Below are 144,179 nucleotides of genomic sequence, written 5' to 3'. Positions count from 1 at the left end.
ACCTCTTTTTCTTCTGAGGCCATCAATAACTGCCTCTCCTGGTTGCTAGGCAACACTGCTTTCCCTGCCTACAACTCTTCCAGCTGAGTCCCCTCTTGTAACTCCTCTTCATCTTCTGAGCTGAGCCGGCCATGACACTGGATCCTAACCAGTGAGAAGACATTTGAAGATATGAAAGGTAGTAATTAAAGCTTCTTTTTTTCCTGGTTTTTCCACCAGTTTTTTTTTTTTTTAGAGGTTATTACATTCAGGCAGACAAAATTGAAATAAAAATTCTGAGCCAGGATTTTCTAGATAATCTCAGGGAAACATAAGGTACTTAAAAAGAAACCTTCTTATGCATAGAGAACCACTATCTCTGATTTCCTTGGTACAGGTGTTACCTGGAATTCTTAGGCAACACAGGATTACTTGTGGGTATGTGAGAAAAAGTCAAGATGGCAGCCATAACTGCATGATTGAAGCCTTGCCACTTTTTTACGTGTGTCACACCATCTTGCCTTTTTTACCCCTTCCCTCATTCTCAGAAACAATTAACCCTGTAAAAGACAACTAATAGTGCCAGGAAATTCCAAATGTGACAAACAGAGAACAATAGGATGAATGTTAGAAAATTGAAGGGTGTTCATCATAATGAATCAGGAGAAAGATGCAGGGAAAAAATGGAGAAGAAAAGCAGCTAAATGTGCTATATGAGCAAAAGATGATAAATTAGAAAGGATAAACATCTAAGTTGTAGAGAGTAAGACAATTCTAAATCAGATAAAGATGTCAGCCTTCCCAAGGGGGCTGTAGGCAGTGATATACAACACATGCTTAAACAGAAGATATAATTGCTTAGAATGAATTCTGTGATGAGATTCTGAGAATGTATTAAAGCAATATAAAGGGATCTGAAATTAGCAGAAGTACTGGCATACTTGGCAGCTGCAGCATCAGAAGAAGGGGTAAGTCTGAAACAGTTTAAAATGGTTATTTTCAAAAACTCAAACTCTGAATATTTTGGTGCCTATAAGCCTTGTTCTGGATCCGTCTAAGTCTTTATCTTATAAGATGCAGTTGAATAAAAGGGGTTGAGTCCAACAAGGGAAGGTTTCCACTCGTGTTACTGGGTTCCTATCAGAACAGTAGATATGTCCAACTTCTCTTAAGGTGTCAGAGCAGACAGATACAGATGTTACATTATGTCATGTCATTCCCCCCCTTTAATCATGTAATATCTCAAAAATGGGGTCATAACATAATGTACCATCTGTATTTCTCTGTTTTGAGAACTTAAGGAAAGGGGTACTGTATACTGTATGCCATTTTAATAATCTATATATCCTTTTCTGTAACCACAAAGTGCTGGGACCTGGAGAGCTCCTAATGCTAATGCATTGTATATAATCATCTAAAGCGCAAAAGTCTCTGAGTTCAATCCCAGTAAAGGGTTTGAACCCCATGAAATAACATCTGGTTACCCACATCTCCTACCCAATAGGACCAAACTGATAGTGTGTTGCCTCCTGGTGGTCAATGTAATCGGAAACAGGGTGAACAAAATTATACAATCAAAGCTATATAACTGCAAATAAAATAACAGAGAAGAAAATCCTTTAGCTATAAGCAGTACAGAATATCAGCCAAGGCTTCTTGGGAATAAAACCTTCCCTACAGAGCATAGTAGACATTTTCTTTATATACAGGTAAACCCATAACAAAAACAGAAACGTATTTAGCAGGACTAGCTGGTGCTAGCAAATATTTATGTAGGGTTGTTACGTAGCTCTGCACCCTTCCTGGCTGCTCTAAAATCCAAGAATAAACATCATCTTACTTTGTTCTTACCTTATGTGAGCACTACCTTTGTTTTACAACAGGGTTTCTCAGCCAGGGTTCTGTGGAACCCTAGGTTCCATGGGATCTTCCATGGGAGATCACAATTTATTTAAAAAGGTATTTCAAATCTGGGCAACATCACATTAAAGACGTAAATTTCATTCTTTATTTTTAGTTTAAGAACACTCTTAATGCATATATACAGGCCTACACATGAAACAAATATAATAATTTTGTAACTTGTGGCCTATATTTGAGCCTGAATGTGCAGGGGTTTTCTGAGGCCTGAAACATATTTCAAGGGTTCCTCCAGGGTCAAAAAGTTGAGAAGGGCTGTTTTACAACATAGCAAAGGTAGACATAATCTATCTTCTCTGCTTAGCAGAAACTTACACCATCTTATTTCATGGCAGGAACAAAGGTTAAAAGGAAGCTTTATTCATGCCTTGAAAGAGAATCATATAGAGACTTCCATATTTAGAGTTATATGTAACCTCTCAAAGCAATTGTGAAATTGAAAGCAACAGGTAGATATCAGAGAGCTTCACTACCTGATTAGAGTATTGAAGTGGACCCATTTGATGCAGTCATGTTCATAATTTTCAAGTAAGTTAAGGAACTACCAAGCCAGGTTTAAGGTTCTGGTATTAACTTATACTGTAAGACTTTAAATAACTTGGGACCAGAACCTGAGAGAACCTGAGAGAACCACTTCTCCCATTTTTGGCTGCTGGGATCATTATAGATCTCCCCTCCCTCACACTCAAGAGATGTTCATTTGGCCTCTTGAGGGAGAGGGGAGGGGGCTAAATATCTTACTTGCTCAATAGCACTTGAATATGACATATGTGATACAGAAAGTGGCATGACCAATGCAAATTGCTTAACAATTGTGCATTTTCTCCATTCTGAAATATGCTCACAAAGAGGCATTGCTGAAATATAGCATGAAATAGTGCAATAATACAATGTATTCAGTTTATATTTCATTTAGTATACAATAAAATGCATCAGCAACAAAGTCATGCCAGATGGTGCTTGATGCAATGTTTCAGAGAACACTCCACTTGTCAGAGTCAAGCCTGCCTCTGACTCAGAAAGCGAAACTCCTTCTGAGTCAGAGGAGGAAATAGAAACTTACTGGGCTGAAACCGAGAAAACGAAACTCAAGGATGAGCCAGCAGCACAGGAAGAGTCCAAGGCATTGATTGGCCAGGATTCGGGGGAGGATTCGAATCCTCCAATCAGCATGTGCCAACTACATGCAGAAAAGCATGCAAAAGAAAAGGCAGCTGATTGGCTGCAGAAGGGTCCAGGCGCGTGAAGGATCGGGATCAAAGGCAGACACGCAGAAAGCAAGCTGCCAGAGACAACCGATCCTCCAAGCCTGCAGCTTCAGTGGAAGAGTCCCTACCTGCATCAGAGATAGCATCTGTTGCCGAAGAAGAATCAGCGCCTTTGCTCCATTTTGAAGAGGACTGGAATCCCACCTCTGCTGCCATTGCGGATTCTGTATCCTCTGTGCCCAGTGATCTCAGCCTTGCATCCAGTCTTGAAACTCCACAATCTTCTGTGCAGCGTCTCTGTGCCTTGGATTTTCAGTCCTGCGGCTTGCCTTCGTTGCAATCCAATCATGCTTCGGGTGCTCAGCATTGCTCAGGAGCTTCACACTTACCTTTTTGTGAACTCATATCCCAGTCTAGCCTTGCCTTGAGTTTCCAGTCTTGTTTCAAGTTTCTAGTCCAGAGGATCCAGCCCAGTTCAGGGCTTCCAGCCAAGTCTAGTCATGCTCCTAGTTTCCAGCCTTGCTCCAAGTCTCCAGTCCAGAGAATCCAGCCTAGTTCCAGGTTCTCAGCCAAGTCTAGCCTTGCTTCAAGTTCCAGTCTTGCTCCAAGTCTCCAGTCCAGAGAACCCAGCTTCATCCAGAGTTTCTAGTTGAGTCCAACCTTGTTCCAGTTTGTAGTCTTGCTTGAAAGTCCAGTTACCAGCTTCCAGTTTAGCGCAGGTCATCAGCTCAACCTGTGTTCCAGCATCAGAGCAACTCAAGTACTGTTCCAGTTCAGGACTTTTGTCCTCAGCTTCAGTAGCACCTTGTGTTCCAGTCTCTTCCAGCCTTTCAGTTTCCGTTAGGAGGTCCTGTTCTGCTGCCTCGTTTGGTCCAGTTGTGCTTGTTGAACCCAGCTCTTCGTACTCCAAGGACTTACTTATTGTAAATAGTTATTTAATAAAGAGTATTTTTGATATTACCCTGCCTGGTTGCATAGTCTGAACAGGACACCACTTAGCCTGCTCCTTGGCAACCCTTACCCAAAGTTCACTACCATTCTTTGTGAGGAGGAGGATGGGATGAATCAAAAGTTGGGCAGAGTAATATGAGCTGTAAAAATCTGCAAATCTTGATCTAGATACAGCTGTCTCTGATTTATACCTCTCCAAGGTTCAAATGTGAGTAAAAACAGACAGTATCATCCCTCCATTTGGAAATTTCCAGATTACTGGATTACAATTCCCAGCCACATTCGGCCAGGAAATGGTGTTCTTTATTCTGAAACCTGCCAAATAAACCCTGTTTGGCTTTATTCCCTTTTCTTGATAAGCCTTCAAACCTATTCATTCAGCTCATCCTGTGATCGAGCCTTGTGCCATTCCAGTTGGAAGCCCCCTGCTATGTATAACCTTCCAAACCTTACTTCACCATTTCTGCTGCACTTTTCACCAGATGTAATGGGGAGAGGGAATGGCCTTGAAGGACAGGAGGAAGAGCTGCTATCAAGACAATGGTCAGATACAAGAGGCCTGAACCCAGGGCTAGAATGTAATGTGTGTAAATGTCTCAACAAGCCCTTCCCTAGTTCTCAAGAAGATAAAGGGAGGGAGCAGGGAAGTACATTCAGATTAGCAAGATTCTGTTACTGTATCTATTATTATAAAGACAGTATCTGCCCGCATGACTTTAGTTTCCTAGTCTACTTTGAAGGGCTGACATCAACCGCATCTTTTCCTTTATTATTATGCTAAGGAAAAGGGTGCTACTTCAAGCATTAAGTGGATAAGTATGTATTTACTTAAAAATCTATATAAGTATAGGTTTTCTCCCTCTCTAAAATACTTAGTAATAAAATGGTTCACCTTTGTCCATCAGTAAAATTCCCTCATTTTGTTGAAATACAGTTCATTATTTGCTATGTGCATATCATACCATATTGTAAATGTTTCCTATATTTCTGTGTTCATCAGGAAAATGACATAGGTTTGAATTTGCATGGGCATGAATAAAGACATAAAATAATAAATTCTATTATTGTGATCACATCTTACAGAACATCCAGCTGGGACATGGAGTCTTTCTTCCTCTTCTCCTTCACTCTTCTTTAAAATCTCCAACCAGACCAATATTGGCTTTTAGGAAACATTTCCCCCACCCCCACCCCCACTGAAGGGAAAGAATCACTTTGAATATTATAATCCAGCTCTGGTGCTTCATCTGCACATCCAGTAGCAGAGATCAGTATTTTTTCAGATGTTTATAAATATTATTTCCTTTCTTAAATAGTATTGGCAGAGCACCTGCCCCGTTTCCTTCATAATCAGTCTTGATGGGCCAAGTGGGGTTTCCACACACATACAAATTATTTGTCTAATATGAAATGGACCATAAATACATTCATTATGTCAAATAGCTAAGTGACTCAAACTGTTTACATTAGGAGCAGGTTTTAGAATGCCTGGAAGCTAAACCAGGTTTGCAAGGCAGCAGTTCTCTCATTGATCTCCTTATTATCTTTTTACATAAATTCCACAGAAATTGAAAATTCCCTAAACCAAAAGAGACTTCCATATTCTAGCAATTATCTTAAGGTCTGATTTGCATTTTAAATGTCACCTGTATAAATTAAAACTGTTTACCGCTAACAACACTGTCAGTTTATGATTCATCTGGCAGAATCCAGCCAAAGCAAATGTCTCTAATAAAATGTGCCCTTGCATCCATTACAACACCTTAATGGTGTGTAGTTTTACATTCAGAACTCTTGCCAAGCAAATACTCTCAGACCACCAAATAGTCTGTAGTAGGACAAAAAGTCAGTATCCTGCCATATGGTAGACTATCTGCACACACAGGTGATAAGAAATCCAGTCTTACCTTCTAAGTTGCAAGAGGTTGGTTGTTTTGTTTTGTTTTGTTTTTGGTGCCTTCAAGTCAGTGCTGACTCCTGGCAACTACCTGGACAAGTCCCCACAGTTTTCTCGGCAAGATTTCAGAAGTGGTTTGCCATTGCCTCCTTCCTAGGGCTGAGAGAGAGTGACTGGCTCAAGGCCACCCAGATGGTTTTGTGCCTAAGGCAAGACTAGCACTCACAGTCTCCTGGTTCTTAGCCTATTGCCTTAACCACTAGACCAAACTGGCTCTCCTCAGTTGCAAGGCATTATAATACAATTGTATGTATCTAAACAAGATTCAGGAATCACCTTTTCATAGCTGACAAAGAGCTTCATCAGTAAAGAAATTAGCATGTCAGTAAAAAACTTCTAACCCAATTGTAGTGGGATATGTTGCCTACAAGCACACATACACCTGGGAATATGATGGATGGGGCCCTCTGGTTCCCCAGATGGTTTTTAGATCCTCTATTCATAAAATCCCTGCATCCTCCAATATTCCTGAAGATAACTTTTTTATGCTGCTTCCATTCATTTTATTCCACAGATAATTCATCTCTGGAGGTTTAATCAAGATAAAGAGAGAGAAAAATGCATGCTTCTTTGGTCTTTTTCCCCCGTTTGTAGCTTAGCAGACTAGCTGGAACATATAAAAGGCTAGAGTACTGGTTCAGGAAGAAGTTACAAGTCTTTTATCATGTAGATTAAGCTTAAGGAACAAAAGGTGAGTTAAAAGTAAATGGGAGAAAAGGGAAAAGAAAATGTTATTATTACTGCAGGATTTTCACTCAGCAGCTACTTTTCCAGGCAGGCACTCTTACCTGTATCTGGTCAAACTCGCTCTTTGTCTTCCTCCAGTGGTGTTCTGGGCATCTCTTGTACTACTTCATCTTCTGGAGCTGCTTTGAAAACCAGGGAACTCTCCAGGATCCATACCCACAAAAAGCCCATATAATGTGTACATGTTATGTTTGGGTCTGCCCATTGTTCAGGATTATACATGCATCCATTCATATGCATTAATAGGGATGTACAATGCTTCAAATTTAATTTGACAGAGATGTTTCAGAATTTGAAGGAGTATAAATGTAGCACTTGTCTGCAACTCATTCAGCTGGCCGCCTTTCTTTCCAGGATGGTGCAGATGTATTAGAAAGCTCTTCACAGCAGCTGGACTATCCTGGAAAAAAACAGGCAGCTGCTTTAATGAATCACATGAGACAGGTGCTGCATTTGTAATTCTGCAGGTTCTGAAACACTGAACTAGATTGCACAGTCCTATGCTCTAATTCAGTATGGCTCTATTGATTTTCAGGGCACAGTCTGAGGTAGATGATATAGCCATCTGTTGAAGCTAAGTGGGACTGGGCCCAAATAATAGACTTATGAAATGTTGCCTGGGAACCCTGCATATACACACCAAAAAGCAAGAGATAAATTAACTTAAATAAATATGCTTGAAAGAGCTAATTTTAAATATTTCCAAATAAAACTTCCTTGGATTTTGCAAATAGTTGCCTATTTTGCAGTTCTCATTAAAATTTAAGCACTCTTCAATATCATTTTTAAAAATATATTTTTAATCCATCTCTGTCAAACTGGTCACAAAACATTTTATTAAAACTACATCTTTAGTACCCTTGAAAAGCAAGTGAGTACAATCTTACCTGTATTTCATCACTCCTAAGTCCTTGGAGAGCTTGGAAAATTTCTACTCTCTTAAGCTGAAATGTGGTTCAGGGTAAAACTACACCATAACATGATGTTAAATACCTCTTTGGATTTAATGGGGGGGAGGTTAATGCAATTTACATCACCATGTATGAGGGAGGGCAAAATACAGTAGGATCAGACAGGAGGGAAATTTTTAACCCTTTCTTTCCTGCTGTGATTAAAATCCCTTCTTTGAAAGTTCTTCATTTTGAGGGCAAATCTCCTACGGCTGAGAAATAAGATTAATCGTATATAATTACTTATATCAGAAACTCTATTTGTGTACACAATCAGTGCAGCAGAAGCTTAGCACAGGGTTTTTTTTCCACAATTAGGGCATACCAAAGTAGCTGTTACGATCTTCACTGTCACCAGGCTAAAACTGCTTAATTTCAAAGAGGAGGACAGCACAGACTTGAATAAAAAGGAACTGGGCTAGATTCGTACATATAAAAAAGGGAAAAAATTGCTTGCATCTGTCAAGGCACTTTGTTCAGATACAGCAGGAAGGACTTGCTCTAAGTAGAACTTCCTCTCCTGATGTTGCCTGAAATCTAGGACATTGACCTATGGTATTCTGCAAAATTCCATCTTGTCCCCCATGTGGTTTAACCTTTATATGAAATAGCTGGGGGAGGTCCTCTGGAATTTTGAAGTGAAGTATCATTAATATGATAATGTTATCCAGTTTCATTGCTTCTTACCATCCAATCTGAAGGAAATCATTGGTATACTTGTCAATTGTCAGCGTGAGAGTGCACATGCTGAAAATAAATCCAGACAAGACAAAGCTCCAATTGGCAAATAGAAAACTGAACTCAGAGACTGAAGAACAGTCTATTTCAGATAGAACAGCACTGCCCCAAAAGAGCAGGACTGCAGTTTGGGAATATTCCTTGATCATCAGCTCTTACTGGATTTGCTGTAAAAAAAAAAAAAGTGATTTTGCATAATTATGCCTAGGTGTCCCACCTGCATCCCTTCCTGTGCTGGTCAGATTTGACAATGGTGATCCTCACCTTCATGACATACTTTCTTGACTACTACAATGCATTTTACACAGAACTACTCTTGAAAAGTTGCAGATGGTGGGAAAATGTGACAGCTACTCTACCAATTGGTACAAGATAAAGAGAGCATATGATACCTGTACTGAAAGATCTGCAGTAATTGCTAGTTTCTTACTGGGAACAATTGAAAGTGTTGGAATTGATATTTAAGCCTTCAACAGTTTAGGGCCTGACTCTTTAACGGACTGACTCTTACCATTACAAAAAAGGCCAGCTGTTAAGATCGGCAGGATGCCCCCACCATCAGAGGTTCATTTTCCTGGCACAGGGGAAAGGACTTTCTCTTCCATTGCTCCCATGCTGTGGAATGCACTCAATTCCTGTAAAACCAGTACAAGATTTAATATATATTTTATTAAATTTATTTAAGTTTTTATTTTCTGTTTCTGCTTTTATATTTTTGTCAGCCATCTTAAGTGCTCATCAGAGAAGAAAAGAAGAGTCTAAGTCAAAGAAATAATACATGAATAAATAAAATTCCTGTCAAGGCATATCCAAAGGTTGGTGCTAAGAGGTACAGCTTAATATTTAAGCTGCAGATCTATAGTGTCACATAGAATTTTATCTGGCCTGCCTGTTCTCCAACATCTGTGAAAGGTCCCCTGTTCAAGCACCAACTCATGTCTGATCCTTTGGGGAGATGCCACTTTTGTGACGTTTTCTTGGCAAACTATAGCAGGGTGGTTTGGCATTGCCTTCCCCAGTCATCACCTTCCCCAGCAAGCTGGGTACTCATTTTACCAACCTTCAAAGGATGGAAGACTGAGTCAATCTGAGCCAGCTACCCAAGAATCCAGCTTCCTCTGGGATTGAACTCAAGTCATGGGGAGTTTCAGTTGCAGTACTGCCGCCTGCCACTCTGCGCCACACGAGGCTCTTCTCCAACATCTATATGGAACTAATAGGAGAGCTTTGCAGTGGATGCAGCTAGTATCTCAATGATACACAGCTCTATTGCACCTTATTAGCCAGCTCCAAGGAATCAAACAGAACCCATGAAGTCTGATTATTTACTTATTTTATTTTATTTTATTATTTTACTGGGCTTATAGGCCACTCCAATTGCAAATAACACTGATTGCATACATCTCAACCTTCTTAAACTGAGTTAAAAATAATACAATAAAAAGAAAATAAGAACATTACACAACCTGCATATAGCACTAAGAATATTCATCAGTATAACCAAAAATCGACAGAGTTTCCACTATCACAGGGAGCAAGATCCCAGTATTCCAGCCTTCAAGACACAATGGAATAACTGTTTTAATGGCCTTCCTAAAATCCAGCAGCTAAAGGCCATCCAGCTATTTTGGGGGATGTTCCACAGACTGGGGGGCAGTGATTAAGAAGGCTTGCTTCAGTGGTCCATGGAGATGGCATTCCTTGAGTAATGGTATTCCCTAGAGATGGCATTCCCTGAGTAGAAGGACCCAGAGGGAGCCCACAGTTCCAGACCTTGTAGGATGGTCAGATGCTATTTAGAAAGGCGGTTCTGCAGAGCTCCAGGTCCTGAGCCACAAAGGGGATGGATGAGGGAGAATCATCTGAAATTAAATTCAGACAGGATAGAGCTATGGTTGGGAGATAAGAACTTGGATTGGGAGAATGAGATTCAGCCTGTTTGAATGGGGCTGTGTTTCTTCTGAAAGAGCAAATCTACTCTCTGTGGTTCAGTTATTGTTGTCACGAGATTCACAAGATGCAGCATTGCCAAGAAGTGCTTTCATTTATTATTCTGGGCCGGCTGTGACCCTTCTTCACCTGGTTAGATTTGGCAATCATTATCCACATCTTGATCACATCTCTCTTGACTACTGTAATGGTACATGGATCTACCCTTGAAATCTGTCTGGAAGTTGCAGTTTGTAAGCAAAAGATGGGAGCTATATTACTAATTGGTGCAAGGTATAGCAATTGTATGATGCCTGTACTGAAAGGTTTGCACTGGGTGCCAATTTAAGGTGTTGATATCAAATTTTAAAAAACTTAGGGCCCAATTATAACAGAGATTGCCTTGCCCATTATGAACCTATCTAGCTCTTAAGATCTGCAAGAAATGCCCAATAGAAGACATGCCCCTGTCGAACCCCTGTTTTTCCAGTGTGAGGAAGAAGGCTGTCTCCTTGCTTGCTTGCCCATGAAGGGGGAAAAAATCCCCCTGACCCAACTGACAAGTGGTGACCACATGATCTGCTTGAGCCAAGTTTATTGAACTGCGCAGGGGACAGGATACAAAGTCCTGCCCACTGAGACGGGTGAGGCAAAGCTTATATGACGATCCTGCTTACATTAAGAAGGCAGTATCACCCCTTGGCGACAAAGCCCACCCTAGCCCACATTCTTTGGCCTTAGTTTGTTTAGTCAGCAACTTGACTAAACAAACCAAAGGTAATAGTCAGGGGTTGACTTCCTCTTTCCAGTAAATAGCCCCTGAGTTTGCAGATCAGCCCCTTAGTAAGCTATTTTGCATGTTATATTTTTAAGCAATTTGCTAAACATTGAAGCATCTCTGGAGCTATTTTGTTAGGCCAGGCTGTTTCTTGTGTTATTTTCTTCTTCACCCACTATGGAATGGAAGTGTACATAAGAGGAGTTTAGTGTTCATCTAGACTGGCACCATCTGGGCAATGGCTTCCCAAAATTTTGAGCAGAGGCTGTCCTTTTCATCTCCTTTTTATTGGAAATTCTCCTAACTAAAAATACCCAACAGCAAATTAAACACTAAACCTTCCACAGGAAGAGCTCTATCACTGGGCTATAATACTTTTTGTTAATGGTTTTCCTACTAACAGATTAAGGTGCTATTGTATCTAATCATTTTGCCCGGGTGCAGAGGTTGAATTCAACTGCCCCCTTTTCGAATGTTAATTATTGCACCTGGGGGGAGGAACCTGCCTGGACTTGTTTCAGTTCCTCTTTCTCTTCTGTGCCAGCATATAGCAAGCCAGGTAGCTCTCAATGAGAGATAAGTCCTTTAAATATGTTTTGCTTTCTGTAAATAAATTATTTTTATAGATATGCCTGGTGTGTGTGACTTTTCTGATCTCTCCTGGGCCAAAGGCTTTCCCAGCAATCTGCCAACAGGTTATGTGCCCAGTGAGCAGCCCAGTAAGCCCAGTAAAACCCAGAGAGAAAAGAGAGATCAGCTCCACACCTTATGCACAATTTAAAGGCAGGTAGCAAAGACCTGTGAAGATTTTCTTTGGAGCCGCCTGGAGATTTTCCAGCAACTGCCGGTCTACAGGACAAGGAAGCTAGCTGAGGTGACTTGCAAAAGAAGGAAGAAGCCATGGCTACCTCCCAGCCCTCAGCAATGCCTCTGGAGCGCCTATCAGAGACCAACTATTTGAATTGGGCCCTGAAGATGGAGATGTATCTTCGCAGAGAAAATCTTTGGCTGCCAATTGGTGAGCAAACCTCCCAAAATCCCAGTGCTGAATGGCTTAGACAGGATGAGCGGGCTAGAGCCACCATTGTCCTGGGAGTTGAGGACAATCGGCTAGTCCATGTGCAAGGTATGCAGTCTGCAAAACAACTTTGGGACGCTTTGAGAGACTTATATGTAAAGGCAACAGCAGGGAGTAAAGTTACCCTGACGAAAAAGCTGTACAGAGCCTACCTTGCAGAAGGAGAAAGCCTTCCCGAGCACCTGCATTATATTCAGCAGCTGTTTGTTGAGTTGCAGGAGAGAGGAATGGAATTTACACCTCTCACAAAATCATATATCCTCCTGTCCTCACTGAATGAAACATGGGACATGCTGATTTGTACCCTGGAGGCTATGCCTGAAGCAGACCTCACCCCATTGTATGTTACACAGCGCTTACTCACTGAATGGGAGAAGAGAGAGGAAAGATCCCCCCATCTCTTCTGGAAAGCTGCAATACCAGAAAACAAGGGAAAAGAAGGGAAAGGAAGCTGAGGCCACAGTGCTAGCCAGCCAGCGATGCTTCACTTGTGGTTCAGCTGGACATGTGCAAAAAGACTGTGCCTTGAGACCCAAGACTAGAAAGACAGAGAAGAAGAGCACAAGGGCAACACAGAAGAAGGCTTTTCAGACAACCCAAATTGCACAGGTTGCTGAGAAGGGTAATTCTGATGTATGGGTGTTAGATTCTGGGGCCAATTGTCATTTATGTAATTGTAAAAGCTCTTTTGTGTCACTGTCTAAAACTGAAAGACAAAGTGTATCTTTGGCTGATGGGTCTGTGACCAAAATTATGGGACAAGGTGACTTGTATTTATCCTGCTTGGGAGAAACTGTAAAAGGTGTGTTGTATGTGCCAAATTTACAATCAAACCTTTTATCTGTGGCACAATTGGCTGCAACAGGGTATATCATAACATTTAAGAAAAATGGTTGTGAGATACAAAAAAATGGGAAATTGTGTGCTACTGGTATGTTAAAAGACTCCTTGTACATTGCGCAAAATGCAAGGAAGCCAAGCTGCAAGACTGCAGTTGGCAACACTCCATATCATGACCAATGTGTACACCTGATGCACAGGAGATTTGGTCATGCTAATTTCAAGTATATAGCACAAATGCCACAGCTGTGTGCTGACCTAAAGATAAAACCCTGTGATAAATACTTAGACTGTGTAGTTTGCAAAGAATGCAAAACACTAAAAGCTCCTGTGAGTAAGCACAGTGACAGAGTTACAACTAGACCTTTGGAAATTGTACACTCTGACATTATTGGTCCTTTTGCTCCAAGTCTTGGACAAGCAAGGTATGCAATGACCATCATTGATGATTTCTCAAGATACACATTTATCTACATCTTAAAACATAAAAATGAGGCATTTGAGAAATTTAAAAGTTTTGTGACATGGGCAAATGGAAAATTCCCTAGGCCTGTATCTGCACTCCAATGTGATAGAGGAGGAGAATACCTTTCTCACAAATTCAAAATGTTCCTAGTGGAAAAGGGGATAGAACAAATTATTTCTAACCCTTACACCCCTCAGCAAAATGGTGTTGCTGAAAGAAAGGGCAGAACCTTGCAAAATGCGATGGAATGCATGCTGAAAGATTCACATTTATTTTTAAGTATGGGGGAGAGGCAATGTCCACTGCCTGTTATGTGCAGAGCAGACTCTATAACTCTGTGATTCAGGACACTCCATTCCATTTGTTTTATGGTGTGAAACCAAAGGTAAACCATCTGAGAGTGTTTGGTAGCACTGCTTGGGTTCATATTCCAAAACAACAGAGAAGGAAAGGAGGCCCCACAACAAAGAATGCCATCTTTGTTGGCTATGAACAAAGCCAGAGGAGCTACAGGTCCATAAAGGGAGAGAAATTGATAATTAGCAAAAGCGCTTCTTTTGCTGAACAAAACTGGGGGAGATTAAATTCTAACTCTCCAGTTGATCTGACCACCACAAGAGAACAGCAAGGACTTGCTGATAGTGATCTTTTGCCTGATGAGGACATTAAACCAGAAAAGCAAACTGAAGATCTGTCTGATGAGACAGATGCTTCTCAGGACAGTGATAGGAGTCAGAATTTAAGCCCTGTATTACCTCGCAGATCTCAGAGGAGTAATAAAGGTGTTCCTCCATCACGTTTTCAGGCTGAAACAGTAAAGGCTTTTCACATATTCACAGAACCTGAGTCTTTAGAACAAGTGAATGCTTTACCACCTGAGATTGCACAAAATTGGCATTCTGCCATGCAACAGGAATTAGCATCCTTGAAAGAAAATAAAACATGGAAACTGGTAAATCTACCTCCCAATGAACGCTGTCTGGGTTGTAGGTGGGTTTTCAAACTGAAAAGGGATGCTGATGGCAAAATCCAAAAATATAAAGCAAGGTTGGTTGCAAAAGGGTTCACTCAAAGGAAAGATTTAGACTTTGACAAGACTTTTGCACCAGTTACTAAAGGTGAATCAATTAGATTACTGTTAAAAGTTGCTGCACTAAAAGGAATGTCAGTTAACCACTATGACATTCAAACTGCATTTCTCTATGGTGATTTAGACCACAGATTATACATGCAGCAACCCCCTGGCTATGAAAAAGGGGAGAATCTAGTCTGTGAACTGCAGAAGTCAATCTATGGGTTAAAACAAGCTGCTAGATCCTGGAACCAAAAAGTAGATGAAAAACTGCAGAGTTTTGGTTTTGAAAAAGGAAAAGCAGATCCATGTGTATATATGAAGAAGGACAAACAAGGCTGTATGTATCTGTGCATTTATGTTGATGATTTGCTGCTGTTCACATCAGAAAAACAAAGGCTTGATTTTGAAGCCTGCATGAAAAGCCATTTCACATTAAAAAGCCTTGGACTTATAACAACCTAGGTTTGGAAAAACACAGGAAGAAGGATGGTAGCTTTCTGTTAAACCAAAGGGGAGATAATGGTAAAATAATGTGAATGGAAAGACATACAAAGTTGTCAAAGAAGATTGGTTTGCATCTTAATCTATAGTATAAAAAGGGGAGTGTTAATGGTTTTCCTACTAACAGATTAAGGTGCTATTGTCTCTAATCATTTTGCCCGGGTGCAGAGGTTGAATTCAACTGCCCCCTTTTCGAATGTTAATTATTGCACCTGGGGGGAGGAACCTGCCTGGACTTGTTTCAATTCCTCTTTCTCTTCTGTGCCGGCATGTAGCAAGCCAGGTCGTTCTAAATGAGAGCTAAGTCCTTTAAATATGTTTTGCTTTTGTTTTGCTTTCTGTAAATAAATTATTTTTATATATATGCCTGGTGTGTGTGACTTTTCTGATCTCTCCTGGGCCAAAGGCTTTCCCAGCAATCTGCCAACACTTTTGCCTCAACAATATCACATGAAGATGAAAGAAAAGGATCATCAAGGAGAGGGGTCTTCTGGGATATGTGGGACTACTGCTGGTGTTGTTGTTCTCTAGGATCCATGTGCAAGCTCAAACAAAGAAATTGGCACTGTTGATATTATTAGATTTTTTAAAAAAGAAGATATAGCCAAAGGATGGAACACATTAAAAACATTTCTAGGTATCACCATCCAGTGTTTAGGCACTGGCTAATTTTCCAGCCTGACCTAAACTGCCTCATACTATAAAATGCTTTCTTATAGAAAAGAAGTAAATATGTGAAAGGAGAAACCAGCTTCGTTATTTCTCAGAAAGTTACTAACTAGCACCCTTTAGCAAAATTAGTCAAGGAGAATGATTGCTTTGCTAGAAATGTTGTGCAATCATTGCTTTGCCTAACATCTCTGCTCAGCTTCAGGATCAATTCAGGTGAACTAATTTTCTTCTCCTTAATGATTAATGTTTCATATTAAGATAGCTATAAGGAAGGCAAGGCCAGGAAACCCAAGTTTTCATTCCCTGGCATAATTAGATCTCTCTGAAGAGTAATTTCTTTATTGTCCTTATGATGTGGGTATATTGTTCATCTTTTTATGGGTATAATAGGGCAAGAATCAGATATTTTGACACTTGCTTATCAATAATATTCATATTTGGTCCAGATGTAAAAATGATGGTAGAAAGGAAATGGGCACTACATGGCCTATTGTGAAGAATGAGTATTATTGAAATAAAAAGGTTGAATAGAAGAGCAGGCTTCTGCTCACTTTCTTATTTAAGAGTGAGAGTTGGGTATGTCAGGAGAAGTATAAAAATAAATGGAATGCAGTGGAAGGTGAGCGGGAAGGCAGTCATAAATGCAGGCTGGACCAAATTTGATCACATGATTGTGGGGGCACTGCAATGGCCAGAACTTTGAGGACCAGTCATAAGTCCATTTTTTCAGCACCGTCATACCTTTGAACAATCACTAAATGAATGCACATAACCCAAGGACTACCTATACAATGGAGTGGTTGGGTTGTATAAAGAGACCGAATCAAAATCCAATCCACAAACAAATCTGTGAAGGGAGAATAAATGGGTTAGGAAGGGGAAGACCAAGAAAGTTGTAATCAGATGGAATTCATGAGGTCAGATATGTAAAGAACAAAAGGCAATATATGAAGTGGTGTATGGATGCAGTTGAGATAAGGATGGTTGGTTTTCAAAAATAAAAAGGTATGGAGAAATACAGTGAATGCAGCACATTTAGCTATATTTCCTTTCTCATCTCATGCCATTAATTTCTTTGTTTTACTATTTCTTGCACCTTTTCTATGCTTGGCATAAGACAGCTTACCTGAAACAGAATAGTGTCAAGGTTATGTTTATCTCTCCCTTTCTCTGTCTCATCAGGTACAGAATGGGACATGGTACCAAAATATTTTGCTTCAAAAATACTATGTTTGAATATATTTCTATAGCACAAATTACTGGATATATTTGTTTAGAAGTTACTTGAATATGAGGTCACTCTGACCCAGAAAATCTTTAGTGTGCCAGGTGTTTATTAACACTGCTTCTGTTGGTGCCTTTAAGTGCCTTCTGTTTATAATTGCATCCCTTGATTACACATGCAAGACCTCCATAAACAATAATCCTTTTGCATTAAACTGAAATCACAGCCAAAAATGTCATCCTTTTGATTGATTAATTGATTGATTGATTATGTGCTATCAAGTTGGTGTCGACTGTTAGTGATCACATAGATAGATTTTCTCCAAGACTTCTTTTTTTAATTGTGACTTAATTTGAGAGTTCAGTAGCTTTACTTTCAGGTAAGTATGTACTGAATGGCAACTTCAATTTTCTTTCATTGCAGTGATAAAATAACTATGGCAGAAGGAAACATTCTTGTGGCCAAAAGGTAGTCCTTACGGTATGATTAAAATCAAAGTTTAAGTATTTTGTGGCTTCAAACTGCCTCTGAAAAGGAAAATATTTCATTTGTCAGCAACTAAATCCTCCTAGAAAAATAACTTTCAGAAAGTGAAACTTTAAATGTTGCTTTAGGACTAACACGCTCAGCTCTCTTCAGTGTAAGTATTCAGCAGCAGTTTTGTTATTACCAGAAGCAAAATGTTTGGATTAACTGTGGGAAGAAGATACAGTTGAATGGTCAAAGTATTCCACTAAAAAATACACTTATATGTCAAGTAGCGATAAATCATCACCCCAATTACACAAGATAGTTACAAGAATGCTAGATCTGCAGATATTTCAAAGTTCTAGAAAGTGGTTCAGGAACTAGAAACATTTCAAGGATTGAAATCCAACATACGTATATATAAATTAGTTCCAAGTTGAAGTGGCTTGAAGATCTCTCCATGACTTTCCCAGCTTCTCTGGTTACATAAAATGTTGAAACTCCCAGATCTCATCCCTAGAAAAAATGGTGTGCTCCAAATACATACCTGATAGACCATCTCACTCTTCTGTACCACTTCATGGATGAAAAATGTACAAAAGTACAAAAATGAAAATACTTTATTTAAAATAATAACTGCACTAAAATAAGTGTTTGTGAAAGTAATATGCAGTCCAAGTATTTCTATATATCTCATAGCAGTGGTTGCTGTCCTAGCCGAACATAAATTGAACAATGATTAAATTGTTCATTGTGTTAAATTCCATATATAACAATAGAGGTGTCTGGATAATTTTCAGCCAGTCATTCTTTCTCTTAGTCCAAATTACTATGTGGGTTTGGGGGGAAATGAGGGGAGACCTGCCATGTATGTCATCTTGGGCTGCCAAAAGATATAAATGTAGTTTAGTTATATTACCTAAGTAATATGAGACTAGCAGAGTGAATCCATGAACATCAACTAGCAGTCAGAAGACGCAATGAAAACTCCTTAAGCTCACAATACATGGACAAACTCAACCATAATTTCAACTGGGAAACTCTGAGCATCCTAGGCCAAGCCAAGTCTAAAAATGCTAGGGAATTCCTGGAAGCTTGGCATTCAGACAAATCAGCCAAAAATAGTCACATAGAAATAAATCATATTTACCCACCATTCAAAAGAGACAATAAAAAAGCTAAGAAGAAACAAAAATACCAGAACACATCATCTCCAGCAATCAACACCCAGATAAGCAGGGATGAACACCAGGGATTAACAATCAAGCAGAAAAAAAATACCCTAATGAAGGAACTACCAAGGAGAAAACCACACCCCCACCCACACTGGCAGGGCAAGCTACTGTATATAAACAGAGAGCAAAACCCACTCTCTTCTAGCACTGAAGATACTGCCTAGTCAGGCAACAAAATGTCTGCAAGCAAACAACCAAGCTCAGAGGGTACCAAGGACTCCACAGTTCAACCCTGAGCTACAGATATTCTCTTCTATATTACATCAGTCCAACCATTCAAGCTTAATTCTAAGGGAAACTGTTTTGTCACAGTTTATTAACAATGGTAATTACATTCCAAATAAGCTGATATTCAGATGTTGCCATATTTAACATAACAAACAACCTAATTCTTGCTGGCAGTAGCCCCAATTACTTCCAGCATTCCATCTGAGGGTAGAAAAGAAAGGTCATCCCTGCAGGAGCAGCTTCTTCTCCTGGCTGCTGCACCATCCTGTTTATTGATTTATGCCCTGGCCCTGCCTTTCTGGTTTCTAACCTGACACCATCTTCTCTATTTTTGTGCCTTCTTCATCATCTTTCTTTCCCTTCATCTTCATCATCTTCTTTCCCATTGCCACTGGAGCTGTTCTACCTGACTAGGTGTATTTGGGAATGACTTGAGAAGCAGGAGCGAGAGCCACAGACTAGATGGCGGTCAAATAAATGGCTGCTTAGCCTGCAGAAGCAATGGACGCATAGCAAATGTCTCAGAAGGGACCCTCCCTAGTTTCTTGGACTGTAAAGGCCAGGGCGGGGGGAGGAGATGCACTTTCACACTTGCAGGTTTCTGTTAACTGGTGTGCTTCTTGTCTGGACTACCTCGCAAGGCTGACACTAGGTGGCCAGTATGGTGCCTGGCACATGTGGCCTTTTCAAGAGATCACTTGAAAGCACAGACCAGAAGGCTCCAGTGAGTGCCTAGTGGTCTTGCCTTCACCGTAGTATGAGTTACCTTCTTCAGGACTTCACACAAAACATGCCCAAAGCAGACAGGCCCTTTAAAAAAGACTTGAGGTGAAACTGAACAGTTTTTCCCTGCCACCTTTTTGCCATGTTCTACAGGCTTTGGAAGTAGTCCAAGTGGGGAAAGAGTGCAGGAAGAAAGAACATGCAGCTGTATGCAGACAATAGTTTAACAATATTACTGGAAAAAAGAAGAGCCAGGGGACAATCATTTTAGAGAGGAAAATAAAAATTAATGGGGTTTATTTGTATTTTAAGCCATTAGAGCTGATCTAGGAAGAGTCCATTATGCATTTTCTTCCTATGGGAAATCTGTATCAGTTAATTTGCATAATGCATTGATGTTCCAGTTAAACCTTAATGACAATTATTGCATTTATATACAGGCAATTGAGTGTGGGGGTAGGAATGAGATGCTGACATTTTAATACTCCACTGACATTTTAATAATAATCCACTGAAGAAACAAGCAACATGGGGTTTTAAAATATTTTTGTACTTTTTCAAATGCTAACATCTTCTTTGAAGTAATGCTACAGAAGTCAACACTGGGTTGTATCCAAAGATGCCCATCTGCCAGCAGAACAGATACAATGACGAACAGATTCCTTCTTCTCTCTGCACTCCCCCAAATGTGATACAGAGATTTGGAGACTCCTCAAATGAGATTTGGGGGAAACCTATGTGGAGATTTGGGGAAAGGAAAAGAAATGGGAAGTTGCCACACAGGTCACTGGATTGGATCCATGATTTTCACCAAATATGTAATATATATTATTCATCCCAGAATATCTAATGCAGTGCAGACCTTTTTGTGCATGCCAAGTCATAATTCACATCAGTGAAATTATGATCTTATCTGAAATAGATATATTTATATTGGTGTCTTCTACCGAGATGATTCCATGGATGATGGTCCCTCATTCTTTACTGCAATGTAGGCTGGGTTATAACATAATTACTTATATCTACCAGCAATTCTGCACTGCACCTTAAGATGCTTGTCTCCTGTGCTACTCCCAGCTGTTTCTTAAGGCAACTTCTGACATTCCAGTCTAGATGCCAGACAGCTCAACAGGAAGAGGCTAGTTCATAGTCAGGAGTACCACTATTACAAGACCTGATTGGTCATTCCCCTGTTTGTTACCTTTCCCACCGAGGCAGAGAAGGCAAGTCTCACTGACTGGCTATATATAGACTGGTCTGCCAGTGCCAACCTTTTCATTTTAGGGATTGTTCCCTGCTCACCAGCCCCTGTGCCGTTTCTTTGCTTTCCCAGATGTTTACACACATGGATGCCTTCATATCCCATTTCCACATTATCTCCTTAGGCACTAACACAGACTCTTTCTTTTTTTTCCCCTTATGGGACCCTCATTGCTCTGATGCTACAATAATCAGAGTAGTAGAAGACCATGTTCTTCTTTCTTACTGTATTACTCTGTAGGTCCATGGTAACTTTGTAGCAAGGAAGAATTGAAAGTTCATCTTCATAGAAAACAGTACCCATGTTCTTGTGCTGCAACCTAAAGATGTTTTTAAAAATTAAAGGAAGGGAAGGTTTGCAGTGCTGTGGTCAGACAAGGCAGTGGGAGGTGGGGAACAAGGGTGTATTAAGCATCACCCAGCTTGGGCAGAAATTGAAAGGGTGCCCATTGGGAGATGTAAGGTTGAATGGAACATGAACTTCTAGGGGTGAGGATATTTCACTGATTTAATGCAGTGTTCTTCAAATTTGGCAACTTTAAGATGTGTGGACTTCAACTCCCATGCTGGCTGGGGAATTCTGAAAGTTGAAGTCCACACATCTTAAAGTTGCCAAGTTTGAAATAAGCTGATTTAATGGGACATTGGATCAACCACAATATTATATTTAAAAATAACAGAGAATGTAGCAGTCTGGTAGCCCACCAGCCCAAGAAAAAATGGCTGCCCAGGGCAGTGACTAGCTGTGGGGGTTGGGGGGAGGGAGGTATGCCAAGCATTGCAGACTATTGCAGCTACAGCTGTAACTAGATTGGAATCTATCAAAATGAAATGCTGGAGATCATCTGCTCTGATGTGCTTAATACAGCTCATTTCAGAAAACAGAAACTTTGGATCAAAGTTGGAAAACACAGGTGTGTGGTGCATTTGCAATGGACTGGGAGTGGGAGGAGGATGACATTCGCTCCTACACTCAGGAAGCAGTCAATTGCCTGTACTGGTGATGGCCCGGCAGAAAATCCAGATCTGCCCTAAGCCAGGTTCCTGTGTTTGGTCATTCAAATAGAGTCTGATCTGTGTAGTCTCATCTACATAGCACTAACAAGATTCATCTCCATTTATTATTTAATATTGTTTATTATTTACTAGATTTATATCCTGCCTTTATTTTATGTTGTGATTCACAGAAAGAAACTGAGAAAGGAAGGATGGGTTTTTTTGTTTTGTTTTTCCCTTTCTTGGACTTTTCATGAGTTCAGTGGCTCATGGGTAATATCATCAGTGCTAGTGAGTGTGGGGTTTGTTCCCTGTTTATACACAGTAGCTTGTCCTGCCAGTGTTGGTGGGGGTATGCCAACACTGGCAGGGCAAGCTATTGTATATAAACAGGGAGCAAACCCCACACTCACTGGCACTGATGACATTACCTAGTCATGTAATGAAATCTCTGCATGTAAACAACCAAACTCAGAGAGCACCAAGGACTCCACAGTTCATCCCTGAGCTACATATATTCTCTTCTGTAGAAGACTGTAAATATGTCTACACATATTTAGATGGCAATTTACAAACTTAATTCATTTACTTATTCTTTTCAGAAATCTACTGTTGGTAATCCATACTATAATCATTCCTTTTGGAATATTCTATTCTAGAGAATACAGTAGCAAGTTTTTATTGTTCCACTAGCACCCTCTACAGATAGTTTTCTGAGACTGAGTATCTGCATTATTGTTTACAGAACCAACTTCTAGAATGCATTTTGGAAGACACAAAAGTTATTTACCCATGAATTCTCCCAAACAAAATAAAGTGTAAGGTGGTACCTATAAATTGCCTAGAGTCAATGTAGATTTAGAAAGTTGGTAAATTGCATAACTAACTAAATAACAGCATATAACTTTGCTTTGGAAATCTAACAGTTTTCGAGTTCTGAGTGTTATGGATCTGGAAGCAAATGCAGCCTATGTATTATTGATGCCCATATAGGTTTTACATATGTATGTTGACATTACAGCAACTTCCATACAGAACTGCTCGGATATTTCACAGCGAATTCAACTAGAGTAACTTTGAATTCAATCCAAGATCAATAATTACACTATAAAAATGGATTTTAAGAGTATTTGCTCTGATTCTATAAGATTTTTTGTATGCAGCCTAAAATATCGGGGAGTATTGTTCTCCTAATTGCACTCCTGGTGAAATGGGGTTTTCTTGTAAATAACTATGCTTAGGACTACATGATCCAACAGAGTCTATTCAGAAACAAGTGACGCTGTCTTCAATAAGACTTTTCCCCCATGTAACTGTATGTAAGATGGCAGTCTTACTAATCTAAAGGCCACAAGGTAGAATAAGCAACGTTAGATGGGTTTCTCTTCCGAAATATTTACTGGTTTCTTTGTTTTATATTCAACCTCTTTTGCAAGAGCTGAAGGCAGCATATACAGCACTCCTACCTTCAATTTTACCCACAACTAGAGTGTACTTGAACCTGGGTCACCAGCTTCTTAATCAGTGTTATCACACTGGCTACATATATTTTGTTTTCGCACCTTTGGGCTGTAAAATAAATTAATAACAACTGGCTACATATATGTATGTTTGTGACCATGTACACAGAATGGTGGAGTGCAGTGTCTAATATTGTTTAAAACTTCCACTTCCACTGTACATTCTCAGCTTCTATGGAAAGTATTTTATGTGTTCCAGAATCTCATAAAACTTTTAATCAAACATCTGTGGATTAAAATACCTTTAATGAATGTGGTAAAGGTACTTCAAAATCCTTCTCACTATCTATTAAAATCTCATTACTGTGCCTTCATGGGTTCATACTCAGAAAGAAATTACATTTGCTTTTGCATCATCTTTCTAATTACAAAATTGGAACCCACCCATTTAATCCATCCCTGTTAAGGTTATCAGATCTCAAGTCTAACATAATGTTTATCAAGGGTTCTGGGTGAAAGAAACCATATATCAATGTGATATTGACCCTTTTGGGAAAAATTTCATAATTATGTTAATAATGTTGATGATGGTGATGAAGAAGAAGATAGTGATGATGCCAGAACAAAGGGAAGAAGTACTATTGCTTAGTCATTTAATTAAATTCTCTTAGTACACTATACAGTTAGATTATTAGTAAACATATTCACATTAACACTTGATCACTATATACACCTACATACACACACACAAACACACTTATTCACTAAAATTCTGGCAAATACACTTTGCACTAAGCTTGTATAACAAGAAACAGCACTGTATACACTTGCTGTGTGTGTGTGTGTGTGTGTGTTCATTTCTATCCATTCCCACCTTCTGACACTGTCCTGCAGAAGTAGCTTTACAAAAAAATATACAGTGTTGATACAAATACTATGATCCACAAAACTTTGATTATTTGAATGAATTTTTAAAAGTACTATATAGTTCAAGTTTTTTTGAAGGAAGCCAACTTCCTCCAATGCCTGGCTAACATATATTATGAAAAAGAAAAACATATTTTGAGTAGATCTTTACTTTATGCCTGGCTCATCACTAGTAAAGGCCAATCACCACTTCCTGAATGCAGGAACAGATAATGTCATCCTCCACCCACTTCCAGCCTACAGCAATGCATCCCCACAAGGGTTTTCAAGCTTTGATTCAAAGCTGTTTTCTAAACCAAGCTGCCTTAAGTCCTTTGGAGCAGATGGTCTCCAGTGCTTCATTCTAATATAGTTACAGCCACAGCTGTGATTGGCTGTAGTGCTTGCCTGCCCCTCTCTCCAGGGGTTGATCATTGCCTTGCGCAGCCATTTCATCTGGGCCTCCTGGGCTGTAAGACTGATATGTTCTCTGCATTTTTTTTAATCATCTTGCAGGTGGTCCAGTGTTCAGCCATCAAGTCAATTAACCATCCCTACCCCTAAAAGCTCATGTTATATTCAACCCTTACATCTCCCAGTGGGCATTCTTTCCCTTTCTCCCAGACTGGGTGAAGCATGCTTTCATTTCATCACTTTCCTACCACTTGCCCACAGCACTGCAATTTTTTTCTTTTCTTCCTTCCCTTCCCTTCCCTTCCCTTCCCTTAATTTTTGAAAACATTTTTAGCTGCAAAGCAGCAACCATTGCTGCAATGTGTTCCCTATTGCTTTGATTATTGTAACATCAGAGCAATGATGGTCCCATAAAGGGAAAAAAAAAAAAAGAAAGGGCCTAAGGAGATAATGTGAAGATGGGGTATGAAGGCATCTATGTGTGTAAACATCTGGGAAAGCAAAGAAACAGCACAGGGGCTGGTGAGCAGGGAACAATCCCTAAAATGAAAAGGTTGGCACTGGCAGACCAGTCTATACATAGCCAGTCAGTGAGACTTGCCTTCTCTGCCTCGGTGGGAAAGGTAACAAACAGGGGAATGTGTTGGCAGATGCTGGGAAAGCCTTTAGCCCAGGAGAGGTAAAAAAAATCACACACCAAGCATTTCTATAAAAATAATTTATTTACAGAAAGCAAAAACAAAAGCAAAACATTTAAAGTACGTAGCTCCCTTTGGAGCAAGCCTTGCTGAGCTACATTTCCAGCAGTGAGAAAAAGAAGAAGTGAGAAGACAAGTCCGGGCAGCTCCTCCCCTCCCCCCAGGCTATTTGCATGAAGCACGTGAGAGGAGACAATCTAATACAACCCCTTCACCTGGCCAAAATGCTTTGATACAATAGCAGTCTTAATCTATTAGTAGGAAAACCTCAACAGAATGTCCAATCAGGTCTTGTAATAGTGGTACTCCTGACTACGAACTAGCCTCTTCCTGTTGAGCTGTCTGGCATCTAGACTGGAATGCCTGAAGTTGCCTTAAGAAACAGCGGGGTGCAGCATGGGAGGCCAGCTGCAGTAGGGAATTGCCCTTAATCTCATAAATTTAGACTGTTTTTTAAAAAAAAAAAATCCTAACCATTCCAAATTGAAAAAGCAAGCCTGATGCAACATTCACTATTGATTAAAAGCTCATGAGCTTTATCACCATGAAATTGCTTCATGGCCTGTTTTTCAACAGCACAAAGTTTCTGACTAAGAAATTTTAATTTCAAGATACCTCCAATTTCTTGTGCTTGTTTCAAAGGGGCTGGGCAGCTGTTATGCAGATGTGACATTTTTCTACTTGGCTTTAGTACAGTTTACTTCTTCATCTCTGTGTAGGAAAACCTTTATCTTCCTACTGTATATGTTTACCATACTGTTCCCTCATACCTGCCTTTGCCTTCAAACCTCTTTCTTCATGGAACAACTTTTGAAAGTTTTTAATTGAGGTGGTTCTGTCCCCCATGTGGTATGATGAGACTACACTATCTTTATCATTTGCCCCCTTGCCCCTCCACCCACACCACGAATTCTGGATGGGGGCTATTTTTTTCCAGGAAAAAAAAAAGATGTATCTAATCAGGAAGCAGATGGACTTGGGAATAGAATTTCAGACTGTTTTGAATGAGCTAGGACTTTTTCTGAAGAACCAGGCTTACAGTCTCAAATGCTACTGGATTCAGGTTTACACCTGGAAATGTAGATGGTAACTATAGCCCGAAGAGTTTTGGCAAATTTCAGCTGTTGTACCAAGTGCTTCCATTCCTTATGAGGTCAGACCTGACTGTGGTGATACATGCCTCAGAGTTCTTCCAACAGTGAGAATTTCTATTGCCTAAGCTTTCTGAATTCACATCTGGGATGGAGCAGCAGGGATTGTGATATTCTGGCTATTACATTTATCTGGAAACTTTTGCACTTCAAGTATATGGCAGTTTTAGACAACTGGCAGCAAATCAAAATATGTCATTCTTGGCCAAGAGGTGTCTCAGCCAACGAGTGCTCAGCTATTGGCCAGTAAGTGAAATCAAAATAAAACTATCTGTTTCTTCAGCAACACTCACTGCTTACAAACAGGAGTTCCCATCCCTCCCCCCCCCCAAAAAAAAACCCTCCTCAAAACTGGGGTAGGAGGATTCTATGAACTGATGTAATCATTTAAGTTCAAACCACATGATAGGATTGGCTGGAAGTGGCTTTGATCCCTTATCTGGAGCTCCCCTAGCTACATTGAATTATTACACTAGGCTTGGGAGTACTTATGAATAATTTCAAGAAATTGCAATCAGTCCAGAATGCAGGGACAAGAACATCAGTGGCTGCTTGCAGGCAGGGTTATTTTCTGCCAGTCCTGAAAGGGCTGCATTGGTTATATCTGGACACATTGAAAGTGTTGATGATTACCTTTAAAGCCCTACAAGTCTTAAGTTCAGGATACCTCAAAGCTGCCTCTTCCCATATTGCCCTGCCCATTCCCTGAGATCTGACAGAGAAGTCTTTCTCTATGTCCTGACAGTGGAAGAGGTGTATTTGTTTGAGACAAGAGAAAGAGCCTTCTCAGGGCTCACTTAGCTCTAGAATTTCCCACCTGGTCATGGCTCTCTTGATATTCTACTGACCAATCATGACCTTCCTTTTTTTTTAGGAAGTATGGACGGCCACAGAGATGACCTTGGAGAAACTATGCAGCAACAGTTACAAAAACATTTGTTAAGCCTGGGAAATAAAGAAAACGTTAGAAAGAAATTCAGACTGGTTTTGCCTTAACTCCCTGGGGAGGGACAGAAGGGAAAACATAGGCTTTCAAGATTCTGTTATTATAGCCTATATAAATAAAGCTGAGTTTTAGGATTTCTTGTGGAGTCTGCTTCCTGACTGGGTTTACCTCAAAGAACTGACAGGAAGGCATTCTCTCCATAAGCACTATGCTATCTCCAGCTTCTGCCTGCTATGCAATTGTTCTTAGATGTTTCTATAATTGCTTTATGTAGGTAATCATTATCTGAACAATCAGTCTTTTGATACATCTGGAACCACCCCAAGTCTTTTTTTTTAAAGACAACAAGGCCACCAAACCAAAATGTTTCTACAATCACTTGCCTTTGGACCTGTCAATCTCCAGTTTGCCCAAATATTGTTTATTTAGACAATTTTATACAGTTTCCCATATCAAAATACATAATCAAGGTTTAAAAAAGCAAAATGCCCCAATATGCTGCCCCCACTCTACAGTACTTTTGGCTGATTAACTAAAAGATCAGTTAGCAATCTGATGGTGAGAGGATTACAGAAAGTGTTACCCCACCTTGCATGCTGCTATACAGGCCCTTTTCTTTGCTGTGTATGCATGAGGGCCTAGACTTCATAAAAGGAATCTACGTTCTGTCTTGCAGGGTAGAGCGAAATGGAGAACATGACTGGACTGGAACATTTTCATTGCATTTCCAATTAAAATCCAGCTTCTATGGTGCCTTTATCAATGGAACAATTTGGGAGATGAGTTAATGCAACACTGAGCTGTAGCTGCATATGAGGAACAAGTTGTTTTCTGTTAGTGATGTGGCATGAGCTTGCTTAGACAGCAACACATGCTAATAACTTAACTAGTATTTAATGCTTATTTTCTCAAGTCCAGTAAGAATCTAACCCCGCAATCTAACAGCATTGAAAGGCACCTTTTGTGTTAGAGTTAATAGGCTTTTATTGAGCCCTGTGGCTTCACACATAATTCCACCAAGGATATTGTGTTGCTAAAGCATAATCAATTTAATGCTTAGAAAAATGACCTCAGCCCTAAAAGCTACTGCCTTTAATTATGCATAAGAAGTGAACTGCAAAACACCTGAAAGGCAAGCAGTGAAGTGCTGTAACTGCCTGTCTTTCTGCCTCCCATGTCCAAAAAGTCATCTATAACTTTTCAAAAGGAAGACTTTCATAGGTCAAATTCTGATCTTGAACCAAACTGCCTTTTAGCTTGGGGGTTTTGTTTTGGTTTGATTTTTAAATGAACTTTGTTTAAATACTGGCATTTTTGTTGTCCAGGATGAGTATTATTGATTGCTTATTAATTAATTATTATTTATTATTGGGGTATTTTATAGTTCTTGGCATTTCTTTGGATGAGTGGCATGTAAATAAGTAAATAGTAAACTCTTTAGAGAGTCACCTCTAGCCATTAAAAGAATAAGGATGAAACTAAAGAACGTTCAGAAGATCAAAAATCTACCTTTCTTGAAGGAGCATGTTTATAGTTCACAGAAATCATCTAAATAGAGCTGAGTCTAACTAGTTTGGCTTGGATATGTGAAGTGAGGAAGGGTCATGGGACAATCTTTTTCAGACCCACTATAAGCCCCTGCATATCTGGAAGTCCAGTTCATGAACTTTGAGGGATTATGTGAAAAATGGTGCAGATACATTTCAGATAGAGTAATCACTCACACACATACCACAATTATATGAACAGAGGAGCCATTTAGGGTCCCAGAATTTCAGTTAACTAAACATAAAGTTCATTTATAACCTATAATTTGACTGAATTGTGGCAATTTCAAATAAATAAAAGAAGTACATATAAAGAATTTTCAAGGTTTTTCTTTATCTGTCAGTAAACTCTACCATTAATTCAGATTCACAGAGCAAAACTAGATCTTTGCCAGAGAAAGAGAATAAATCATTACGTGTCTCTGAACTGTACTTGAAAAACTGGAAGATTCACAATAATATTTTGCATCCCACCATTGTTTTTCAGACAGGAACAGAATATATTGCAGTCCCCTGTTAGTAGAAAATAGTACTATAACCTAGTCCCTGATAGGAAAAAACTAGCTATTGTTTTGTTTTTTCTTTACTTATCTGAGGTGAGAACCAAGGCTATGGATGATGTACAGTAGATAATACCACATCACAATGTGTGCAATGCACAGAGTTTTGTTGGGTTTTTTTTTTTTACATCAGTTTGGCAGAGAATGGATAGAGAAGAAAAGAGAAGAATGCTCCATTGCCTGGTCACAGATATCTAACTAAGAGAAGTCCTGATTTCTGCCTCCATCTCTTTCAGAGCATAGTAATCTCCCTCCTTAGTGAAAGAAGTTTTAAATACAAGTTTGGAATAAACATCAACAGGGTGATTAGAACTTTGATTTTGGAAAGTTACAAATGAACTAAGGGTCCAGATGAATTTGAAATAAGATTTCAGGATTAATTATAAGAGTCCTCCCCATGGGAAAATGTTTTTGTTTTGAATTCTTTAAAAAAAAAATGATAGGATGCAACTTTGAAGGTTGGACACTAGAGGGAACCAGAAGGAACTAAAGATTACAATTAAAGGAGAAGAACACTTAAATTTGATTTACAAATACAGAATGAAGCAAAATATTTTAACACTGGATGTTTTGAAGGTTAGAGAAGTGGGCCTTCTCTGCAGTGGCTCCCACCCTTTGGAACATTCTTCTCCCAGAGGTGAGGAAAGCCCCCTCTCTCCTGACCTTCTGGAAAAAGTTGAAGACCTGGCTCTGCCATCTCATTTGGGGCGGGAAGGGAAGTAGTCATTCTTGGGGATGGTTGGTGCCCTAAAGTGATCCTCATATATACAAGAACTGATTTAGAACATTTTCTGCCATCTGGATTCTATTTTATATTTAAAGTTTGTATTTATATTTTATGTATTAATTGTGGTTTTATTGTATTTTAATTTTTTAGCTTTATTGTAAACTGCCCAGAGTCCCTCTTTCAGGGGGAGATGGGCAGTGGCAAAATTTGATAGATAAATAAATAAATAAATATTTTTGAACAATGGACCCAGAAGTTAATTTTAAGAGTTTCTGCCTCTATAGATAGACTGTTTAAGAGGTGTTATGGAAGAGGAACAAGTTTTACCTGACAAGATTGAGACTGATCTGAAAGTAGATTTTAAAATGACATGCTACAAGAATGATATGGAAAAAGATGCTACATTGACATACAGAAGAAACCAGCTGGTGTCTTAATAATTAAAAGAGTTATACAAATAACAAACCAAGAGACTTATCTGGATAATTTTCCTATATTGGATTTACAAAAGAAGCTTGTTAAAGCTTTGAAGAATTTTGTGAGAAGGAATAAGGAAAAAAATGAAAAGAAATCCAGTTGTAGGACATTATTTGCAGGGACTAAAGATCAAGATTGTTAAAAGTAAAAGGAAGGAACATAATGTTGGTTTATTTGATCAAGGTTAAAATAAATATGTTGTTATCTCTGGTAACCCTTAATGGACTTTTGCTGATCAGGACTGAAATGACAAGGCTTTAAGGATTTGTTTATAGACTAGAGATAAGATATGGGAAGAAGAGATCATTTATTGTATTTTAAGAGAAAGTGATAAGTTACTAAAATTGTTTATACTCGTTGTGAAGGGGGAAGCCATTTTTTCTTTTCTTTTTCTCTACTATATTCTTACTTTTTTCCTTCTTTTTAATTTTTCTTTCTATTTCTTTTTTCTTTTCCGTACCTTCTATTTTTTTCTTTTCTTTTTTTTGTTTGTATTAGTTCTTATCTTTGCAATTGTAATTTTTAATAAAATTACTATTTAAAAAAAGAACTTAGTCATCTCCCTACTTTTCCTCTCTGCTCAGACTTGGATTTTTGCCTTTGCTCTGTAGAAAATGATAGCTGTACATACCTAAACTTGGAGTCCTTCAGTGAGAATGAAATTAATTAGAAAAAGGATGCCATTTCTGCAGGGCAAAACATCATCAGTACAGCTCAGCTTGTCATGCTTGGCCTGATTCCTATCAATCATTCTGAATTCTTTCTATTTTGTTTTAGCTTGGCACCTTTGCTCTTCTAGTAAATAGCTTGCAGAGGTGCCTACAAGGATGGTTCTCTGTGATCTTGGCTGGATCACATCTTCCCTCTTCGGGCAAGTTACGTGGGCATCTTAGATCACAATCAGATAATTCAGCTGGAATACCTAACTGTATAAACATGGTTCTTGTAATTTCAACTGCAGGCAGTAGAAGGGAGTAGGGCTGTTAGAACATTGAATTTTTCTACAGTGGCTTTTCCTAAAGTTATAGCTTTGTTCTGTATCTGGGTGCACTTCCAGATAGGTCTTCTGCAGCAATCCAAAATCATCTCCAAACCAGCCGTTTGTACAACATCAGCTGTGTCACTGAGCTGAGTTGATAAACTGATGGGTTCACTGTGGGTTCACTGTGGTATATATGAAATTGCAGCAAAGCTGACCTTTTTCCTGTATTGTACTTTTTCCTGTATGTAGTTGAGTGGCTGATTTTCCCACTATTGTGAACTCTTGATTCATCTCACCTCTGTTCCAATTAGCAAGATGTCTTGTCTCATCCCACCTTCCAACAGCTTTCTCTTACCATAGATTCAAGGCTGGTGGGACTGAAATTGCAGGTCAGTTTCACAATGCTTTTGAGAGATTGGAGAATGGAAATGGAAATGGAAATGGAAATGCTGTGGTGTGAAGGTGCCCTGGGTCTTCACTGGATACATCCATGTACAAAAACAGTCATGTGAAGCAGAGGACAATTATCACTGAAGTATGATTACTATTATCATTCCAGTTAAACTAGAATTGACACTAAATTTGAACATGAGAAAGCTACCTGCCTTATCTCTGTCTGGAGTCTGGCAGTCTCCTCCAAACAAGAATGTGGATCCATCAACATGAAGATTTTCCCCATCTCACATTTATACAGCACTGGCATGGTGTGGGCATGTTGTCAGACCCTAACTTCCCGTTGCCTCATTTGTGTGATTTTTGGACAAACTGGGAACTCCCAAAGTGACACAACTGAAATACTCCCAACTGAAAGCTGAGACTGAAGAGAATTGTGCATACCTAGTGGCAGAGACATGAAAATCCAGGAGAGTCATCTGGGTCCACTAATGGATCTACACCTCCTTCAAGAAGAGCCCTAGGTTTGGGGTCTGCTGAGAAAGTCCACATTCAATGTTTTAAAAATATAGAAATGATAAGTTAAAATAAGCCAAAGAAGCAATACTTTTGCCAGAGCTGATCACAATAATGACAAATGGAAAAATGGGGTCTGCAGCTAGAAAAAATGGTCATCCCTTTCTATCTAAAGGAATGGAATTGCCTTGATATTGGCTCCATTCATACAGCTTAGCTTTGTGCTAAGTTATGCTGTGATTTGTTCAGCGTTTGTTTACTGTATTGTGTGAATCCAGCTACTATTTTTTTAACCATCATTCATGTGCAAACTGAGCCAATGCTTCTAATCTTCCTCCTCTGGACAAAGGATGCAATACACATCTAACCAAATCCCTTCCCTCCTTTATTAGCTAGAGTTTAAACTTCCAGGTTGGCCTCAGTAGACAAAGGGTGCCTGATCCTCGTGGAAACCAGCCAAACAATCTGGAAAGAGAGAGCTCCGTTTTCAGTTCATTGTTGTTGGCTGCGATAAACAGCTAAATGGAAATCAATTTCCATTGCTGTTGCTTCTACCAAAAGGAAAAAAAAAGTCACATGGAAAGCTGAATACATTTAAATACTTTATCAGGGTTTTATATCCAGACTGAGCAGCAAGTGCTTCTATCCTTGAATGTACAGATATTTTGAGAGAACAATCCTCTAGAGTGGCCAAGCATACAATAACTAGGTTCAGTAGACCGGATTGTTTCATGTCTGGGGAAATATTGCTAGTTTGTAAAGCAGCACAGATATCAGCATGTAGAGATAAGAGAAAGACATGCATACATTCAGAAGCTCTGAGAATCTTGCATTATGGAAAGTACAGGATTTAAAAATAATAATAATGATAGCAGTAAAAATTATCTTGCATTGTAGTGAATTTGTAGCTACTGTGTACAGTATTGGGGCTCTAATACTGTGGGAAACAGGTTACTAGTTTAACCCCTCAAGACTCATATTGGCACTAAAATCGTCAGTTTATATGTATTTCAAGTTAATTAGGAGCACACAACAGCTAAGAAAACCTAGATAGATATTAAGCACAGAGAAAAGGGTTAGACTTCCAAAGAGGCAGGATGATCCAAGGAACAACAGGGGGGTTCATCCAAGAGGGGGATTAAGACTGAGGGAAAAAAATAACTATCTTTTTTTAAAATAAGAATTTTATTACATTTCAGATAAAGTTAAAAGCTGCAGAAAAAAAACAAAAAACTACAAAGAATAAAAACTAAAAAAGAATGAAAACTCAAGAAAAAAAGTTTTTTTTCCAAGTTACAAAAAGAGGTGACTTCTGACTTTTAACAGCAAGGATATACAACAATTTCCATAATCAATCCCTTACTCTATATACAATTGCTCCCTCCCCTTATGTTAAAAAAAGAAAAAGAAAAAACATATAAACCTCCTAATCAGCTTTCCCCCTCCAAGGATAACATTTATTTAATTCCTTCCTTCCTACCACTATTCTATATGTTCCTGTCTACTATAATAAAGATCAGACTAAAGAACATATACTCTGCCATTGTAATTAATAGTACAACAATTATAATCATATTAAACCTAAAACCAAACAATTATTATTATTTCTTTTATATATATATATATATAATCTTAATCCAAATTATTAAAGATAAATGAAGTCAACCAAACCTTAAAAGCAATCCAAATAGATATTCTGTAATGATTGCCCCAGCCCAAATACTCAGACTCACAAGAGGCTGCTATATGAAATCTGATTTATTGAGGAACTAAAGGCAGATACAGAGAAAGCTGAGAATGAGCAAAAGCGCGCCAAATACAAACTTAAACCCTTGTTGCAAACGTATCCCGCCTCCCTCGTAACAGCCCCGCCCGTCACAGGTGCTAGCAATCATCCGAGCGCTAGCCTGGGAAAGTAACCTTGAACGCAGTAGATAATGCCAATACATTCCAGAGCAAAGCCAAAAGATAACTACTCCCATCCTCCCGAGAAAGATGAAACACGCATCCAGCTAATGGCATGCGAAACGTTACGATGTATCAAAGACATTGAAACGGCGAACATGACATACCGCCCCCCTAAAAATACCCTTAGGGACCCGGTTTAGTGGGATAAGCCGAGTGGAAACGGGCAACTAGAACAGGGGAAGCCACATCTGGTGCAGCGACCCACTCTGGATGAGGGAAATGTTTCCAGCGAACTAAGTATTGCAGAGTATTGCGAAGGCGTCTAGAGTCCAAAATTTCTTTAACTTCAAAGTGTTGCTGACCGTCAATCATGATGGGGGTTGGAGGTGGAGGTTGGCGATGCCAGCGGTCAGAAGGAATAGTCGGTTTGAGCAAACTGCAATGAAAAACAGGGTGTAAGCGTTTGAGGTTATGAGGCAAGTCAAGTTTAAAAGTCACAGGGTTAATTTGAGCGGTAATTGGGAAAGGACCCACAAACTTAGGAGCCAGTTTCTTGGAAGGTTGTGAGGACTTTATGAACTTGGTGGAAAGGTAAACCGCGTCCCCTACTTGAAATGCCGGCTGAGGGGCACGCTTCCGATCAGCATACTGTTTATAATCCAATTGTGCATCAGCTAGTGCCTTTTGAATCATTGGCCAGGAGTCTGCCAGTTGCGTTGCCCAATCACCCGGCGTGGCTGATCCGCCTGAAGGTTGAGGTAGATCAGGGATGGGTACAAAGTCTTTACCCTGGGCCACACGAAATGGGGTTTGGCCGGTGCTTTGATGAACTGCATTGTTGTAAGCCACTTCGGCAAAAGGGAGGAGGTCTACCCAGTTGTCCTGCTGGTAATTCACAAAAGCTCGAAGGTACTGCTCCAGAGTAGAATTTAAAGCCTCTGTGGCCCCGTCCGTCTGGGGATGCCACGCCGTGGACAGGGCTTGCTTCGTTCCTAACAATTTGAGGAACGCCCACCAAAATTGCGAGGTAAATTGTGTGCCCCTGTCCGAAACCAAGCGGGAGGGACATCCGTGTAGCCTGTACACGTGTACCAGAAATAGGCGGGCCAATTGACGTGCCGACGGAATGGACACGCAAGGGATGAAGTGGGCTTGTTTTGAGAAATAGTCTTTGACCACCCAAATGACAGTTTTGCGTTGACTGGGTGGTAATTCAACAATAAAGTCCATGGAAATTTCATCCCAGGGGTGAGAAGGGGCAGCCACCGGCTGCAGCAGTCCCTGAGGCTTCCCCACCTTGCGCTTAGACATTGCACAAACAGTGCAGGAGGCAATATAGTCCTTGACATCTTTGCGTAATGTGGGCCACCAGAACTGCCTCCGAACTAGGTGCAAGGTTTTAACAAACCCGAAGTGACCCGCCAGTTTGTCATCGTGTGAACGGAGTAACACCTCTTTTCTGAGGCTTTCAGGGACGTAGAGGCGGTTAGATTTCCAAGCGAAGCCTTGGTCAAAAGTAACATTGTCTTTATTTGCCAGCAACCAAGTATCAGTTTTCAGCTCTTTTAGAAACTTTTGTTGCAACTGGGAAGGAATTGACAAAGCGCTCGGCTGGGTGGCGTCCGCAGCGGGTGGCTGCTGCGCGCGTGTTTGGCTACGTGTCACAGCCTGCATACCCAATTGGGGCGCTGTCCACAGGGTGCTAACCACTTCTGGCGCTGCCCCCAGAGTCCTGAGGTTGCCTTGACAACGCATCAGCCAGGAAATTCTTTTTCCCCGGAATAAACTTCAATTGAAAATTGAACCGATTAAAAAATTGAGCCCAACGGACTTGTTTTGGGCTCAGTTTTCGAGGGGTGCTAAGAGCCTCCAAGTTTTTATGGTCAGTCCACACCTCAAAGGGATGATTCGCCCCCTCTAATAGATGCTGCCAGGCTTCTAATGCAGCTTTTACTGCGAATGCCTCTTTCTCCCATACATGCCAACGTCGCTCAGTCTCGGAGAACTTGCGGGACAGATAGGCGCATGGCTTGAGGCATCCTGTCCCGTCTTGTTGCATCAACAATGCCCCAATAGAGTAATCGGAGGCATCAGCCTGCACCACAAAAGGTTTTGAGGGATCAGGATGTTGCAAAATGGGCTCTTTGATAAAAGCTGCCTTAAGCCGCTCAAACGCCGTTTGACAAGCAGGCGTCCAGCGCAACAGCGCCCCTGGGTTCTTTACTCTCCGAGTATCTCCCAAACCCTTGGTTCGGAGCAAGTTGGTTAGTGGCAAGGCAATTTCAGCGAATCCCCTTATGAATAATCTGTAGTAGTTACTGAACCCCAGGAAACTTTGAAGTTGCCTGCGGGTGCGGGGGCTTTCCCAGTCCATGATAGCCTGCACCTTGGCAGGGTCCATTTCAATGCCTTTATCTGAAATTCTATACCCCAAATAGTCAATTTGTGTCTGGTGAAATGCACATTTAGACAGTTTGGCATACAATTCTGCTGATCTGAGTTTACTCAGCACCTTTTTTACCAGAGACACATGCTCTTCCATGGTTTCAGTATAAATCAATACATCATCCAAATACACCAATACCCCCTTAAACAGATGCTCATGCAGTACTTCATTGATCAATTGCATAAATACACCAGGGGCCCCGGCCAAACCAAAAGGTAACACCTTATACTGGAATGCTCCCAACGGGCAATTGAAGGCAGTTTTCCACTCATCGCCTTCCTTGATTCACACACGATAGTAGGCTTCTCTTAAATCGAGTTTAGAGAAGATCTTTCCCTTCGCCAGATGTGACAACATGTCCTTGATCAATGGCAGGGGATATTTATTGGAAATTGAGACGGCATTTAATCCGCGGAAATCGGTACAAAGTCTCAATGTCCCATCCTTTTTTGGGCGAAAAAGAACCGGCGCCCCCACCGGTGAATTCGCTGGCTCAATGAATCCGCGCGCCAAATTTTTGTCCACAAAGTCTCTCAACAGAGTCAGTTCCTTTTGTGTCATGGAGTAAATCTTTGGCTTGGGCAATTGTGTGTCGGGCAGCAGCTCAATGGCACAGTCCGTTTTTCGATGAGGGGGCAATTGGTCGGCTTCCTTTTCGCCAAACACATCAGCAAACATCCGGTACTCCGGCGGCAAGCCTTCCAGAGGAAGGGCCGGGAGATGCGGAGTCACAGCTGCCGCAACCCCCACCATCTCCTCTGGGGTACCCTTCCCCTCTGTCGCTTGGTAGAAGCCATCCCTAAACGTGATAGTCCGGTAAACCCAGTTTATTTGAGGATTTTGCTGAACCAACCAGGGCACCCCCAACACCACCAAGGGACCCCCTACTGGGGCCACGACAAAAGACAAACCTTCCCGATGGCTGCCCAGCTGCAAGGCTACCCGCCCTGTGAAATGGGTGACCGGTTTGCCCCCTGCCATGGACCCATCCAGCTGTGTAAAGGCGATGGGTCGCTGTAAAGGGAAAGTAGGTAGCTCCAGAGCCGCTACCACATCGGGGTGCATTAGACACCGGGAACACCCCGAATCAATCATGGCCCATACTTCTACAGTCTTGGATCGGGAGCCCAACTTCAACTTCACCGTGAGAATGCGGTAACTACCACTCACCGATGAAGGCTCGCGCCCTTCTTCCACCACCTGCCCTGCGGCGCCCTTTAAAGCAGGTGGCTGGCATTTCCCGCCGGCTGCAGTAGTTCGGGCTCACCCTCATCCTCGTAGAACATCACATCGTCTCCCTCGGTTTCAGCCACCGCGGCTTTCTGCTTCCTCGGCAGGGCAGGGGACTTCGTCGGCGGCTTGCCGAGCCGTTCCTCTCCCTTCGCCTTCGGGCACGCCGCCACTCGATGCCCCTCCTTACCACATCTCAGACACAGGCCTTTTGCATACCGCTTCTCTCGCTCCTCATCCCAGGGTCGTTGTCCTGGTCGCCCCCCGGTGCTTGGTGGGCGGCTGGCTTCACCTCCCGCCCCGATTTGGCGGTCTTTCGATGGGCGAAGATCTCATGGGCATGCTCAGCCCTCCCCGCCAGCTGGATCCATTTGTACAGTGTATATGGGTCGTCCCTCCCCAAGGACCAGCGCAGCACCTCTGTGTTCAGGCCATCCTTGAATAACTCGATGATGGTAGCTTGGGACCAGTCATCCACCTTCCCAGCCAGCACTTTAAACTCTAGCACATAATCAGCCACGGATCTTGACCCCTGCTTAAGTTCTTTCAGAGTTCGCTTTGCCCTCTCTTTCGCCAGGGGATCCTCAAAGTGTTGCTCAAGGCCCAGAGAAACTCGTTGAAAGTCTGCCACCCTCCCTTTCAGTTTGGTGACAATGGTGATGATCTTTGCCTTTTCCGATTGAAAAAGTGACCCCCATTCTTCCATGTAGGCTTTAGCATTCGTCAGGAAAAATGAGAGTTTGGTCGGGTCCCCATCAAACTTGACAGGGAAGTCTCTCATCCCGCCCCCCGCCGGGCTGCGCCCCGCCACCGGGGCTACCGGGGTTTGTGCTTCCCGGGCTCGCGGCGGCGCGGGGCCCTGGGGCGGCTGCACCGGCGATGCTGCTATTTCCATCTGGACCGTCTGGTCCCCCTCGCGCCTCCGCGCCAGCCGTCGCTGCTCCAGGGACTGCCCATGGGACGAAGGGGTTGAATGCCGTTGGCTTGATCCTTCCCGGGTTTCTCTCAACGAGGTCACATCTAGACTCAGCTGCTTCAGTATCGTTTCTAACGAGTCCATTTTTGACTCCAGCACTCGGATACGATCCGGGGTGGGGGAGCCCTCCGTTGGCTGCACCTGAACCACGGTGGGGGATAGTGGGTATCTCTGCCTCCAGGATGGGCCCCCCGCCACCGTGACATCCCCTTGGGTCTCATCCCAGGTGACCAGCTCACCCGGAGAAGTTACGGTAGTCTCCGGGGCAGTTTTTATGCCCCCGGCTTCACCCTCCGACTCAGAGCTCACCTCTTCTAGGATGGCTGACAGCTCCCCCCCTTGGGACGGTCGGTCGTGTTGCCTCACGGTCGAGTCCGGTTCCCCTTCTTCCATCATCACGATGTCGGGTTCGGTCATCGCTGGCGCTCTCCCTCACAGGGTTAGACAACTTGTCTTTTCCTGGACAGGGGCCAGCGGAATTGGGATCTTAGATTCTCAGCTTTATGTAATGATTGCCCCAGCCCAAATACTCAGACTCACAAGAGGCTGCTATATGAAATCTGATTTATTAAGGAACTAAAGGCAGATACAGAGAAAGCTGAGAATGAGCAAAAGCGCGCCAAATACAAACTTAAACCCTTGTTGCAAACGTATCCCGCCTCCCTCGTAACAGCCCCGCCCGTCACAGGTGCTAGCAATCGTCCGAGCGCTAGCCTGGGAAAGTAACCTTGAACGCAGTAGATAATGCCAATACATTCCAGAGCAAAGCCAAAAAATAACTACTCCCATCCTCCCAAGAAAGATGAAACACGCATCCAGCTAATGGCATGCGAAACGTTACGATGTATCAAAGACATTGAAACGGCGAACATGACATATTCTAAAATCCTTACCCCACTTCAAAATAAACCAAAACATTTACATATCTCCACAATACACACAGAGCTTTCTTCGTAAAGAAACCAAACAGCCCAACTGCCCCCCTTAAAAACCTCCCATACATGATAACCCCTTCTTTTCCATGGTGTTCCATCAAAAAGTCACTTATAGCTTGCAACTCTATCCCTCTGTTTAATTTCTTCAACTTGACTGATTTTCATCCAGCATTTCAGCAGAAGCCCCGATCTCACTATTAGAAGATTCATTTCCATTGCTGTGAAGCTCTTCATTTTCCTCCATGACATCCCCAGCCAGATGACACATTTTAAGTCTCATATTTTCCACAATGTCCTGAATACCTTGCATAAAAGCTTGGCAAGAATCAGAAAATATCTGTTTAAAATCTCTGTGGAAATCGGAAAAAGTCTGATTGAAATCCTCCATGTCTCATGCAGTAAATTATGGCACCCCCTAGGTACTTAGCCAGCAAAAGTGGGAGATAATAGAAGAATTTCTGGAATGTGTTTACACAAGTGAAAGTAAGCTAACAGGCAATTCCCCAGGGAAAGTATCAACAGAAAGCTGAACGTTTGAAACAGCAGATTCAATGTGTAGGAAAATGCTAAAATCTTCAAATTTAGTACAAAAATAATAAGAGGGAGACAATTACACAATCTCAACCCTCCTTAATATTTGGATGGAAAGCAACCAAAACTTTAAAAAAAATTAAAGAATTAATCGCAAAAATAACGATAAGCACCAAGAGAGCCATTTCTCCTTGCTGTAGAAAGCCTGTCTTAGGGTACACATCCTTAAAAGAAAATCAATTGCAAAATTTAGAAATGGAGTGACTGGTCTTAGTGTCCCTTTAAGGCTACAGCACAGCTTGGAAGTGATGACGTCCCAGCCTCCCAGCTGTTCTTACCAGTCCAACACAAAATCTGTTTATGATCTTCTGGCTGCAAACAGCCATCTGGAGGACAGGTGGGGTAATTCCGAGCATTTTCCTTTCTCCGGAAAAACACTCTTGGGCTTCAGGAAAACCTGCCTGAGCCCAAAAAAATTTGCTGCGATGTCAGTTCTGCCCATGGAGCCTACAGGCACAGCTATTCAGTCCACCATATCCCCACCAGAAGTCAAAAAAATTAACTTTCAAGGAAACTGTCTTACGCCCAGGCAAAAAAGAAAAATCAAACCCTAACCTGCTGAGCATAAACATCTGTGTTTGATTCCTTCCTGCATCCTGGAAGATTTCATCTCAAGGAGCGCGGGGGGGTGTACATATGATTCCTTTCTTCTTTCCTCTGAGTAATGTGCCTCTTTCCACCAAAATTTAAAAGAAGAAATGCCTTCAGAAAACTCCTGCCTCCTTCCCCTCCCCCCTCAAGGGAGGTAGTCTCCTTAGTAGAGATAAATGGGATTAGTCTATAGATCAAATCCTGGGTGTGTTTGTGACTTCATGGAGAACCTAGAAGTTTGCATTGCTTGAGGTGCATGTTCCAACTACCCACTCCCAGAGGGACGATTTCTAATAACAATCAGACTGCCAAGAGAGAGCTGGAAAAATGATAGCAAGCAAATTATTTCTGTGTTATACTTGGATGTAAGACACCTAGAATATCAGAAGAAATGCCCTACATTTTGATGCATAAATTTAGCATTTAAAGAGTTAATCACTTTGGGTTCTAAAGGGTAGGGATAAGTACTGCCCAGCCACTGAAAGGAAAAACACTAACCAGGTGACCAGCAAAAAATGTTGAATTGTAATTTATTAGGTAGCCAAGCCTTCAGAAAGCCTCAGTGTGCAATCGGTACAGGCATTCAGCAATGTGGCACATGTATTATTTTGTGATGCTTTTTTTTTTGTAATTATGAAAAATATTTTTAGCAAGTTAATGTGGTATAAAGTTTTTCAGTGAGTTTTTTAAAATTAACCTTACTGTACTGAGTCACCTCTGTCTGCAGATTGCATTACTCTTTCATCTTTCTGGAACAAAAATGTGCTTCTTTAGAAAAAGCAGCATGTGGAAGATACAGGAAGATTCTAAATAAATGATATTATTTCATGTTATTTATTGCTTAGATTTCTATTAGGGCTGCCAGATCTGGGTTGCAAAAATCTGGACAATTTAGATGTTGTCTAAGAGTTTGTATTCTCTATTTTCTGCCATCTAATGGTCATTTGGTTCTTTGCTGCTCAGATCTGTAGCCCTATTTCTGTTCTCCTTGCCTCTAAGTACATACAGGGATGGTCCTGTTACTCCCTCTCTGCTTCTTTCCATATAACACAATGTGAGATAAGATATGCTGATTTGACACATCACTTTAAACAAACCCATGCAGATCACATTATGGCTTAGTGGGATATAGTAACCAAGTCAGAGTGACTGGCCTAAAGTCATTGACTTGCATGACCGAGTATAGACTTGAAAGCATTTTTCTCCCTTCCTATTCCAAAGCTCTGATCACTGTGCCAGACTGGCATATTTCAACTCCCATTAAACGTGAATGGACAAGCCAAAGAAATAAATCCTTATCTGGAAGAGCTCAACAGTGGGTCTTGGGAATAAATCATTATGCTTCATATAGCTAAGGAGAAAAGATGAACTGTGGTCAGTTTCAGAAAAATCTTTGGAGGATGAAGTCCTTTCTGATGGTTAAAAAAGAAAAACTTTGCTGTAGAAGTTGGTGGAGTGTTTTCTTTAAAAAGCACATGAAGGATTGTTAGGAAAATTCACAGAACAGAAAGCAACAGAAAACAATTAAACAGATTAATCAGGAAACAAAAGCTTGGTCTGTACTCCTCCCCAAGCAAGCCAATGCAAATTGCCTCCTGGGAGAACAAAATTCAATAATACATTCTTGCTTCTAGATCCACAAACTGGCCCATGGGACAGCAGAGATGTATGATTTGGGATGAGGGGCAATAGCTACAGTGCAGATGCCCCAGAGGACATTGGGGGTCTCTGCCTTCTGAGTACGTTAGTAACTGCTTTATTGGTGGCATGGTTATAGCCCTCCTAGGGCTTTCAGACAAATACTTGCTTCCAATATGATTGCATGGTTATAACTTACACTGAATATCTTCTCCATCTCTCAAAGGATCATCTGCTGAGGAGGAAATACACTAGAGGTAGTGAAGCCAATTCCTTTTATGTCACCAATACAAGGGTTTGTTGTTGCTGCTGTTGTTAACCTGATATTAGCACCAAGCAGAAGCAGATTTTATTGCTACTTCCCTTTTTTAATTCTCTTTAAAATTAAATCAGTATTTTAAAAATATTAAAAGCAGAGAGGAGGTGGGCCCGATGGGGCCAAGTGGAGATATCCATGAGTACCAACTGGGGACCCCACCTTGTATATCATGTCACAAAAAAGTCCAAGTATTTTCAAATGTTAGTCTTGAATAAATATTTAACTCTGAACTAGTTTAAAAAGCATGTTCTTCCCATCCTCCTCTGTGTATCCAAGCTGCTCAAACTGCCATTTCATGATTATTTTATTTATACTTATTTATATTGCATTATATTAAATATGGGGGGTATTGTGGATAAACTAATAATGCCTTCATGAGGTAAAAGTCATTAAAGTCAATTTGGTGCAGTGGCTAAGCTGCTGGGCTAGAAACCAGGGGGCCATGAGCTGTAGTCCTCCCTTCAGTATGAAAGCCGGCTGGGTGACCTTGGGTCAGTCACTCTCTCTCAGCTCAACCACCTCACAGGGTTGTTATTGTGAGGAAAACAGGGTGGCACATTCAGTATGTATGCCATCTTGATCTGACCAAAATTAAAGGCAGGATAAAAATCTAAAAACTAAATTGATGTCCAGGAACAGCTCTTATTCCAACTTCCCCAAAGTTTAAGGTCAACCTGTGAGAACTACTTCAAGTTACAGCTTATGTGTAAACAAGGCTGGGCTCCAGTAGAAGCTAGACCTTTCGTATGGTAGCCAAGGTACTAGGGTCTATCTTTTGACTGGGGACTTGCTGACTCTCCCTAATATATTGTTTCATGTTGGCTTAATTAGTGTGCCCAGTCATTTAGGTTTGTAAACTAATTAGGATTATGTGTGAACTAGGCCACTCTAGCTTGTTGAAGAAAGTATGGTTAATAGCCATCATGAGAAACACAATATATTTTGAGGATTTCACATTTGTTTCAGCCCTTTTCTATTCAGGGTTACTAATGCCTTTCCTTAAAAGAAATAGATGCAAATCTATAATTTGTAGAATTAGATCCTTTCATTATGCTCTGTAGCACTTTGGATTTGAAGAGGAAAAGAAGATTTGAAGAGTCCTGAGAGAGAGCAGAGAGACTACCAACAGGAGAAACCTTTTAACGCTTAATGAATAGATCCATGAGTTTCATTAACCTGCAAAAGTTGTCTGTTTGTGTGTATTGGGTGCAGTGGCTTTATTACCTCATTAATTAAAACATTTCCAACAAGATGCATTAATTTAATGAGACTGTGCTCTTGGTTTAAATGACAGTGCTAATTAACCCCATAATTGAGACATTTCTCACTCAATGAAAAGAGAAAGAGACCTCATACAGCTATCTTGGCATTACTAAGTTAAGGTTTGCAAGAACAGGTAAAGCAAAAATAAATGAGTCACAATAATTACTGGAATTATTTAAGTATATTAGAGTGGCAGCCACCTATTTGTAGATATTGCTCTGCCTCACCATATATTTCCTTCTACTGAGTTGTATGCTTTGTATCAGGTAAGAGTGTAATATTATTGTATATTTGGGAAGAGCAGTAGTATATACATTTCAGTTATTGAGCATCAACAAGCAATGATCAAGAAGAGGAGGCCAATGTCAGCCTCAGTTTTCTCACTGAAATCATAGCTATGAAGCCAGATATACCAAAAAAAAAAAAAAAAAACACCAACACCAACCCTCCATGGTGACCTATACAAGTATGAACCTTTCTATTATTGGAGACACACAAGCTCATATAGCAGGAACAAGATATTGATGGTTACTTTACCCAAATCAATCCTACCTTTTCATACCACTTTGCTTCTTTCTTTCAAAATAAAACTAATAGAAGCAAGGCTATTTTCCACCTTCCTATGATTGACACACAATGATAGGAGTCAAACATAACTATCATTTTGGAAAGCAGCTGAAATTTCCAGAGTGGCACAATTAAGCAGGGGTAGGCAACCAAGTACCCTTCACACACTTTGGATTTCTACTCCTAAAATACTTAGCCAATGTGGCCAGTGGCAATTGATTCTGGAATTAGTCACTCAAAATATCTGGAGGCCATCATATTGCCTGTTCCTGACCCACAAAATTTTGACTATCCAATCATGGGTAGCATAGAAAAAGGAAAATTTATTCAACAGCCAGGACTTAAGGATAGCCACCAAGCCTTGTTGCTACCATTGTATTGTATAGTTACAATATCATGCTGGATGCTTTACTAATCCATAAACAAGGCAGTTTTACCTCCTGTCTTAGAATACCCAAGCATTTAAAGTCTACATTTGACTGTCGAGGGAAATGGGGAGGGAGGGGAGAGGTAAGAGGTTTGAAATTTTTGTTGAAACATTTGTAATTGAATTTATTCCCTTGACAAAAGGTCTAAGGAATTTCCTGAAAGGACTTTTTATCTATTTGGATTATTGATGTAACTGAATAATAGATTAAATGCAAGGATATAGTCTTCTTGGTCTCAAATAGAGGAAGACAGATTCTGGTTGAACACTACAGAAAACATTTGAAAAGTAAGAGAACTTGAGCAGTAGAACCATGTCCAAAAGGACGTGATATCCCATTAGATATAGTCAAGCAGGATTCTTTAAATTTCCTGCATTCAGCATAGGAATGAATTTCAAGGCATAAGCGGCCCCTTCCAAATCTAAGGTAAATGTTCCTTTAAACCAAGTCCAGTTCCTGGTAGACACTTGATTGGTCCATATAGTTTTCTTGGCAGTAATACAAATTTCAATTGCCACTGCTTTCTTCAGATTTTTTTTTTACTTCCCCATCTAGTTCACAACTATAGGATTTCTTAGTAGTTTCCTACTGAAATACTATCCCGGTCCAAACCTGCCTAGTTTTTATTTATTTATTTAAGTTCTGCCAAGGTGTCAACTTCCAACTCCACAGTTCAATGATTCTACATTTCTCTGCTTGTCTCAACTGTATATGTAACCTTGCACTCATCTACTCAATTCCCACTCTCAACATCAGAATTCTGATATGGGAGTTGCCTTCAACACCTATTTCAATCAACAAAAAAATGTAATGGAATATTTTGCAAACAAAAGTTAAGTCTGAAACAGGGCAATTGATTTTTATAAAGGTTGAGAGAAAGACCGTACTCAGAAGCCTTAAGGACCTGATGAATTTAAAACCATCCAGATAAATCAGAAATGTACATTAATTCATTTAAGCATATGCAAATTTATTATTTGCCCATTGGCGAACTCTGAAGTTTCGTTAGAGAAAAAAATGTCACTAGCAGAAAATTAAACTATCTTAAAGTGAACTATGCTAAAACTAATGGAAAACATAATCCATTTCTTTTTCATTATCTATGCTATCTATACCAAACGCAAGAATCTGGATCATATTTCTCCTAAAACTTGAGATGTTACATAAAACACTTTTTTAATCTATACAGATAGCTGGTGGAGATCTAAAGCAAAAATTATCACAGTTTTTAAAATCCTTGGGGCCTTTCATTAATAGGAAAATTTTTACTGTTATGACCACAATGGGAAGTCTCTTAAGGATTTAGCTTAACCTTTTTTATTTTACATCAATCCATCTAATCAACAGATGAGTACTTGAACTAATTTTGCTAACAGCTAGGAATTCAGAGTAATAAATGTGCATTCAGTTAGAGAAAGCACCAGTATCAAATTACGACTCAGGTCAGCCATGAAATTGAAGTTGTATTTATTCAGGATCATTCTGTGCTAACAAAATCTGTTTTTCTTCATTGCTGGTACTGAATTTCTAAATTATATCTGAGGTTAGAGAAGTTCTAGTATATGTTGTGTCACTAACAAAAAAGGCATAGGTAGAGCAAGCCTGAGGAAATAATAATCATGTGTCAACACATGAGGAAAGCAATAGTTTTCTTGTTATGAATAAAACATTTTTAATATCACTTTCATTTCTCAAGTCCTGAAACCCAGCAATATCTCATAATCTTTAATCAAGCTCTTTCTGTTTGACTTTAGTATCCTTGTCTGGCACATGACCAGGGGACAGTCACAGACAAGGTTTCAATGACAGAGTTCTAGAGAGCAAAAGATTTGAGTGCGGTGCTCAGTCAGAGGCTACCTGCTGGGTTGAGATCACACGTTCAGATTCAGGTCAGTTGTCAGTGTGCAGAGAACATAATCCTGCCCAACCAACCACAAGAATGCTAATTTCCAGTGGGAAGCCGTGTTAAGCTGTTGCAGGAAAAACAAACAAACAAGCGGCCTTGTGCCACAAGTCTTTGTAGACTGCAGCCCATGGCATCAGATACAGTTTTATGCTGGATTGCACACACACGTAAGATATATGGTGGTGGAGGATGGACTGCAAACAGATCAGGGTGAAACTAGATGCAGAAATAGCATACGGTTACATTAACGTGTTATATCAGAGGTCAAGGAAAGGGACTTTCATCAAAAGCACTTTCTAGAAACGTTTTAGTTCTAGTGAATTTACAACAGAGGTTCACAAAAATGATGAAGGAAAGGGCAGTTACAAATGTGGGGCTTTTTCCTAATTCACACAGGCTTACCCTCCTAGGTTTTATTAAGGAGGGAACATACAATGGTAAAATATGAATCTGACAAATCTAGTAATGCTAGTAAAGACTATTCTCATCACTGCAATAAAAATGCCACTTTTTTTTTAAGGTGACAGTAATGGCATTATCACTCACTGCCACTCCTGAGAACCAGGAAAAAGCAGATTAAAATTATGGCTGTAACATTCAAAATCATAATTGTGAATATTGCCTACTTGGTCTTTAAACAGAAATAAGCCTAAAAGGTTTTTTTTACAATTGTTTATGGTTAAGGTGTGGACTAGAAACAGGAAAAGATGTCTTCTGCCTTGCCAATTGAGTGACCTTGGGCCAGTCCCTCTCTCTCAGCCCTAGGAAGGAGGCAATGGCAAACCACTTCTAAAACTATTGCCTAGGAAACTGCAAGCAAGTCTCAAAGGCAACCTCACCCCCAAAATGTTACATGAGGGTTCTGCATGGTCTTCAAGTACTAGGGCTTTATGTAGGTCAGTGAGCCAGTTAAGGTGGCTAAGTGGTTAAGGTGCTGGGCTAGAAACCAGGAGACTGAGAGTTCTAGTCCCGCCTTAGGCATGAAAGCCGGCTGGGTGACCTTGGGCCAGTCTCTCTCAGCCCAGCTCGGTGCAATGTAGACTAGCCTCCTCGTGGTGCACCCCAGGCAATGTGACTTGTCACGGCTAAATAGTCTACACATCTGGCTGCTGGACCTCACAAGGATTTCCCAGCAAGAAAAAGCAGCATGAACATTGAACTGCTAGGCCATACCATTAAAAAAAAATGTAGGTCAGTTTGTCCTTGTATGGGCCATAACCTGATCAACAGAAAGATCCATTCCATTTGTGAGATCAAAAGGGACTACAAACTCTTTGCAGGGAGAAAAAATTGAAAACTAGGAAAGGAAATAACATACTACATGTAGTTTACTTCAAAGCATTTTTACTCTTCTTCATTCATACAATTCACTATAATAAAATTGTAACATTAGACAGAATATTTATTAAAAAACAACTTAAGATAAAGTCAGTAGCTTTAAAAATGCATGAACATAGGATAAAAATTAGAACTACAGTATATGTGAAGCCATTAAAGGATGGGAAAATAGAACTGTCTTGGTCTGTCATTTAAAATACATTTGGGGTACAAGAAGTTCACAAATCAGGGTGCCACCTAACTTCCAAACTGCACAAATTTGGAAAAGGGGCCTCCTCTTTTAAATGCGGGATAGGTTTACTAAGATTTTGCCTATTTATTTTGGCAATATTGGATAACTATTCTACTTCATTGCCTAACTTGATATGGGTTATTCAACAATTTAATAAATATTCAGGTTATAAGATTAATTTAGAAAAATCTAATTTACTTCTTTGGGATTTAATATATCAACAGAATTATCCTGAGAGACTGGAAAATTAGTAATACTTTACTTATCAAAAACTGGGTACAAGAAATATGTATTGTAAATTTTATATTTTATAAAAATAGACAAATATTTATGTGTAATTTGATATGTTGTTGTTAAATATGTATGTAATAAGATCCAATCTGGTGTAGAGGTTAAGGCACCAAGCTAGAAACTGGGAGACCATGAGTTCTAATCCCACTTTAGGCAGGAAGCCAGTTGAGTGACCTTGGGCCAGTCCCTCTCTGGAGATGTTTTTCTTTTATGTACTTTGTATTATAACTGAACATTTCATTAGATTATCTTCACAAAGGCCTCTTTTAAAGAGTCTACTTTGTTTTTTACTGTAGTCAGCAGCTCGAAGATAGAAAGCACAGTTTGTGCTGTCAGCAGGCTTTGTCTGGTTAAAAAGCCAGTTATATTTTCGTTCTTTAGGTTTATCAAGTTTGTGTTCTCACTCCCATCCTGCGAAAGCTGTGCAGCTGCAGAACAGATAGCAGCAGTCTGTTCAAGTGAGGAGGGTGCATCCTCTTCCGTAGAAGAGGAGAGATCTATGAGTTGTTGGCTTTCAATCTCTGCTTGTAAATCCCACTCTAGTGCGTCGTGTCCATCCAGGAGATTGGAGGGGATTAGATTACTTACAGGAGATTGCTGCCTGCTTGTTTAGGTAGCTGTCCACTTTCAGCTGTTTCATGGGCTTGGAAGTAGCTTGGGTTGTGGAATGTGTGCAGTGTCTCTTCTTTCTGTTCCCCATGATGATTAATAATGTCCCTGAGTTTTCCTCTACTCTTTCTGTACATTGAGGGTTCCAATAAAGCAGCATCAGTCTGTCACATTGGAGGGGTAAATATAAAATTGCACACCACAATATTTACTTTCAGCCAGAGATCAGGCCAAGGCAATATTTAAACAAAGAGTTTTGGATGTTAATGCCCAAACCGATATTGAGTCCCTTGCAAACATTATGTCGTTGAAATGGCTGGCTAAGAATAAAATGTCCTTTCAAATAGAAAAATACCTGACAATGGGCCTGGCTCAATACCATAGGATAGCTCTTACCAAAGCAAGATTTGAGCAGCTACATTCTATGGTCAAATACGGACGATTCCACCAAGTGCCTTACCATGAGAGACCATGTGTTTGTGGAGCACCCGAAGTAGAAGACATTGCACATGTCTTATTTAACTGCCAATTATACACCCCAGCAAGGGCTCAGTACCTCCAGACACTACTTGACAGAACTGTTGGCAGAGTGCTAGAAAGCATTTGGCCCAGGAGAGATCAGAAAAGTCACACACCATGCATTTCTATAAAAATAAATTTATTTCCAGAAAGCACAGAAACATATTTACAGGCTTCTGCATTCTCACAGGCTCTCAAAGAGGAGAGATTTCTCCCTGAGCTGCATACTCTCTACAAACCCAAAGAGAAGGAACACTGAAACCAAGCTAACTGCCCTTGCTTCAGGCTATTAACAACTATTAACACCTGAAAAGAAGACAATTAAATCAACCTTCTCACCCGGCCAAAATCATTTGTTACCATAGTAACCTTAATCTGTAGCAGAAAACAATATACCAAACACTCCCCTTTTTATGCTACAGAATGAGATGCAGACCAATTTGCTTTGTTAACTCTTTGTGTCTTAGTACAGCAAGAGGTTTGGTTAAAATATCAGCAATCATGCCTTTTGATTCACAATATTTCAACATTATTTCTCCTTTGGCTATCATATCTTTGATATATTGATATCTAATATCAATATGTTTTGTCCTATTCTTGCAAGCTTCAGATTTGCCATAACAATGCAAGCTTGATTATCCTCATAAACAGTTAGAGGCTGGTTCACTTCCATGCCTATGTCTTTTAACAACTGTTTAAACCATATAACCTCATTACAGGTTTGTGCTAGAGAATAAAACTCTGCTTCTGCAGTGGAAAGAGCAACAAGTGTTTGCTTTCTAGAACGCCAGCCTAAGCTTGACCCAGCAAATTGAATTAAAATCCCAGAAGTGGATTTCCTGTCACTGACATCTGCTCCCCAGTCAGAATTGGCAAAAGCCTGCAATTTCTCTGTTCCATAGGCATTTAGCTTCAGGCAATAATTCTTTGTTCCTTGCAAATACCTCATTAACCTCTTCAATGCTGCTTTTCCAGTAGACATAGGCTTCTCTACCTGTCTACTTAAAATGGCCACAGAATTTGAGATATCTGGCCGAGAGTGATTTGCAATGTACAGTAAACTTCCAATTGCAGATCTATATTTGTCTGCCTCAGTTAATTGAGTTGCTCCTATATCTTTCTGAAAATCTGTTATCATCGGAATAGAGACTAGTTTACAGTCTTACATATTAAAATCCTCTAGGAGCTTTTGAATTTTACTACGTTGGCTGAACAGAAAGCTACCATCCTTCTCCCTGTGTATTTCCAAGCCTAGGTAATTTGTTACTGTTCCAAGGCTTTTTAATGTGAAATGGCTTTTCACGCAGGCTTCAAAATCAAACCTTTGTTTCTGTGTTGATATGAACAGCAGCAAATCATCCACATAAATGCACAGATACATACAGCCTTGTTTGTCCTTCTTCATATATACACATGGATCTGCTTTTCCTTTTTCAAAACCAAAATTCTGCAGTTTTTCATCTAATTTTTGGTTCCAGGATCTAGCAGCCTATTTTAACCCATAGATTGACTTCTGCAGTTCACAGACAAGATTCTCCCCTTTTTCATAGCCATGGGGTTGCTGCCTGTATAATTTCTGGTCTAAATCACCATAGAGAAATGCAGTTTGAATGTCATAGTGGTTAACTGACATTCCTTTCAGTGCAGCAATTTTTAACAGTAATCTAATTGATTCACCTTTAGTAACTGGTGCAAAAGTCTTGTCAAAGTCTAAATCTTTCCTTTGAGTGAACCCTTTTGCAACTAACCTTGCTTTATATTTTTGGATTTTGCCATCAGCATCCCTTTTCAATTTGAAAACCCACCTACAACCTAGACAGCATTCATTGGGAGGTAGATTTACCAGTTTCCATGTTTTATTTTCTTTCAAGGATGCTAACTCCTGTTGCATGGCAAAATGCCAATTTTGGGCAATCTCAGGTGGTAAAGCATTCACTTCTTCTAAAGACCAGGTTCTGTGAATATGTGAAAAGCCTTTACTGTTTCAGCCTGAAAACGTGATGGAGGAACGCCTTTATTACTCCTCTGAGATCTGCTGAGGTAATACAGGGCTTAAATTTGACTCCTATCACTGTCCTGAGAAGCATCTGTCTCATCAGACAGATCTCCACTTTGCTTTTCTGGTTTAATGTCCTCATCAGGCAAAAGATCACCTATCAGCAAGTCCTTGCTGTTCTCTTGTGGTGGTCAGATCAACTGGAGAGCTAGAATTTAATCTCCCCCAGTTTTGTTCAGCAAAAGAAGGCCTTTTGCTAATTATCAATTTTCTCCCACTATGAACCTAGCTCCTCTGGCTTTGTTCATAGCCAACAAAGATGGCTTTCTTTGTTGTGGGGCCTCCTTTCCTTCTCTGTTGTTTTGGAATATGAACCCATGCAGTGCTACCAAACACTCTTAGATGTTTACCTTTGGTTTCACACCATAAAACAAATGGAACTGGAGTGTCCTGAATCACAGAGTTATACAATCTGTTTTGCATATAACAGGCAGTCGGACATTGCCTCTGCCCCATACTTAAAAGATAAATGTGAATCTTTAAGCATGCATTCCATCGCATTTTGCAAGGTTCTGCCCTTTCTTTCAGCAACAACATTTTGCTGAGGGGTGTAAGGGTTAGAAAGAATTTGTTCTATCCCCTTTTCCACTAGGAACCTTCTGAATTTGTGAGAAAGGTACTCTCCTCCTCGATCACACTGGAGTGCAGATACAGGCCTAGGGAATTTTCTATTTGCCCATCGTCACAAAACCTTTAGAATTTCTCAAATGGCCTTCATCTTTAGTGTTTTAAGATGTAGATAATGTGTATCTTGAGAAATCATCAATGATGGTCATTGCATACCTTGCTTGTCCAAGACTTGGAGCAAAAGGACCAATAATGTCAGAGTGTACAATTTCCAGAGGTCTAGTTGTAACTCTGTCACTGTGCTTACTCACAGGAGCTTTTAGTGTTTTGCACTCTTTGCAAACTACACAGTCTAAGTATTTATCACAGGGTTTTATCTTTAGGTCAGCACACAGCTGTGGCATTTGTGCTATATACTTGAAATTAGCATGACCAAATCTCCTGTGCATCAGGTGTACACATTGGTCATGATATGGCGTGTTGCCAACTGCAGCCACTTGGCTTCCTTGCATTTTGCACAATGTACAAGGAGTCTTTTAACATACCAGTAGCACACAATTTCCCATTTTTACGTATCTCACAACCATTTTTCTTAAATGTTATGGTATACCCTGTTGCAGCCAATTGTGCCACAGATAAAAGGTTTGACTGTAAATTTGGCACATACAACACACCTTTTACAGTTTCTCCCAAGCAGGATAAATACAAGTCACCTTGTCCCATAATTTTGGTCACAGACCCATCAGCCAAAGATACACTTTGTCTGTTTGTTTTAGACAGTGACACAAAAGAGCTTTTACAATTACATAAATGACAGTTGGCCCCAGAATCTAACACCCATACATCAGAATTACCCTTCTCAGCAACCTGTGCAATTTGGGTTGTCTGAAGAGCCTTCTTCTGTGTTGCCCTTGTGTTCTTCTTCTCTGTCTTTCTACTCTTGGGTCTCAAGGCACAGTCTTTCTGCAAATGTCCAGCTGAACCACAAGTTCACTGGCTGGCTAGCGCTGTAGCCTCAGCTTCTTTTTCTCTTCTTTTCCCTTGTTTTCTGATGCTACAGCTTTCCAGAAGAGATGGGGGGATCTTTCCTCTCTCTTCTCCCATTCAGTGAGTAAGCGCTGTGTAACATACGATGGGGTGAGGTCTGCTTCAGGCATGGCCTCCAGGGTACAAATCAGTGTGTCCCATGTTTCATTCAGTGAGGACAGGAGGATATAGGATTTTGTGAGAGGTGTAAATTCCATTCCTCTCTCCTGCAGCTCAACAAACAGCTGCTGACTATAATGCAGGTGCTCAGGAAGGCTGTCTCCTTCTGCAAGGTAGGCTTTGTACAGCATTTTTGTCAGGGTAACTTTACTCCCTGCTGTTGCCTTTACATACAAGTCTCTCAAAGCGTCCCAAAGTTGCTTTGCAGACTGCATACCTCGCACATGGACTAGCCGATTGTCCTCAACTCCCAGGACAATGGTGGCTCTAGCCCGCTCATCCTGTCTAAGCCATTCAGCACTGGGATTTTGGGAGGTTTGCTCACCAATTGGCAGCCAAAGATTCTCTCTGCGAAGATACATTTCCATCTCCAGGGCCCAATTCAAATAGTTGGTCTCTGATAGGTGCTCCAGAGGCATCGCTGAGGGCTGGGAGGCAGCCATGGCTTCTTCCTTCTTTTGCAAGTCACCTCAGCTGGCTTCTTTTTCCTGTAGGCCGGCAGTTGCTGGAAAATCTCCAGGCGGCTCCAAAGAAAAATCTTCACAGGTCTTTGCTACCTGCCTTTAAAAATGTGCATGAGGTGTGGAGCTGATCTCTCTGCTCTCTCTGGGGTTTCCTTGGGCTTCTTACTGGGTTTACTGGGCCCATAATCTCTTGCAGAGTGCTGGAAAACATTTGGCCCAGAGAGATCAGAAAAATCACACACCAGGCATTTCTATAAAAATAAATTTATTTACAGAAAGCACAAAAACATATTTACAGGCTTGTGCATTCACACACGCTCTCAGAGAAGAGCAAGCTGCTTACTCAGCTGCAAGGCTAAAAAACTAAACAAAAGTCCTGCAAGCTGCCTTCCCCTCAGGCAATGCAACTATTAACACCTAAACTGAGGACTATTAAATTTGACCTCTTCACCAGGCCGATGCTTAAGGAAGTACTTAATTACCATGGTAGCCAAGAGCAGAAAAAAATGCCAACATAAAAAAAAGGGTAGGGAATTTCCAGACATGACAAGGTTACCTTGCCAGGAAGTCTTAAACTACCCTTGAGAATTCTAAATGACAATTTAATAGTTTCAGTTTTGGTATTTATAATTAAAACGCTGGAGTTTCATAGCTGCTTCAGACAAGTGTTCTGGTTTCGACCATCAAGACATCTGCATTTGGTAATCTTTGGTACCTGCCCTTTTGAGAAAAACCATAGATATTACTGAACTACACCTTGTAGATAGCATTGTTGGTTCTATCACAAATCCTTTGACGGACACCTGGGCTTTTGAAACCAGATACTTAAATGAAATAGTCCTGTAAATAGATGGTTTCCCTCTCAACCTGCAGATCTGAAACTGCTCTTTGCTCCCTGAAACACTTTTGCAAGTGTCCTACAGGTTGAAAAATGTCCTGTCTGCTATCCAGAGTGCCAAATAACCCCAGCTGGCATTTTGAGTGCTCCTTGAATAAGATGAATGCACAGTAAGGAGGTATAGTTATCTGATGGAATCACTAATATTTGCAATCAACCACGATGAGAAAATGAGCTTCATATATACCGGAATTGAAATGCTGCTGTATGGTATTACTTTAACCGAGGACTGACCTCTAATTAGCAAGTACAAACAGGTTTTCCTGCCACGTGTAACTGGGCTTTAATTCACATATAAGTACTTACTTATCTGAAGCATTTATATTTGCTCTTTAAGTCTGAGTTCTTCAGCAAAGGATCGTTACCTTGTCGTGGTGCTGGAGCTTGAGCACCTCAATGATGCCATGAGCTAAACCGTGAAGGGCCACCCAAGACGGGAAGGTCATGACAGAGAGGTCAGACTAAATGCGATCCCTGGGGAAGGTAATGGCAACCCACCTCAGTATTCTTGCCGTGAAAACTAAATGGATCAGTACAACCAGAGATATGTCGGTATACCATCGGAAGATGAGACCCCCAGATCGGAAGATGGTCAAAATGCTACTGGGGAGGAACAGAGGATGAGCTCAACTAGCCCCAGACGTGATGACGCAGCTAGCTCAAAGCCGAAAGGACGGCTAGCGGCCGACGGTGCTGGTGGTGAACGGCGAATCCGATGTTCTAAGGATCAACACACCATCGGAACCTGGAATGTAAGATCTATGAGCCAGGGCAAATTGGATGTGGTTATTGGTGAGATGTCAAGATTAAAGATAGACATTCTGGGCGTCAGTGAACTGAAATGGACTGGAATGGGCCACTTCACATCAAATGACCACCAGATCTACTACTGCGGACAAGAGGACCACAGAAGAAATGGAGTAGCCTTCATAATTAATAGTAAAGTGGCTAAAGCAGTGCTTGGATACAACCCAAAAAACGACAGAATGATCTCAATTCGAATTCAGGGCAAGCCATCTAACATCACAGTGATCCAAATATACGCCCCAACCACAAATGCTGAAGAAGCTGAAGTAGAGCAGTTCTATGAGGATCTGCAGCACCTACTGGACAACACGCCTAAAAGAGATGTTATTTTCATCACAGGAGACTGGAATGCTAAGGTGGGCAGTCAAATGACACCTCGAATTACAGGTAAGTATGGCCTGGGAGAACAAAACGAAGCAGGACACAGGCTGATAGAATTTTGCCAAGACAATTCACTCTGCATAACAAACACTCTCTTCCAACAACCTAAGAGACGGCTTTATACATGGACTTCACCAGATGGACAACACTGAAATCAGATTGATTACATCCTTTGCAGCCAAAGGTGGTGGACATCTGTACAGTCGGTAAAAACAAGGCCTGGAGCTGACTGTAGTTCAGATCACGAACTTCTTCTTGCACAATTTAGGATCAGACTAAAGAGATTAGGGAAGACCCACAGATCAGCTAGATATGAACTCACTAATATTCCTAAGGAATATGCAGTGGAGGTGAAGAATAGATTTAAGGGACTGGACTTAGTAGATAGGGTCCCGGAAGAACTCTGGACAGAAGTTGGCAGCATTGTTCAGGAGGCGGCAACAAAATACATCCCAAAGAAAGAGAAAACCAAGAAGGCAAAATGGCTGTCTGCTGAGACACTAGAAGTAGCCCAAGAAAGAAGGAAAGCAAAATGCAACAGTGACCGGGGGAGATATGCCCAATTAAATGCAAAATTCCAGAGGTTAGCCAGAAGAGATAAGGAATTATTTTTAAACAAGCAATGCGCGGAAGTGGAAGAAGACAATAGAATAGGAAGGACAAGAGACCTCTTCCAGAACATTAGAAACATTGGAGGTAAATTCCAGGCAAAAATGGGTATGATCAAAAACAAAGATGGCAAGGACCTAACAGAAGAAGAAGAGATCAAGAAAAGGTGGCAAGAATATACAGAAAACCTGTATAGGAAGGATAACAATATCGGGGATAGCTTTGACAGTGTGGTCGGTGAGCTAGAGCCAGACATCCTGAAGAGTGAGGTTGAGTGGGCCTTAAGAAGCATTGCTAATAACAAGGCAACAGGAGACGACAGCATCCCAGCTGAACTGTTCAAAATCTTGCAAGATGATGCTGTCAAGGTAATGCATGCTATATGCCAGCAAATTTGGAAAACACAAGAATGGCCATCAGACTGGAAAAAATCAACTTATATCCCCATACCAAAAAAGGGAAACACTAAAGAATGTTCAAACTATCGAACAGTGGCACTCATTTCACATGCCAGTAAGGTAATGCTCAAGATCCTGCAAGGTAGACTTCAGCAGTTCATGGAGCGAGAATTGCCAGACGTACAAGCTGGGTTTAGAAAAGGCAGAGGAACTAGAGACCAAATTGCCAATATCCGCTGGATAATGGAAAAAGCCAGGGAGTTTCAGAAAAACATCTATTTCTGTTTTATTGACTATTCTAAAGCCTTTGACTGTGTGGACCATAACAAATTGTGGCAAGTTCTTAGTGGTATGGGGATACCAAGTCATCTTGTATGCCTCCTGAAGAATCTGTATAACGACCAAGTAGCAACAGTAAGAACAGACCACGGAACAACAGACTGGTTTAAGATTGGGAAAGGAGTACGGCAGGGCTGTATACTCTCACCCTACCTATTCAACTTGTATGCAGAACACATCATGCGACAAGCTGGCCTTGAGGAATCCAAGGCTGGAGTTAAAATCTCTGGAAGAAACATTAACAATCTCAGATATGCAGATGATACCACTTTGATGGCTGAAAGTGAAGAGGAACTGAGGAGCCTTATGATGAAGGTGAAAGAAGAAAGTGCAAAAGCTGGCTTGCAGCTAAACTTCAAAAAAACCAAGATTATGGCAACCAGCTTGATTGATAACTGGCAAATAGAGGGAGAAAATGTAGAAGCAGTGAAAGACTTTGTATTCCTAGGTGCGAAGATTACCGCAGATGCTGACTGCAGTCAGGAAATCAGAAGACGCTTAATCCTTGGAAGAAGAGCAATGACAAATCTCAATAAAATAGTTAAGAGCAGAGACATCACACTGACAACAAAGGCCCGCATAGTTAAAGCAATGGTGTTCCCTGTAGTAACATATGGCTGCGAGAGCTGGACCATAAGGAAGGCTGAGCGAAGGAAGATCGATGCTTTTGAACTGTGGTGTTGGAGGAAAATTCTGAGAGTGCCTTGGACTGCAAGAAGATCCAACCAGTCCATCCTCCAGGAAATCAAGCCAGACTGCTCACTTGAGGGAATGATATTAAAGGCAAAACTGAAATACTTTGGCCACATAATGAGAAGACAGGACACCCTGGAGAAGATGCTGATGCTAGGGAGAGTGGAAGGCAAAAGGAAGAGGGGCCGACCAAGGGCAAGATGGATGGATGATATTCTAGAGGTGACGGACTCGTCCCTGGGGGAGCTGGGGGTGTTGACGACCGACAGGAAGCTCTGGCGTGGGCTGGTCCATGAAGTCACGAAGAGTCGGAAGCGACTAAACGAATAAACAACAAAGTCTGAGTTATATGTTGCAATGAAAGAACAGTGCCTATTCCACTCCAATCCTAGTCTAACACCTTAATCACTATACCTTAATCACATTAGTCAAATATCTTAAAGAAGAGTTGTGTTGAAATCAATCTATGCTTCAAGACTTCTTGAAGATGACTGAGCCCACTTAGGTCTCCCCTTAAGGCACTGACTGAGGAAAATTGCTGCTGGAGTAGGTGACCATTTGCTTTGATCCCCTGATTTCAAGCTCTTTTAGTCTTGAACACAAACATTTAACATCTCCTTTTAGGGGGAGATGGGCAGTGACAGAAATGTGAAAAATAAATAAATAAACATAGGACAGAGCACTAAACTGTAACTGCCAGCTCCCTGGGCATATTTCCTAGGGTTGTTGGCAACTATAGGGTAGTGCCACCTGTAATGCCAAAGGTTGCTTACTCTTGGTTTAAGACCAAATTTCACCCTACTATTGTTCATTTCTAGAGATAATGAATCCCAACACAACATTTTTCATGAACTATTAATATGAAGAATTAAACATGTCAATTACCATGTTTATGAAACATTAATGGCATTAAATTTTACATTACAGCAGTCCTCTAGATCTCAGCATGGAAATAACAGAAACAAATGTCATTGAAGAATGATAGTGGCATGGCCACTAAGGGTCAGTTCACCTCACACTGTATGAGGTGTGTTGATTTTTTATCACTTGTTTTTATGTGCTTATCAAATCTATATAGCTGCGCATCTCACAAACATGACCCTGGGTGGCCTACAATAAAAACAGAACAATTACAACGAAACTTTCAAACCCATTAAACAATTAAAACATAAATATAACTAAAACCACAAGAGAGTGCCTTCAAGATCTTACATGCAATATAGCTATTTCATGGGGTCCCTATTTCCATGGGATCCCCAAACCTGCTGACAAAACCAAGTTTTAAGGGATTTCTGAAAATCAGTAGGGTCACACCTCAGGTTGGGGATGATGTTCCACAGGGCAGGTACCATGGCAGAGAAGGATCGTCTCCTGGCTACCATCAGATGAAACTCTTTAGCAGACAGGACCTGTAGCAAGCCCCTCCTGCCAGGCCTGATGGGAGGCAGTCCCTCAGATAACCTAGTCCCTTGCCATTTAGGGCTTTATAGCTCAAAACCAGCACCTTGAATTGAACCTGGAAGCAAAGTGGCAACTAGTGCAGCTCTTGTGCTGCAGCAAGTTTTTACATTAATTGATTGTATTTGTTGAAATGGTATTCTTATATTTTAATCATTTTTATTCTATTTCTACACCACCGTATGATATAAAATATCTTAAATAAGTCCTATATAATGCTTTGGAATCTGTTGCTCCACTTGTCATTGTTTGTCCACCAGCAGGAGGTGGTGTTACCCAGCAACTCAAAGTATGATGTGACATGTTTCAGAAGCAGAGCATAGAAGCCCAAGCAACCTACAGAAGCTTTGTGTTTGCAATTTTCTTTTCAAAAACTTATCTTGTGATGGCCCAAAGATTAGCCTTCCTTTTCACTGCCATAGCAAGTTAGATTTTAGCAAGCAGAAAGCCCTCAAAAGAGTTGGAAAAGCCTTATCAGAGCAAGAGAGGACCAGTCTGTGATACCTCAGTGTACAATTATCAGGTTGTTTCCAGTTTTCAGAATACCTTTTGGGAAAGCATGGAAAGCTAAAACAAAATGGGCAGAATTTAGGCATTTCCTAGGACTGTGCCTGGGTAAGGATTTTAATGTAACTTGTTTTCAGAACCATAGTTCTATTCTACTAAAGAGAAAGCAACTTCACCTCCCTCCCCCCCCCCTACCCTTCTCTTAACAATCAAAGATAGCTGGTATTATTTGGCCTTACTTAAATCCCATACAGATTATCTGGACACTAAGGTCTAAGATAATAAATCCTTTGATTGTAACAAGAGCTGTGTGTAGCTGTCTTCAGAAGAGACCGCAAACTGCCTATAGTGCATATTTGAAAAAGAGTAACCTGGAGTTACACTCGACATCAAATCCAAAGGGAATGAAGAATGTTGCAACATGGCTGCACTGAGTCATGTGTGGAGTGGGTGGCTATATAAATGGAATGAATGAATGAATGAATGAATGAATGAATGAATGAATGAATGGTTAGTTAGTTAGTTGTTATTCCCTCTCAGCCACGACTCTGTCCCTTTTTACAGTGGAAGTTTCCTCACTTTTTTTTTTTTTTTGCCTTCAAGTTGGTGTTGACTTCTGGTGACTGCCTGGACTAGTCCATGCATTTTAATTTGCAAGATTTCAGAAGTAGGTTGCCATTGCCTCCTTCCTAGGCCTGAGAAAAAGTGACTGGCCCCCACTGGCTTTGTGCCTAAGGCAGGACTAGAACTCATAACCTCCCAGTTTCTAGCCTGGTGCCTTAACCACTACACCAAACTGGCTGTATCTTCTAGAAGCTTTTAGGATGATCTAGTTGCTGTATTCCTGGCTGAAAAACTGATCTAGATTGCTTGTATAATACAACTCAGCTGTCCCCTAATGCTGTAAGAGTTTAACCTCTTTATCAGTTACATATAACTAGCTTGCATCTTGCATCAAGCCTATGAAAACAAATGCCACATTATATGAGCTTGCCTTTGAGGTGTCCCAAGGCTCTTGGTTTTATCTGATGCTGTACAACTGTGTTACATTGAAGCATAAATTGAAGCAAAACATTCCATTTTCATAAATGCTTGTGGTAGGCCATTGCCTTTCTGTTTAGGAGACTCCCTTCATTCAGTTGTTTCATCTTGCTCTGCCTGCATCTGTGCAAATCAGCCTGCGCTGACAACTTCATTTCCATTCCTTTCTTTAAACCCTCTTGTGGTGTTTCAAGGGATACATGCCATTATTCAAGAAAATTCTCGGCATGAAAGCATTGGTTGGTTTTAGGAACGTGGCTTCATTCATAAATGTAAGCACTTACTACAGATTCTCAAAACGGTAGGAAATGTTATTTCCCTTTTTTGTATTAAAAGTAAGCCTCTGACTTTTGCCTTGATTTAGGGTAACTTGGTCATTATCTAAAAAAAAGAAAGAAAGAGAAAGACTGACATCTATTATAGGCAGCAATAAAACTGTCCAGATGATCCATCTTGCTTTGGGCAGGGCTAAAAATCCTTGAACCGAAACATAACAATAAATCAGGTTGACAGGAATATTACAGACGTTATCTCTTGAAGTAGTGCTTCCTAGCCAAGATTCCTCATTTGTCTTCCCTTTGTTGCCTGTCAGGCAGTGGATCTGTCATTTCTGCCATGAGAAAAGTGAAGCTACTATATGCACATCTCCATCTGTAAAGCCAGCTGAATTCTTCTGCAGTCTAAATTCTGTTATGGCAAAATTGTATTTTTCTCTCACAGATACATGCACACAGAGCATCAACACAGAATGGCTGCCTTTTCTGGAAGATCAAGGTGGAAACCATTGAACTACATATGGCCTCCAGCTCCTCCTTTGCTACTTTCAGGGAGGCCAAATATCACATTTCCAAAATTCAGTGACAAATCAACAAAGGACCATTTTTAGGCCAAAAATGAAACAAAATAACAAACTGAAAAACACTGAACATAATCAGAATAATCATTTTTAAAACATGAGATCCTGGTCTGCAAAAATGTTGCCCATATATTGAACAAGGATGCTTGGATGCTGGCTGGGGAATTCTGTGGAATTCTGGGAGTTGAAGTCCACACATCTTCAAGTTGCCAAGGTTGAGAAATACTGTCTTAGAAAGAAAATAAAATTTACAGGATTTTCCCCAAATAATGGCGAATTGGAGTGGGACAGGGAATCATATTCCATTCCATAAGAACAGAAGGATTGCCTGTGCTGGAAAGCGTGGTAGATTAGCCTCCTTACCTGGGGAACGTAATCCTCTACACTGGCTTCATCTCAGTCCAGTGTTGAACTCCCTTTTCACTCTTTCCCTTTCCATTACAGGTACCCCTTCCTCTGATACTATCTCATCTGGTGGATTTTTTTCCTACTCCTTTTTTGCTATTTCTAAAGACAAGACTGTGTGTGTCAATCCATACTTGTTTCTGTGACTGAGAGTAGTTTGTGGGTTGGGTGAAAATGGTTGGTATAAGCAGAGTGAGATCAAGTACTTATGTAAATGAAGTGCCTTATTTTACAGGCCATTAATTTTCATTAGACGTTATTAATTCAATTATTTTTGTTCTAGTCCTGCCTTTTCTTCTGGGGAGGGGAGGGGCGTGGCTTTTGGAAGGCATACACACAGACATTTGCAAGTGTGTCACACACACACACTTATTGAGTGGCAGCACTGGAGGGAACCTCCATAATGGTTTTCAGCAGGATTTGGCAAGTTCTGGGAGCTGGGTATTGCACAGGGCTCTCTCTGTGGAATGTAACTTTTTCAATTTGCATCTTCTTTTAAGGAGTCCTCAAATGCAAGGTCATCTCCTTTATGAGTCCATCAGTATATAGGTTAGTTTTTTTAAGAGCTTTACTGCACCTTGAAGGGATGGATATACCTGTGTGAACAGATTATTTAGCAGTGTTCTATGCCCCTGATATGTGATTTCAAACTGGGTATGCTTAACAGCTGCTTTGAAATAAATTGACCATAAAGTGAGGAAAGAACATAGGAACAAAAAGAAAAAAAATCTACTGGAGAAGCCCAAGAGATATCACAGACTGTAATTTTGTTCCTCACAATGGGCAGCCAGATGTTTCTCGGGTTCTCCCACGAAAAAGTTGGAGACATACCATCTCCCAACACTGTTCCAGTGCAAGTGATATTTGGAGGCATGCTGTGCTCCAACTCCAAGGTACACTGACCTGAGATTAGAGTTGTCTCCTAGTCCTAATGTTTGAAAGGGATGGAGAAAAATTGTCAGTATGAAGAATGCAGAGTGGCAGCCAGTCTACCAGCCCAACTGTTCCACATGTCATTTGCTGCAACAGGAAAAAAACAAGCTTGTGATAACACTGGTAACAGTATTTCATTCTGAGGAAATGTTGGAAGCATTTCTCTTTTCTGGGTTAATTTAACCGAATTGCTCCAGTTACTACCCTCCCTCAAGAAATTTAAGAAGTAGTCCCCTAATTTTCTAACATATGACAAACTGCACTATAATTTGCACACAGTGGTAATATCTACAGTTTCTCTATCATCCTTGTTCAATCAGATTGGTCAATTGGTTCTCTTGTGTATTGATTAAAATGTTTTCAGTATTTGACTTTCCTAAAATTCAGTGCAGCCAGGGTGCCCTCTAGTGGTAACAAATCACACCTACAAGTCACAAAAGTAGTAAACAAGACATTTGACTCACACATAGATATATGTATGTAAACAGTGAACCAAATCCAATGCCACATGTCAGATTTGAAAAAGACAGGGTTTCTCCTCCCTTTGGTCTTCCTCTCAGCTATTCCAGAGGTTTGGATATTAATACTGACAAATGGGGTTCCTCCCACTGAATGCACATTACCCATTCTTCTGTAGCAGAATCTATGAACTGCCCTTAACAGCTTTCATAATGTCAGTTAATATATAAGTCACAATCTTGCATATATTAAACATTAGCTGAAAAACTTCGTACTTTTAAAGTATTTACAACTCTCACAATTCTGATCCTTAAAAAATATGATACCTTCTTTTTAATTTAAATATAAGAAAATCAGAACTCTTGAATATACACTGGCTTTTGGTTCTTAAGTCTAAGATTAATACACTCCCCTATCAATCTTACAGCACCTCGACTATTAGCAAGTTTAACACTGTATGCAGACAAATGAGGATATAGCTTGCATGTCTTCCCTTCACAAGTAATTTTTGTATTTTATATTGTTCTTAAATTAAGATGTGAAATCAGAAATATGAGATTTGATTGTCCTTAAACCTCACTAAATTTATGCTTTAGGCCTTTCATAGATTCACTGGATTCACCGGAAAAGCATGTTAAAGAGGACAAAACTGGACAGACTCAAGTAGTTCTCTCATGAGGGCTTCAAGTATTTAACGGCTGTAGTAAAGTTTATCCACTAATCTGGAAAACAAATTCCTTTTCCATGCAATATAATTTAGAACATTTTAGTATCTATAACTATTCAGAGATGACAGACAACAAGTTAAGAAATAATCCTTTAATACAAATTATATGTAAAATTTATTCATTTTTAAATATTTTCAATTTCTAGAACATTCTTTTTTAAAAATCAACCTTACCTCCCACACTATTAAATACATTTTGTAGCAATGTCACATTAGGCTAGAAAAATTCATATTGCACATTATAGTGAAAAATTCAGCCTGAAATTATGACTTGGCAAATTACCTGAACAATGTTTTAGACTTGGCCTTAACACTAATTTTGCAATAGAATGGTCAACTTATTTTTCATGAACTAAACATGGATTTTACTAGATAGAATTGGAAACCAGAAGATTCAAATTTTTCATTTGAAAAATTTGAGTTTGTCCTTCTATATTCTCTTCAGAAAGCTTTAAGGAAATCTTGATCGATTTGTCAAGTATCCATCTGAAATTATTACAACACCTGGGTAGAGTCAGAAATCAACTTCAAAGACAGAGATAATATGTGGTTCTCCAGAAATAGCTGGAGTGCAATGCCTAGCACTGATGGGGTTTGAACTCAACAAATCCAGAGACCTATATAGCCCACTGCTGCTCTACAGATACAACCTCATCGATTTCTATGTTCATCCTTACCAAACAGAATTATATTGATTCAATCACACTGTAGTACTTTTACTTGAGGTACACTTGGTTCTGTTAGTGCCATAAACTTCAGAAATTCAAACTTTAGTAACCTGATTAAAACAAAAACTTAAATCTTTAAAAAAAAAAAACCCTACATCTCAAATTATTACTTTACTTTAAAAAAATGAATAGTAAATTAAAATTTGGATACTTAACATTTTAGTAGGCACAAACTTTGAAAAGTGGTGTAGCAAGACAAGCAATCTGAACAGAAGAGGTTTAGTCCTCATACACATTAATGTGGATATGCTGCAAGAAGTTACATGCTTTGACAACATGATTACAGCAGTAAACCAGACTGCTTTGGTTTGCATTTTTTCCTCTTTATAATGAGTGCTTATTATGATCAGGATCCATGAAATTCATTCCTCAAACCAAGGAAGCATTAGGACCTTATTTGCTAAGTGCCAAACTGCTCAGAGTCAAGAGCAGACTGATAGCTGGGATGGATAAAGTCCAGTTGGATAAAGCTGAGAAATCTACTGAGCTAATAAAGAATGATGTGCATCTAAACCGACTCACGTTTTCCTACTTTAAAAGGCCATGATTCTAAAGGAATCTTACCTTCCGAGTACTGGATACTCCTTCTATCAATGCAGCTATTGTTAGAGTGCTGAATTCTGTAGGCTTAGCAGACCTGCTGACACTGAAGAACCAATCAATGGTCTCTTCACTTTGATCAACTACATGGTCCTAATACATTTGGGACATACCACTGAAAAAAATGTTGTTTGGCTTCTAAATCAGTACTGAAGTCAAACATTCTAGAGATAATTTTGGAGGAGGGAAGCAATTTAAATCTAGCCTCAGTCACAGATCGTTTTGTTTTTCACAGAATTTTATTCTACAGGGCTTCTGATCTGCCAGCTTTTTCAAGGAGTAGCAATTGTGAAATAGGAAAAGAACTTTAGGGGAAACAAAATCTATTAGGCAAACAGAACCCTACTTTGAGATCCCTGAGATATGTTGTTTGCCAAAGAGATTTAGCAATCCCTAATTATTTGTGATAAATTTTATCCAATTAACATAAAATGTGTTTTATAACAGCAAAATATACTTTATAGAGAATAAGAATGCATTATGTAATAAAAAGAATATTTACACTTGCAGCTTAAGGTGTGATCTAACTTATCTTGCTTCTGATCAGGAATTTAAGCCCAGTTTATTCTTTGATGAGAAATAGTAATAATCATGCTTCAACCTATTGAGAGATAATCCTCAAGAATATTAAAACTGTATTCTGTAATTGTACGAAGGCAGATACTTTGCTACTGGGAATAATTTGGGGGTGGGGAGGAGAACGTGAGAGAACATGAGAGATTTTATTCCTCAGAAATACATTAAGCCTACAGATACAGACATTTTGGTTCTTTCAGCCCAACCTTCTTAAAAATGACACACCTTCAGACAAATGAAAATTCTTGCCACAATTACTGAAGTTGAAATTAAAGGTTAGGACCTCTTTCTGAATTGGTTCCTCTCCATGTCCTCCAAATAAAAAAATACTTGTCCAGAGTAAAGTTTACAGTCGTATGTAAAATACTCAGTTCAAAATGCATCTGAAGAGAGTGCAATTCTCAAATATTCTTTCTGAAGCTAATAGAGTTTCAGAACACAGTTAGCCTAAAGTTATTTTCCTAGTCTTTTAGGAAAGACTGAGCTAAAATCCTTGGTTCTGTTCTGAGTCATAAAGTAACAAGGCACTAGTTCCAATAACTTGCATATTAGGACTGCACGGAATGTGAATACTTCAGTTGTGTATTAATTCAGGTTGATTTCTAGGAAAGGCATGAAAGAATAGATAAATACAAAACATAAGAATGTAGCAAGATTCTTCAAATCAGCAATGCAAGGCCACTCAGTGAGCGAAACCAGGTGGCTTTTTTTGCATTATCTTCCAGAAGGCACATTTAAAAAAGAAAAGAAAAATACCAGTCTCAGAAACTAGTAAACTCCATACACCCTTAGATGTGCAATTAAAATTAAGAACACTGTTTGCAACATCAACCAATAGTCCTGAACATAGTCCTCCAATAGCTTGGCTGGTACTGCAAGCTGCATTTCTATTATGATATATTCAGCAAGATATTTTAAGTAAACCAGAACTTCTAGCCGTTTTCCTACCTGAGCAATAATTAGTACTGTTTATTGCTTGAGAAACCTTTCAACTTGTGGGAGTAATTGCACATTCCCTTTTCTTTCTCTGACCCCAGTTTTTTAGAAATATATTTTAAATTGCAGGTTCTTTCCAAATGTTCTCTTTCAGAATACAAGTAAGTGATAGCAAGGCAGCATTTCAGGTGCAAGCCACTAAAGCAACCTCAACTCTAACCATCCACAGTATAAGCTCCAAAGTTTGATGCAGGAGATCTTAGTTTGTATTATGAAGACGCCATGTTTTACTCCACTTCAGTTACAATAACTGCAATCTAACATGGGATGCTCTTTTCAGCATGAGATCAAACTTTCGTTACAGTGAGTGACTACTTAAGCACCTGCATCTGCTGTGAGCTTTGTAGTTCAAGAGGGTCACAATCTTCGGAATAAGTTGTTGTCTTGCATCTTCTTAGGATTATTCACAGCTATTGAACAGCTATTCAGATCAAGCCCACCATCTGATCTATCTGTCTCATATAAATGCTCTTCAAAGGCAGCAGGTATCTTCTCTCATCTGGTACTCTGTTACACTGTAAATAGATTTTTTTAAGTTGAAATTGTGGATTCTCACATTTTCTAAAGTTCACTTTGGCAAAAACCACCTGTCAAAAAAGGATCTACCTAGAAAAGACAAGATGCTCAAATACTGCTTGTCATTTGAAGGTTCTCTCTTCAAAACTTTTCAAATGTGCAAATATTTTACATTCTGAGGTTAGAATGTAAAATACAACACACCTGTATCTTTAGAAATGCAGTGGGGAAACAGTCCACAATACTGACAGGTTTCCCTCTGAAGCAACACAAAATTAATTACATTGACTTTCACAAGGAATAAATATGTAATTTAACGGAAACGATCTACAGCAAATAATCAATTGAACGTATCTGTACTGCTTGTTAGTTATACAGCAATATAGAAAGAAAATAATTAAACATGGCTGTACTTGTTGAAAAAGTATCATTCTGACTAGCCAATCTGCTTCCCACCTCCAATTTGTTCAGATTAATTTAAGTATTACTTCTCCCATGGAAACGGATATGCATTCCCCCTTGCTAAACAAAACTTAGTAGATTTAAAATCCAACTAGAAAACAACTGAATACACTTTTTGTACCTACATTAAGGTAGACAACTTTAGTAAGGGTAAAAGCACCTTTAGCATTTGAGCAGCATGTTGGGAGCTGAACTCCCAAAAATGTGACACAAAAGAAAGTAAGTTAATTTAACTGAAAGTTAATTGAAAGTTAAATACGTAATATTTAATTTTCATTTAATTAGGTGACTGCCCCCTTTCCTCAGCATACATGCATACATATACTTTGATTTGCCTTGTATGCATTATATAGAGAGAGAGACAAAGTAGAATCCCTCCCTTTCAGTCTTGCAATGAAAAACTGGACATGTGCCACTACAGTCCTCCAGAATGGGTTCTGAAGCTCAGACTACCCCATCAACTGCCCTATGAACATGAATACTGCTGGCATTTCAAGAGGAAATAGGAATATATTAGGGATATGCACACTTTGAGAATGATTCCAAAGAAGTGCTTCAGTCTTCATGCAAACACTGCTCCCCTCCGCTATTCATTAAAACAGACTCTTTTTAGATTTCCACATAAGTGTGAAAAAGTCAGGGCACTTTTACAAAGAACAAAAAGCTGAACTGTGTCCAGAGTCCTTCTGAATCATTTCAAAGCATGCACAATGCTAGAATCTATATGCTACATAATAAAACCCTGCTTAGGACAGTAAGCAATATTAATTCTTATAACTTATTTAACTTGCCTTGCAGAAGTTGTTTATAGGTATGTTAGATTTCTATTGCACCTTTTCATTCACAAACTCAAGGCAGAATATATAGTGTTCCCTCCTCCTCTTTTCCTTGTGAAGTAGGTTAGGCTGGGAAAGAATGATTAGTTCCAGTCAACCAGTGAGCTTCTGGTTGACTTCTAACCACTACACCACACAGGCTTGAATATCATGTGTAGCACGCATAAAAATGGAGCGCTAGGTGATCACGACTGCCTCTTGAAGCAACGTGTTAGCTTATATAAAGAACTAGGCCCATATTTAGGCTTCAGGTGTACCCTCACAATTCCATCAGCTTGTGGTTTATTTTCCTGCTGCTCTTTCCAATCCTAACTCCTTCACACTGTGTCTAGCATTATCAATGGCAGGGAAGGAATATATTTGCCGCCAAGAAGAACAGCAATGAATATATATTCACACAGGCCTATTAAAGAGTTTTTCAGACAATTGCTGTACCAAACTTCTAGACTCAAACTACATAAGGTACTGGCCTATACTTACATTAGAAGTGGAGTTGTTTGCTTTTAGTTCATTTGGCTTTATCTTTCTAGGTTTCTTCTGCTCCTCAGGGAAGGTATTTTGCCATACTGAAACACGAAGGCGCTTATCCAGTGATACTATGTGTCCTTCTGTAGTAAACATGTACTTATTGCCCGATTTGTGCACAGGGTTCTCTTCATCAAACAGCTGAAATTTAAGAGGTAGAATATATAAATGTAATGCTCCAAATGTGGCAACAATATTATTTATCAATATTTACATCTCACCTCATTCCAGGGACTGCAGGAGGACAATACCCAAATAAAAATTCATAAATACCATCATACAATAACAACAATTAACAAGAGATAACAAAACCATGCAAGGATTAAAAATAATCCAAAAATGGATCTTCACCTCCAAATGTTCTTTTAAAGAGTCTCTGTTGCTCTGTGAAAAGATAGGGCTGCAGAGGCAATACATAATACAGGGGCCAGCATATTCCCCAGGGGGGGAGGAGCTATTGAAAAGACCTATTTTCCAAGCCACTTCCTGCCCTTGATTTGTCAGAGGCAGAACCAGCTGGTTTCTGGGCAAACAACCAATATGGGGATGGTTGCTATAGACCACTCCTCCCACACTTGGACTGTTTTAGATTCTTCACCACTTGGATTCTTTATTTTTACCTCTATTTATATTATTTATTACTGTATTTTATTCTGTGTATTTAAGGTTATGGTCTTTAATCGATTGTTGTAAACTGCCCAGAGTCCCCCGACAGGCGATGGGCGGGGATACATTAGAGAGAGAGGGGGAGGGGGGAGAGAGGGGGGGGAGAGAGAGGGAGAGAGAGAGAGATGTGCAACTGGACTTCAATTCCACCTGTTTTGTCCCATCCAGATCCTTATAGCCTCAAAACATTGGGGCAGAATAACCTTAGGATCTCCTGTCCAGCTTAGAGTAGATGCAGATATAATCTTCATGGTTTTTTTCTCCTTCAATCATGCCCAATTCTTGGAGACTACCTCGACAAGTCCCTGCAGTTTTCTTGGAACGGTTTTTCAGAGTGGTTTGGCATTGCATCCTTCCTAGGGCTGAGAGAAAGTGACTGGCCCAAGGTCACCCAGGTGGCTCTGTGCCCCTGGTAGAATTAGAACTCACGGTCTCCAGGTTTCTAGCCTGATGCTTTAACCACTACGCCAAAATGGCTCTCATATTCATGGTAGGGTAAAGGTAAAGGTTTCCCTTGACATTAAGTCCAGTCGTGTCCAACTCTAGGGGGCGGTGCTCATCTCTGTTTCAAAGCCGAAGAGCCAACGTCTGTCCGTAGACACTTCCGTGGTCATGTGGCAGCATGACTAAATGGAATGCCGTTACCTGCCCGCCAAAGCAGTACCTATTAATCTACTCACATTTGCATGTTTTCGAACTGCTAGGTTGGCAGAAGCATATTCATGGTACCTCACTCCAAATAAACAGTTTACTTTTCCCAGAGGTTTGTATAGATGTTAAATAACATTGGGGACAGTACCATGCACAATGCCACCCAATATCCAGGGAGCCATGGGATCAATTAGTCCTCTCACACTAATATCAACTAGAACCACCAATTCAGGACTTCCGGTGGACTGAACAGCTGTGCCCACAGGCTCAGCAGGCAGAACTGAGAACGTGGCAGTTTTTTCAGGCTCAGACAGGTTTTCCTGAAGCCCAGGAGTGTTTTTCCTGAAAAAGGAAAACACCTGGAATCACCCCATCTGTCCTCCAGACGGCTGCTTGCAGCTAGAAGATCGCAAATAGCGTTTGCATTCAACTGGTAAGAGCTAGCCAGGAGGCTGGCACGTCACCATTTCCAAGCCATGCTGTAGCCTTAAAGGGACACTATGACCAGCCACCCCATTTCTAAATCACCCAATTTATATTTTTAAGTATGTGTACCCTAAGAAAGGCTTTCTATAGCAAGGAGAAGCAGGTTCTCTTGGTGCTTATTGTTATTTTGGGGATTAATTCTTTTTAAAAATATTTTTAAGTTTTGGACTTTGTTTTCCCTCCAGATATTACGGAAGCTTGAGAGTAAATAATTGTCTCCCTGTTATTATTTTTGTACTAAATTTGAAGGTATTAGCATTTTCCTACACATTGAATCGGCTGTTTTGAACTTTCCATTTTCTGCTTCTACTTTCTCTGGGGAACTGTCTGCATATCTCACTTTTGCTTGTGTAAACACATTCTGGAATTCTTTCATATCTTCGACTTTCACTGGTTAAGCTCCTAGGGAGTGCCATAATCTACTGCGTGAGACATGGAGGATTTTAAACAGACTTTTCTCTGACTTCCACCAAGATTTTAAATAGATTCTTTCTGATTCCTACCAAGTTTTTATGCAAGGCATTCAGGACATTGTGGAAAATATGAGGTCTAAAACGTGTCACCTGGTTGGGGATGTCATGGATGAAGCTGAGGAATTTAACAATGACAGAAATGTCTCTTCTAAGAGTGAGATCAGGATTTCTGTTAAAATGCTGGATGAAGATTGGATAGTCAAGTTGGAGAAATTTAAGGGAGAGAATGAGTTGCAAGCCACAAGTGAAACTGATCTTCTGGTGGAATGCCATGGGAAAAAAGGAGTTATTATGTATGGGAGGTCTCCTGAAGAGAAGTCAGTTTTTGAGGGGGGCAGTTGGGCTGTTGATTTTTTTAAGAAAAAAGCTCTGTGCGTATTGTGGGGATATGTAAATGCTCTGGTTTATTTTGAAGTGGGATTAAGGGTTTAAGAATATTTATCTGAATTGCTTTTAGGGTTTGGCTGATTTCATTTATCTTTAATGATTTGGATTAAGATTATTAAGGTATAATAAAAATGTCTATTTGGATGGTTTTGGGTTTAATATGATTATTAAAATTGTTACATTATCAAGTACAACAGCAGACAATGTGTATGTTTTTTAGTTTAATCTTTATTATAGTAGACAGGAATGTATAGAATAGTAGTAGTAAGGAAATAAATAAATAAATGTTTTCTTCGGAGGGGAGTTGATTAGGAGGTTAATTTTTTTTTTCTCTTTTAATATAAGGGGAAGTAGTAGCTGTATTTAGTGATTTTATAATGTGCCAATGGAATGATTTATAGAAATAATGTGAATTTGGCTTAATATAGAATAAGGGATTGATTATGGAAAATTTTTGTATATCCTTGCTGTTAAAAGTCGGAAGTCACCTCTTTTTGTAATTTTGAAAAAAAATTATCTTGTGTTTCTACACTTTTTAAGTTTTTTTCTCTTTTTTTCTTTGTAGTTTTTTTTGTTTTTCTGTAGCTTTTATCTTTGTTTGAAACTTAATAAAATTCTTATTAAAAAAAAAACAGAACCACCAATTCAGGAAGGAGAAGAACCACTGTGGAACACAGCCCAATTCTCAATCCTTGTAGGTGTCCAGATGGATGCCATGGGCAATGATGTCAAATATTATGGAATAGGGAGCTGCATTCCCTCCATCCAAGAACCACTGAACTACAAGTCTGACCAATGCCATTTCCATTCCGTATCTGGGACTGCATCCTGACTGCAGAGGATCCAGACACTTTGTTTCCTACAAGACCTCTAAATCTACCATCCACCCACCTTCTCTAAAACCTTTCCTAAAAAGGGAAGGTTGACATGGCTGGATAGAGAGATGACTTTTCAAGTACAGGCACACCATTTCACAAATCCAGGCAATCACACCACTCCTGGCTGCCTAAAAAAACATAGAGGGCAAGGATCCAAGTGGCTGAGCTCACAATAGGGAATTCTGCCCTCTTCATCAGGTTCACCTTACAAGATTCTGCCTCAGTTACCTGATTGACTTAGTATTATACCAGTGATAATATGATAGCAATGCTACAACGTATCTCATAATGGATATAGGTCAGGCAACAGTCTACACCATAGTGAAGTTCCATAAAAGTATTTGCAAAACACATTCTTGGTTTACCATCTCAATAACAACATACTTAAAATACATGGAAATCTTAAGTTTCATTTTGCTATTACCTAAAATATGTTCCTAATTGCAATTCTAGTGAATAAACAGGGTTTTAAAGAAAAGGTGCTCCTATGGAAGATACGTACCAAAAACAAATATTTACATGTTTCACTGAGAAAAAAACTTTCCATCCGATCTTCTTTGGATTTCTCTATAACATGGTGAAGAGTAGCATAACCACATCTGAAAGACAGATTTGAACACTTTTCATCCCCTTTTTAGCTTTAACCATAATTTCAAACACAGCAAAGGTCTAAGACATTAAACTGGTCATTTTATGAAGGTCTCAAATTTGAGAGGTATAGCTTTTTTCCAGTTACCTCTGAAGATAGAATTTTACAAGGTCAGACTAGAAACTCAATAGCAACAAAGAGAAGAAGAAACAGAAGTATTGCCTCTGTTTAGAATAAAGCTGCAACAACTGAAACATTTTGTTTCTCTCAGAAATCCAGCTGCAGGATATGGCACAGTGGCAACATTCTGTAGCCAAGTTGGATAAAAATGAACAAAAATCTCACAGAATTTCATATTCTTGGTGAAAAATAGGCATCATAAGTACCTGCAGGCAACCCTAATAATTCAGGGAACAGGTCTAGGGACATACCACTTGGTGGCCTTACATGATATATACAAATGACATTTTAAAGAATTATTATTTCCTTTTAGATGAAGATCAGAAGTGAAAAAACTGGTTTTATGTAAGTCTAAAATCTTTTTCTTCTTTAAACACTTTTTTTCACTTCCACCCATGAAGTAAAACTTTTCTCTCCTCAGCTTCAAAGGCAGTCAACAGCAATAGCCTGATCAGCCACATGAACCATTTCTGGCCAGAGTTGTTTTCAATGGCCCAGATTTAGTCACAAAGTTACAGCTGGAAAATCCAATCACTGCAACTGATCTATTCATTCAAGCTGCCTCAGCAATGTTGGTTATTTGGCAAAAATAAATACAAAAAATAAATCAGTACTTGATTTGCCATATGATTAGGACTATTTGAAACTTAATTCCAAGCACCCCTTGGGAATATACCTTAGTGTTTCTAATAAACACCAAATTTATGCAATTCTACATATTCACACAACATTAAATTAATAGGACTTATTTTCATGTAAGCACAGATGGGATTTCAACCTCAATTGTTAGATCAACATTAAGAAGGCATATATGTTTGAATTATATCACGGCAACACAGTTCAATTCTGCAACGACTGAATTATTTATAATGAAAACTAACTTTGCTTTAGTGTACTTCTCCAGACTCTGAAGAATATCCATTCCTACATGTAGATAAAAAGGGTTCTTTGTGGCCTGATGAAAGAAAGGAAGTAAATGTAAAAAAACAATGCTAGATGATGATGATGATGATGATGATGATGATGATGATGATGATTTATTAAATTTATATGCTGCCCAACTCCTAGGGACTCTGGGTGGTTAACTGATGTTAATTAAAGTTGAGTAAAGCTACACAGTTCAGTTATTAGCAGTGAACCAAATACGATCTAAGGGTTGGAATAGAAATCAAGTCCTTTGAGGAATGGTTAAAGGAACTGGGTATGTTTAGGCTACAGAAGACAAGACTGAGGGGTGATATGATAGCAATCTTCAGATCTCTTGAACAAAATGTTGCTGCATGTCCTCCTCAAGAGACCATTGCTGGACCCAACCATCCTGCACAATTTTCATCCAGTCTCCAACCTCATCTTCCTGGGGAAGGTGGTGGTGGTGGTTGTTATTATACACCACCCATCTTCACTATGGAAGTGACTCTGGGCAGCTTACAAATAAAAGGTCATAGAAACCATTATAAAAGTACAAGAAATACAAGGAAGTTAAGAGAGAAAAACTAAAAGGTGGAGAGAGCATCTTCAAACCACCTACCACCCCCAGGGCTGCCTATCACTCTTGGATCCCTCCCCCAGCTAGTTGGCAGAGCCAGGTCTTAACACTCTTCCAGAAGCCAGGTTGCTGAGGTGATGAGTTTGTAATCGCAGAGGCCCTGGAAGAAACTGATTATGTGGATCCTTTCCAGTCAGATTTCAGGCCTGGACATAGCATGGAGATAGCATTGATCATAGTTGTCAATGACCTATAGCAGAGTTGGGATGGGGCGGGGGGGGGGGGTCAGGAGTGCATCTACCCTGGTCTTCCTTAATCTCTCAGCAGTTTTCCATACATTGGTTATGATATCCTTTTGGACCAGCTATTGGAGAGTAGGGAGTGGAACACAGCATTTCACTGATTTTCCTCCTTTCCCCATGGCTGGTTCCAGTCAGTGCTGGTGAGGAGAAAGGTTGGTTCAGAATGCAGTAGCACAAGCAATTACGGACGCATTGGCACATCCATGTAACATCCCTGCTATGCAAGCTGCACTGTATACCAGCAGGCTTTTAGATGCAATTCAAGGTGTGGTTCTCACCTACGAAGTTTTATATGCCATAGGACAGCGGCTCCCAACCTTTTTGGCACCAGGGAGCGGTTTCATGGAAGACAATTTTTCCACCAACCGGGGGGGGGGGGGGATGGTTTTGGGATGATTCAAGCTCTTCCTCTTTTTCCCGACCTTTTATTCTTTTTTCTTCGTGCCGTTTGGAGATAGCAGCCAATGGGCTTGCTTTCTCTGATAGGAGGCAGAGCTCAGACAGTAAGACAAGCGATGGGGAGCGGCTGTAAACACTCAGGCTGTAAATTCGCTCGCCTCCACCACATCCACCGCTCACCTCCTGCTGTGCGGCCCGGTTCCTAACAGGCCACAGACCCCTGCCATAGGACATAATTATTTGAGGGACTGCCTCTCACCTGCTGTTTCTGCCCATCCTAAGATCAGACACAGTTGGTACGCTCTAAGTCCCATCCATTAAGTAATGTCACCTAACGGTACTCAAGGGTAATGTCATACGTTATGGTGCCTGACTCTGCAACAGCATCTCCTCAGACATTCATATGGTCCTGACCCTGCTTCCTTTGAACATGCCTTAAAGATCTGGCTCTTTCCCCAGGCTTTCGGCTAGGATAGAATGTAGACTCTCTGTGAGGCGTTTACTGGTTTTTAGTGGGTTTTCTGTTCCACTAGGAAAACCATCTTCCTTTTCTGTTTTGTTTGTTTATATTTTTGTTTTTAATTTTGTGCATCAGTCTTTGAGGAGTTGGCTGGCCTTAGAAATGTGAATTATAAACAAGCAAACAGGAGGTTGAAAACAAAATATTAACAAATAACTGATACACCTCCAATTAGATGTAGCATAACTTCTACTGTCCCCGAACGTCTTACAGAAGAGCCAAGTTTTTACAGGGCTTCTAAAATATAATAGGAAAGGAGTTGTCTAGATATCTGGGCGGTAGGCTGTTCCAAAGGAGAAGGGCATTATTTAAAAAAAGCTCAACTACAGGGTCACTGTAAATAGGATTCCCAATGCAGTGGGACCCCACAGCAAGCATTTCTCCCCCAGTTTTTACCAGATCAGCAGCTTTAACTCATAGCATGAGCTCTCAGAGATATCAAGGCCCTGAAGCATCTAGGGCTTTAAAAGGTAATTACCAGAAACTTGAATTGCACCCAAAAGCCCAAAAGCATGACCTCTCCCCACTCAGCCACTAACTGGAACCACTCAGGAAGGAGAACCACAGTAAAACAGTGACACCCACTTCCAACCCTCACAGTTCAAGTGGGTTCAGAAGGATATCACAGTCAATGATATCAAAAACCACTGAAAAATCTAAAAGGACCAAGAGAGTTACATTCACACTATCCCGGTCCAACCAAAGTTAATCAACAAGAGTGACTGATGTGGTTTCAGATTCACACCCATGCCTGAATCTCAACTAAAAATAATCCGTCTAATCCAGGGCTTTCTGCAACTTTTTCAGCAACCTTCCCTAAAAAGGGAAGAGTGGATACTAGTTGATAATTATCCAAAATAGTTGGGTCAAGCAATGGTTTCTTGAGGAGATATGCTACTAACTATTTTAGGGCATGGGAACTCCCCCTCCCCCACACTCAAGGATATATTTACCACCACCCACCCCCAGCCTCCCATCACTGCCCTGGCAAGTGAAAGCTTTCACTAACCAGGAGGGACAGGGGTCTAATCCACAGGTCACAGAGCTAACAGTACAGAAAGATTTCATGCTGAAATTTCTACAAATTGCTATCTAATTCTCTACACACTATTTTCAAGCATTGTTATACTCTGGTCTAACAAAAATTTGAGTGCTTATTTAAAAAAATAAGTAACAGTAAACCAGCAGCTGAGAACCAATTCTAAAATATGCAGTGGGTCACATCTCAGCAGTAACAGTAACAAAGACTTTAATATCTATAAGACTTACTTTATTTCAAAATCATGCTTTGAAAAAAATGTTAAATACCTGATACAGGAGATATGTAGATTCTACTAATTCAGGCCTTAGAGGATAAAAGAGAACATCAGGTGCTTGTAACTGCCAATTATATCTCTCTGGAAGAGCACCGTATCGTTTCCATATTGCGTAATAAAATGCATGAAGGCAAATGGCATCTTCTACATCACCAATTAAAACCTGAAGCAAAATAACAAAAATAGAACTTTCTATATTACATTTAATGGTAATAGACCACCAATGTTACTCATTTTATCTATGAAGATGGAATGCACATTACTCTTTATTGTGAGCCAGAAATTATCTCACCCTAAACTAAAAAAGGCACCACTGTACCAATCAGACATTCTGAGACACCCATCATGGTTTTTTTTTTATGTAAGCAAACAATATCATGATTCATTTGCATTGGTGGGAGGAAAAGCATGCACAAAGTTAAAGAATTAGGCGGGAAACACCATGACATTCCCTAGGGACAGTTAGCGCTTCAAAGTCCTAGGAAAGGAAATGGGCTTCGGCCCCTCACCCCCACACACATGTTTAGCCCAATCTAATCAATTCCCAGCCACTCCCACATCAATTGGGAGTTCCTGATGTACTACAATACATATATTTCAAATTTCCTATATTATCTCCAACACAGGAAAAATACCTGAAGCCCAGGAAAAAATGCTTGAAGAGAATCAATCCAGGTATTCATCAGCTGGCCACTAAACATATTAACATTAACGTAGAGAGGTGGGTCTCCTTCACCTTCATTGCAGGCTTCCCTCCTATGAAAAATGATGTGCAATGTTTCATATCAATATTTGGGGGAAGCATGGAACAAGTATTTGGATTCTCTGTAACTTTAATTCCCATGATCAAACAGCAGACAATCTTTACAGATAGCATTTACCCAGATATCACCCAGGCCTTTGGCAAGAGGGAGTGAGAGCCCTCGCTTCATCGTGTGTGCCATCTTTTATCTTTATCTTTTGTTTTATTGATTTGATTGCAATTTCTTTGATTGTTGTGAGCTTCCCAGAGTCATCAATAGTTGGGTGGCATACAAGTTTAATAAATTACTATCATTGCTGTTGTTGTTATTATTAATAAGTCCTAACAGCTATTAAATTTCCATTTTTGAAATCTGGGCAACTTTAAAAGGCTGAAAATTTTCATTTCAAGTCCTAACCCGAGGCACTATATCAATGAGCATACATATTTAATGGTTTGAAGAAGTTATCAAACTATATTACTCCTTTTAATTCTGTATCACTCAATGCAAGGATTATAGCAAAAATTGTAATAAATACTGAGTATTATTAAAATTTGCATCCCATCAAAGTGTATGTTACATTATAGATCAGCATAATACAGTTCCAACCCCAAAGATGTACCTTACCTATAACTTGATACAGGGAGACAAATGATGTGAACAATTAAAGGCATAGCAAACATTAGTACACTTACTAAGTATATATAAGTACACTTATTAGTACACTTAAGTAGACATATACTTAAGGGTACTTACTAAGTATATCTAGACAGCATAGACAACTTTTTCTGACTAGGGGCTACATTTTATTATCTATCTTTATATTTCAGTCTATGAAAACTGCAGGGAAGTGATGTCAATAGGAGGCAAGGCCAAAATGTTGTAAGTCCTTTTCCTTTGCTGGGGAATCTCTTCACCCCTGCTTTGACATGTTTTGGGTATCTTTTATAAACCTCCCTGCCTATTCTGGAATTCTCAGCCACTAAATTCCCCTATACTTGTATTTAACATATTGTTTTATCCTGTTTTATCTTAACTTTTAGAAAGGTTTTATTATCATTGTGAATTGCTTCAGGGTTTTCTATAATGAAGTGACATAGAAAAACCTGCAGTATTTTTTATCTTTTGAGAACTAAAACAGCAGAAGATTGTGCCACCAAAAATCAGTGGTTTTGCTGCCAAATTTTATCAGTGTGGTTTAGGAGTATTCTGGAGGTGACATCAGCCGATGGGGTGCTCACCTCTACAGCAACACATTAAAGCATGCATCTGTCAAAGACCACACTCATGATGGATTTGAGCAAGATTTGGAAGGCAAAGTTAACTCATAATTCTTAACAGAAATCTTCTAAAATATATGCATTTTCTTCAGAAACAAGAGGGAAATGATGTACAGGTAGTCCTCAAGTCACGACAGCAATTGGGACTGGAATTTCCATCACTAAGCGATGAGGTCATAAAGCTCGATGTCACGTGACTGCATCATTTTGCAACCCCAATCCCGGCAGTCCACTTTGCCGTCATTAACTGAATTTCACCGGTCATTAGCCAAGGACCCACCCTGATCCAAGCCATTCCCGTCTTGGTCCCTCCCAGCTCTGAGCTTTGGTTCTTCCAAGTCAAGGGACTGCCTCTCCTGCAACTTCCCCAACTGCCTATTCCCCCACATCTCTGCCCTTTTGGACTTGACATCCCTGCCTCGTGGGTCAGCAAGCAGCCCCAGAACCGTGTGGCTCTGGGGCTGCTTGCCATGCTGCAGCTCAGGAGCTTCTTGGTGTGCCGCAACTCTGAGGCTGCAAGAAGCCTGAGCTACAGTGAAGCCACAGCCACCCTAGCCCAGCCTAGCAATGTGGCACAAAGCCATATCCACCCCAGTTTGGCCCAGCAGCGCAGCATAGCACAAAGCTGCAGGTGCCCCGAGAAGCCCCAGACCAGCCCAGCAGCATGGCGCAAAGCCCCAGCCACCCCAGCCTGCCCCAGCTGCAGCCACCCTGCACTCCCTGCCGCCCTGCCTTCCACTGCCCCAGCTGACCGTCACCATCTTCCTGCTCCCGCTGCTGAGGCGAACCCGGCCTGGCACTTCATGAGGCAGCCGCTGACCATCTGAGGCTTTCTTCCCCAGGTCTCACGAAGAAATCGCCACGCACAACCTCAGGAAGAAAGCCTTGTGCGGCCAGCAGTCATTTTGAGAAGGGCCAGGCCGGGCATGCTTGGTCAGCAATGGGAGCAAGAACACGGCAAATGTTAGCTGGGTCAGTGGAGCACAGGGCGGCAGGGGCCGCAGACTGCAGGGGGCCAACAGGGCACAGATGGGGGGAGATAGGCAGGTGGGGGAGTTGAAGTGCCCTCGCGGTCGTAAGTGCGGGCAGGCTGCCAAGCATCTGAATTTTGATCATATGACCGCTGGGGAGCTGCAACGGTTGTAACTTCAGGGATTGGGTGTAAATACCATTCGTTCAGTGCTGCCATAACTTCGGTCACTGAACAAATGGTTGTAAGTCTAGGACTACCTGTAATATGCAGAAATCAATACACTTCATATTTCTCTGTCACTAAATAGTGATTTATTTATTGCCTTCAAATCATTATTGGCTCCTGGTAACTGACTGGACTAGTCCTCATAGTTTTCTTGGCAAGATTTTCACAAGCAGTTTGCCATTGCCTCCTTCCTAGAGCTGAGTGTGTGTGACTGGCTCAGGGTCACCCAGCTGGCTTCGTACCTATGGCAGGACTAGAACTCACCGTCTCCCAGTTTCTAGCCTGATGCCTTAGCCACTACACCAAACTGGCTCTCCAAAAAGTGTTAAAATAACTAAAAAATATCACCCATAAGTCACATACCCTCGCCTTATGTAGTTCTGAATACTCCGATAAGCATCATTGAACATCTCTAAATCTTCTTTTTCTCCAAACAGGATGTACGACTTCAAAAGATACTCATAGAAGGAATCTAAGCCTGCTCCTAAGCCACTTTGTTTTCCTACCCAATGGCCAGTTTGAATATTCACAACATTACCTATGAAGTGAATAAGAGAAAGGTAAGTATTATTTAAATGTAAATGCACATATCTGAAATATAATCTAGTTAAACAACAACTCTCAAGGGAGCATAAAATTCCCATATAACTGCAGTAATACTAAATTAAAGAACATCTATTTATGAAAATTCACATAGGACCTAAATATTAAAATCAAGCGTAACACAGAGTACAATAAAACTATAGGATACAAAGTATCCAAATATGAAGACTTTTGGATAAGTAAACTCCTTATTCACCTTAAGTATACGAAGTACGTTCTGTACAGTTAAAGAACCACCTGAATAAAACATGTTTTGTTAATATATTTATCTCTGCCTCTGAAAGACAGTTATGGGTTTATTATTATAGATTATTATTTGCAGATAATTCACTACAGAAAGGATGTAATCCAATCTTCCTGATGTATTTATGCAGTATAAATAGAAGTAATAAACACAAAGATTTATTTTGAGAGAAAGAGAATGGATCAGTTATGGCTGTTTCATTTGCTTTGCTTTGAAGCAGAGGAGGAGAACTTGTCGGAAGATATTCTTGGACATAAGCCTAGCAGGCACCAAGGGAGGTATCTGTGGCATCACACTAGAAGTTCTTGGCTTGTACAATTGCCAATATTATCAGAAAACAAAGACAAAACCATATTCACAACTGCATTAACATTTATTAGGTTATATCCAATTTGTCCTCTCCACTGATAAATTATCTGAGTCAGCAGAAGCTTCCATGTGCTGCGAATACGATTTTTGCAGATTTTCCTTTTCTTCTGCAGTAATCCACAGCCTCCTCTCAGGGAGGGGAAGGGAGGCAATAAGAAATCATTTTAAAAGCTCTCCCTTCTCTTTCAACTTAAGAGAAGCTTCAGTTCAATCACAACTTTCCATTAGCCCAGTGGATACAGGTGGATAGAAAGCTTATTATTTAGAGGATTTAACATAAGGCTTTTTAAAAAATAAAAAACCACTTAGGAACCTTTACATTCATGAATTTAAGAAGACAGAAAAGTATATGATTTCCTGGGAACTAGGAACCATACAGGCCTAGCTTTAGATTTGTATTCCAGAACATTCTACATATTTTTGGCTTACTTCCTGTCACACGATTCTCCTTGACTCACTTACAGCAAACTTGATTTTGAAAGAATGTACACAGGCCTTATGTTATGGCTTAGGGAAACCCAGAGCATAACAACCCACTGGCCTTTTTGTTACTCACAAACAATGAGTCACAAAACACTTCAGAACTAGATGAGCTCCCAACAAACTATCAGGATGGACAATTAAGAATTGCTGGGGATTGCATCATCTTTTTGCACCTATGAGCTGTTCTGACAGGAAAAGATAGGCAAGGGAAAGGGTCTCCATATATTGTCTCTGTGACTGTTTTTCACCTGGTTCACTGTTAGTTAAATGAGTCTCTGTGTTTAAGGGGAAGAAACAACTCCCTCCCGCCCTCCCTCCCTGTTTCCTTCTCTTCTCCCTCATGTTTCCTTCTCTTCTAGATGTAGTTTAGGTAGAAAAAAGGCTTTCCTACCCTATGCATTTCTTAATGGAATGAAAATTGTTATTGCAGTTAAAGACCAGTACATAATAAAACTCAATAATGTAAAACAGGTTACATATATATGAAAAGGTACAAATCATATTCCTTAATAAATCTACCTTTTACTTAAAATATATGGAAGGTCTGTTAGCATTCACTGACAGCTGGGGTAAGTCCATACTCTGAATACAAGGCAAGTATATCAAGCATATTTTTCTTCTTCATGGAACTTTCTGCTACTTAATAACTCAGTATTCTTTTAGTATTCTGCACGTACTCAAAAGCACGTATTCTAACAAGGGTTCCTCTTGAAATCAAACCTCCAACAAAAATAGAGAGATCTTGAATTCAGGAGGCTTTAACACGAGGTATGAAAATTACTTTTTGAGGTCTATTTGATCCACGAAGAGATGTTACTTGTAGTGGCGCCCGCCCTCTGGAACACCCTTCCCCCAGAGATAAGACAGATTCTGTCCTAACAAGCAGGAACCACGCTGAGATGAGGAATAAGTCTCTAGTGTTTTATTACTGCTACATTAGACAGAAAATCCTAACAAACTGAAGAAGTGTGGGAAAAACCCAGACAGATAAACCCCAAAAGTCAAGGCGGGTCTGTTCTGTCTCTCTTTGAATGACTGCTCAACTCCTCACTACTACGCATGCGTTTTCCCCCCTGGATAGGGGCTCACTCCTGCTCACCATCAGTGCTCATGACAGATTCCATCTCTTGTGGCCTTCTGGAAACAATTGAAGACTTGGTTCTGCCACCTCACTTGAGGCGGGAAGGGAAGTAATAACACCTGGAGATGGTTAGCACCTTAAATGGCCCCTTTAGATACACCTGAATGATATTCCAACTGCTACCATTATCTGGATTTTATATTGTATTTATGTTTATGGCATATTATTTATTATAGTATTTTAATGTTTTTATCTTGTTGTAAACTGCCGAGAGTCCCCCATTTGGGGGGAGATGGGTGGTGGCTAAATTTAATAATAATTTTTTTACTTACATACTTGTGCCTCTCAACAACAAAAGGGAAAAAGTCAAATAAGAGAAAGAAATTGACTTGTTTGAATTATTCTTCATCTATGCTGCTTTTTAAACTATCCAATGCTGAAAGCTGAACTTATATTTTTCAGTGTTTAGTGTTCTTGTGGAGTTATTATGAACTACATCTAAATTTAATAACTTATCTTTCCATTCCAAAAAATGGATATAATACATAATTTGTCTAGAAAAGACTAGACACATAAAAAACAACAGATCCAATGTCTTACTAAGTTACCATATTGGATAACAATTCGAAGAAGTATATGTACATGTTCTATGAGTGCATGTATATACTTCTGCAGTGTTTTCAGAAATGGTGGCCACAGTATTGTGGTTCTCACCCATTCTGAAGCTTTAAAAAAAGAAGCGTGCATGCTGGATTTCAGGTGTTTCTAAAGTACAGTACCAAAACTGCTTTTTGAACTCAAAAGTATAAAGAACTGAATAAATGGAAAATACAAAACATATAAATGAACTTCTTTCATTTGATTAGAACAACTACTGTCAACCTAACATTAATTATAAGATTAAGGAAAACTTACCACAAATAAAGGCAGCATGCATTCCTATTATATATAAAATTAAATGAGAAGGGAAGAGCACATACTGTAATATTTTAATTTAATATTCCCAAGCAATTGGAAATGTCTCGAGTTCTAGTTAATTCACTGGTGAAATATCCTGCTCTCATATCCACATGAAAGCGCAGGATTAGCTATCAGAACATCTTTATGAATACAAACAAAATAATAATGAATGATATCCAGGAAATAAGATAAGCACCTAGTAACCCAGTGTCATTGCTCCTTAAGCTCCAGAGTGCTTTTACAGCTCGGCGGGCAACCCACTCAAAAGTTGAATCCCCAAGAAGCCGGCTAAGAATTCCAAATTCCACCAGTAATGATCCAGCTCCTGCAGTGCAAGTCTCATTATTGCTGCCAGAAGGAACTCCTGTTCTTAAGTTCACCTGTAAAGATAAGGTTTATTAGCAAGCTTACTAAGGAATAAGCAGCTGTATCTTTTGCCAGTTTCAAAGTTAGTGACAAATGTTTCATCAGTGCTCTGTCATGAACTTGCATCATATTCCACAGGGAAATTATCTTAAAGGAACATCTAGACCATGTCAGTATTTAGCCATCAAAAAACCAGAACACTGAAATCTTTGAGGAAACAGCAGTTCATTCAGTACATCTATTACAGAATCTGCTTTCCAAAATATATTTAAACAATGGCAGTGGTGTATTCAGCTTGCACTTGTGGGCAGCACTAAGAGGAAAAGGGTATACACAGAGGACATCTTTAAAGATAAAGTTAAATCCAGATATTTAACAAGTTACACCTTGAGTTAAAAGACTGAATTTTTATTTGCTTGAAAATTGTCAATTGTTCTATACATACCCGTGGATAAGGAATTCCAGTTTTGGTGTTCTCAAAAGCAGGTAGTAACCTTACTGCCAGGTCATGAGCCATATGTAAGAGTTCATCATCATATCCCTTAATAGTCATATCACCAAAAGGCTGCCTGGTATCTGTAATTATTATGTGGGCTGAAAGCAGACTTCCCAAAACCCTAAAAGAAATGAGATCAGTTATTATTTTAAATGAGACAATATATGTATACATTACAGCAACAGAAATAACAAAATTATGATCACACCTCATATTAGGAATAAGAAAATTATGGAAGTATGTATAGTCTGCCTATATCAGAGGATCTCAAGGCAAGGTAGAAAAGTAAATTATTTTTTAAAAGGCAGAAAAGCACAATAAAGCAATAGAAACACCCAAAAACCATATTCCACTGAGCAATATAAAGAGAAGAAAAGTTACAGTCAATCTATGGCCACTAAGATTCAAAATCTGGATTGATCAGCCAGGTCTTAAAATAGTATCAGCACCAACTGATATCAGCATCCTAACATCCTCCAAAGAGAAGATATTTCATTAGTATGACTTTGGTTATCTCTTCCATGGGAAACAACACTTATTCTGCAATAGTTCTTACCAAATATCTGCTGTGGCCAATTATTTACAAAGTTTCCTATAGTTACAAAGTCTTCCAATTTTAACAAACTGTTGTTCATTTCTTGACAGGGATCTCTTAGCCACAGTGATATACACTCTCAAAACTCACATGGTTAGAACTGTAATGCATAATTACATAATTATGTAATGCATAATTACATAATCACAAAATTTGGGCAAGCCAAGCCTGTTCACACAATACTTAACAAAATAACCTGAAAGAACATCAGTACTTGCCTATTTACAGTACTTCCAGACCTAATTCAAGAACCAGCTATTTGAAGGACTCTGTTCCTACATCAGCATTTTAAGATCCTTCCAAGTCTGGTCTACAAATGCTTCTTTTATTGGAGAAGCATTTTTAAATATTCTGTAATAGAGGAAAAGGTTATAGGCTATTTAATACCTTCCTCAATGTATCTGACACCTACGTTGTTTTGGGGTATTTTGGCAAAAAAGTTTTTACTTACTCATTTATATTTGCTGCACGATTTAATTAACAATGTTCTCATTAAGGACTATATATCTACTGTTCGGATATATAACTAATTGTGTTCTACTCTATTATCCAAGCAGAATGAAAACAAAAGAATGAAATGAATGTATTAAACTTTCTTTACAAACGCTCTCCACTTGTCTGAACACATTATAACACTCTTCATATACACACTCTGCTCAACTTTTGATTTAGGAAAATTAAGATTCTTCCATATCCTAGGCAAGAACCTATCTGATCTGATTTTAAGTACTGGACTAGACAGAGCTGAATCAGACTAATAACTTGAAATGAGCTTAGAGTTTAAAGCTTGCGAGCAATTTCATAATCTATTCCAAAGGTTAATAAAATCTTCAAGCTATTTCACATTATCACTCCACTGAGACAAGAGGTAGTAGATCTGTGGGCTTAAGTGCCACCATTAACCTATAGTCTTACCATTTACCATTAGAGTAAAACCTCAGTTTAACAGACCAAGTTAAAGGGGGAGATGGTGTTTATTATTTCCAATTGTCAGTTAACTTGGAGAATATGTTGTCCCGGGATTTACATCACTTGCATGATAACTTTATTAGATATATAATGTAAATTGATACCATTTATGCTGTGTGTGTAACTTTGGTCTTTTGCATGCAAAGTCCGTTATTATACAGAGGCCCAGTACTGAGGACTGGTAAATAAGAAGCTGAGTAAGTCTCTCAGTAGAACAGAATATACATCACTGGTCTGGTATCTTTCTTACAAAAAAGGAAAGCAATTTCAAAATAATGACATTTGGCTCAGCCACAAAAGACAAAGGATATATTGTGACTCAAAGCTAATCAGGTATAACTGAAGATGTGTAAATTAAAATTTAACCTCACAGGCAATCATAACATTAGGTTAGAGTGTCCCTCTGTGTGTGTGTGTGTGTGTGTGTGTGTGTTTGTAAGATGTATGGTTTTTAGTGTATTTTAATCTGTATTTATTTTTAGTTTTATTGTAAACCACCCAGTTGCTTTGTGCGAGATGGGCAGTGACGAAATTTGAAATACATACATACATACATACATACATACATACATGATTATTACGATTTAAATGTTTCTGTTTCACTGTACTCTCAAATTGGTCTTAGTCTTCATATAAGGAGTCTGGGAGCATACAGTATAACAAATCTTCAATCCTGCTTATTCTGGGGTACTATGCTCCAGCTTTGAGCCTATATGTGACCTCCTGCAAATTTAGACAAAGTTCTTCTATCTGTCCTATGTTAAAAATTCACAGAAGCTTCCAAACAGCCAATTCAGCATTCAAAAAAAGGAAAATCAGACAACTGAGAGTCTTTAAGTGAATTAGCTTAAAATACTTATATGCCAAGTAGCATATTTTTTGTTTCTGAACGTAGTTAATTTATGAGATGTTAGAAAATGAGTGAAAATGTTTCCTACTCTTTAAGTAATCTGGAGTGTTTAAATGATTTCATATTTTTTTAATTTACATTCTTACATGTGATGTTCAGTAAAAAAGGAACCAGTCACTCTCTCTCTCAGCCCAACTCACCTCAAAGGGTTGTTGTTGTGGGGAAAATAGGAGGAGGAAGGAGCATTAGGTATATTCGCCGCTTTGAGTTATTTATAAAAATAATTAAGGCGGGATAAAAATAGATAAATAAAAAAATAGATAAACTACAATTCAAATACACACAAGCACAACACTCAAAATGCAGAATAAAAGTAGAATTATTCTTCCTGTGATTTAGAAACTATACTTCATTTGCTGTTTTTGCAGTGACATCATCCTGACTCATACAGGTAGTCCTTAACAACCATTCGCTTAATGACACTGCTCAGTTTTCAACACTTATGACAGTGTTGAAAAAACCGACTTGTGACCAGTCCTCACACTTACGACCATCACAGCCTCCCCGCAGTCATGATTTGGGCTCTTGGCAACCAGTTTGCATTTATGACCGTTGCAGTGTACCATGGTCATGTGATCACCATTTTCCATCTTTCTGGCCAGCTCCTGGCAAGCAAATCATTAGGGGACCACATGACTCGCTTAACAACCACATGGTTTGCTTAATGACCACTGTAAAAAAAGGGTTGTGAAATTGGGTTGGATTCATTTAATGACCGCTTAGCTTAGCAACCAAAATTCCAGTCCCAATTGTGATTATTAAGCAAGGACTACCTGTATTCAGTTTGCAGTCACCTATTACCATTGCCAACCCATTCTATATCTGAATATTTGATTTCCCAAGTGAAGAACTTTGTACTGGTTTCTGTTAAACTTCAATTTGTTACTTTCAGGCCATTTCTCTAACACTATCAAGACTGTCTCAGATTTTATTACTGTCTTCTAGATTGTTATTAGCTATACAAATCTCTGAAGAATTCCTTCCATCACTTCATGCAAGTCATTGATACAAATGCTGAAGAACAGACAGACAGCCTAAAGGTTCAGTGAGATCATCAGCAAGGTCCTTCTGAGCTTAAGAATGTAATTCATGTATTCCTGGAGATTTAAATTCATTCAATATTCCTTAATCATAAAGCTTTGACCCTGTCCCTCAATCCTGCATTTCATAGTTGCCTGGTGAAATATATACCTTCTTACTGGAAAAGACTGAGCCAAATAGGAGGGCAATACTTTATTATCATTTTGATAAGCAGTTTGCATTAAGAGGATTAGTCTTAAATTATAATTTGTGAACAATTAAATATGAGTCCAGCTCTTAAACTTATTTTATGACATTGATAATATGAACCTTGTAGGCTGGACAGCAAGCAGGGTTATTTTTGTTTCACAGTTTCTTGAACGTATTATTCATATTCAGCGTTCTCAGATTTCAGCATCCTACCTAATTGTTGCCTCAAAGACTTGGACAGTTGAATCTGTGTCAAATGATACTGTGTCTATCACAAGCTTCACTGCTTTCTGGAATTCTGAGGAATTTCCCATTACCTTTAAGAAAAAAAAATGAAGATCTGAGAAAACTATACATACATTTTTATACCAAAATTCTTTTTAAATATGAAAAATAAATATAAGTATCTGCAATTAATGTCATATAAATATATTTCTATTATCAAGATTTTCTAGAGAGTCTTTCATGATACTGTTATAGATAATAGCAGAACACTAGAGTAAAACAAAACAACACAGGAACCAAGTGTTAATTTATATAAACTGTTTCATTTAACTTCTAACTAACGGGGGGGGGGGAGAGAAAGGCACTACACAAACTTACAAAGTGTAAGAAAGTAGGATTAAATGCATAACATGTATTGTAAAAAATACTTTAAAACATATTAAAAATATTTAGTTATAGTGCCCAGCTAGAACAGACTATGATTACTAGTAATACTGAGGTTAAAAAAAAAAGTTAAATTATCAGCATGCAATAAAATCAGATGATTTCAGTAAGATTAAAGTGAAACAGAAGTCTCCTATTAAAACAGAACTGGGCAAATCTGTCAATTTCAATTCTCCTTTCAGGTTTTAAGTGTTTTCTATTCAATTTCTACATCACTGAGCAATTTTTTAAAAAATATTACACACACACACAAATTATGCATTGTTATGAACATCTGCCCTAAAATACAAACTTCATGTGATACTTTTCTTAATTTATGGTTTCTATAAGCAATATTCCTTTTAATAATTAGGGTGTCCTTGTTATGTGTAGAGGTTCCATTCCAGCCAAAGAACCACAGATAATGAACTTGAACGAATGTATTTTATATACGGTACATGAAAAGCCTTTCCCTCATTTTGCTTGTACAGAAACAAAAATCAAGCAAAAACTGCAGATATATGAAAACCTTTACCACAAATTCCAAAGTATGATCTCTTTTTAGCAATCACAGATAAGCAAAACCATGGGCAATGGAATCATAAATAACAAGGGCCACCTGCACAGTTTGTTGTTGTAACTACATTATTTCTTTAGACAAATATTTTGGTACGTATGTTTTTGTTCAGGTAACTGCATCACAAAACCTGGAAAACTGTTAATGTAAAATGGTAAATGTGGTTTAGTCTGCATATTGGTTGAGAAATACCGTATACACTGAGTAGCTTTACAGTAAAATATGAACTAAAATAATTTCTTCCCCATCCCTGCTAGCGAGGAGCTTAACGCAACAACGTGGGATAGAAAAACAATATATTTTAAGGTATAAAACTACCTAATAATAAGAACAGTACCTCAATGCCAAAACTTTTTAATTGTAAATATTTGTGGTTGCTACAGACTTCTCCACTCCTTAAATCTGTGGTACACAGAAATGAATTTCTTCTTGCTCATGCCTATCTCCAAAGCCAAAGCATGAATGAAAAAGAACTAACTCTCTACAACACGCTAAAGAAAGGATCCTCCCATAACTTTGCAAGATGAGGACTGTTGTCATTGGCCCAGAAAACATCTTCATCAGCCAAGACAAGGTGCTAAAAGAAGAACGCACAATTCTTGAGATTATTTTTCACTTTTCCTAAAACTGAAGGATTGGGCATTGTGTTAATGAAGATACTTGTGTGACATTTTTTATCATTATTTGATATTTTTTTCTGGTAATACTTGTTTTTCCTTTCAGTAATTAAAAAAAATAGATTTAACTCACTGCTAGGGTATCCAATGCATCAATCAGAGTAAGCGAGTAGTTTCCCAGGACATCATTGATATTCAGATTTGAACTGAAATAAATTTCATTACAGTTAGTTCAACCAGATTTTAAGAGACTTAATTTACTTATGTAAACTATAAGTGATCTAGCCTAATTCTACACACCATTATCTGGAAGAACATCCCAAAGAATTTCAAGGGAAATATTCTTAGATAAGGGCATAAAAGATTGCAGCTGTAGCCACATAGCTTAAACCTAATATTAACACTCTCATAGTTACACAAACTATTTTGGAATTGTATTTTAATGTCATGGCATGAAACTTCTGAGACCAAGGTAGCTGGGACTTATGTTCCACTGAAGTTTAAATAGGATTAGAAAGAGTACTGTATTCAAGTGAATTACAGCAGGCTCAGCAAGTTTGATTTTAGAAACTGGGCACATATGAAATTTTAAACAATAATCTACCATTTATATCACAACCAATATAGCCCAGCAATATAGCCCAGTGTATTAAGTACTGGACTCTAAGCAAGGTGACTTCAGCTCAAGTTGACCTATGGAAAAACTGGACCAACTCCAGAAAACTGTTCATCCTACCGCACAGAGTTATTATCCATTAAGTACCTTTTTCTATCTCTTTAGATATGTTAACACTAAGCATTAATGCCAAGACTCCAAAGAGATGGATTTTTCTTTGTTACACAATGCATGTACTAATACTTCATTAGAGATCCAAAGAAAGCACAGCTAACCATATCATAGTTGGCAATATTTTGCTGCAGCAAGTGTTGAAGCAACAAGCCACTGTTCAGCCCAAACAGCATCTTGTCATTTTAAAAATAAAGACTTCCTTAAAAACTTCAGCTAACCTCTCTAAACATGCAGATTTCTTTTCCCTATGGACAAACTGGCCTAATGAACCATTTGCACTATAACTAGCCCCCACGTTATAAAGCACATTACATGATTTTAGAAAATATGAAATATTTATATAATTGCAGTGCTAGAGATGAAAGAAAGAGAAAAGCTGTTCTACCTGGTAAGTAAATTTTCCGAAGCAAAAATAGCTGTGAATACCATACAGCCCTGTTATCAATTATTTTTGGCAAAAAGCCTTATTTATCACTTTAGTACAGTAAACAGTTTCTTTTTAGAACATTAATGATTAAGAATAGCTGTTTTGAAGAAACAGATCTGTAGACAACTCTATTTATTTAGAGATCACATTTAAGGGTTCTCTTGTTCAAGAAATGGAACTTGCCTCCCTTGATTTAACCAAGTGGTCTATAACCAATTATAATAGACTACTTACAAAGAAAACAACGTTGAGTACACTGAGCTACAGTTTATATATGATAATTCTATGAAAAATATAGAAAGAGCATCTGCCCTAAAAAAAAAAAAAGACATAGAATCATCCAAGATCACTGGGAGTTTTATATACAACCAGAAAAAATCAGCAAAATGGAAGTTTGCTATTTAGAAAATTTTAATATTTACTTTAATGTTTCATTATTCTAACAAGATAACTCCAGAAATATTGTTAAAAGATACAAAAAGTTCTCATTACAGAAGACTTAATCCATGAAAATTGGAGATTACACAGTATTTCCTTATACAGCATATATCATTTTATATATAATATACACATGTATGGTACCTGCATAACAATTGCCCTACAATGTAACTTATATAAAAATCAGGTTATATAAGGCAATTTGGAAGGAATGTTTACAGAAGTCAGAGACCAGCTGTACCTGTTATTGGCACATATGTTTGGAAATAGCCACAACTATAACATCTAAAAGAATAGAATGGGTAAAGTCTACATCACATTATACTACTTTATTTCTAATAAAGGTTCAAATTTCTCTACTGACAAAATTCACTTTCAATAAACTGTAAGGTTTTTGAAGAATTTTTAATAGAACATTTTCCCATAAAGATACGTTGACTATAAAAATGTATAAATCTGAACGAACAGCTTTCCACATGCTCCAAGCATCTTAGTTCAGATCAAATTTGAAAATCAACTTCACACTGATTATTTCTATAAGTAACCACTTGTGTCAGTTACTAGACTGATAACTGATTCCAAGCTTATATTGTTATTTCTATAAAAATATTTATTAGAAAAATCACCAATTTAAGTCAGGCAGGAGGCATTTTCCCACTATTTTCTATTCAAAAAGTATTCAAAACCCACAGATGTTTTGAAAGGAAGGAAAAAAGTAACAGCTGTGCAATTTTTCTACAGAGAAATACCATAACTAGTATCTCTCAATGACCTGTATTTGTTCCAAAGCTTTTTAAGCTGTTCATTAATTATCTGGAGTTAAGGATGAATAGTGAGATGGCTACATTTGGTGATGACCTTAATGTCTTAGGATTACTAAAAACAAAAAGTAATGCAAGAAGTTTCAGAAGAATATTTCAAAAGTGCAAATAAAATGGCAAATGAAGATCACTGTTACTAAGTAAAATGGAACACACTTGGAAGCAAAAAATTAACATAAATATTCTTACGAGGACCAAGTTGATTAAGGATCTTGGGAAATGTGTTACATAACTCAATGAAAACTATTGTGGCAACTGTGCAAGTAAATTCCATATAGGGAACACTAGAAGAGAGACTAAAAATAAAGGCTGACAATATTTTATGCATTATAATACTAGTACACATGTATAAGTCGACTGCATTTGGAACACTGTATGCAAAGTTAATCACCTAGACTGAAAAAAGGAGATTTTAGAGTTGCAAAAGGTAGAGAAAAGGGCAACCAAAATACTATGTATAAAAAAAGAACACCCTTTTCTCGTATCTCAAACTAGCAGATTTGAGGAGCATCCAATTAAGTACAGGGGCATTCAGGATTGTCAAAAATAATCATACCATGCCCGGTTAAGATATAAAATTTAATAGTGCAAAGTGTGATCACTTTAAAAAAGGATTACATAGCCATGGAGAATAAGCCTATATTGAACTGGCAGCTATCTTTAGGTATTATCCATTAGAGCTATATAAATTATTTGTAAGGTTGCTTCAATTTGGCAGCAGTCCCAAGGAAGGTGACCTCTATAAATGTACTCACAGGTACAGCTGTTAAAGTGGCCACACCAAACTTTGGCAAGATCAACTGCCTAAATCAGCAATGCTTCACTCATGGTTTTGCTGTACACAAAGTATTATTCCAAGTGACTTGCACAGCCCTAGTGGTTATGATGGATTTTATACACACACATACATATGCTCTATCTCCAAGATCAATGCCACTTGTTGGGAACAACATTAAGAATGGTCTATTGTCCAATAAATTTTTTATTTTTATTATTATAGGTTAGCCATTCTAAGAGAATGTTAGACTAGATAGAGGCATTATCCAACAGGGTTTTTATTATATTCTCAGGTTTGCATTATTTAGAAAAGAGTGTACTGATTTTCAAAGTGTCATAAAACTCACTTCTAAATCAACTTGCCCAAAAGTGTACAGAATGAGACATGTCCCCTTAGATGTGTTAATCTACAGGGTGCATACACTACTCACATGCAACTATTCAGAAGCAATCTGATATTACTATATGTAGCTGCAAGAGAGAGGCACACACAGAAATTATTAGTACTTTCAAAGCAATAAGCTTAGTCTTTACACCTGAGGAGGATTCCTCTTGGGAGGAATGAAGCAATGCTTATGCAATTTTCAAGAAGGTTAAAGATCTTTAGAAGTATAAACAACATGCAAAATATTATCACCAAATTCAATACAATTCTGTCAGACACTTCTGGACTGTAAAATCTAACAAAGAAAAGGAATTTGAGAAAGTCTCCACTAAATCAGTGGGTGTCACCCTCTAGTTACCTTCTGTATGATTTTCAAAGAAGTGGAAGGCAGGCATTCCAGTTGACTTCAGTAAAAAAAAACTAGCCTTATTTTATTATCACTATCATCACTAGTTCTACTTTTCAGCTGTTCATATCTTGAAATCAAGTTTCAATCTTGTTTCTTTCAAATCTTCCATCCTTGCGCTCCCTTCCACCTATACCACTGGGAACTATTACTGCCATTGTCAGTCTCCTAAATCAAGGTATCTGGGGCATTTAATTGTTCTTATACATGCAATGCATAGTAATGAAGTGAAAATATGAATGCACTTCAACCATTGTGATTACTGAATCAAATTCTTACCTTTTTAAAACTTACTTTCAATGTACCTCTCAGTCCTATCTGAGTCTATCAGTCTATCCCCTTTTTGAAAAAGTGCACTCTAAATCTACTCGGTATGTCTCATTTCTCTCTAAAGCCAAATCCCTAAATTGCCATACCAGACACTCCCTGCCCATTTAACTTGCAGTCAAGACTGCTGTCTCCCACTTGATGCTAACCGAATGCCTCTTTCTTCCACCTCTTGTCGCAAACCACATCCCCCGCCTTGAACACAGCCGGGGCTGAGTGGAGGCAAAGCTAAGGCAGCCTCGAAACCCACGGCGGGCAACTAACTCCTACCCTCCCGGCCCTCTCAATGCCTCCGAGCTGGCGCGGCAACTTACGGGTCAGCTCGGTCCGGCCCACGGCCGCGGCAGTCGATGGGGTTCAGCTCGTCCTGCGGGAAAGCGTGCGCCATGTAGTTGTCGTAGCCGAAAGAGAACATGCTGCGGGCGGCATCGCGCAGCTGGGCCCGGAGCTGAGGGGGGAAAGCCCGGCTGTAGCGCTGCTCATACTCGTCGCCGCCGCGGCCGGCCCTCCCGGAAGAAGCAGCGGTGGGGCCGGGGCCGTCCCCGCCGCCGCTATCGCCTCCCCAGGCTCGGCCCAAGAAAGAGGCCCAGTGGGGGGCTTTGAGGCACCGCGAGCTGGAGGCGGCGCCTTCCTCGGCCGGGCTGCTGCAGGAAAAGGCCCGGAGGCGCTGCTGGTAGAAGCCTAAGCTGGGCCTCGCCAGCCACAGCAGGGCCTGCCCAGCCAGCCTCAGGGCCAGCAGCGCCAGCACCAACGACCGCCATTGCATGGTCGGAGGAGTCGCAGCCGCCACAGCCTCCGCGCTCTCCTCTCACGCACATACTTCTCGCGGAAGCTCCGCTCGGAACGCTCCGCGCCTGGAGAGCGAGGGAGGGGGCCGAAAGCGAAGCCGCTCAGCGCCTCCCCCAACTCCGCCTCGGCCCGAAGAATGACGCGTCTTCTTTAAGAGAGACGGGTGTGACATGCGGCCGCGGGCGGGGGGAGGACAGAGCAGAAAGGAAGCAGTGCGACACTTCACGAAGAACCTCTTTGGATTCGCCTTCGAAAACTTCCCGATAGGCTTCCGACCGAAGAACGGACGGATGAGGATGACGCCAACCTACGGCATTTGTCGCCTTTGATCGCGAGGGAAGGGCTTCCGCTGAGAAAGAGTGATGTGGCACGGGGCGAGTTTTTTCCCGACCCGGCTTAGCCAATCAGGAGGGAGGGGTTAGCCTTTGGGCGGAGCGCTATCTCTGCATCTCTGCAAGCTTGGGGAATTGCGCTGGTCTTTCCGCCTCTTTGGTCAGCGGGGTCGGTGCTTGAAGGTTAAGTACCTTTGTATAGCGGGAAAGGGAGATTACGTGTTACAGCTCCCCCTCCCCCGACGAACTCTTGCCACCAACTAAATGCCTTTCCACCTATTTATACGCTGATCTCAGTGTTTTCACTACACGCTTTCCGCTTAGGTGGCATCAAGTCGGGGCTGACTCCTAGCAACCACGTAGGTAATTTCTCCTGGATGATCTATCCCCAACCTGGCCCTTCAGGTCTTACGGCGGGGCGTCCATCGTTATTGTAATCGAGTTCATCCTGTTCTTCCATGCGGCCTGTGGCTTCCTGTCCTGTGTATAGGATTTTCTTGAGGACAATTAGATGTTCCGGGATTCCCATTTTTCCAAGAACATTCCGCAGCTTGATGTGGTGACACGTTCAAAGCCCTATCTATAATTAAACAAATATTGCTGCCCTTGGGGTATTCTTTGGCTTTCTGTATTATTTAGTGCACATCTGCACTAATGTCTCTTGTTCCTCTGCCTTTTCTAAAACCAGCTTGAATATCTGTCATCTCCATTTCCATGTAGGGCTCTAATCTGCGTTGGATGATCCTAAGCATTATTTTCCTACCATGTGAAATTAAGGATAATGTACTGTATGATAGTTTGCACACTTTGCTAAGTCTCCTTGTATTTATATGTAGGTTGACCTCTTCTAATCTGTTGGGCACTGTGTCATCCTCCATAGCTTGGTTAGAACCGTTACGTTGCTTGCCATGTTTCTGTGGCAGCCATCAGTTCCTGTGCCCTTCTGGCTTGGTAATGGCTGATCTAAGTTCATCTTCTAATAGTAGAGGTCCTTGTAAGGAGACAACGTCTTCTAAAGTATCTTAGATGTTGACACCTCTAGTATACAGAATTTCAGTATACTCCATCCATCCCTGTTTGATTGTGCAATCAGTTACTATCTGTCCATTGCCATCCTTCATAAAACCAATTTGAGTTTGGTACCTTCTTCTGAGTGCAAAGATCTTTTGGAAGACTTTCTATGTTTTTCCATATCTGTTTTCGTCTTCTCTTTACAGATGTCATTTTAATACTGCACCTTCTCTCTTAATAGCTCTCTGTATAATCAATCACTTTATCTTATCTATGTGTTTTTCTTGGTAAATACAGGAGTGGTTTACTATTGCTTTCTCCCGCGCAGTATAAAATCCCTTGCTGTTGTCACTAAAATGATAATTTTAGTGTACTGTTGATGCCTGATACAGATGCCTGCCTGCTTTAACAGAGAAGGCCTTCATGCCTTGGATGACCCTGTTGGGAGTATATATTCTTGGTGTCCAACATTTTTTGCTCATCCCTCACAGGAATACCCATCACCACCACCCACAACAATGAGGCAGCATAGCAGGACTTGAGGGGGAAACTAAGTAATTAAATAAAGCATTATTTCTGTTTCCTTGAGTTCTCACAACATGCACAGGTACAATGCATTTGGTTAGATGTTTCAGTATATCACACAACATAGGCCAGGAAGTATCCATTCTCCATCAGCTAACCAGATCATGGATATACCCCAAATACTAAAGGTTATGAAATTACTCTGAAGCTCTGCCAGGTTATTTACTGTTGAAGGGCATATATGCATTCAGCTTCAGAAAATAACTAGAACTTGCTTGCAATTTTACAAGAATAATATGGATAGCATAATTCCATAACCCACATAACCAGAGGTTCCTTTAGGAAGGGTCCGAATGTTGGGAATATGTTCTCCTATGAAGCTCAGCACCCAAACCAGCAGTTCCTTTTTAAGAGGAATCATTTTTGAATTAAGAAAGCCCAGTTATTTCAGTTAAGCATTTACATTTAATAACATGTGAGTCTTCTTGTGGATTATGAGCTAGAGTTACGTTCTTCTCAGGTGCATCTTGACCACTCTGCACTGCTTTTTTTAAAGAAGGCAATGACAAAGCAAAAATCACACACGCTAAACAAAGTATCAAAAGCAATAATGGCTATGAAGCGATGAGAAAATATATATATATAAAGATCCTCAATATTAGAACAACTGACAATTGTTGCAGGTTTTTGAATTTCAAGAAGTTTGTTGGAAAAGAATGTGCCGATCTTGGAGACCAAATGTACCAAATTATATTGGCAGCAAATTACAATGATGGGTGGATGGAGAGCTTTCATACTGGGTTTCATTAGGTCCAGTAGCATTAGATTGTGCTCATTAGATTGCCCTAAGCCTGCTAAGAGGAATGAAAATCTTTATAAATACTCCGTTTCTGAAAATATACATTCCAGTTTTTAAAAACAAATGCTGAGTATGACAGTGGTTATCAACTGGAAATAATATGGCTCAATTATAAAGAGTTGAATGATATCTAGAAGATATATCTGATATATGTCTCATTTTTTTCTTGCAAATGTGATCTACAAGGACTGCCTTAATTATATTGCTCACATATTACACAAATGGGTGGGAGAGATACCAGCTTCTGCTATATACAAAATCTATATCATATATAAAGCACAAGTCATTGTTCCATAAAGTCCATGATACATAAATCATAAATCAATATTCCATGGGTTTCTTTGAAGAAAACTGCCCAGTTCCCTTGCTGCTTAGATTTCTGACTTTGTTCAGGATTGGAATCACTTGATCACCTCAATGGATTCTTTACATGGAAGAGTGAGGATGACCTGCTTGTACCAGATTTCTCAGCAACATTTGTCACATCAATCATGATATCCTGCCTGTGCTTAAGAGGAAATAGTATTATGGCAGTTCCAGTTTTTCCTCAGCAGTCAGCACCCAAAGATAGTACTGGGTTATTTTGTTTTCACTTCCCAGTTTTGACTTGTGGAGTACCATACCATGGAGATATTTTATCCTCCATGTTCTGCAACATTGTTACAAAATATCTGCAGAAATTAGTCAGAGGATTTAGGCTTCAATATCAACAGCAGACCACACACGGTTCTGCCCAATTTTATTTCCAAACTGCAAGATAATAGAACTTCTACACAAATATCTAGGGTCGCCTCCATATCAGACTACCGCAAAACACATTAAGTAAATCTGCCTCTAAAGCTGGTCTAGGCCACCTTCTCATATAAAATGTGGAAAATTGGATGGTGATGTGAGTGCCAGTTCCAACTCAAAGCCTGGTCTTAAGCTGTAAAATCTTGACATGGCTATTATCACTTGTCTTCATACAAAAAATGATGTATGGTGACTTAAAGAGATTTGTGGGACCGTGTTAGGGATAGAAACACGGGGCGCCATATTTGCAAAATCTGTTTGTAGCTTACAGAAATACCATTAAATATAATTATAATGTTTGCTTGCCCACTAGTCATTTCTCAATCCAGTTGTAATAGCCTGATTCCAAAATAGATACTGTAGAGCAGAAAAGTATAAATACTTACCCCAGGGTTTCTCAATCAGGGCTCCACAAGAGGTCACCAGGGCTTCCCTGGGATATCATGATTTAAAAAATTATTTCAAATGTGGGCAACTTCACATTAAAGAGGTAAGTTTCATTCTTTAAGAACTATGGGATCACACTGCACAGAGAAGAGTTAATTTAATTAAAACTCTCTGGCTTGATTTTTAAAAATGCTGCTTCTGTGCAGTTATGTAGAAATTAGTGGTGAGATTAGAAGTCACACAAATATACGGAGTCACAACATAACTATTAGAGGTAAATCTCCCTCCTTAAGGAAGAATTTTATATAATCAACAATCAAGGGATCTTTAGAAGATTTTGTTTCCTAGGAAGCAAAACATATCTAAGAAATGTATGTGTGCGTTGCTATATGTTGAGCTTGGTATAAATGCCAGTAACAAGCACATATACAATAGGGATCCCATTGCATAAGTTTTTACATGACTTTGATGCATCCCTGTAGTCACATGTTCATAATAAAAATCAGATTTATTTTGTTACATTTAGATGCTGCCTGACTCCATGGTAACTGTGAGCAGCTAACTGGAAATAAGTAGAGAAATTATTGGAAATATTATTGGAAAAATTATTGGAAATAAAATCCTTCTATGGCAATAACATGCAGTCAGGAAATCAGAAGACGCTTAATCCTTGGGAGAAGAGCAATGAGAAATCTCGATAAAATAGTTAAGAGCAGAGACATCACACTGACAACAAAGGTCCGCATAGTTAAAGCAATGGTATTCCCTGTAGTAACATATGGCTGCGAGAGCTGGACCATAAGGAAGGCTGAGTGAAGGAAGATAGATGCTTTTGAACTGTGGTGTTGGAGGAAAATTCTGAGAGTGCCTTGGACTGCAAGAAGATCCAACCAGTCCATCCTCCAGGAAATCAAGCCAGACTGCTCACTTGAGGGAATGATATTAAAGGCAAAACTGAAATACTTTGGCCACATAATGAGAAGACAGGACACCCTGGAGAAGATGCTGATGCTAGGGAGAGTGGAAGGCAAAAGGAAGAGGGGCCGACCAAGGGCAAGATGGATGGATGATATTCTAGAGGTGACGGACTCGTCCCTGGGGGAGCTGGGGGTGTTGACGACCGACAGGAAGCTCTGGCATGGGCTAGTCCATGAAGTCACGAAGAGTCGGAAGCAACTGAACGACTAAACAACAACATGGCAATAACATACTGAATTTTAAAATCCTCACATTAATCTCGTAGCATGCAAATCTGGAGAAAAGGATAAACATCCTCCTTCTTCCTTAAAAGTTTAATGTATGGTTTTCAATTTTTTCCAGCTATGGAACCTTAAAAAAAATCTGGAATCCCTGGACAAGAGGCAAAGCTCAAATGATTAGGATTTGGTTATGTTCAAATGAACTTTTTTCCCCCTGCTCTTAAATCTCTCAAAGAATCCTATCAAGTTCTGGTGGAACTCTAAGGATTTGCAGAACAGAGTTTGAAAATTCCTGGCTCAGTGGAGGCCTATTTTTAAAAAAGGGTCCCAGGACAGAGCCAGGAAATTAACAGCTAGTCAGCCCAAATCTGTTCCAGGTCAATTGGTAGAAACCGTAATCAAAGAAAAAATAAGCAAGGAAGGAAGGAAAATAAGTATATATTTTGCAGAAGTTAGTTTTGCCTCAACAGCATTCTAGAATTTTCTGAGAGTGTCAACAGGTTTGCAGATAGAGGTGACCTTGTTGATATTTTATATCTGGATTTTCTGGAAGCCTTTAACAGAAGTTCCTAATCAAAGGCTCTTCACTAAACATAGCAGTCTCTGTCCTTTTACAGATTAAAAAACAGAAAGCAAAGAATTGGAACAGATGAGCAATTTTCTCAGTGAAGGAGAAGAAATGGAGTCTCTTAAGTATCTGTATGCAGACGACTGTCGTGCTTTTTACTTTGCTTATAAACAATCCAAGGGTAAGCAGTAAGTTGTTGAAGTTTGTGGATGATACTAAACTATTCAGGATGGTAGAAGTAATTGTTAGGGCTCTCTTTAAACTGAGTGGGTCAACCTTATGATAAATGTGGTTCCGTTGAAGTCAAGGTAAACCGATATACTTTGAGAAAATGCCCCCACTGCCAAGTTCACTCCTTTGATGGGAACTGAGCTATCAGTTCTTAACCACAAAACTGATCCCAGGTTCATGGTGAATAGCCCAATGTAGATGGACTCAATTTGCAGCAGATAGGAAAATGGCAAATTCATCCTAGGGATCAAATGCATACAAGGGGTTTTTTAAAAATCCTCTACTGCCTTTATACAAATCTATGATGCATATGATAGATAAGAAAATCTGTCTTATACAATGTAATGCCATAAACTTTTGTATGCCTGCTGTCAATATCTGCAAACAACTGACCTCAGGTTGCACTGAGCAAAATGCTCATCTGGGTCTCTTTAGGCATTTCATCACTAGTAATAAAACACCGCTTCATTTTTGTAGTGAAACACACCGACAGCATCTGATCTTTGATCAGAATAAATTGGATTGGTGGGACAGCTACTACAGCATGCACAGTTCTAGACTCCACATCTGAAAAGGGCAACACAGAACTGAAAAAAGGTGTGCCAACCAAAATGGGGGTGCGGGGGAGAGACATGACCGAGGTGTATAAAGTCATTTGTGGCATGGAGAAAGCGGACAAGTTTTCCCTGTTATCCCAAAGCATGGCAAATAGTGACCATCCAATGAAGCTGATTGGATGGCATTCTGGAACATAATGTTTCTCACACGGCACATAACATGTGGAATTTGTTACAAGATATGTCTACGCGGTGGCGCTGCGGGTTAAACTGCTGAGCTGCTGAGCTTGCCGATCGGAAGGTTGGCGGTTCGAATCCACATGACGGGGTGAGCTCCCGTTGCTAGTCCCAACTCCTGCCAACCTAGCAGTTCGAAAACATGCCAATGTGAGTAGATTAATAGGTACCGCTTCAGCGGGCAGGTAACAGCGTTCCATGTAGTCATGCCGGCCACATGACCACGGAAGTCTCTACGGACAAACGCCGGCTCTTCGGCTTTGAAACGAAGATGAGCACCGCCCCCTAGAGTCAAACACGACTGGACTTAATGTCAAGGGAAACCTTTACCTTTACCTATGATGTCTACTAACTTGGATGGCTTTGCGGGGGGTAGATAAATTCACGAGGACGTCTCTCAAGAGCTTTTGGTCTTAGATTCAATGTTACCTCTGGGTTGGGGCAGCACTCAACAGTCAGGGAAGAATGACAGCAGAAGGGTATGTCTCTACCTCCTGCTTGCAAACACACCAAAGATATCTGGTTGGCCACTGTAAGAAAAACCTGCTGTAAGAGGGACTTTGGCCTTATCCAGCAGGCCTTATGCTTAAGTCAAAGTAGGCTAGCGTGATCGCTTACCTGTTCCGCTTTAGAGTTAGAATACAACAAAATATTAAATAGAGTAAATTAGATGTGACAATTATGGTGAGATATATACAATCCTCTTGTGATATGGGGGTCTTCACATTTATGCTAGATTGATTACACTGGCAGAAGTTCTAAGGCAAGGGTGGGAAAACACTTATCTCAGGAGCAATGCATAATTTGGCGATGACATGCCAAAGGTCTATGCTGGAGGCAACTAGGGCCACCAATCTTTTTGTCTCCTTCTCAGATGATTCTGCTCTTTTGAGAGAACTGAATATGCAGTAGACTTGAAATTATTCTAAAGCCTTTCATTTTTCCTCCCTAGTTTTAAGCACTTAGTGGGTAAGCAACTTTTTTTGTAAAGAAGAAAATGTACAAGAATACATTTTTCTGTTAAATAAAATAGGTAACTGGCTATACTTTTTTTTTCTTTTTGCCTTCAAGCCAGTCTTGACTCCTGCAGTTTTCTTGACAAGATTTTGGAAGTGGCTTACCCTTGCCTTCTTCCTAGGGCTGAGAGAGAGACTGGCCCAAGGTCATCCAGCTGGCTTCATGCCTAAGGCAAGACTAGAACTCAGGACCTCCTGGTTTCTAGCCTAATGCCTTTAACCATTACACCAAAACTGGTTCATATGCACTAATTTTAGAATACACAATGCATAGAATATGGTCTCTAACTCATGCATTTAAGTTCTTGTAGCATATAAAGCAGACACTCAAGTTTGAGGGAAATAACTGGAGTAGATCTGTACTCCTACATATTTCAACTAGGCAATGGTTCTTGAGGAGTCAAGTAATATAAATATCAACATGACCCTGAAAACTTAAGTTTATTGGATAAAGCTAAATAGCAGTAAACAAACAAAATGCATTCCACCTAAATAAAAAATTCACATATTTACAGAATTTCATAAATGTGTAAGTTGTTCACATGCCAAGATTAATGCACAGATTAAAAAGTTGGTAGTGGCTTGGGGATGTCAAAACACTGAAAGCCGTGTGGTATACACTAAAATTCAAATATATTGAATTCAGCAAAAGGCCAGTTACCTAAACAATAATTTAGTTCCTGCAGGAAAGGTTGACATTTTCTAATTCAGTTTCCTTATTTTTTTAGGCACAAGCAGAATTGCTCTTGACAAGTACAGCGGTCCATAGTGAGCTACGTATACAATAGTGAGTTAGTGAACCTTCTCTACAGCACCAACCATATAGGATTTTATTGAAGCATACAGAAGTTAAAATTACAAGCTCAATTTGTAAATGGAAACAATACTTGTGTCTTGCAACAGTGCAGGAATTTGTATGGGAACTGTAAGGCCATGGCAGTTATAACTCAAAATTGATTGTGCAGGGGCACATTTCTAGGTTTGTAACCTTGGTCCAATCTTTATGGCAAAAATGGTGTAATTCAATACAGTATGTGTACATTACACCTGTAATGCTTTAGGCACACATTAAACTAGTCTAGGTTTGCTGCCACTGTAGCTTCTCATTTTACTTTCTCCAGATGATCTAACAGAACTATGACCGGCTTATACAAACATTTCATGTGTTACTGTAAAGGTACCATCTATGCCTTTTGGCAAAGAATCCTTCAAAATAACACAGAATGTCTATATAAGACCAGAGGAGTTTTGCCATGCATGCAAGTAACAAAAAGAAATATACTATAGCTAATAGCAGTACTTGATCCAATATAAAATGTTCATTTTTTGAGAAACAATTTGTACTTGAACAAGCACATAAGAAGGTACCTTTGGACGCACCAAACATATATTAAACAAGGACTCTGAACAGCATTTAAATACATGCAGGTGCTCCTTAAAATAATAATACAGTGAGGGGCAACAGAAACACCTGTACCATGTATTTGCATACTGTGGCCTACCTCAACACTACTGCATGGGTAACTTCAGCTTCGACAAATTTGTTTAAATATTGACACTACCAAGAACATAAAGATATGCAAGTAGTGTTACAGTTTTTCCAGTTCATGTAACCTCTATGCTGCAGAAGCTAACTGAGAAAGAGGATCACTTCATAAATTTTCTTGTGCTTCAAGACACAATTTAATGTTTCATAGCCTATGAACTTTATACATGATTACACAGTGAGAAGCAGGCAAACCTAGTGTTGTCACAATAGCCTAGGTATTTAGCACCAAGTGCAACTGTGCACAACTACTCCATTAATAGAAGAAAAAGCTAGACAGTGACATATATTTTTGTGCTGGAAATCAACATGACATCCAGAGCGTCATACAGCTATACAGTCTATGCAAAGCATTTCTAGAAGAAAAATGTGATTGTTCCATCTAATTCAACATTACATTATTTGTATGTTCAATTTTTTGAGAGGTTGATTTTGAAGTATTTTATTTCTTGCTCCACTTAAAAGAACTTTAGCATATATAAAGAAATTAGCAATGTCCTGCACAATACAAAAAAAGCTGACAATCTGACATTTTTTATTCATTGGGAGGAATACAATTTGAGAATTTATAATTTAGTGATTTAATATCTAGTGCCTGGCACTTCCCATTGAAACCATTTTATAATATACATCACATGCATCTGAGAGGAAAATTAGTATCCCATTTAAACAGTGTTGGAAAAGCTTTATAAGAGGTGACGTAATCCCTGTGCTGCCACGTGCCAGCATTTCCAATGAGCAGCTAAATATGAGAATGAAATAATTGTGCAGAAAATCTAATATAAAAATCTGGATCAGGAAGACCAGAGCAAAAAAATTAATAAATTCTGGAGAAGAGGTACCCACTGCCACTGTCTAGATGAAATGAATAAAAAACATTTGCACGACTTATGACAACTCTAGCCAACTCTTTGACAGAAGTAGGATTATAAGTCATTCAGCAGTGTGCATGGAGGCATGAACTGTGAAAAAAGGCAATTCCTTGGACACAGGAGGACTATCCTGGATAACAATTCATCACGGAGGGAGTAGACAATTGAGAATATGGCCAAATGAGCAGTTATCTGGATGTTTTCAGCTTCTTCGAGACTTTGAGTGCTGAATAAGCCACTGAAGTGTGATATCTAACAAAAAGAGAAACATGGCAATTGGTTTTCAAGATAATTGCTGTACCTGATCATCCTTAAAAATCAGCATTTAAGCTAAGGGGCACAAGAATTCTCTTTTCCAGATTCCAGAGACATCCACTGTTAAGATAACAAGCAGAAGCATATTCTTTGTGGCTGAATCAGTTACGAAAATATTTCTGAGGCTTGTTAAAATTCTGTAGCAAGGTTATTTGGACAGGCTTTGGTAATTATAGTTCATTCAATATGTGTTCCTGCTGTATTGCTAGTGTTTTCGTGCAGAGAGGGCATGCTACGGACCCCGTCTGTCAAACAATTTCATCTGGCGGGGTCCAGGAAGCGGGCCTTCTCCGCAGTAGCTCCCGCCCTGTGGAACATGCTGCCCCCGGAGGTGAGATTGGCCCCATCGCTCCTGGCCTTTCGGCGGAGTCTGAAGACCTGGTTCTGCCGCCTTGCTTGGGGTGGAGAGGGGAATAGATCTACATGGGGATGGCTGCTATAGACGACTCCTCCCACACTTGGACTGTTTTAGATCTTTCATCGCTTGGATTTTTATTCTTTATTTTTATTTCTATTTATAGTATTTTTATTGTATTTTATTATTCTGATGGTTTTAATCATTTGTTGTAAACCGCCCAGAGGCCTCCGACAGGAGGAGATGGGCGGGGATAAGATATATAGATAGATAGATAAGATAGATAAGATAGATAAGATAGATAAGATAGATAAGATAGATAAGATAGATAAGATAGATAGATAGATAGATAGATAGATAGATAGATAGATAGATAGATAGATAGATAGATAGATAGATAGATAAAATATTAAGAACTTCAGTGCAGGCAACAGGGCCACCCAAGTGCTAATTCAAATTCTCTTAGCCAGCAGGTGTTATTCTAAGAAAGCCAGTTCTAAATGATTCATTGATTCATTTATTTTTCAAATTTTGTCACCGCCCATCTCTTTCAAAAGAGGGACTCTTTTAGCAAGATCCTTTGTGCACAGTCAAGAGTTTTTATTCGCAAAGCAAGACTTTTGCTATCAACTGTGCTAGACATTTCATTAAAAGTTGTGTGCAAGAAAATCAGATTCCTGTAAAAGAAAAAAAAAGTATAAATCGAAGTAGCCCTGTAGCACATACGGATCTTGCCTTGCATTTAACTGGACTGAATCACTACTTGAAAGCATGTTATACAGATTTCAATGCAATTCCTTTTGTAGTATGAATTCCTTGAATATTTAATGTTGCTGAATTTGCACATTGTGATATCAAAGGTAATGTGACCTATGGATTGCCCACCAATTTTAAGAAATACCCAGTGTATATAAAAATGAGTCCAGAAATAAGCTGCTATATGTAATACCAGGCAAACTACCACAAAACTGGGAAAAGATTAAACAACTACTAGAAAATACATACTGAAAAAATATTCACACATTCTTGAATTCTAAATCAGCGTCATCTAGGTGGCAAATACCTTTGTATAAATGAGGTTGATGTGAAAATAGCCATTCTGTGACCATTATAAAACTGAGCTTTGTAATTTATGGCACCTTAATTTCTTTCCTTGAATAGAAATATTCAAGGACTCTAGAGGCAAGTGCTTTATTTTAACACATACTAGCTTTCCAATTGTTTTTAATTAACACAAAACATCTGAAGAAATCAGGAAGGCTACATGTGTCTGAGGCTCATCCCTTTTTATACAAAGATTAATAGAAGAGAAGAAACTATGGGTTCAGCAACATTAAGTTCTACAGGCACATGGGTCATAGAATCATAGAGTTGGAATTGACCTTAGAGATCATCTAGTCCAACCCTTTCACAGATGACCATCCATCCTTGTTTGAAGATATCTAACAAAGGAAAACTCACAACTTCATGGAGCATCCTGTTCCACTGGCTGACAGCTTGATGTCTAGCCTGAACCTGCTTTCTTTAGTTCTACCACCACCCGCTGGGCAACACAGAATAAATCCACTCCCTCATCTTGTGAAAACCCTTCAGATATTTGAAGATTGCTATCATATCTCCTCTGAGTCATCTTTTTTGTAAGCTAAACATACCCAGATCCTTTAACTGTTCCTCATAGACTTGGTTCCCAGAGCCTTCACCATCTTAGTAGCCCTCCTCTAAACTTGCTTCAATTTGTCATTGCCCGTTTTGAACTGTGATACCCACGGGCAACAAGCTGAGTACGTCAAAGCCAGCAACTGAATTGTTATTACCTATATTGTCCTTTTCTTTGCAGGAAATGGAGTAGCAGCAGATTTCTCTGTCTTGAATAGCAGCCAGGTTCCTGGAAAAGAAGCAGCTCATAATTTGGTGAAAATCCACAGCAACATCCTATTAAACTTGACATAACTGTGATTCACATTAAAATACAAATTATTCTTAATTATAAAGGCAATTTATTGGAAGCTTTCTCTCCTATGACAGTAGACATATTTGCACATCAAAATAAATCATAATTAAAATAAACCACAGTTAAGAAGCCCAGACACAGGTCATTTCACAGATCAGCAAATAGACTATTCTTTTTTTAAAAAAAATCTGTGATATATGCTGGACATACCCCTATTTACCACTGATGGACGATATCCCAAAGGTCCCCGTGAGGATGAAGAAATAGCATATCATCACATGACCCCATTTCTTACTATCCATACTGCAGAAAGAAGGCATTGTTATGCCACTTCCATGCTCCTGATGCCCTCAAAAAACAACCCTCTGAGAAAGAACCCCAAGTTAGGGAGAGTGCTTGCTACCCATCCTAAGCCACTCTGCAGTTTGATTTAGCACGTCATCCAAACTGAGACAGGATTCCACATTGTGATTAAGGCAGAGAGCTTACATACTGAATCGATGATTTGACCCATGGTTTATTTTAGCCATGTGACTTCTGAACCTGGAAGGAGGCCTGTTAAGAAATAATGGCATGGCCTACTGTGCCATGTGAGCAGGGCTAATACAAAGCTAATCTCTAGAACATGTTTTTTAACCTTACTCCTTAAGATATGCTTGATTCTCACTTACATTTTTTCAATAAGCTGCTTCTCATCCAGTGCATTAGCAAGATCTCTTTTGTTTCCAAGTACTAGAACCTGAAAACAGAAAATGTACTGATTTTAACACTTACCTTCTTTTAGGAAGGAAGCAGCTAAATTTCACTTCAACAAGACATCAATTTTTCATAACACAGAGCATGGAGGAAATAAAGCACTCATATAAAGGAACTAAAGTTGTAGCATGATAGGAATAGCCAATCTTTTTTAAAAATGTATTACGGATGAGTGACAAATATCAGACGTTCCTCTAGACAAGGGACAGACATGCTTTTCCGAGCTAGGAGAACACTTATTTTTTTCAGTTGGGCTACCAGTGGCATGGCCAAAACATCAGAGGGCAGAATTTTCAGTCCTTTCTTCATTTTTTAAACATAAAAGAGATGCAGTAAACTTATCAAAAGACAAGCTTAATATTTTATGTTTAAAATAGCAGAAAATCATACTGATCTTGTCTGGTGGCATGATTCTGGGGGGCACTGGCTGCCCAGCTCTGCTCTAAGCAGCATTATATTCATACGTAGCTTGCACCTTCACAGATGTCATCTCTCATAACTTTCTATGTTATTGCTCTCTTGGCTGTGGAGCAGACAGCAGTACACAAAGCAGGAGGGAGTACAGAACAGGCTGGGCTAGCCTGACAGTATGATAGCCAGATCAGCCATAGGCCTTATCAGAAGAACACAGAAGCTGCAGGGAAAACCCTTCCAAAAAGAAAATTTGGTATAGTAGACAAGAAACCGAACAGTACAAGACGGAAACAATTGGCTAATAGTTAATCATTTCAGGTCAGTCTTTTTCTGCACTGCTAGTCCAAAGCCTTCTACTTTCTCTTGTGAAACAACATGTTCCTGTCCTGCTTAATAATTTACCCGATACGTCAAGATATTTTAAACCACTCCTCCTTTTAGCGACTTGCACATTGGTCGACATTTTTAGTATATTTCTATGGCCTATTGCTGTGGAAGCTTTTAGAAGGCCTATTTTGACATGTATTGTATGAGACTTAAAAAAATAATATTAGCATCAAAGAAAGGTTTACGTGACAAAGATGTGCTTAACAAGCAATATATAAAACTTCAAAAAAAGCTGTCCACAGGCAACAATGTAATTACTTTTTAAACAAATTAAAATTGCAAACACATTTCCTCATCAATTCCTTCAAAAGTTTCACTTTACAATTTTGTATAGGAGGCAGGACTAGCATGTTGACTACTCACAGGAATTCCTTGTAGCTGTGGTTTGTCTAGAAGATTGTGCAACTCATTTCTAGAAGCTTCTATTTTTTCACGATCTGCAGCATCTACCATATAGCTGTCAAAATAATTAGTTTGAACCAGTTTGTGCAATGAAAGGTATACCAGTCCAGTCCAGCAATATTACCACCACTCCCCTCCCAACAGCATCTGAAATAGCTAGGAATTTCAACTAAGTACTACAAAAGGTATCAGAAATTGCAAGCCAATCTAGTTTAGTGACTAAAACTGGGTAATATGACCCCACAGCACTCATCAAAGCCTTAAGTTATGGCACAGCATGGCTAAAATATAAATTAAAGTATATTGAAACGTTTCAGAATTCTCCCTCAAAATGAATTATAGACAATCAGTCATTATAGACAAGGAATGAGATTCAAGAGAAGGCAAGGAAACAGTATGAAACTCAAGCCAAATTTGGAAATGGCAAGATTGATCATCTTTGGGAACAGTATTAACTAAACATATTCCAGTGCTGTATTTTAAATATGTCTATATCCATTTTTGTAACACAGAGTTTCGACATTCTAATTCTATTTTGTGCCTCTGTAGAGTTCCAGTCTGGCTTCTAAGCTATGTTAAATATGGTACAACAGTGAATTCCAAATTTTCATTTATATTGCAAACATTAGAAACACTTCCTTTTAAACAGACTTCATCTAACAATAATGTAATCTCACAGAAATTACAGAGCCATACTTAACTCAAATATTTACATTCAGATTATTGACAGAGTAATACAAGAAAAAGCTGCAGCAAATCTCCTTTCACTAATTAATAATAATAATTTCATTTTTGTAATACTGTTTTTTTAATATTCCCTGTTTGGAATGCTTTGTCATGTCATTATGTTGTAAACCACCATGAGTCCTTAGGGAATACAGTGGTTTAGAAATACAGAAAATAAATAAATTATATTGCAATTCATTGTTTTGTCTGGACCAAGGAACAAAGGTTCCTAATATTAACTTTTCCTGTTTATAACAAGACAGTATGAAATTAGAAACCTGCATTCATCATGTTTTGGTTCACCATAATGCTCAAACACAGGCCTATTCTTAAAAAAAACAACCTTGCTAGTCTCAAATTTGCTAAGTAGAATTTGAGATTATGAAGTGCTACAGGTTAGTGCTACCAGATCTGAGCTGCAAAACTCTGACAACCACTCGATGGCAGCAAAGGATTAGAGTTTTCTATATCTCTTTGCCACCATTTAGTGGTCATCTGGATTTTTGCAGCCTCATCCTGGTAATCTTAGTATAGTCTGTGCGTAATCTTAGTAGTATAGTCTGAGCACCCTTTTTGCTTGAAGAGAGACATACGGCAGTTCTTGGGTTACAATGGCAATTGGGACTGGGACTGCCATTGCTAAGCGAAGCAGTTGTAAAGTATGACATCTCATGACCACAATGGCAATCCTGGTTGCTGTCATAACCCCAGGACCACATGGCATTAAGAGGCGGGTGTCCCAGGTAAGGCGCGTGGGCAGGCTGGCAATGGCTGGAGGGCACTGGGGAGCGCAAGTGAGCTGGCAAGGGCCACGGGCAGGCACTGAGGACAGCCAGTGGCTGGGCAGAAGAGGAGATGCTGCAGCTCCATGCAAGAGGGTCCAGGCGGGCAGGCACGCTACAGACTATGAAATCCCTGGGATCTTGTACTCCATAGTGGGCTCCTCAGGAGGAAAAGTGGCAGGAGCGACTTGCAACCTTCCCTGCTAGCTTCTCCACTAACTTTATTTGTTGGAAGCTGGCAGGGAAGGTCACAAATGGTGATCACATGACTGTGGCTTGCTGCAATGCCGTAATTGCCAGCCGGGAGCCTGAGCACTCAGATCGCGATCATGTGACTGCAGGGACACTGTGAAAGCCGCAACTTCATGGACTGATCGTAAGTCCCCTTTGTTCAACGCCATTGTAATTTTGAATGGTCGCTGAACGAGTGGTCATAACTTGAGGACTACCTATAAAATCAGCTTTTGAGAAGTGAGAGGCACATTGCAATTACTGTACATCACGAAAAAGGGTGAACAATTTTTATTTTGTGCTTTTTGGAACAGAGCTTTAAGTAAATTAGGTACATTAAGCTTAGCAGAGCCTTAATGCACCTATTTTGCTTCTTCCTTTGTTACATAAACAAATAAATTTATGCCATCATCTTGTGGGATTTTGTTACCAAATTTCTATAACAGGATCTGGGGGCCACAAAGAAGGGGATGGGATGAGACCTATAGGAACTCCATAGTTTTGTAGTGCAGACTTCCTACTAAACAGTTGGGAGTTACATGCAGCAAAACACAACAGAAAACGAAAACATTTAAAGTAACCAAAAGAAAAACACTTACACAATTGCATTAACCCCTCTGCAGTAGCGTTCCCACATACTTCGGAACCGTGGCTGTCCTCCTATATCCCAGATCTTTTAAGAGAGATAAAAAGAATTATACCTGGAGGTTTTTGCGAGTTATGGAGCACTATAGCTCAGAACATCCATTTACCAGGAAGAGCAACCAAACACCTCTTCTGATACTGTTGCAATATGAAAGGCGCTGGTTAAAGCCCCTCAGAGTTCTGAACAATCCAAGCAGTGCTGTCAAGGTGACTTGTCCCTAAGCGCTGTGTGCCCAACAGCACAGCGCCTCTTCAGCCTGAATTGGATGCTACAGATTGAACAGATTTCATCAGCTTGCCTCTATTCCCAAAGAATCCCTTAGAAAACATCACAGGGCCTGCAGCCACCTTGTCCCTCCAGTACTTTCCCAAAAGGAACTGGGTCATACTGAATAGGTCCACTGGGCAGAAATCTGTGACTGCAATAAGAACAAAGAGGCACAAATGCTTTGCCACTGTTATTACTACTGTGGAGGCCAGTGCTTGGTCAAATTCACTTCTGGCCTTTTGCCACCATTGCTCTTTTTGTTGTTTATTCGTTTAGTCGCTTCCGACTCTTTGTGACTTCATGGACTAGCCCACGCCAGAGCTTCCTGTCAGTCGTCAACACCCCCAGCTCCCCCAGGGACGAGGCCGTCACCTCTAGAATATCATCCATCCACCTTGCCCTTGGTCGGCCCCTCTTCCTTTTGCCCTCCACCCTTCCTAGCATCAGCATCTTCTCCAGGGTGTCCTGTCTTCTCATTAGGTGGCCAAAGTATTTCAGTTTTGCCTTGAATATCATTCCCTCAAGTGAGCAGTCTAGCTTTATTTCCTGGAGGATGGACTGGTTTGATCTTCTTGCAGTCCAAGGCACTCTCAGAATTTTCCTCCAACACCACAGTTCAAAAGCATCGATCTTCCTTCTCTCAGCCTTCCTTATGGTCCAGCTCTCGCAGCCATATGTTACTACCGGGAACACCATTGCTTTAACTATGCGGGCCTTTGTTGTCAGTGTGATGTCTCTGCTCTTAACTATTTTATTGAGATTTCTCATTGCTCTTCTCCCAAGGATTAAGCGTCTTCTGATTTCCTGACTGCAGTCAGCATCTGCAGTAATCTTCACACCTAGAAATACAAAGTCTTTCACTGCTTCTACATTTTCTCCCTCTATTTGCCAGTTATCAATCAAGCTGGTTGCCATAATCTTGGTTTTTTTCGGGTTTAGCTGCAAGCCAGCTTTTGCACTTTCTTCTTTCACCTTCATCATAAGGCTCCTCAGTTCCTCTTCACTTTCAGCCATCAAAGTGGTATCATCTGCATATCTGAGATTGTTAATGTTTCTTCCAGCGATTTTAACTCCAGCCTTGGATTCCTCAAGCCCAGCATGTCGCATGATGTGTTCTGCGTACAAGTTGAATAGGTAGGGTGAGAGTATACAGCCCTGCCATACTCCTTTCCTAATCTTAAACCAGTCCGTTGTTCCGTGGTCTGTTCTTACTGTTGCTACTTGGTCGTTATACAGATTCTTCAGGAGGCAGACAAGATGACTTGGTATCCCCATACCACTAAGAACTTGCCACAATTTGTTATGGTCAAAGGCTTTAGAATAGTCAATAAAACAGAAACAGATGTTTTTTCTGAAACTCCCTGGCTTTTTCCATTATCCATCGGATATTGGCAATTTGGTCCCTAGTTCCTCTGCCTTTTCTAAACCCAGCTTGTACATCTGGCAATTCTCACTCCATGAATTGCTGAAGTCTACCTTTCAGGATCTTGAGCATTACCTTACTGGCATGTGAAATGAGTGCCACTGTTCGATAGTTTGAACATTCTTTAGTGTTTCCCTTTTTTGGTATGGGATATAAGTTGATTTTTTCCAATCTGATGGCCATTCTTGTGTTTTCCAAATTTGCTGGCATATACCATGCATTACCTTGACAGCATCATCTCGCAAGATTTTGAACAGTTCAGCTGGGATGCCATCGTCTCCTGCTGCCTTGTTATTAGCAATGCTTCTTAAGGCCCATTCAACCTCACTCTTCAGGATGTCTGGCTCTAGCTCCCTGACCACACCATCAAAGCTACCCCCGATATTGTTATCTTTCCTATACAGATCTTCCATATATTCTTGCCACCTTTTCTTGATCTCTTCTTCTTCTGTTAGGTCCTTGTCATCTTTGTTTTTGATCATACCCATTTTTGATCATACCATTGCTCTAGATGCCTTTAATTAGTTTCATTTCCCACTGCTCTTCTGAAAACCAGTGGGAGCTGGCTGGGAGGAGAAGCTTGCAGAGGCAATCTCATTCAGTGGTCTGGCTGTATTCTTATACCAGTGACTAATCAGGCCCAGGACACAGCTTGTGAACTTGAAACCCTGCAGTACAGCATGGTGCGTACAATAGTTCTGAAGCTTGAAAGACTTGCCTCTAAAGAGATCATCTGAACGGAGTTGTATTCGTAAGTTATTACATGAGTTTGCTTCTCATGGACAGGACTACATACATACTTTCTCCTGTGATTTAGTAAAGTATTATATGTAGTGCCTTCCCCCCATATTTGAACACAGCAGATCAGGGAACTATGTTGATCTTATTCAGAACGACATAGTGAATAATTCTGTTAAGACAGACTACTCACTCTTCCCATGCTCTTCTCATCAGCAAAATATAATTATCTTGCAGGATACATACCTTTATTGTAACATTACCCTTGGTAACTTTCCGCATGTTGAAGCCCACTGTAGGAATCATGTCTTCGCTGAACTGACCTGACTGAAGACAGAAAAGAGATAGTCCTCAGTAAGATCTCTCAAGCAACTGAGTCACCTTTTTTAGTTAGTTGCTTTCAGATGCAAGGATTATTGCTGGATATAACAGAGAACACATATAACACTAAGCCCAAGTTAGCATTATTTTTTTGCCCATCCTCCCGAGAAGGTTTAAATTGCAATTAGGGACAGTCAGTGAGCATGTATCACATGTGAGTGAGGCCAGAAAAACCATGAAGTGGAAAGAAAAGAGATGGAAGGAAACAAGTGGCCAACACACACTGAGTTGTATGTAATGACTCAAAAATACCTTGTTGGTTTAGAAAGATTGGACAGAAAATATTCCAGCTTCCCAGTATTCCCTATTAAATCAAGAAGGCCACTCCCTGAAATAGTTTTCCTGCAGCAGTGTTAGGAAACAGAATTGGCCAATTCAAAATGTCTCGTGTTGTTTTTTTTAATTGGGCATCAGCTCAAAAAGCAATCCTTCCAACTCCCCAAGGCAACACAATAGCATCTGGAAGAACCTGAAGAGCTTATGAACTTCATGGGAAAGTATAGAGTCAGTGTCAAACAATATTATTCCCAAGCATAAAACCTGAAAGTTGACTTAAGGATGTGCCCAGGCTTGAAACACCTGCAAAATATGTTAAATGAATTTTGAAAGATTGTATTTAATATTATATTGTAATATGAAATTTAAGCTGTTTATATTTCTTTATTAAAGCATTTATTACTACTTATTTCAATACAGTGGATTCCAAGATGGGACACAATCAGTTTTTTGTTTAAATCCACCATTAATAAAATATGGATAAAACACTTCAAAATATAAATGCAAAAGCATGTCCATATGCCTCCCTTGAATTCTTGAAGCACTTGCCCTAGGCTAGCTTTAAATTGTTAGCCTCATGCTGCTACCTTAGGATCTGCTCAGAAAAGCAGTGGGCAACACCACAATGTGTCTTCTCCTTAGTATTTCCTCCACTTTGAATACTGTTAAAGGTACCACTCGGCATCTTTGCTGCTTCTGCTCCTGGGGAATTCTGTCTGGCTAGATTTACTATCAACATTAGAACTCCATATGACGTTGGAATGGGTGTTGGCTGGGCTTTGGGACAGTGACCTTTCACTCTACTACACAAAAAACAAAAGGGGTAGGAACTTGCTATGCTGAAGGGGGCAAAATATATCTGAGATCTCTTCCCTAGGGATTAAGTCTTAATATTAATTCATTTATTAGAATTTTATTCCAACAAATGCACAGACTCATGGTGACTTATGGAATAGCAATGCAAACATTCACAGTATATCATAAAGCAGTGTTTCCCAAAACTTTTTCTTCATTACCCAAAACCACTTATCAGAAAGTCCTCTTTACCCAATGTAGGTAAAACACTTCAAGTCAATGTAAATGTCCCTGTTGTGATTGGGTAATGGGTTTGTGTGTTGTTACCCAAGGAAAAAACACTTTTACCTAATTTTGGGTAATTTACCCAGGTTTGGGAAGCACTATCATAAAGCCTAGTCATGCTATGCAATTAGATTGAAGCACAGCTTCCTAGTATGCACAAGTAGCATATGACTGAAGATGGACTGGGCCACAGGACAAACGCTGCATGACACGGGTGGGTGATTCTTCTTGTTAGCCACCCAGGTTCACAGCAGGTAAGACAATGAAGTAAATGGGAGGAGCTTTGATTTTCCAGCTTTTTTTTTTTTTTCATTTACAATTATTGCTTGATTGTTTAAAAGAAGCTGCTCAGGTGTGTTAAACCAATCCAATTATTTATACATTCTTTTTTTTTATTTTTATCTCTTATTTAAAAAAAATAGCAGGAAACCTTCATGGAAATCCACTAATATAATTCTGGAGCTGCTAAGAGCTGCACAAAGGGCACTGAGAGGCCACGCTGCAGCCCACAATTGCTTAGCACCTGTCCCAGAGGAAGTTGAGCTACTGACAGTTGCTGTGGCCCGAATGCTTAGGTGGCTGCTTTGTAACACTCGCAGAATGTATCCGAGTCTGAGAGCAATCACAATCCTAGGGATGCATTCTTCCTATAGTTTCTCAATTCACAATATGCGGCACACTGACTGTGGGAACCAGAGTGGTGAAGTATTACTATGTGCGCTATGTAGTATTTCCCAGAACAGAGCTAGATAGCCATGTTTTTACCAGCTGCTTCCCATCTTCACACATCATGTGAGTATCATTATGGCTATTGGAAATATTACTGGCTAAAGCTTGCAGTCAATTGCAGAAAGAAACCTAGTTTAACTTTTCCTATGCTGTATTTTCTCTGTTGAATTCAGTTTATTTCACTAGACCGAACTCACTTGTCAGAATGTCAACATGACCTTGCAAGATGTGTTCAGTTTAGAAGATGGAGTTAGTGCCAACTATTAGTTAGCTAGATACGTCATTCTTCAAAACAAAATAAGAAAAAATGAATGAATAAAAGCGATCTGATTTTGTGGAGTCCATAAATACGTTCAAGGGTAGGGTTAATTGGGTTATATAATTCAGTGAAATAATTCTATATGCAACTAGCATATAGAAAACAAGAAAAGGTTGTGAAAATGAAGGTATCTGGAATAGAAAACGAGCAGTGTCATATATCTTACATTCTACATTTATCCTACATTCTATTGGACTCTTTATTCATGAATTGAAGAGACATTAAATCATCACCAGTGTTTGATGGCTACTACAGTTAATTGACATATATATTTACCTATTACTTTAGAGTCAGATTTAGCCCTAACATAGCCAAAATAAGTAAATGTAGGCATGTTCTCTATCTGTAGTAAGACAGAGCTAGAATAACACTGTTAGAATACAATAACAATGACCACCAGGACATACCCAGGATATACACCACACAGGATATACACTCTGTAAAAATAGAGTACCTTGGCCCACCTGAAACTCTATACATGGGGGCATGATATAATGTAACATCTGTATCTCTCTGCTCTGAGAGCTTAAAGGAAGGCAAACCATATATATCATTCTGGTAGATTCAGCTAGAATACAGTAACATCAGAAGGCTAAGATGGTATACCTATGAAGCACTCTGAGGAATAGAGCACAATGTAACATTTGTAAAAGATCAGTAACCCATCACTATGCCTTATTGTTTTCTAGATCATTCCAACCCCTGAAATTAGTGTATTAGCTCTGGTTCCTTCAGCCACAAGATATCCTCATCTATCTATATACCCGTTACAATAATAGTAAAAATGTACAACATAAATTTTGCTAACAGAATATGGTAAGCAATAAATTATTATAGCAAAAAAGGAACCATAAAAACATTAACTTCAAATACTCTTGAAATCAGATTTAAAATATAAACCAGTCCGAAGACATTCATTTATTTACATAGACTTACCTACTGCCTTGTGCCTAAAAGTTGCAACATAAAAGAACTATATCCCAATCATATTCAATACTTCCCAAATAACAATTAGTAGATAAGTGTATTTACACTGGCAGAGAACTCTAGAAGAAGTATAGCAGCTCTCAATTGCAAAAGAAATTCACATGAAGGAATATTTCTCCAGATCCAACCCTGTGTTGTGGTGTATAAGCTTCCAAAATGCTTCTAAGATGTCCCAAACTGCCCTGAATTTTAAAAGATCGTGCTGAGCATTTTGAACTGAACCCAGAAATCCCTTTATGAACAGCACTGATGAGATAGGCACTATGTGGTAGGGGATATAGTAAAGAGATTCTGCTTCTCTGCCTATTTTTAAGAAGTTTGGTCTCTAAACCTTGACAAATTTTAGATATCTTTGCCTGATCTGAAAATTGTGTGTCTTACAAGCAGTAATTGTAAACTCTGAAACTGTTACGTGTTACTCTAATTTGTCCTAGGGCTGCTCACTTAGACTTTAAAGTGAAAAGGTGGTTCACTTTTTACCTCAAAGATGCCAAGCACTGTTGGCATCCCCTTAAAACAAATGCATTTTTTCTTGGGATACCAGCAGATCAAAGGAACACCCATGGGATCACCGATTTCAGGACTTATAGCAGAAATTGTAATGCAGTGCCTGGAAAGGATAGCACTCCCACACATACAACCCAAAGTATGGATCCGGTATGTAGATGACATTTTTGTCATAATACAAAAGAAACAACTGGAAGAAACCCACAATACCATCAATAACATCTTTAATGGAATAAAATTCACAAGGGAGGAAGAAAACAACACACTACCATTCCTGGACATCCTCATCAGTAGAGGAAATGATGGTAAGTTAGAAACACAAGTCTACAGGAAAGCTACCAACACCAACCCAGTGCTCCATTACCAAAGTAACAATCCAACCTCCCACAAGAGAAGCTGTGTAAGAACATTATTCAGACAAGCACTTACGCACTGCAGCAACCCAGAACACCAGAAAAAGGAAACATATCATCTGTACAGCATCTTCCAACAAAATGGATACCCGCCCAACTTTATCAAAAAGTGCCTCACCACTCAACCTACTCCAACCCAACCAATAGAAACTATGAAAAGGATAACACTACCATGCGTCAGAAACATCTCAGAAACCGCCAACAGACTGTTACAACCGCATGGCATCACCATAGCACATAAACCAACTAAAACTCTTCAAAACATATTAAGCAACCCAAAAGACCCAATAGCCCAAGAAGAAAAAACAGGAGTTATTTACAACATACAGTGCAAAGACTGTAACAGCCACTATGTAGGACAGACAGGCAGAAGACTTGGCAGAGCGCATCCACGAACACCAACTAGCAGTCAGAAGACACGATGAGAACTCCTTCATCTCACAACACATGGACAGACTCAACCGTACTTTCAACTGGGAAACCGTGAGCATCCTAAACCAAGCCAAATCCAAAAACGCCAGAGAATTCCTGGAAGCCTGGCACTCAGACAAAGCGGCCATCAACAGACACATAGAGGTAAACAATATTTACATACCATTCAAAAGAGACAATAGAAAAACCAAAAGACCAGTACACTCCCTTGCCAGCAATCAACACCTAGATATGCAGAAATCAACACTAGTATTAACACCAGATGAACCATCAAACAGCACAGTACATCCTAATCAAGGAACTATTAACTCAGTCAATCAACCAAGCAGCAAACAACAGCCCAATCAAAGAACTCCCAAGGAGAGAACAACACCCCTACCAACACAAGCAGGGCAAGCCATGGTATATGAACTGAGAGCAAGGCCCATTCCCCCTTTGCACTGAAGATGTTGCCTAGTCTGGCAATGAAATGTCTGTAAGAAAACAACAAGTCTCAGAGAGCACCAAGGACTCCACAGTTAAACCCTGAGCTACAAATATTCGCTTTGATTAGTAATAGACCTTCCAGGTTTTATATCCCAGTTCCCATCAGCCTTATCCAGCATGGCCATTAATAAGGGCAGTTGCAGTCAGAAGGTATCACAAAAGCCATTCTTGCATACACAAAACAGTAACTAAAGATAAAACTTGCTATGCTACTGTTTTTTAGATGGTCAGGCAGTCCTACATCAAATGTGCTTTGGAAACTCTAAAAGTGTGTACATGGGGTGTTTCATGCAGTTGTAACATTCTAATTTTTCACACTGAGAATCAGTATCAGGACAGGGAGTAATGTCACTGCAATATTGGATTATGCAACAACTAGTTTTTAAATTCTTCTATCATAAGATAATTATTCCAGCAGGAGGAATGCCAGTGAGAACTTAGGACATGCTGACCTTAACAGATTTTTTTGGAGTTTACTTAGCAATTTACAAGCGCTAAGGACTTGCCAGGCTTCTATTCCTAAAGATTAATACAGGGTAAGTGTTATCTTAATCATTTAATAAAAACTTTTTTTATCCATTCAATCATGTCTGATTCTTGGAGACTGCCTGGACAAGTCCCTGCAGTTTTGTTGGCAAGGCTTTTCAGGAGTGGTTTGCCATTGCCTCCTTCCCAGGGCTGAGAGAAAGTGACTGGCCCAAGGTCACCCAGCTGGCTTTGTGCCTAAGGCGGAACTAGAACTCACAGCCTCCTGGTTTCTAGCCTGGTGCCTTAACCACTAGACCAAACCCCATTTATCTTCTTCCAATCCAGCTTCCTTCAATATATGTATATTCAGCATATAGGTTGAATAAACATGCGAGAGTATACAGCCTCAGCCTTGAGTCTGCCTGTTTCACCATGTTCCATCTTAACTCTGGCTTCCTGACCTGTGTATTGATTTCAGATGAAGACAATAAGATGTTCTGTGATTCCCATTTTCTAAGCATATTCCACAGTTTGATATGGTTTTTGAATATACCAAATACTTTACATATAAAAAATGAAGCATCCATTTTTGCCGCCACATTTTAAAACTGATAGCTACAACCACTACATATAGATTATGCTTCCAGGTCCAATTCAAGGTGTGGAATGTTTGAATAATCAAATTTTAGCACTGCTATGCCTGCAACATATCTAAACACTTGCAAAAACTATCATTGTGCATTACTGTTCTTGTTCTTGATAGTCTCCACATGCTGATTTAATTAGTTCAGTTGCTGCAACAGACATATAGTGATACATTGGAGGCCCCTAAGCCCCTAAAAAAATAGGTTAATATAGTCTCTCTTGCTGACAGGTCAGCTATTAACATACCCATGCATACATGAGATTTTAAATTAAGGAAGCATAAAACCCATAGCTGCCAATACAAGTGCTGTTCGTGGCACTGACGAATCACGCCATTTGACTAGCTGAGACTAACCACACCAGAATTAGTGTTCAGCACTCTTGAAAGTTTCACCATATAAACATCTTGTACTTCATAAAAGCCTACATGCATCAATCCTTTTCTAAGTGTATTTCTAACTAGCTAAGACTTTTTGACTGGAAGTTATCTGGCTGTCTTGCCGTTCTTAAAAGCTTTTTTCTTGTGTTTTCTTCACACTCTTGAGTCACAAGTAACATAAAGCAAAACACAAGAAAGGGGACATGTTTCAGTACAGAAAATTTATATGAAACATTCTAAGACTGGCCAACAACTTTATAAGCACTGAGAGAATATACCTAAGGACATGTTCATCACAAATGGAGGCAGCTGCTGAGTTGTGAACATTTACCCTGGATGTTTTTATATAAACTTTGATGACACAGTGTACGATTATATCTGTAGAAGGAAAGAATCTTATTTGAAACATTTTGGCCATGGCTTTTTCAAACTAATGTCTATAATCACGAAGACTAAAAAAATATTTAACTGAAACATGATCCCTCTAATGCAGCATTCCGGTTCATACAAGGGCCACCTAGGGTATATCAGGAAGCTTAAAAGCAAAAACAGGATAGCAAAAGCTCTGCTTCACTGTTTCTCCTTGACAACTAATATTCAAGCAATACTGCCTGTGATTTAGGAAGCAGCATATAACCACCTAGACTGGTAGTCACTACTAGTCCTATTCTCCATTAATTTACTAAGCTGTTGGAGGTACCATATACTGCATGTTAACTATACTTACTCAGTAAAAATATGCTTATAAAAATCAAATTGGTTTGAAATGAAGTAGTTGTTTAAAAAAATTACTGAATGCAATTAAAGCTTGAACAAATGATTATCAGAATTGTTAGAATACTCCCAAGCCTACTTAGCAGTCTTGAGGATTAACGTATCATACATAGTTTCACCCCATTCTATAAGGCCCACAGTCCTAGCTAGGTAGACTACTTTAAGAGTCTTTAGGAGTTGTTTAAATGACAAATGCTGAAAAGTTGAAAATTTAGCAAGTGGTCAGGAATAAGGGATTCTTTTGAACAGGACAGGAAGCAGAAACATCAGTGAAGGGGACATCAAATATATGCATATTTTTTAATCACTGGAACAAATGACAGAGCAATTTATGGCACTCCCTTTTCCACTAGCTGAGTAAGTTAGTTCCAGTCAACCTATTTCAACTCCAGACCCACCTCAAATCATTTAATACAATGACACTTGAAGAATCAAACTATATACTGAAATTTTGTGACATAATAAATACAGTACTAAGATATATGTACAACTACAGCATGGAAATTGAAGATTTCATGTACTTCTTTACCTGATAGGAAAAAGACTTTTTCCCCCAAGATTCAGGGAGATTAAAAATTGATTAAAAAATAGTCAGAAGATTAGCCCTAGACTGAAAGGGTTTGCCTGCCTGCTGAACTCAGCTCTGTGTTTAATGCTTAAAAGGCTACTTTTCTTCCCTGTGTTATCTTTTGTTTCATCTCTGAAAAAGGTAAGAGGTTAAGTTCTCAGGATCAACTAGACAGGTTCCAGCATGCCAAACTTTCTAGTAAACTGTGTTTTCTTTCTTTCTTTATAATATTACAAGCATTGTTGTTTTCTCTTTCAGTCATTGAAAGCTGATCATGCAAGAGATGTTTTGGCTCAAGCAGATAAACAAACAGATCTCCCTTTCCAAAATCCTTCTTACAGCTTTGGCTATAAAAAGGTTTGGTATACAATAAACATCAGCAACTTGATGTATTGCTTACTTGTTCTAATGTTTCTAAAATATTTCCTGGCTTACAAATTAGTGTTTCATCTGAAGTCAAGATGCAAACGTTTTGTGGTGCATGTAGCTGCATTAGAACACAGCTGTGTGTGTAGGTAAGCTCAGCTCCCCACAAGAGTTAATCCAGGACCTTAATGACACTTAGCTGGCAATCTCTCATGGCAGGCAATACATTGATCTTTCTTCTGATCCTCTTTGCCTTCTGGTCAGATAGCTATGAAAGTTTAGCTTTCCCTCATCTTCAGTGGCCTTCCTCCTATATTGAAGCCACAAATCTTCAACAGTCAAAGTTGTCTAATCCATTTTGGTTTGCTGGCTACATCTCCAACATTTCAGTTCCAACAACTCCTTTTCTGCTAGCTCATCAGCCAATTTTTTCTTCCTTTGTCTTCTACTGTGAAAAACATTCTGTGTGTGAAAACATGATCTATTTAATTCTAGTTTTTCTCAGGCCTCAGCTTACCATCTTCCAAGTACTGCTTGTCTATCTAGGAGATCAGATATCTGATTCAGATGGAGCTGGCAATCCTGTGTTGATAAGGTAAGGCATTGCACAGGATGTTGTATGCGCTTTATTTTCCTATTCACTCTTTCTAAAGCCCTGCATGGCATAGGGCCTGATTACTTGAGGGACCGCCTGTCTCCTAAAACATCTGCCTGGCCAATTCAATCTTGCAAGGTTGGTGCACTCCAGCTCCTTCGATTAAACAATGTCATCTATCAGGACCCCAAAAGTGTGCCTTCTCTGTAGCAGTGTCTGCCCTCTGGAATGAGGTTCCCCCCAAGATCAGATGGTCCCCACACTGCTGTTCTTCAGAACAGCCATGATGACCTGGCTCATCACCTGGGGCCTTGGCAAGAGAGAGTAAGATCCCTCGCTTCATCATGCTCTCCATCTTTTATGCTATATTGATTTTATTGTAATTTCTTTGTGTGAGCTGCCCAGAATTGTTGAGAGTTGGACAGCATATAAGTTTAATAAACTATTAGTATTAATACTAGGGAAGCAAATCAATTTAAATGAAGGGCATATTTCTTAGAGAAATACAGTAAATCCTATACATATCAGCCTTAAAAAAGGTGGAATCCAAGGTAGTTCAGAGGATCTAGACAATAAACATAAACAATAAATACAAAGACAGTTTATTTATTTTAGAGACTTACACTGAACTCTTCAATAATATTCCCAAACTACAACATTTAATTCAGTTGTCTTAATAAAAGAACAAACATTATTATTTTGATGGCCAGTTTTACCAAAGTCTATCCTTGCAATCAGAAATTCTGAGTGCTACTCAGCCCATGCTTTGGTTTACCATATTTGAATGGAATGCTGTAAGCCATTGGAACACAAAAAGAAGTAGATTATCTGGACCCCTGACAGTCTGGATTCAGACCCAGGTACAGGGCAAATGCTGCACTGGTCAATCTCACAGACAACTTGTAGCAGGATTTTGATGCGGGGAGCATAACTCCTAAAAGCTAGACCTCTCAGTGGCCTTGAATACCATCACTGCAGAATCTTTCTGGGTTGTCTGGAAAGGGCCCCATTCTGTTCCATTCCTTCCCAAGTGGCTGATTTTAGGAGGCTGTGGAAGAAAGGTTACACTTTCAGGTACCCTTATATAGGATGTTCCAGGGCTTGACTGTCCCTCAGCCCCATTTTCTTAAGATCTATTCTACACAAAGCACAGGTCAATCAGCTTACCAGGCAAACTGACAGAATATATAATCAAAGTTAAAATCATGAAGCATGTAGAACAGCAAGCCTTCCTGAAGGAGAGTTAGCATGACTCTGCAGGGGTACGTTCTGCCTCATTAACCTGCTTGAGTTCTCTGAAAGTGTCAAAAGCATGCGGATGGAGGCTATCCTACTGATACTGTATACCTGAACTTTCAGAAAGCTTTTGACAAAGTTTTTCATTGAACTCTTGAGAAGTTGAGCAATCATGGGATTGCAGAGGTGGTCCTCCAATAGACTAGTAACTTGTTGAGCAACAAAAAACAAAGAGAAGGAATAAATGGGGAATTTACACAACAGAAGTAAGAAGTGGGGTCTGTTTTGGGGCATGCGAGCAAAGGGGAGAAGGGCGAAGAAAGGCTGGGGATGGGAGAGACTTACTCGAGTGACTTGCAACCTTCCCTGCCAGCTTCCCCATTGACTTTGCTTGTGGGAAGCTGGCAGGGAAAGTTGCAAATGGCAATCATGTGACTGCAGGATGCTGCAACCAGTTGTAAGTGCAAGCTGGTTGCCAAGTGCTCGAATTTTGTTCACATGAATGCAGGGGCGTTGCATTGGCCAGAACTTTGAGGACCAGTCGTAAGTCCCTTCATTCAGCGCCCTGTAACTTTGAACAGATGCTGAACAAATGGTCATATCTTGAGGACTACCTGTAACACCTAAGTTACAGTTGCTACATTGTCTACTGGTTTGCTTCCAGCCCAATTCAAAATGCTGCTTTAAAGCACTACATGGCTTGGCATGCAGATACCTACAAAACCAACTATTCCACCCGGATTCAGCTTGCCCTGTACAATCTTTAAGGGTCAAGAATGCTAAAGATCAGAATCATGCAAGACATGGTATTTCCTATGAAACTCTATGGAAGCAAAAGTTGGACTTTAAAGAAGCAGGATAGGAACAGTATTGACACCTTTGAACTCTGGTGTTGGAGAAGACTCCTGAGAATACCATGGACAGCCAAGAAAACAAACTGATGGATCATCAAACAAATCAACCCGGAGTCCTCACTTGACGCACAAATGACCAGGATAATGTGTCCTACTTTGGACACATTATGTGAAGACTCAGCTCACTGGAAAAGGCTCTAATGCTGGGAAAGGTAGAAGGAAAGAGAAGAAGAGGATGACCAGCAACAAGGTGGATGGACTCAGTTACAATGGCAATGAATGCACCATTGGGAGACTTGAAAGAACAGGTTAGGGATAGATCATCATGGAGAAAATCTATGTATGTGGTCACTAGGAGTCAAAAACAACTAGATGGCACATAATCATCAATCAATGCTAAGGGTTCCCACATCTTGGGAGGTAGGGGCAGTGGAACTTGACACACCTTCCAAGTGGCTTCCCCTCCCAGCCCAAACACCTTATCACCTGAGATAAGGAATGCCTCCACCTTCTAGTCTTCAAAATGACCTTAAAAACCTTTATCTTCCACAGAACAAATGGATGCACTGATGCAGTGGGCTGACTTAATTAGGCTAGATCAATGATGGTTTTAAACACTGTATTCTGTTTTGCAAACCACCTGGAATCCTTTAGGAAGTGAGTGTTCTGTAAATAACTATATAAATAAATAAATTGACATAATTCTTACCATGAAAGTGGTATATGTATTACAATAACAGATACATGATTTTTAGGCCTAGAGAAACTTTTTTCACCTGGTCGCATGAGGAAAATCAACATCTCCATTTAGATAAAACAGAAACATTTTCCCTCATCTCCCCTCTATTGCCAATATGCTACCCAAATCAACACAGTAACATCTGGACAGATTCAATTGTTTTAATTATCTACTGATTGCCTTATTTGCACATATACTTTAGCTGAAATGCAGCTGCAGTTTCCTTTTCACTTGTGATATACTCCTACAAAATCTACTCCTACAAAAGCCATTTCATTATTTTTTTCACCATTCCTTTTCCTACTCATAGCTGCAACATGTTTGTGTTTTGCATAAGTCACCTGAAGGCTTTTAATAAAGATCACAAGAAAGGTTGAGCAAAGCTCACTGCTAATGCTTCATACATCAAAATCAGTCATGGAGCCTGTCCATGAGTTTTAGCCTCAGGTGCCATAAATTAGCAAAACAGCACCTGTGACCATGTCAGCAACCACTAACCACCATATTATTATTCCATAAGATTAGAAGAGGAGCAGATGCAACTACATAAGCTTCGCTTTAATACATTCAGTGGAACGGCATGCTTTGCTTTGTAATAGAAGATGATTTCAGCTTTATTAAATATTCTGAATTTAGATTGGCCGGGTATACTTTTGTAGCAAGTCCAGCTTTGTTACATCATACTTCATGAGTAATACTACAATTCTATCTGTTTGGAAAATAAGTCATGATCCAGTTTGACTGATGACTGCATAAGAAACTACTGTGCATGAGGCTTTCTTTGTATTCAAGGGCTATGCAATATCATCATTAATACAAGTGAGAATTGTTCCAGAGGCCCTTGCTACAATGAAGTCTGCACGTAAATACCAATATATCTTTTATAATACAATATACAATTTATAATGCTATCCCATACCTTACTACCCAAAAAGAAAAGGTATATAAAATTGCAGCCTAATTCATTCCCGAATGAAAGAAAAAAATCATCTTCCTTACCCAGCAGTTTTTACTCACCACAGCTATCTAGCCATTATGTTCTTAAAAAAAACTTGCAACACAAAAATTATGATGGAGTAATACGGTAAAACATTAAGCATAAACCATATTCTTCCTATCTTTTAACGTGTAATAAATATTAAACCCATACAAAATAGGCCACAGATACCTGAGTTTGGTGTAGTGGTTAAGGCATCAGGCTAGAAACCGGGAGACTGAGTTCTAGTCCCACCTTAGGCACAAAGCCAGCTGGGGGACCTTGGGCTGGTCACTCTCTCCTGGGAAGGAGGCAACGGCAAACCACTTCTGAAAAACCTTGCCAAGAAAACTGCAGGGACTTGTCTAAGCAGTCTCCGAGAATTGGACATGATTGAACAGATTAAAAACAAAACTCGAACCTAAGGTTTGGCAAATTATGAACTCAATTTAAACCTGTTTTGGAAGTGAGATTATTCTTTTCTATGGAAGACCAATACAAAGGTAAAGCAAATTCCAGGTTTGTAATACCATCTAAAATGCTGTAGCATTTACTATATGGCAGAGAGCTTTACCATCAATAAGGTATGGTCCAAATGATAACAACAAGGCCATCATGCTGCACCTGTTAACCCCGTTATACTGGTTATCATCAAAGTGTTTCTGGACACCATTTAAAATATTGGTCATGACCTATATAAACCAATTGTCATTTGGGACCCTTATGTGCCTAGCTAACTCCTGGAAGAAAGCATTATTTAAATTAAGAAATGAGAAGCTAATCATTAAAGCTAATCAACAGATACATTTTTGCAGGGTTTTTTTTTTTTACTCAAATGAGAAATAAGAAACAATAACCTAATAGAGCTAGGTAACCGGGGCTTTAAAAAATCGGTATGACCGCTAGATGACAGCAAAGAATTAGGGTTTTCTGTATGCTGATATCTTGCTGTTATCTGGATTTTTGCAGCTCAGATTTGGTAGTCCTACAACTACACAAATTGTAGTAACAAATAACTTCCCATCCCTTCTAGTGATTTCTATTTGTTTTAAGAATTTAAGGCTTAATTTTTTTTATACAAAGCCTTCTTTTCCACATAGATTTTTGTATGTCAATCTGTTTTACATTATTCCACTTTAGACTGATAAACTAATTTTTATTCAATTAAAAAAGGCAATTCCTTCTCATAAAATGAAAATTAACTTATCGGTAGCAACTTAGTTGATAGGAAGATTTCTTTTTAATAACTTGACTCATCAATAAAAGCAAAATATTATTTCATCTATACAAACACAAGTACACATGCCAAGTTAAAGATAGCTGACAATTCATCTGAAAGGTTACAAGAGGTTACAAGAGGGCATGTTTACTTAGAAGATTATTTTGAAAGGAAGCTAACACAGTCAGCCTTCTCCTCTCAAAAAATAATTGGAGCAAGGAACTAGTATACAGCAGTGCCAATATGGTCTTTTGGCTTCACCATTATAATTCAATAACTAGCTCACTTAAACATAACAACATATATGCTCTGTAATGCTCAAAAAAGGTAGTATATATTTTTCAAAGAACCAGATATTCAGGACCATATATCACATTTCATAATTTTGCAATATTTTAAGTCAAGCATATGAAACAATACCAGAGCAGAAGGCTGTCATTACTGTTGGTGATATTTTTCTTGTTATTTTTATCTATGAGTTTTGTCCCATGGACATTTTATTTATTGTACTGGATACTGCATTATGAACCACCATGAGTCTGGTAGAAGTAGACAGCATACAAGTTCAATAAATAGTAAATAATAATTATTATTGAGCACTTGAGTGCTATTCATAGAAATATGTTCCATAAACACTTTTTCCCTGTTATTTTCTTCTGCCAAGACAAGAAGTGGACTGACTTCAGTCTTGTATAGTTTACTTCTCCCCTTTCATCAGCTGCAGAAGTCATCAATATATTTTAAATTTAAATCAGGAATACATATTCAGAATCTCTTAATTTCAGGGCAAATGTTGTATATGGTTGCACACCTAAGCTCTTTTGAATTTCTAGTAATGTCCATGCCCAAAGTACCATTTCTAAATATAGTCCCCAACACAACTCACCATCTCAATAAAAAAGAAAGATCATACAGGAATTGTGGGGAGGGAATTTGTTTCCTTTATTATATTCTCAATGAACCTGCAATGATCTTCCCACTTTAAAATTAAATTATTTCAGGAAAAAAGACTAGGGTTAGTTAAGCTTCAAATCCCAACTGTAACCCATACCTGTTCAAGCAAAATACAACAGCTGCAGGAATATGCTGAATCAAATAGAGTAGGATCATCAAGCACCTATTCAACAACCTATAGATATAAGCTACATTCTTCCTCAAAATAAATAGTGTTTTGCTACTAGAGAACCCATCAAGTACCCATCAAACAATGATCAGGAATCTATCACAGGATCCTATCTTACATATTCTATGCTAAGGCTGTTCTGCATACACCAACTAAATTAAAAAGGATACAACACAATCATCTCCTAAATAGAACATTCATCCACCAAAGAACAAAGGATACCTTCCTTTAAATACCTCCTTAGGAAGGCACCTGAAAATCTTGTCAGAATTAAGGTCTATATGTAATATATTTAAAAACACAATATTTATATCAATTTTAAGATGATAGCCTGGTTCAATCTCAGATAATGTAGTGCACATTTTGCTTGTTAAAGTTATAACTGCCAATCCATTTAAGAATATTTAAATAATGCAAATCAGTTAAATATATTTACAAATTCAATCTTGTCAAAGGTCAAGGCAAGGCTAAATGGTACCAGCTACAAAGCTAATTTGGTTTGTAAACTACCTTGCTTATTCTTTTTTAGAAACATTACTGATGCAGAGGTAATAAAAGCCAAACAAGATCCATTCCTAAGTCTCATAAAGAACAAGACTAAATATATATATATAAGAAAGTTCATTATATTGAAGAGGGCTTTACAGAACAAGAAGTACTTCTTAGGCATGTGATGAAGCTGTACTATTATAGGCAAATATTTCAAGCTATAGATCTGTAACTGTAAACTACAACAGTACAAATACCTTAAATATACCAAAATGATGATTCCCGAGCATCAGTGAACAATACTATGTTACCAGGGACATGCAACATGGATACACAGTATCTTCTGCTTGTTCAGTCAAACTCAGCCATTTAAAAAGACACCAATAAAACCTTTTGAGCTAATTTCAGCATGTATAATCAAGTCAACAGCTAAATTAAAGGAAGCATGTTCTAAACTGTACCATTGCAAAAGCATTTCTTAATCTATCCCAACCAGTTTCCATCAGCAATTTGACCCCACCCTCCTATTGTTGCTGCTTTCAGAAAAGGCCACTTTATCCTATCATATGACTTAACTAGATGTTACTCACCTAACTCTTATCTTTCTAAAACTCCCCCCACACTCAGTCTTCATTAAGTACTCCGTAAAAACAAATTCACTACAGCATATCCTAGTATCAAAGCAATAGAACGAAAGCACTGTTTTTCTAAGAGGCTGTCTGGATGAAAAACCTATTAAAATATAACATATCTATCTCCCCATAATTTTTGCCACAAGGTGTCTCTGAAAAAGATTCATTTTCCTAAGTCCAAGGCATCCCAGAAGATTTCCCTTTGCATGTGGAACTACAACCTACAAAACTTGTTTAAAAATGAAACTGAATTAATTGAGAATAACTTCTAAATATATATGCTTAAGTTTGCAGAGCTAATTGTTTGATACAATCTGAGAAGAAAATTAGCATCAAGGTAAAATGAAAACAATCACAAAGAAAAATATCTGTCAAGGAAATAAATAGATTGCTAGTCCCACATGAGGTAACCTCAGTTCTCACTGGGAAAGCAAGACTACAAGCAGTAGTTAAAACTTACAATAAATTTTGTATGCTTGTAGCCAACTTTTGGTATATGAATGAGCCATCTATATGTTTCATCCTTCCTGGAAAAGCCCAGAGACACACAGGTTCCAGGACAGTCCTGGTTGAGTCAGAAATATTCCGTTCTACCTAAGGAAGCCATTCTCTAAATATAAGTGATCTTGCGTTAAGTGTCAAGACTAAACCTTGTGCCCAATTTCTTCAAAAGAGGGACAGGCAGACAAACCCATCTCAAAAGCAAGGCAGAGTGCAATAAAGCCAAACCCATTGTCTCACTATCCTGGGAGTATCTAACCTCCACTAAAAGGAAGATTCCTTTTGGGAATGCCACACCCACAAAGACTCAGGATGACAACAGCTACAAGGACGGGAGGGTATCCAGAGCTCCTGACCTTGCTCATCCCAAGGAGCGCCTTACTACGCAGGAAGCTCCGGTCTGCCAGGCAAGATACCAATCGGGTCTTCTCAAGAGACGCCGAGATAGGAACAATTGGGTAAAAATCTTCAGCCCCACCCATGCCCAAGACGAAGGCTCAGTCCATACAGGCAGCAGCATCACCACGCCATGAAGCTTAACCTGCACCGTAATTCTGCAAACCACCGGTCCGGATATTTACGTCTCAATTCTGCCCAGAAAAGAAATCCTCGCGCGTGGGGAGATAGATTGGGGATGGGGGGCCCCGATCTTCTTTCTCTACAAGCAATTTTCGTACGTGATACTATTACAAAACAACAATCGTAAGGCAGCATTTTACCCAGCACTTGCAGACCAAACGCTCTCACCCCTGCCAGACTGCGCGGACACATCTCTTGCTATGGCCCTTTTCAAAAAGGGGATTGCCGGGTTTCTGGTCCCGCTGGACTCCCGGGCAAGCTGCGAATCACCCCAGGGGCAACCCCTCCTCTCCCCAACTCCGGCCGGGCAGAAGAGCTCAGGCGGGGGCGCTCCGAAGCCTCTCACCGCGATGACGTTGACGAAGGTGGTCTTGCCCGAGTACTGCAGCCCGACCAGCGTCAGCTCCATCTCTTCCTTCCAGAAGAGCGACCGGAACCAGTCCAGCAGCCGAGACAACAAGGCCAGCATGGTGGCAGCGACAGCAGCCCAGCCGCGTCTCTACCTCCTCCGCCTCTCCCTGCGCCTGCCTCGCCGGTCTCGTTCCGCTTCGCCTCCCGCACCGCAACACCGACTCCGGCGGCTGCAGCTGTTCCCTCTTGCTCCTCGCGTCGTGGTCATATGACGGTTTGGCGTGCCGTAGCACAAGAACGGCCCCGTCCCTCGAGTTTCCGGAAGCCTGGCTTCACAGCGGCCTCTGCCGGCAGCGGATGGTCCACACCTGTGGAGGACTAAGGGAGAGGCAGCGAGGCAGAGACGGTCAGACTTCCTTAACTCCGCCTGAGGGCGAGGGCCGCAAAAGGAGACGCGGGGAGGGCAGGAGGCAGAGCTGGTGATGGGTTAAAGATTTCTGTTCTCTTCCCCCGTTGCCTGGGTGCAGTTCCTTCCTAGCCTGGATCAGGGAGAAGTTTGAGCCAGAATTCACTTTGAGCTTATTTTAAGTGAAACCTTGCTCCAGGATTAATAGTTCGTGTGTGTATCTTCGAGTCAGTGTTGACTCCTGGTGACTGCCTGGACAAGTCCCCGCAGTTTTCCTGGCAAAATTTCAGAAGTGGTTTGCCATTGTCTCCTTCCTAGGGCTGGGGGGGGGGGGTGGCCCAAGGTCTTCCAGCTGGCTTCGTGCCTAAGGTGGAACTAGAAACCACAGTCTTCCAGTTTCTAACAATTAAATTTCAGTGTTAATTGACTGTCTTATTTGATTGCACTGTTTCCATCTCGTGATATGTACTCATTTGGTGTACTTGGTTGTAGACCATGAAACCTTCTGCCTTTAAGGTGATTTTTTAGTTTCATTTAGGATGTATAGTGCCATTGATTTGACCCAAGCATTTTGTGGCCTGACACAGACAAGGGATCACATGCAAGACCTGGTGTTTACTTTGGAACAGTGGTGATCAGTGGTAATATACTATGGCAATAGGAGCAGCAAAGCATTCCTACATTCCTACTGCATCTGTAGACTGGCATCCAGCAACCTTTGTGGGAGTTACCCATGCCATTTTGGGAAAGACAGAGGTGAAGGCTGCTTCTGGGCCACTGTAAAATATCTGCAAGATTCTTTGCAGAACACATTTGCTCAGAGATAGATGGGGGATTTTGCAAAATAACTCAAATAATGCCTTGTGAGACAATCAACATTCTTTTGATCTTGAAGCAATCAAGGAACTAGATAGGTTTATCTGTGACATGAGCTCTACCATCTGTAGGCTGGAGCCATGGTCCATCTTTGCATCTTTAAGTGGCAGGCAGGGTGTGTGTGGCTGGATTTGGGAGGTGGTTAAAGCTTCTTTGAGAGAGGAAGAAGTGCTGCTTTCCCTGGTAGGGGTGTCTCTTGATCAAACTGTATTGGACAACTTCTGCCCAATCTCAAATCTTCCATTTTGGGAGAAGATTATGGACATGCTAGTGGGGCTTCAGCTAAAGAGGATCCTAAAGGAAATAGATTGAATATTTCCCAGTCAGGAGGAACTAAATGGGATTGATCGATCAAAACAAGCTCAAATGAAACCCAATACCCCTGTTTTAGCTGATCCAACTGGCTCAATCCCAGCCACAAGGTTAGTTTTGGAGAAGAGAGGAGGAGGCCTGTGACTTGGGTCCTCCTGGATTGACAGCTCCTCTGGATCAACAGGTGGAAAGTCACAGCCAGGTGGCCTCCGCCCAATTTTTGCTGGTGTGCTGGTTGTGAGCCTTTCTGGACTGGGAAGCATTTACAATGTGACTCATGCCCTCATCATCTTGTACTTAGACTGTCCATGAAAACAACCTGAAAGCTGCAATTGATGCAAAATGCAGTGGTCTGGTTCCTAACAGAGAAAATAAGATTTAATAACCAGTAGGCTTCTGAGCCCAATTCAAGATGCTGGTTTTAACCTATAAAGCTGTACAAGGCTCTGGACTGTCTCTCACCAAACTTAACTTGTCCTGTGTATCTACCATGAGAGGGGCTGCTGAGAGTCTCTACAATGCACGAGGGGAAGGGTGCAGAGACCCACAGACATGCCTTCTTGGTGGCAGCTCCCATACTGTGGAATACCTTGCCTCTGAGATGCAAGAAGGCTCATCTTGCTTGCTTCTCCTATTCCTGTGTGCTTTGGGGGCAGTGGACTTGATGGCAGTTTGATTTCTGTGGTTTTGGTTATATCGATTACTTCTGCTATACTTGTTTTTATCTTTTTTTGTCAAATTGTAAACCACCCTGAGTCTTTTTGTGCCATATTATGTATTTGTGTAAATAAATAGCACAAAAGCAAAATGGTCAGGGGAGAGAGGAGGAAAAAAAGAGAGCACTCAAGCTTCTTTTAAAAATCATTACAATTCTTTATGCCAATTGGCTTGGATCCAGGTAGTTCAGAGGCTTGGTGTCCTTTGCAGAACTGGTAGAATAGCCTTCCTTCCCTTGTTTGGAAGCTTGGTGGAAGGGCCATTACTAAGTTGACAGTATATAAATATTAAAAGAAATGCCCTGCTGAAGAGTGAATGTCTCGTGTCTAAGTAAACATTGCCAATATAAACATGTTTGATAAAAGATAAGGCAGGACTTCACATGTTCCGTCACTGTGACTTTCATTCCTATCCTATTTAGTATTTTGTCATTGGGCTTTAGTTGCTTTTAACACTATAAAACTTCTTTTTCTTCTTTTCCTCATCTTCTCCAGCGAGATAGCAGCATCTGGCTTATCTTCTCTGGGCTTGGAAGCTATGCTTAATTGGGTCTGGGTAGTACTTGGGTAGAAATCCAAGACCTGTAGTCTAGACTAGAAAGCTGAAAAAGCCCCCAAAGCAGGCAATAGAAAACCATGCCTATATTGTGGCAAAGAGAAATATTTTATGGAGTTAGTTGCCTTATATTCTGCTTTCTGCTTACATAAGCACTTGTGAGGTCAACAGGAGTTGCGGTCAAATTGAAGCAGGTTTGAGACTTGGAGAGAAAAAGCAGAATTTCCTGAAATTGATCTTAACTGATCGTTTGGAATCTAGAAAAAAAAATCATCCTATGATACAACATTTTGTTGCAGATAATATTTCTTGTTGCTAATGGCACTGAAAATTCAACAGTAAGATGGACTATACATCTCAATATAAATTAAATGTAAATTAAGATATCATCGCTTTCACCTGATAATCCAATCTTAAAATCTCTATATTAAAGAAGTTTTACTGATTTTAGTGAGACTTAATCCTAGGTGCCCAGCTGCCTTTACAGTAAATGGCAGCACCTCGCTGAACTTGACTGATCTCAAAAAGCTAAGCAAGGCTGGAAGTATTTATTATTTAGACTGGAAACCATCAGGAAGTGTAGCCCAGGACTGTAGCCTAGGCTAGAAAATTAAAAAAAAAAACATCCTGGATCAGAAGAAGGCAGCTGCAAACCTCTTTGGTGTTGTTGCCAAGATCCTGCAAGGACTTGTCCAGGAATTCAGCTTGACTTTATTTCTAGGTAAATCTGTCCAGGCTGGCAGTGATGCAGCCATATCCAAAGGAAGTGCCATAAAACAGTTGAGTCTAATTCTGCAGAAGAACTAGGAAGGTCTGATCCATTACTAGTATACTTACATTTCTTCAGAACGTGAGCTCTTTTTAAAAATTTGCTTTGTTCTATTGGTAGGATGATGGATGCTAGTAAAAACCTGGTTTTCTATGCAATTTGCAACCATTCAGGAGAAAGTATTCAGTCATATGTATTTGGAGAACTAGATAATGCTTATGAGAAAGAAGAATGCAAAATTACTACATAAACACATAATATAGAGCAAGTTTGGTCTAGTGGTTAAGGCACCAGACTAGAAACCAGGAGACTGTTCTAGTCCTGCCTTAGGCATGAAAGCCAGCTGGGTGACCCTGGACCACTCACTCTCTCTCAGCCCAACTCACTTCACAGGGTTGTTGTTGTGGGGAAAATAGGAGGAGGAAGGAGTCTTAGGTATTAGGTTCCCCACCTTGAGTTATTTATAAAAATAATAAAGGTGGGATAAAAAAATCTTTTAAATATATATCTATATGTATATCTATATCTGTATGTATATCTATTTCTATTTCTATAGTTTATATACATACACACACACTATATATATATATATAGAGAGAGAGAGAGAGAGAGTTTACCAAACAGGAGCAAGCAATAATAGTAGTCATAATAATTGGCAGTTGGTGGGAGCTGCACTCTACAACAGACCCATTGCCAGCCTCTGTCTTTATAGCTCATATTTGGTCTGGGAGTTGTATCAGAAGTAAACCTTTAAGAATCATTTTAGGGGCTCACACATTGATTTACGGTATGCAATCTGCCTAATTTTGGTGAATCTGTGAGTGATATACAGGTAGTCCTTGCTTAGTGACCACAATTGGGACCAGTAACTCAGTTGCTAAGCGCTGTAGTTGCTAAGTGGAAATTCACACGACTGTGATGGGCTTACAACATCACTTCCCATTGATCATTAAGTGAATCAATGTGGTTGTTCAGGGAGACATCATGTGACTGCAACTTGCAATTTTACTTCTGTTCTCAATTAACTGCTTGTTGCAAGCTGGTTGGGAAGCATGCAAATGGCAATCATGTGACTGTGGGATGCGGCAATGGTCATAAATGTGCACGGCTTGCAAAGTGCTCGAATGGTGATCATGTGACTGTGGGATCCTGCAACAGTTGTAAATGTGAGGACTGGTTGCAAAGCTGTTTTTCACCATTGTAACTTTGAATGCTTCAGCAAAGGATCGTTACCTTGTCATGGTGCTGGAGCTTGAGCACCTCAATGATGCCATGAGCTAAACCGTGAAGGGCCACCCAAGACGGGAAGGTCATGACAGAGAGGTCAGACTAAATGCGATCCCTGGGGAAGGTAATGGCAACCCACCTCAGTATTCTTGCCGTGAAAACTAAATGGATCAGTACAACCAGAGATATGTCGGTATACCATCGGAAGGTGAGACCCCCAGGTCGGAAGATGGTCAAAATGCTACTGGGGAGGAACAGAGGATGAGCTCAACTAGCCCCAGACGTGATGACGCAGCTAGCTCAAAGCCGAAAGGACGGCTAGCGGCCGATGGTGCTGGTGGTGAACGGCGAATCCGATGTTCTAAGGATCAACACGCCATTGGAACCTGGAATGTAAGATCTATGAGCCAGGGCAAATTGGATGTGGTTATTGGTGAGATGTCAAGATTAAAGATAGACATTCTGGGCGTCAGTGAACTGAAATGGACTGGAATGGGCCACTTCACATCAAATGACCACCAGATCTACTACTGTGGACAAGAGGACCACAGAAGAAATGGAGTAGCCTTCATAATTAATAGTCAAGTGGCTAAAGCAGTGCTTGGATACAACCCAAAAAACGACAGAATGATCTCAATTCGAATTCAGGGCAAGCCATCTAACATCACAGTGATCCAAATATACGCCCCAACCACAAATGCTGAAGAAGCTGAAGTAGAGCAGTTCTATGAGGATCTGCAGCACCTACTGGACAACACGCCTAAAAGAGATGTTATTTTCATCACAGGAGACTGGAATGCTAAGGTGGGCAGTCAAATGACACCTCGAATTACAGGTAAGTATGGCCTGGGAGAACAAAATGAAGCAGGACATAGGCTGATAGAATTTTGCCAAGACAATTCACTCTGAATAACAAACACTCTCTTCCAACAACCTAAGAGACGGCTTTATACATGGACTTCACCAGATGGACAACACCGAAATCAGATTGATTACATCCTTTGCAGCCAAAGGTGGCGGACATCTGTACAGTCGGTAAAAACAAGGCCTGGAGCTGACTGTAGTTCAGATCACGAACTTCTTCTTGCACAATTTAGGATCAGACTAAAGAGATTAGGGAAGACCCACAGATCAGCTAGATATGAGCTCACTAATATTCCTAAGGAATATGCAGTGGAGGTGAAGAATAGATTTAAGGGACTGGACTTAGTAGATAGGGTCCCGGAAGAACTCTGGACAGAAGTTGGCAGCATTGTTCAGGAGGCAGCAACAAAATACATCCCAAAGAAAGAGAAAACCAAGAAGGCAAAATGGCTGTCTGCTGAGACACTAGAAGTAGCCCAAGAAAGAAGGAAAGCAAAAGGCAACAGTGATAGGGGGAGATATGCCCAATTAAATGCAAAATTCCAGAGGTTAGCCAGAAGAGATAAGGAATTATTTTTAAACAAGCAATGCGCAGAAGTGGAAGAAGACAATAGAATAGGAAGGACAAGAGACCTCTTCCAGAAAATTAGAAACATCGGAGGTAAATTCCAGGCAAAAATGGGTATGATCAAAAACAAAGATGGCAAGGACCTAACAGAAGAAGAAGAGATCAAGAAAAGGTGGCAAGAATATACAGAAGACCTGTATAGGAAGGACAACAATATCGGGGATAGCTTTGACGGTGTGGTCAGTGAGCTAGAGCCAGACATCCTGAAGAGTGAGGTTGAGTGGGCCTTAAGAAGCATTGCTAATAACAAGGCAACAGGAGATGACGGCATCCCAGCTGAACTGTTCAAAATCTTGCAAGATGATGCTGTCAAGGTAATGCCAGCAAATTTGGAAAACACAAGAATGGCCATCAGACTGGAAAAAATCAACTTATATCCCCATACCAAAAAAGGGAAACACTAAAGAATGTTCAAACTATCGAACAGTGGCACTCATTTCACATGCCAGTAAGGTAATGCTCAAGATCCTGCAAGGTAGACTTCAGCAGTTCATGGAGCGAGAATTGCCAGATGTACAAGCTGGGTTTAGAAAAGGCAGAGGAACTAGAGACCAAATTGCCAATATCTGCTGGATAATGGAAAAAGCCAGGGAGTTTCAGAAAAACATCTATTTCTGTTTTATTGACTATTCTAAAGCCTTTGACTGTGTGGACCATAACAAATTGTGGCAAGTTCTTAGTGGTATGGGGATACCAAGTCATCTTGTATGCCTCCTGAAGAATCTGTATAACGACCAAGTAGCAACAGTAAGAACAGACCACGGAACAACAGACTGGTTTAAGATTGGGAAAGGAGTACGGCAGGGCTGTATCCTCTCACCCTACCTATTCAACTTGTACGCAGAACACATCATGCGACAAGCTGGCCTTGAGGAATCCAAGGCTGGAGTTAAAATCTCTGGAAGAAACATTAACAATCTCAGATATGCAGATGATACCACTTTGATGGCTGAAAGCGAAGAGGAACTGAGGAGCCTTATGATGAAGGTGAAAGAAGAAAGTGCAAAAGCTGGTTTGCAGCTAAACCTCAAAAAAACCAAGATTATGGCAACCAGCTTGATTGATAACTGGCAAATAGAGGGAGAAAATGTAGAAGCAGTGAAAGACTTTGTATTCCTAGGTGCGAAGATTACTGCAGATGCTGACTGCAGTCAGGAAATCAGAAGACGCTTAATCCTTGGAAGAAGAGCAATGACAAATCTCGATAAAATAGTTAAGAGCAGAGACATCACACTGACAACAAAGGTCCGCATAGTTCAAGCAATGGTGTTCCCCGTAGTAACATATGGCTGCGAGAGCTGGACCATAAGGAAGGCTGAGCGAAGGAAGATCGATGCTTTTGAACTGTGGTGTTGGAGGAAAATTCTGAGAGTGCCTTGGACTGCAAGAAGATCCAACCAGTCCATCCTCCAGGAAATAAAGCCAGACTGCTCACTTGAGGGAATGATATTAAAGGCAAAACTGAAATACTTTGGCCACATAATGAGAAGACAGGACACCCTGGAGAAGATGCTGATGCTAGGGAGAGTGGAAGGCAAAAGGAAGAGGGGCCGACCAAGGGCAAGGTGGATGGATGATATTCTAGAGGTGACGGAATCGTCCCTGAGGGAGCTGGGGGTGTTGACGACCGACAGGAAGCTCTGGCGTGGGCTGGTCCATGAAGTCACGAAGAGTCGGAAGCGACTAAACGAATAAACAACAAAAACTTTGAATGGCACTAAACAAGATAGTTGGTAAACAAGGACAGCCTGTACACCTTATTTGAGCTCTGACATTAGAGATGGAGGTGTTATCGTCTGTCATGCCCTCAAACTAGAAGTTCCATGATTCTACCACCCTACAGGGGAGACTATTTCAGTATCATTTCCTGTAGTCTTACACATTACTTGACTACCAGGAAGCAGTTTCATCCTTATTAAGACTCATCATATTGTGCAAATCCAGCCATTATCCCTACATGGCCTATTACTTCCTATGATGTATGAAGCCAACAGTTCTAGCTCATTCTTCAGGCTTAATAGTAGCTTAATAGTATAATGTGTATATTCAGCCACAGCAGATATAGACCATCTTTAATTTCAGGGACTGGGTAAATGGGGACCTGGAGTTTTCTGCCTCTACTGTGTCTTTGTTTTTAACTATGTTAAGCCACTAGTTTTAAGCAATGATAGTTTGAAGGGATTGCAAGGGCGACAAAAAAGCCCCTGGAGTCACAGAATACCCATTTCAATATAGAGTAGCAGCCTAGGCAAATCCACATATTCAACAGCAACAAAAACCCTGTTGGCATCCCCAAGATTTTTTGTTTTTTCAAATTTGGCAACTCCCCAGTTGGCTGGGGATTTCTGGGAGTTGAAGTCCACACATCTAAAAGTTGCCAAGTTTGAAAAACGCTGCCCTAGATAAAACCTTAGCAGCAAGTTTGCTTTTCTTTCACTTAAAGTTAGCCAAAGTTTGATTTAGACATATAAATATGCATGAATGGATTTCAGAATAAATGTTGTCTATGGTTGCACACCCAAGCTGTTTTAAGTTTCTAGCAATTCCCACGCCCAAAGCATAATTTCTGAACATACTTCCCAACAGTTGAAAAAAGAATTATCAAACCGTTTTTTTAAAAAAACATTAAAATGCAATTGTATGAATATTTATGACTTAATAAAACTGACAATACGAAGTGGAGCATGGATACAAGTAACTATACATGACTACCTATTTAGCACAAGTTTATACAAATCTGTTCAGAAGTAAACCCTACTAAATTCACTGGAGTTTAGTCTCAGGTTAGCATTTGTACTTGAAA

General features: G+C 39.8%; 2 protein-coding genes across 3 annotated transcripts; both read right to left on the bottom strand.

The window, feature by feature from the left end:
- Positions 1-65,369: 65,369 nt before the first annotated feature.
- Positions 65,370-97,696, bottom strand: EDEM1 (ER degradation enhancing alpha-mannosidase like protein 1). Of its 2 annotated transcripts, XR_010067078.1 has the most exons (13): positions 96,919-97,696; positions 92,367-92,439; positions 90,605-90,708; positions 86,637-86,808; positions 86,022-86,205; positions 82,449-82,623; positions 79,500-79,620; positions 78,857-79,027; positions 75,723-75,796; positions 74,575-74,671; positions 70,487-70,672; positions 68,516-68,707; positions 65,370-67,798 (listed from the first exon to the last, which is right to left on the bottom strand). XR_010067078.1 is itself a non-coding variant. In XM_063291612.1 (12 exons), exons 1-12 carry the CDS (start codon positions 97,368-97,370, stop codon positions 68,618-68,620), a joined length of 1,899 nt encoding a protein of 632 aa, XP_063147682.1. In that variant the 5' UTR covers positions 97,371-97,696; the 3' UTR covers positions 65,370-68,617. The 2 variants fall into 2 exon arrangements, 1 of the variants encoding a protein (XP_063147682.1); XM_063291612.1 differs by having other exon boundaries at positions 65,370-68,707.
- A 7,833-nt stretch (positions 97,697-105,529) lies between these two features.
- ARL8B (ADP ribosylation factor like GTPase 8B) lies at positions 105,530-135,309 on the bottom strand. The gene is made up of 7 exons (XM_063291611.1): positions 135,018-135,309; positions 117,165-117,245; positions 114,444-114,517; positions 112,067-112,160; positions 110,818-110,885; positions 110,010-110,080; positions 105,530-107,777 (listed from the first exon to the last, which is right to left on the bottom strand). Exons 1-7 carry the CDS (start codon positions 135,138-135,140, stop codon positions 107,728-107,730), a joined length of 561 nt encoding a protein of 186 aa, XP_063147681.1. The 5' UTR covers positions 135,141-135,309; the 3' UTR covers positions 105,530-107,727.
- Positions 135,310-144,179: the final 8,870 nt, after the last annotated feature.

Source organism: Candoia aspera, chromosome 2, assembly GCF_035149785.1.
Source record: "Candoia aspera isolate rCanAsp1 chromosome 2, rCanAsp1.hap2, whole genome shotgun sequence".
Lineage (NCBI taxonomy): Eukaryota > Metazoa > Chordata > Lepidosauria > Squamata > Boidae > Candoia > Candoia aspera.
This window is presented reverse-complemented; position numbering and strand designations above follow the sequence as displayed.

Bases quoted from the DNA above. Each gene is read 5' to 3' on its own strand.
- EDEM1 (XM_063291612.1), bottom strand. From the start codon at position 97,370: ATGCAATGGCGGTCGTTGGTGCTGGCGCTGCTGGCCCTGAGGCTGGCT. The intron at 92,440-96,918 runs GTAAGTTGCCGC...AATTTATTTCAG, and splicing joins GGGCCGGACCGAGCTGACCC to TTCAAATCTGAATATCAATG. The intron at 82,624-86,021 runs GTGCTTATCTTA...TTCACTTCATAG, and splicing joins CAATGACACTGGGTTACTAG to GTAATGTTGTGAATATTCAA.
- ARL8B (XM_063291611.1), bottom strand. From the start codon at position 135,140: ATGCTGGCCTTGTTGTCTCGGCTGCTGGACTGGTTCCGGTCGCTCTTC. The intron at 117,246-135,017 runs GTGAGAGGCTTC...TTCTGTCTTCAG, and splicing joins CCTTCGTCAACGTCATCGCG to TCAGGTCAGTTCAGCGAAGA. The intron at 112,161-114,443 runs GTAAGTGTTTTT...TTATTTTGACAG, and splicing joins AGAGGGGTTAATGCAATTGT to CTATATGGTAGATGCTGCAG.